The sequence below is a fragment of the Harpia harpyja genome, chromosome Z (assembly GCF_026419915.1).
Source record: "Harpia harpyja isolate bHarHar1 chromosome Z, bHarHar1 primary haplotype, whole genome shotgun sequence".
NCBI classification, from domain to species: domain Eukaryota; kingdom Metazoa; phylum Chordata; class Aves; order Accipitriformes; family Accipitridae; genus Harpia; species Harpia harpyja.
In genome coordinates this window covers 104,910,782-105,021,721 of record NC_068969.1, presented here as the reverse complement: position 1 = coordinate 105,021,721, position 110,940 = coordinate 104,910,782, and the positions used below count along the sequence as shown (strand labels likewise).

Here is a 110,940-nt window from a genome sequence, read left to right as displayed (position 1 = left end):
AAGACCTCCAAGGATGGAGATAACCACAACTCCTCTGGCTAGTCTGTCCCAGGGCTGCACCACCCTCCTAGTGAAGAAATTTTCCTAAAGTCCAGTCTGAAACTCCAAAGGTGCAGTTTGATGCTATCATCCACTGGTATATTATCTGCTGCTAACGAGATCAGTTGGTCCCTGTTATTTTTGTAACTCCCCCCACAAGTAGTTGTGGACCCCTAGGCCTTCTCCTCCCTGGACTAAACAATCCTAGCTCCCTCTACCTCTTCTTGTAGGCCATGTCCCCCAGGCCCATGACTATTCTGATAGCCCTTTGCTGGACCCTACTTTCTCAACATCCTTTTTGAACTAGGGGACCTGACGCTGGACATGATATTGCTGATGTGGATGAGATCTCCAGTGCGGGGAAGAGGGGGCTAACAGCTTCCCTCAAACTGCTGCCCACCTTCTTCGTATTGTGATAAGAGTGTCCTGGTGGCTCATATTCAACATGGTCCATGTGCTTTCCAGCAGTGCCACTTCCACTTGGCTCCCAGCCTGCACCAGTATATTGGGTTTTTTCCTATCCCAGGCACAGGACTCTGCACGTCTCCTTGCTGAACTTTCTCAGGTGTCTCTTGTCCCTGTGTCAAACTTCTCTGTGTCCCTCTGAATTGAAGCTACTTCCATTTGGCATGTCAACCACGGTCCCCTAACTTATTATCATCCACAATGAGGATGCACCTTGTCTTATCATGCAGGTGGCTGATGATGCTACTGAACAATATTAGCCCCAGTCTACTACTGGAGCCCAGTGGTCCAGCCAATTTTCACCTCACCTAACAGTCCAGTCTTGCAGCCTCTAATTCCACAGCTTCTTTCCAAGAGTGCTGTAGAGACAGTGTTGAAAGCCTTCCTGGAGCCAAGTATTCTTTTATCGACTGCTCCCCCACCATCCCCATAGCCAGGTATTTCATCATAGAAGGCAGTTTTGTTGGTCAGGTCCAATTTGCACTTCATAAATCTTTGACCATTCCCTAGTACCTTCCTGCCCTCTTACATGTTTGGAAGTGGACTCAAAAGGTTGTGCTTCCTGCACTTGCCTGGGACTTGAGACAAGGCTGACTGTACCACATTCTCCATCACAAAAACAGGCGTAACACTGGCCCAGTTCCCAAGGACTTCCTCAAGGCACCATGATTTTTCCTAGCTGAAGCTCGCTATCACTCTCAGCCCTTTGGGGTGAATCCCACCAGCCCTACAGATCTGTGTACATCCAGCCTCTCTGAGCGGTCCCTGCTGCTGGCCGTCCCCCTCCATTCCAAGCTGTTGGGGCACACACTGAGCTCTGGTGCAGGCAAAGAAGAATACATCAGTGTTTTCCCATATTTCGTGCCACTTGGTTGTCTCCCTCACTCAGTTGATGGACCCACGGTGTTCACTATGGGCTGCCTCATCTGGAAACAGCATACATGCAGCTCTCCTGCAAACCCTCTGGATCTCCAGCGCAGACTGTGGGAAGCCTATGGGCATGGGGCTCCTAGCCTTTGGAGAGGAGACAAGCCTGGGAGGAGAGGAGCTTCCAGGGCAGCCTTGACAGCTGGCTGCACATCTGAAACCAGCAAGTGGCAAATCTGCAAAGCCCTGAGCAGCTCAGAGACACCGATGTGGGAGAGCTGGGACTCATTTGACTGTACAACCAAAGAGCTGAGGACCAAGCAGACTTGAACCCCTTCATTACTGTAACCCTACAGGGTGAACTCTCAGCTTTCTGAACTCCTTTCTGTGCCACTCATGAACATAACCTGCAAGACGTACGAACAGCAGGATAGTCAGCAACCTGCTCATACCTCTAGTTATCTTTTAAGCAATTACCTTCTGAAGATACACTTCAATTAAGGCTGCAGTAATAGCTGCTTCTCTCCATCCCTGTGCAGAGTAAATGAAAATGTGCCAGACATTTCTGCTGTTCATGGCTCACAAATCCTTAACCCTTGTGCTCACTGTCAGCCATATGTGATCTTGGCAGCAGGTCCTGTCCATTCTTGACAGAAGATAAAAAAAAAAAAAGAGGATACTTTAGTAAGATCAAAACACAACTCTGCTTCCTCTTAAAGGAAAATGTAAGTTAGCTTAAATGTCTATAAATGCTGTGTACAAATTTCCCTGCATGTCAGTGCTGTTCATACAGAAGGGATTCTGTATGTCTTTGGCTGAGCGTCTCAGATTTAGCTGTATTAAAATGCATGTAAATCTTCAGCTGGATCTCAGAAGGAAGCTCTCAATAGCTAGGGCCTAACATCAGGCAACATATTTGCAGCAAGGCGTTTATTAATGCAGTGAATTTAGCTCCATTTCCTGTTTGCAACATATCCAAAAAACAGACCTCAGTTGTTATTCCAAATGTGTTTATAATTGCGTTTTATTTCAGGCCTGTTTTATTTGTACATATTCCAGTTTAAGGAAGGTCACACGCACTCCCTTGTTTCAAGTACAACAGCTCACCCGCATGACATGGTGTTTTCCTGGATGACTGAAACCTTTGTGAACAGCTGGCTGTTCCTCTCCCACGCAGGCACAGGCACAGCCCCAGACACATCTGCAGCATATTGACTGGTGGGCACAAGCCAGCCCCCTCCATGCACAGCTCTTCAGTCTCCCCTGCCATGCTCAGGAAAACTCTTCGACCCCAAAGATCTCCTTGGCACACCTGGGGTGGGACCACTGGGAGAGCAACCTCCAAGGGAAGGTGGTCAGGTCTGTCATGGCTGTGATGGTTCATGGCCTGCCTGGATGGAGAGCAGCTCCCACATCACCTGAGAAGCAGCAAATCTTCCTAGCCTCTGGCCCATGGCCAACTCCAATTTCACCAGGGGGGAAAACACTAATTAAGCATGTATCCACACAAGATCTTTTCAAACTGTCATTAAGAACATTGCATAAGATTAATGGCCTCAGGAATCTCAGACCTTTCCAGGAAAGGAAGTTCCCTTGGACCAATTTTTGTTCAGGCACTAGCGTGATTTCTCCATCAAGGGCTCTGCTTACTGTCACAGCTGAGGTGGGTTACTGCAAGATTGCTGCTTGGAAAAACGATCTGGTTTTGCTGAATTCCTTCTGCAAGTCCTCTGAATACAAGGTCCAAGATTTTTAATGGTGTGTAGGCGTTGTTCTGTTTAGCATTGCAAAACTTATACAAGACTTAGCTAAATCTTATTTTCAGAAGTGACTGAGGTCCTCAGGAGCTTAAGGAGTCAGAGCAGGATTTTAAAAGCTGGTTGAGACATGATTTGGTTTCATATGAACTGACAGAAAACAAAGAAGGACCTATAAAGATGCCCTGGCAGTGGCAAAGAAAGCTTATGAACTGCCTGTCATTTTGCTTTACAACCACCAGAGTCTTCGCCTAACACCTACCTTCAAGATCAATCCCAGGGCAAAGGAAGAAAAAAATCCAAGATTTGAATACATGTACAAAAGGAAAGGGCAACAGATGATAAATCCTGAAGGACTAGTGCATTAGATGATGGCAAATCCTTTCTGAGCAGACATCAGATGCACTACATGGGAAGGAACTGAATGATGTATTGGGAGTCAGGAAAGCAAAAATGAAGAACTAAAATTTTAGTCTATTTTGCCAGGAAAACAGCTTATGTGATCACATTGTAAGTATACCTGCGCCTCTTTCTTCTCCCACTTATCCTTTTAAATCAAATTAAATAGAAGAAACCTTCCAAATAACTTGCGTGTCTACAAGTTCCATAAAAATAAATGGCCACATAGAGAAATGCGTTTTTGAGCTGCAACACAAACTCAACTCTTTTTTAACAAGCAGAGAGCCTAAAGAGGAAAATCACTCTTTTATATAATGCTCTCACTCTAGGAAAAACTTGAGTAAGAGATAGCAAGTCCTTAAAGCACTGGCTCCAGAACAAGATCTACTTACATTAGAGAACTGGTAAAATCACAATCCTCAACTGCAAGTCCTCTCTGCTGCATGGACAACAGCTTGCTTTTGAAGCAGGCAAAGAGCAGTTTCAAGGTACATTAGCATCAGGTATTGTTCACTTTAACAAACCACATGTTATAAGATGTAGCAGGCAGCCAGCTGCTTCCGTTCAGCCACCAAGGCAGCTAGTATTGACAAACCTATTTGTTGAAGAATGGGAGGTTCCTTGAGGCACAGGCAGGGAATCAAAGCAGAGGGGAAAGTGACTCCGAGACAGGGTAATGGAGAGTTAAGCTTGAGTTGACTAAAACTGAGAGCAAAAAAACGTTAGTAATAAAAAGGCAAGAGTGGAAACATCTAAGGTTGGAAATCAGTGCAACTCATTCATGAGCATTAAAGAGGAAGTCAAGAAGCAACAGGGAAAAGAGAAGAAACAGAGAAGACTGGGGGCCAAAGTCAAGAGAGAAAAAAAGCCAAAACAGCAAATTGTTTGGAAGTACAGAAAGAGAGGGTGGGGGGTGGAGCCAAAAGCTACTAATGATCAGCATCTCTTTCCCTATTCTTTTCTGCTCTTAGGAACCAGCTTTTCTTCTCACTCTTTCTACAGCAGCTCTTTCTCCTCCCAAGTCAGAAGGCATTTCTTACCAACAGCTTTTCACAGGTTTCATGATGCTGCTTTGTAGGCATGAGAAAACAAGACCCAATCAGAAGAAACTCCAGATCTTATTCAGAGATTAACAGGGGGAACGGCTCTGGCCATGCTTCTTCCCCATCCAAAGACCCTCCCCTCCTACCCAAGGCCACCTCCTACACACAAATCATAGTTTATATTTGACACTTACAAAGCACTTGACAGCATCTCACTTCCTGAGTAATAGTTGTATACATCAAGCATTAACCCAGAATAAATGAATTACTTTTTCAAGAAATTTGTATTTCTCTGAAGCTGGGATGCCTCTATATAGAAAGATAGATGGACAATAGGGGAAACTAGGGTATAACAGGCTTTGACTACCTGAAGCGCCTGAAGCCCAGCTGAGGCAGAACTTAGGCTCTGATGGAAATCTTAAAGTTGTTTCCCAAACTGGTGAAGACCAGAGCCTCAGGAAAAACAGGAAATTACTTAGCAAATGGGAAAAAAAAATTCCTTTAGGTATTGCATGCATATGATACACAGTAACCATTTGCAGCTCATAGCTTGGAAGGGTGCTTTATTTTGGTTCAGTACAGATTCAGTCCAGTTCACAGAGAACACATTAGTTAATACATATCTTCACTTTGTAGGAGAAATGGGCATGAACACATGAGCACTCAGTCACCAGCCTTTTATAGCCAAATTATGCAACTTTTGCCTTACAAGCATCATGTATGGCACACAGGTTTCACTAGCATCCCATATAGGAGCACTGTAACATCATCTCTAGAAACACAGGAGAGGAGCATATAAATCTCAAGGACGGTAAAACTACATATATATACTGCTTGGGGATTTAACTTTCAAAATCCTGGTTTTGACGTTAACTTGAAAGTTTGTTTTAAAAGAATGTGTCCCTGAATAATGTATGTTCGTACTTCAGGCACACATTCGAGTTCAGGCTATGGACAGCAGTCTTCACTTTAAGCAGCCATTGAGAACTGAGGACTCTGAGCAGACAAAACTGTCTTAAAACCAGGTCTCCAGGTCTCCGTGAGCTGCAGGAGCAGCTAATAGGAAGAAGGGTACCTGAATCTCAGCAGAACAAAGCAGTCTCCTATATTAACCATTTTATTAGAACCTGAAATAGCAACAAAGGCAAGGATGTTAGCTACATCAGTTCCTGTTAACCTACCAAACTTACCTTCCTTGTTAGACATAAGGTCTGGTAGCACTCACGAGGCTTTGGGTTTATAAACGCACAACATAGGACTGAAGACTCCAAACGCTCATCTATTTCCCCTGTACATCCAGGCTGATACCAGGTGGTGTAGCAAAAGACACTGTCGCTCTTCACAAAACCTTCATTACTTACATCAAAAGTTCTTTGATACACCCAGTACAAACTCTCCCCATCGCAGACAGAGGTTATATCTTTAAGCAAAATAAAGTTGATAAATAGTGTAGGCAGCCATCTTTTATGTGAAAAAATAAAAAAAACCCAAATCCTCTTTCTGGGGGGGATTAAAGGGTGACTTCTTTTAAACTATGTTGGCTGTAACGGTGACAAAACCCAAATATCCTCCACAGCCTGATATGAAACCAGCTGGAAAATGGAAAATACTCAGAGTGAAGATGAGAGGACGGAAAAGGGACTATGAAAGATACTTTCAGTCTGCAGCATGTTTCGAGTAGCTTTAGATTTTCAAAGCCATTTTAAAAGTTTTGTGCATTTAACTCGCTCCTGAATACTCTGCTATTTTTCTGAGCTTTCTACCTAATTATTTTCTCTCCTCTCAAAGAGCAACAGAAAATGAGAAAACAGATCACAGGAGAGAGAGAGAATGAAAGCAGTGAGTTAGCATATACTACCAAGTACATAAAGTATTCTATAAGCTGTCAAATGTAAAAGCAACACAGCAACTTTCATTTTTCCTCCACTTAAAGCAATCACGTTTTGAAATGTTTAAAAGAAAATGTCCAAAGTTCATGCCCAAGCTCCTCAAAGTTTTGAACACAGCATCTTAGAACTGAGAGAACAGTTTGTCTTTTTAGTTGTAAACCAGAGTTTGAAATATCTTACAATAAACTTTTAATCTCATTTTTCTAAAGAAACAGCATTTAAGAACTGAAAGAACAGTGTGCCTTTAAATGTTAAGGACCATATTTTAAAACCTTTATTAAAAAAAGGTTATATAGGTATGATGAATTTAAGTTGTATTTTAAAGTCAACTACTTATACATCTAAATGATTTAAAATGAAGTGCAAAATTGGAAGTCCAGTCACAGATGAGGCTGTAGTTGTGCTCAAGATAGAAGAGGTCTACCCAGGGCAGGCATAGCTGTGCACTCACAAGCTAACTCAGTCTGTCTCAGCCATGAATCCTGCAGATCTGACTGACACCGCTGATTAGGTCAGTTTGATCTACTTAATATAAACTCTCCCTTTCTAATAAGAAGGATATTAACTAAAGCTTTCTGTTAAGCAATAAAACCTTTCTAATTAGCAACAAAAAATAAAAATGACATACTTGCTCTGTTTCAGGCACTTTCAAGATCATAGTTTATTTACTGTAGGTAAAAAGCTAGTATACAGATTAAGGGATCCCTTAAATTTCAACTCTACAGTTATACACCATCTAGTATTCTTGCTCTGAATATTAACCAAAAAAGTTTCTAAACACCTGTAAGCCCCACTATAAATCTGCATTGTTATAAGGAAAAAAAAATATATAAATCAATGCTTAATTTTTTCAATGCATAATATTTACACTGTGAAACCAATGGGAGATAACAAGCAGTGGCAAAGAGGCAATAAATTTTAGAAAAGCCAAAGTTTTATATATTTTTTTTTTTACAATAGTGTGCTAATCAGCATAATTGTATATAAAAAATTAAAATATAGCAGAGCGTCCCATTACAGAAATCTGAACTACAGTCATTACTTGCTAACTGTTTACATGCAACACCTGCTAGAACTGACTTGTTTTTAAAGTGTAAAATAAGATTATGAGGTTTAAGAAACAAACATTAATTTGTGTACAAAATTAAATACTGCACTCAAGAATTGTACTGGTCATGAGCCTCTTCCATAAGCAGGGGGTGGGGGTGGGGAGTACAATGATAGAAAATGGTCTCTTTCCGTACACTAATTATCAAAGGCAATGCATAGACTGAGAATACCCGGATGGCAAACTTTGTAGACACTGGAAACAAACAACTTTCACATACATGCTCTTTACAGGAGGCCTTTCCTCCCATCGAATGGCAATGGCTGACAGCAAATAAGGGGCACCAGGTGTACAACTAAGTAGATCTTGCAAAATACTAAGATGGGGCAGTTGTTAATATACAATTTGAACTATATATACAATATAATGGAATGTATCCCATCCCAAAACTGGTTTATGAAACAATTGGACCTTTCTATACTAGCCTTGACTCAGCTATCGTTCTAATGAAAATGTAAGTACACAAAAGACTTGCATGAGAAGTAAAATTTGTGGGACATTTTACAGGAACTATAGGCAAAGCTGCTTAATGGCATTTCTGCTTTTAAAGTAATTTTGTTAGATATAATTGAAACATCTGTGTATAAAATGTCCTGACAGACACTTCAACATGGAGCTTTGGTGATTTTAAAAGGCCCTTTTTAATCTGGTATGAATTGTAATGCAGAAGTATTGATGCATGCACACATCTGTGTCAGCTGAGACTAGTGATCCAACTGCATGCACATTTCCTCCTTGAGGTGCTTCCCATGTTAAACCACTTCAATAACAATAAAATGAAAAATAGATTAAAAAAAAAGTATTTCAGATAACTCAAACTGAATAGGAAATGGAATGCCAATATGGCAGTAAAACCTTTTTCTGTTGCTTTTAAACAGGAAGGTCTCTTGTACCAGCAGAATCCTGTATACAGATACACAGAGAAGGAGGGAATACACCACTTATAATTCCCATTAAACAAGAGCCAATTCATCATGTGAGAAGGTACAAATTACAGAAAACATGAATAGTCAATAGAAGAGAAACAACTGGTTCACATGAAAGAATAGAGAACACTTCAGTCTGAATGCAGTTATTTTGTGAAAGCTGCTACAACAGCCCACAGAACCTCATTCGTGTTGGCTTTCATACATTCAACCTCAGGGTCTAAATCCAGAAGCTGCCGCACTCTCTTTGTGGCTAAATCATACTGCTCATCCAAAAGGGGGGCAAAAGCGTTCTCCAGAACATCTGAAGCATGGGCTAAATAAACGAGTGCCAGCAAGCGCTTGTCCATGCGGTGAGGATCATTCACCCATTTGTCAAGAACTGCTTCCTGAACCTTCTTGATGAGGCGCTGTTTGATATTGTTGTTGGTGAGAGGGTGTGTAGTCATGTCAAAAAGAAGGAAGTTCTGTTTCTCTGTTGTCAGTACACCTTTTTCCACTAGATTTTTAGCTAACCGTTCACGGACATTTCGCAGTTGGTAGTGCAACTTCAGTGGGTTCCATGTTTCACCTAAAAAAAGCAAGCAAAAAACCCAACAGTCAGGCAAAGTTTAAGTTGTACTATTACAGTGATTTCCCCGCTCCCTGTGGTGCAGAATGAGCTGTCAAATTCATATAGCTGACTATTACACTAAGATACTGTGCTAATGTCACCATTTCTCTGATCTCTGACCTACCGAGATATAGGCATAGAGACAGAGACCCTGAAAGCCTCCTTGGAGGAACTTCAGTGTATGTTTAAAGTTTGGACGAAATGCTAGCTAAGCCACGTCTTGATTAAGGATATGACAAATAAGCAGTCTTGTACTCAAGAAAAAACAACCAAACAAAAAACAAACCAGTCATGAAGAAAGAGTTTACTTTTAATAATAAAAACAAGCATCTCCTCCAATCTTGTGCATTTGTCTGCTTCCAGCCTTTTACCATTTCAGAGACTGGAAGAAGTGTCATTGCCTGCCTTTCTGCCACAGCGACAAGCTAATGCACACCTACCCTGTGCATTTCTCTTTCTTCAGGTTTTCATTCTTCTCTCCCTTCCTGCCCCCACCAGGCAAAACAATGACCATGCACTGTGTGAGCACAGGGGTGTGTGTACACATGAGCACTTGTTGGGCAGGGGCTTTAATGTTTCTATAAAGATTATTTCTGATGCTTTTTGTTAAGGTAAGAGAACTGGGCCCTTCAGAGTGCATAACTGTGTGTGCATAGAGGAGGGAATTTAAAAAGCAGAAAATCAGCATCAACAGCTACTGATAAAGCTAAAATTGTTAAGCACTGAGAAACCCACCTTTGCTTAAGAGTTTACTTAACAAGCGAAAAATTTCAGGTGCAGCCTACCTAAGTATTTATCGTAAGTATTAAAATCCCCTCCTGATATAAGAGAGTCTATGCGTTTTAAGAGGCAAGAGAACAGCATTAAGTATTTCTTATATAGATGGGGGTTTTCTATAAATTATATGAGAATTTCTGTATCTATTTGTTTCTGTCTCAGAAAGCTTCTTAAAAATTCATTGGTTAACATACAATAATAATAATAAAAACCTCAGATGACTTTAAGGTTTCTCCTACTGTGATGGAGAGTGACATACACTGTATCCAAGTAACAGCCAAGTTAAGTAAACAAATGAGGTGACACCAACTGCATAGTGAAAGGCAGAGAACCCACCTAGGCCTGAACTACCCAAGTCCCTGTAGGTCCCACACCTCATTGAATGTGATTCCCCAGCTTGACCATGAATGAAACTATCACACACACACAGACACAAAAGGTAGTTTTCTTACAGGGTTTCACACGGCAAAGGCTATTTCCTAGATTTTTCTACATTTGTTAGGTGGATGTAGCTATACAGTAACAAAAATCAGTACTGTGGTGACACCTTGTGACCAATCTCCTCAATTACACAGACACTTGCTTGTCCAAACACAGACAGACGTTACATCTACAGGAAGACCTGACATTTTGATCCAAACTTCTGTATTCCCTACACTTGCTTCCCTTAGAGGCTATCTTATAAACAACATCACCCTGGTAAACAACATCACCTTACACATCCATATAAATATTTCCATGATGGCTTTGAACTCATATGTACTGTAACTTCATGCAGCATTCTTCGCATCACTGGTAATTATGGATAGAGTAGCACTTTCCCAGGATCAGGCCCTAAAGCAAAATTCTAAAAGAGTTTATAAAAAAAAAAAAACCCAAACAAAACACCAAAATATTTTTCTTCAAAGGGCAGTCCTCTAAACCATGGGAAATGCAAAGAAGCCTAATGCCATCCAAGAACTAGTCATTAACAACCATATGTAGGTTAAAATGATTGATCCAAGTCTTAGCCACAGCACTGACAATAACTATTCTCCCAGAGCCAAAGCTCAGCAAGGTCAGGAAAACCTTAGCTTAGCTCAAAGAAAACCTACAACATTGTTCATTCATTAGTTGACCTTTTTTGAATCAGTACTAACTTGATGTACTCCGCACTGGGAGAGAAGGTGAAAGGTCAGCACAAATTATGTGTTTGGGACAAGAAAAAGGAATTGTTTTTGCAGGCTGTAGAAGTGAAGGAGAGCTGAGCAAGAACTGTACTGCAAGACCATGCAGTAGCCATGCCCCCTGCTGACAAGGACTGCTTTGTTCTCCTGTCTCCCCCCTCTGCCTGACAGTCAAGGAGCAAAAGGGGAGAGATGGCAAGGACAGGAGGAGTATGAACTGATGTGCAAGGAAGGCAGTTTAAGGTGGTACAGGACGAATGGGAAGAACATAATGAAAACAAGAAGGCAGAGAAAGGTGGAGAGATTTCACTCATTTTTGAAACTCTTACTTATCGATTGTTAAAAGTAACAGATTTAGACAATGTCAAGTCTCACTACTCCCTACCTTCCAGAGTCATGTTGCTGACAAAACAGTGGGGTTTTTTTGGCACTGTTTGTGCAGCTAAGTACAGCTCTGATCTACTCCAAGGAAGATGCATTTTATGTGTTTTGTAAAACCAGACAAACCCTGATGATGACTTCTGGCTACTAAAAAGAACCCAACAATCCCCCCCCAAACCCACAAAACCCACACAAACCAGCAAAAGAATAAACACACTACATGTTAAAAGACAGTCATTGTTAATTTCAGTTTAATTTATGCAACCTGAGAACAGAACTGGTGGCCAGGTATATGAAAAATGGTAACTGCAACTGTAAAGATGAAATCTAATTGACATTTTTTTTCTTTTTGCAACATCTTACTAGCTTTACAGGAAGAGCTGTGTGCAAAGTAGTCATCTTGAAGACTTTGTTTTGAACAATGAGAAGTATCTGACATTTGAAAATATTACATTTCTCCAGTTAATGGAAAGAACTCCTGACTCTATTATTTCTTTACAATTAATGGCCAAATTATCCTCAATTTTTACAACTGAGCAGTGAGCTCCTTATCTCCTTTCTTTATCAAAAGATCTGAATACTGAATCCATACACCTATACTCCAAACTTCCACTAATCCTCATTTCCAATTACAGAGAAAGTCAGTTATATCTCCAGGGTGCAGTCCTGATTTACTTCAGAGTCAGTGTAAGGCACCTCTTCCACAGAGTTGAGATGTCCTCTGACACTTCCATAAAGATCCCTTCTGTACCAAGTTAAGTCAAAAGCAACAGTTACTTGTATTTGATTAAAGGCTACAATCAACAAGAGACTACCCTAGAGGAAAGACTAATTAACATTTTTACATACTTTCTCCCCCAAACCCTCACAGTATAATCTCTAGTGATGCCAGATAATTAGCTTTATTGGGGGGGAAAAAGAGCAAATACATTATGTCCAAGGCTTACCACTAAGCAGTTCAATCCAATTTTGTACTGTTTCGGGAGGCTGGGTCTCTTTTATGTGTTTCAGAGCTTCATCAAGCAGAACATCCCCTGTAGGAGCATCTGACTTGCAAATCACCTAGGACAGAATAAAACACAGTCAGTATTTTGACTTAATTCATGTACCATAAACATCCACAAATAGAAACTGGAAAAACCTACCTGTTATCAAAACCAAGAATATGCAACTTTACAAAAATACCCAGTAGTTAAAAAAGAAAACAAAAACCAACTATCTAGGATTTTAATTACAGAGCTCTGTTAAGTCTTAGGTTATCTAGAACTTAAATTAACCCTAACTGACTAAAACTATAGTATTAATAACATGCTTAATATCTGATTTTTTAAGAAAGATAATCCTCTAAGCTTCTCAGGTCCTTTGCTTCCTCCCCAAAACAAAGTATACTACAGTGTTAAATTACTCTCTGATGGCTATTTACTGCTTCAAGTCAATTTATTCAAAATACTGCAGTTAAACAATTAGGCCATGTGAAATTAAGAAATCAATTACAAACTGAAAAAGCAAGAAAATTGTTTTCTTCTTACATATATTCATGGATAAAAATAGGTTCAAGACAACTCTAAGTTTTATAGCTCTGACGAACACATTGACCAGCAACACTATGTTCCATTCACTAACAGTTAAAATACATGTAATAGGCAAAATATGTATGTACTAATAAATCCCTTAATATGCAGTAATAAATGGAGTATCATTTAAGTTTGTTATTAAATAACTTCTAAAATGACTTGAGCTCTTCCCTCAAGAAAGCACGAGAGCAACAAAAAAAATCATTCACAGTAACGTAATATAATTTAAGAATTTGAGTAACTGCTTGTTTACCAGTATAAGTAGTTATATAAACCACATACAAACACAATTTTTTTCTGGTTAGAAAAACAGAAGCAAGAGAAAACAAAAAACATACAGATTAAACTAGCCCAAGTCAATATGTTTGAATAAAAACAAAATAACAACAATAAAATCTATATTTCTTTAGGAAAAGAATGATTACTACAGTTTCAAAGCTATTTACGAAAACAATTACATCTGGCAATTTAAATAGTTTTACAATTTAGCACTTTCTAAGCATCAGGTAAAAAGATAGCAGGCAACTGACAAAAACTAACACATCAACACAATTCCACATATACAAGAAGCAGCAGGTGAAAGCTCTTATTTTTTGTAAGGCTTCACAGTAGTGAGAACAGTGTCTTAAGTGTCCTGTTGAAATACAAGTTTAGTTCTGCTCTGTAGTTATAATAATCCTTCCTACAAACAATAGAGGAGTACAATACATTTTCATATTTCATCTATAGATGACAATGAAATGAGTTGCAATGGTAAGACAGCTTCAACACTGGCAAGATGATCCCAAACTGGAGATGTGTACAAAGTCAATGAGATTAAATGAAAGAGAAAATTGCTGGAGAGATCTTTGTCAATACCTAACAGGTCATAGCAGGAATACTATTTCCAATGTAGATGGTATATAGAAAGCACAGAAACTAAGATTTTTTAATAAAAATCAGCAAGAATGAACCAGTCCACAATGCCAGGCCAGAAAGAACAAAGTTTGGTTAGATCTAAAAAGAAAGACAGACACACATTTTTACAAAGAAGGTATCAAAGAGTAGTTTAGGGTGCCTACTTTGGGAAAAACAAAAGCTACCAGCTTATTCTGGAAATACAGAAGATGCAGGATGTACTGTCGAAAACTTCACCAGGCAAACTCAACAGCCAGGGAGCTGCTGAATTACATTCAGTGGAGAATTTGAAAACTAAACATGTGCCAGGGTGGGACCAGAGAAACCTCTATTACTACATCAAGATTAAAGGGTCTCTTGAGATACTGTCCAGGTCTCCATTTTGGGGAGCTGGAGATCACTCCAACCATAAACCTCAGACATTTGGTTTAAAAACACAACTACATTTTAATCCAGACAATCCGTATTTGAATCTAAACACACAACAAAGCATATTTATCTTTCTGATTTACAAGCTTACACTACAGCATCACTCAAAACCTCTATTAACTGCATATAATGACACTACATATCTTCCAGTTTTATATCAAGATTCTGAAATTTTGGAAGTTTCTGTTTTTTAATTATACAGGAGCATACTTCAAGTCATGTTTTTAAGCTGCTAGATTGCTGCTATTAATAGCCACCTTTCAGATATTCCTCCAATAATTAGCCTAAAACCATTCAACTTATTTACCTTTACTTTTTTTAAAATTGACATTCCAGCAGTATTTTAGTTTCTTTGAAGTGTACTATATGATTAGTTTCACAGTAACCTTAGTTACACTGGATCACTCCAGCCTACTGCAGTTGGTAACCTACTACTCACCATCTCACTTTGACCAGTAAGATGTGAAGTCATCTTTTTGACCAATTTTATTATTAAAAAACCAAACCAAAACAAACAAAACAAACCTCACTGAAGAGATGAAAAATGCTTTTAAGTCTAGGATACATGTAAGGTTTTTTTTTAAAGTTCAGAAAACAGCTTTCCTTGCTTATTTGGGGTTAAATACTTTTTCCTACCACTGCAAAGAAGTTTAAGAAGCTAGCCTGAATATAATGCACCGTGACAGTATGAGGCTAAACATAGAAGCATTTAGAGGAAAGAGCTGTAAGGAGCATAGACTCCCCCATTCAACTCAGTCAGGACTCCATAAACTCGTGTGAAGCCACAATGCACAGCAATTTTGTTTTCAAATTTACTGTTCTTTGCAGCCAGGCATAGAGCACTGTTTCTTCTTGCTTCTCTGCTACACTGAATATTCACTGCATTGATTCTTCTGATTGTCCTTCCCCTCAAACAAAAGTATTTTTGTTCTCACTTCCATGGTATTTCTCTTCCCCAACCCTTCCCAGCACATGGAAACAGGCAACAGCAGAAGCCCAGCCACCTCTCTCCTATCTTCATGGATCTGTTCTTTTTTGGATTTATTGATGAATGTTTCTTGGCTAATCTTCAGAGTCATAACAGCACAAGAAGAGTGGGAAATGGAGCGGGCTGGGGATCTGATGAGTTGAATCGCCACAGAAGATTAAGCATCTACAAGGGGGAAATTGTTTTCTCTCTAACAGAGGAGCTAAGGTAGAAAAAGCAGCTAAGATTATGGATCTTCAGAGATGATGGTCCTTAGCCTTATTGCAAAAAAAAATTCTTTCTTTATTCCAATTTTTCAGTGATTTATCAGGTACTAGATTTGCCTTGTATCCAACTGCTGAGGAAATTTAAATTATACAGAATATTTAGTTTGTATTTTCCACAATGCAGCTTTGCAATTAAGTAATGCTAAAGATTAAGCACTTATTGTGTTGATTTTTTAAGTAAAATTCATTATTAGTTTTAATACAAAAATTCACTCATGCAAGAATCACTCAGAACTGTCAGCTATAAAATACTGAAGTAAATCTGCCAAGAATTTGTTGGGGTTTCTTTTGTTTTTAAGAACTCTAATGATTTGGTTTGCTTTCTGAGACTGTAAGGCAGCATAGAGTATCATTTTCTACCTTCAATAATCACTAGTCTTAGAAATTACTTTATTTATATGTAACCTTCAACATTCACTTTTTTGTTTCTCAAATTGATACCAGTAGGTAGAACTCCAAAATGATGCAATGATTACATACTCTGAAGCCAAATTTATGATGATGTTGCAACATAAAATACATCATATTGATTTTCAAAGTTTCATTAACGTCCATCAAGTCCTTGTCTGCCAGTTACTTGGTCTCATTTGTCTCTCTATGGCATTCAAGCATGGATTTAATGCATCTTGATCCATTCTGAAGTTCTGTCAGAAACTGCAAAAAATTATCAACAAAGATCTACCTGATTTAAGGCTTGAAGTAGCCTTGCAATGTAGCTAGCAATGTTTTAAGTCAGCTGTATGACCACAGCCACAGTTAGCTGGTTGTAAATCTGTCCTACTGCCCGAAGAACTAGTTCTACCCTCTTCTTGTCCTCACCTTATTGCTTGTGCCAGCAGTCTCACTTGTGCCCCACCTGATGAATGTGATTCAAGTAAAAACTAAACTGATCAAAGCAGCGAATTAGTTTTCAGCCAGAGGGGTTACCTGACAAGGCTGCACAAATGCTAGTAACAACCCAAGATAAGCCTCTTCATAAAGACAGGACTAGCCTTCTCAGCTGCAACACAGGCTAAAGCGACTGAAGCCTAAGCTCCGCCCTTCAAACCATGGCTTGAAGATACAGGGCTTTGATTCACAAATCAAAGCTTTGAGTTCTAAGGAGATTTTACCTTCCCACAAAATCCGAGGATGGACCTGGGGCAAGGAGGAAGAAGGGTTAGCCTGAGAGGCAGAAGCTATAGAAAATGGTATTGCCACTGAATCACAACCTTGGATGCAACTCGACAGCTCATTCCACTCACTAAGCGCAGTATTTAATTCACAGGGAAAGCTGAGGTCAAGGGGAGCAAAGCCTGCAAAAGGGGGACAAGGAGAACACTTCGTAGAGTTGAGACACTTAAATCTGGCCAACACAGAAACAAGACTGAAATTTGGCGTTAATGCAAAACTTCAAATAAGGTACAAAACAACACAAGTCATTCATGAGAATGATTTCTAAATTGAGAGAGGTGGTGCAGGGGGAGAAGAAACCTCATGTATATCAGCAATTAGGGATTTTATTTGCAAGAAAATACTTAAGCAGAAACCAATCTTCAGCTGAATTTTAAATTAAAACCTTTTTCATAGAACCCTCCTGCCCACAAAAAGAAATCTCAATTGCCTTACAACAGCAGAAAGAACAAAACCTTTAATATTGGGTAGCTTTTAGATCTCCTTAAACAAAAGGGGGTGGGAGTGGGGGAGAAGGAACAACCACACCTACCCACCCTCAAAACCAGACGATAAAATTAAAAACCAACCAACCAAACACTCCACAAAACAAACCACCACAAAAGACGACAATAATTTTGCTTGTATTCTTTACTGAAGATATGCACAAGTTATTTTTCCATTTTCCTAGAAAAAGAAACATAGTTTAAATTTCAGGTAGAGACAACTGACAACTTTTGCATAGAATGAAAATAACTGCTAAAGAACATTCCTGAATGCCTAAGGAGCCAAAAGCTTTGGAGGAAAAAAAAAAAAATTGTGCAAACTAATCAATGCTGAATATGCTTAAATGAAGCTAAAAGAAGCAGGAGCTGTTTGTCTGAACAGAGGTTTGATTCTTTAGAAGAGGAAGAAGCTGGGAGAAGGTTGGGGAATTTGTAAGCTTTCCTTTAAAAAATTTAGCAAAGGATAATATTGACAGGGAAACGTGCCATAAAAGAGAATGTTTTCTATCCACCACAGATAAATTTGACCGTTTTCAATAAGCTTATTTTACAAGTATCCTCTAATGCTGATGAAGTAAAAATTCTTCAAACAGTGTGACTTCGCACATGTTGTACAAAGGAAAAATCCAGCAGCAAAAGTAATAAATTAAGGCCTCAAATCTTCAGTCTAATTCAATAAAGGACCTTAAAAACTTGCCCCTCTTAAAGGTCAGTTGAGTACAACTATATTAACACACCTTAAACTCAGCACAGTTTTGTGTTCTCAGGGGCCCACAGTACAAGGATCATTTCCTCTCCATGCATTGCAGGCGCAAACTGCAACATGTGTACACCAGAATTAAACCAGTGGCTTGCAGGATACATCTGGCAGGCTGTCAGTTAGCCATTCCTTTCAGTCTGAACCCACATCTCACCAACATTGCAAAAGCCAGTTCCTTCAGCAGATTACAACTGGTGCTGCTGACTCTCTGCAGTAACTGCTGCCGCCGCACCCAGGCCAGAGCCACTGCCAACTGTTTGTGCAAGGTTCCCAACAGCAGCTGGAGCATGTCAAGAGAACAAACAGGAGCAGAGAACAAGTACAGAAGATTCTTCCAAGGCACTTCAGCTCACCATTTAAACACTTTTAACTCTGTGCATCTAACTTGGGTTACTACTCAGAATCCCTATCCCCATGTAAAGAAAGAAGTAGTCTTTTTTTCTTACAACCAGTTGTAAATTATAGCTACTGTATTGCCTGGAGCATGACATAAAAGTAAACGTGATCATTTTCCTCCACTTACCTTTCTTGTTAATAGGCTTTTGCGCCTCATTCCACAAGCCTCTAGCTGAAGACGCCCCCGCAATGCCAATTCAATTAACATACAGCCACGCAATCCTGAGGAGATGCAATCATTCCAGAATGATGTGTAACCCTGTGAAGAATGAAAGACAATAAGATATTTCCATCTCTACCTGAAAGCCAATAGAAAGAGAGGCTTACTACTTCTCTAAGCAGTCCTCCTGCCTTCATACACTTTTGAAGTAGCACCACTTGTCAACTACCATTCCTGTAATGGAAACATGAAACAGACTCATCCCCTATTAGTTTTGACACTTAGCCTCTGCTCTTTGAAGAACAGGGAAACCTCAGGACAGTGATGAAAAATGAAACAGTGAGATATCAAGAACTGTGAGATATAAAGTGTAGTTTATACGTACAAATATAAAGTGTAATTTATACGTAGTCAAAATAAACTTACTACATTTTTAAGACATCAAGTGTTTGGCATTACGGACATCACACAGGCTTCTCTGAGCTTCCTGAGAAATATTAACATGATTTTACATCTATAAACAATATGGCTCTGATAAAGTACTAGTACTTGTAAATCAATATTAAGTAAAACATGGAGTGTACTGGAAACATAGATGTGGCAATCAGCACAAGCCACAGAACAGGTTTTTTTAGCTGGAATATAGTAAACCAAAAGACAAAAGCTTTCAAGCAAATATTTGGAACAGCTACTATTTTGTGATTTAAATCCTTTGAAAACATGTATTTTTAAAACTTGATGCAAATTGTTCTTACATGGACTGCAAAACTGCAAACCACACTTACTCCATGAACCACACCACATCTACCACGCTTCTTCAGCTGTATTTCTCCATTAACAGCTGTTTTCTTAAATAGCGGAACAGAGCATTTGACCCAATACGTTCACTCAATATCTAGAAATACATATACTGACTTTTGTACTCCACTGCTCAACAATTATGACGAAAAAGTCTTACAAAAAGGATTCTATTTTACCTACAGAGTAGCCAACACAGTTTTTGCATGGTTTTTAATATTTAAGTATCTAAGACAAAACAAACCATTCTGAGAAATACTTTGTCTTTTGAGAAATGACTGCAGAAACACTTGGTATGATCCAGAAAGACCTTCCAAAACTCCTCTACTGATTCATCTCTGAAAATACTTACTTTGCGATACTTTTCTCTAAAGTGCTGCAAACAAGAGAAAGAGGAAAAAGAAAAAAAAAGCACTCCCTTTCCTAAAATTTATCTTAACCAATAACAAAGACTAGCTTAAATCAAGACCAATTCAATTTTGTTCTATTTGCAGCTAAAAGTTGCCAATGTATAGAGATACAAGACGCACATATCTAAGTCCACTAAACTTACAGAATAGTCCCCAACTAATGCATGCCATTAAATATAGATTTCCAGGAACATGATATCTGTTTACATTTAGCACTCAGCTGTTTTCAAGAGTTGTATTATATAGATGACCCATACTTCTGGAAAGTGTACAAAAGCTCTGAATCCCTAGAAAATAATTACTGAAATATGTCACAGGTATTTATGTGAGAGTCCATAAATATAAGGTTGGGAAAGCATTTGAGAAGTTAACTTATCAGCCTTCTACTTAGAGCTGATACTTTGTGAGTATCAGCTACTCTCATAAGTCAGCCATTCTGTAAACTAAGATTTTGGTTGGCAACCAGACCAGACATTTCTTTGCCAAAACATAGAAGACAAGGTGCAGTATTTGCTTGATTTAAAAAAAAAAAAAGGGAAAAAAGGAGATGAGTCCTACATTCTACTATTTCCAATCAAATAGTCTCTTTACACAATGATTTTTTAAATCAGGCAACACATATGCAAACTAAAAACCTATTGCACAAACTTAGCATAGTGGCACAACAAATATACTCCTCTTTCTATTCACAAAAAGTCTTATATTATTATGCAAAAAATTAAAGTGCTAAGTTTTTTCCCTTTGTTTAGTAATGAAAACTGAATTTATTTTTAAAGTGGGTATTTTTCAATGAAGTGACGTTAACTACACCGCTCCAGGCAGCAATTACCAGATGTAAACTCCTCTGCTCCAGCAGTCGTTCAACACACATGGCCACAGGCTGCAAAGAAACAGAGGATCATAGGATAATTCAGGTTGGAAGAGACCACAGGAGATCTCTAGTCCAACCTCCTGCTGAAAGCAGGTTCAGCTATGAAGTCAGGTCAAGTTGCTCATGGTTCTATTCAGGCAACTCTTGAAAACCCCCAAGGATGAAGACTGCACAACCATCCAACAGTTTTTAATCAAGTGATCCTGAAAGGCAGCTCAAAAAGATTACATTCTTAATAAATGGAACTACTTGCTCTAGTGGGTCAGATGACATTAAAGTCATGAGAATGTATAACTGCATCACCACCTTTTTTTTCTTCCTTTTCTCTTTTTTTTTTTTCCCACACTCAGAGTTTGCAGGTGGTCCACTAGAGAAGGAACATCATATTTCAATACACAGAGACTATACTGCTATTAATGCAGTGAGGATTGAGATATTTTATAACAATTGGTGTCATTCTGAACATTTCTCAATCCATTAAACTGTTCTTTCTAGATAGTTCAGGCAGATGGACTGCTGGTTTTTGGCACTTACTGCAAAGACGTCAGACAACTGAAGGAATCTTCCCAGAAGGTCAGTATAGCACACAACAGTCTAACTAAATCATCCTTTAAATTAACTCAAACTTCCTGGTGTAACTGAAAATGAGTAGAAGCAGACATTTATCTTCGACACTACAAACAGCTTCTTGACACCTACTTTAAATGGCATACAGCATAACTAGAAAAAGGTGCACAAAAAATAAACAATAATGCTCAGCATTATAGAACTACTACCTAATAAAGAGGCTACAGATGGACAGTGAAGAAAAGAGGAGTGAAAGGGGTAGAGAAAATAGTAACAATATATGGGGAGGGAGAACAGCAATATAAAATAAGGTACTATTTGCACAAGAAACAATTATTTTTTCTTCTTCCACAGACAAGGACTAAAAGGTGGTAAATTAAGCTAGCTCACAGGTTAGAAAAGTCAAAGGCCAACTTCTTTTCTACATTTCTATTGAACTGTTTTTACAGGAAGGCAAAAGTAAAAAAAAAATCCTTTAAAGAATTAGTTAAATTCATAGGAGATTGATAGTGAAGTTTGACAGACTAAGCAATAGATCTGTAAACCATGCATGGCCTGGGAAGCTCCCACCCAGCTGAAATCAATGCACTTTGGAGGAGGAGTCTTTATGCTGGGCACACCCATTCCCTGAACACAGCCTGGCCATTGCTCCTTACAGGTTATGGAATGAGATAGGGATTTGGTTTGACCTTTTAACACTATTCTTACTGTTATTCCAAATACCTAACGGTCTCAAAACACTTAGATTGAAGATCAAAGACCACTATTTATAGATGCAAGTCATTCCACTATTTAATGCTCTTAAACAGCACTAGTTTTCTCATGAATACACCACCAAATATTTTTACTTTATCCATCTTCCTACAAGTTTTTTATCATTTTATAAACATCCTAACTCAGTGAAGTACTTATTTCAGTAAAGTTGCTAAGCAGGGGGGGGGGGTGGGGGGGGGTGGGAAGTCTTACAAGGCAGGAAATTATTTTAGCTGACAGCAATCACACTAGAATAGCACATTAAGCTATGAATAGCTTGCAAGACAAAATTTTATATCTACATTGATTCAAAGATCAAAAGAATGTTTACAACTGTCATGTTTATTTACACAAACACAGCACAAAAGCTTTTTTCATCAGAGCTGACCTAGAAATTTTCAGGTAAAAACTAGTTTTGCTAAACAAGCATAAAGGGAAATGAGAATAAAGTATGTAACAGAAACTTGTCACTATATTAACTTTGAAAGCTCAGACTTTCCACACAGGTTTGGCAAAGCACAGCGCTAAGTGTAGTATCATCTTTCTGTTTAAAGAGTAGTTTATCCCAAATCCATGGTCATTAGGCCATTTCTCTCCCACCACCTCCTCTAGCACTTGCTGTCTCCTCTTCCCATGCCCCTTGCCCAACTTCCAGCTCACACAGGTCTTTCTGTTCAGTTAGCCATTAATCACTTGAAACTCTCATTTATTAAATAGTCCACCTCCTAACAATGGCCCTGTGCCTCAGTGTTACCCAGCTTACCTTATCTTCCACTCCCTGCTTTTACCCTACCTCTTTAGCTCCATTTCCCCATTATCTGAGACACCCTCTCTCCTACAGCAGCCCCCTTCCCCACCTCATCTTACTGTGACATGTAATACATTAACTTACCACCTGCAGGTTTATAAAGATCTAAATTTCTGTGACCCTAAAACTTCCTTAGATCTGTTCACACAGATGGTGCAGATAAGATAGGAAAGCATTTATACTCTATTTGGTGAGCAGCCATCTTATTCTTGTCTCCGTTCCAAGAGATGGACAAAGCCATGTGATACATTAGCAGACATACAAACAAGTAATCCTTACTGATACTCTGGGTCTAGCTCTGCTAAGCAAAGCACAAGCTCTCACAGCTTCTTCCTACTTAGTGTAGGAATACCCCAGCTCAGATCTGCATACAACACAGTGTAAACATATACTAGGACCCAGTTTCCTACAGCTGCTGGCAAGCAGAGTGCAACAGAGGGCAGGGTTCATGCACATAGGAAGGAAGGGAGAGGGAAGAGACCCTGAGTGGAAACATCCTACTCATGTCCCTTAAAACTTTAACTTACATTATTCCCTAACAACGTGCTTTCCCAGTTTGCCTCCAAAAGCCCTCACTCTCAAACTTCAGAAAGCTATACTTAAAATGGAATAGGGTCCTAGGACTTGCAAAAAGTCTTTATCAGGGTTCCTGGAAATTACAAGAACTCCTGCATAGACAAAGAAATAATGTCATTCCACAGCTCAAAAATTATCACCCCAGCTATGAAAAACCTAATGGGATCATCTGTTTATGCTATAATAAAGCCATAGCTAGATAGAGAAAACATGTACACATTAGCGCAGACAATACCATAGCATTCTGAATTTGGTGGCTATTCAAATAATTTGGTGAAGCACTGAGTACTTAAGTATAAGAGCTGTTGCAGAACTATTAAACTACACTTCTACAGAACACACTGATTTCCAATTTTTCAAGACACTCAAAATTTAGATTTCTGGATATTTAAAATCTGTATGTTACTTGAGAAATTTTATAATTCAAAGATTTGTAGAAATGTTTTTTGAAAGAAGCGATTTGTTAGCACTTGTTAGCCCCCTTGTTAGCGATTTCTACACAATTGATGCTGCTTTAAGAACTTGCACAAAACTTCAAAAATATTTCACTTAAGCACAAAACGGCCAACCTTCATGGAACAGTCATTCAGTTACCTCTTACATTGCTCTACTCAGCTTCCAGGCAATTGTCACACTAGCTCTATTTAAAACAAAACAAAAAAACACCAAACAAAAAGACCCCACCCAAACAAACCTCAATATTTTCTCTTTCCCAAGTGCAAATTAAAGTCACCCAGCAGTAAGAGTGCAAAAAATGCAATTAAATTGCAGATGCCATTTTGCATTTATAGACATTACCTCAAAATATTGACAGAGAAGTAATCTTTAATGGATTACAGTGTGAAGTTTAAAAACAAACAAACAAACAAACAAACCCTCCTTCATAGAATTGAGTACAAAAGACTCACATGAGACCAGGTAATCTTCTGCTTAGAATACTTTTACAGGCAAGAGTTACTAAAAATCTATTCCCTCTACAGAAATACACATTCTCTCTCCAGTTCTTGAGTTAATTGAGAATAAGAGAGCAGCAGTTCCACTACATCACGCACAGACCAGAAAAAGAGTGGGGAAGAGTGAAAAATCTGTTAAAAATCTCTCAGATTCAAAAGAAAAGAAAAGAGAAGAAGTGCTTGCAGAGTTCCAACCCCGAAGCTTCAAGATACACCCATCGTAATTAAAAAAAAAAGTGTTTAACTTACTTGGTTAAGGCCACCTGTTTACAGACCGTTGTACAGTGCAACACAGACCATAGCTGCCAATGCGTTCCCTGATCTAACCTAGCAAGTCTGAAGCTATTAGAGATTACTTTGCAGACCACAGAGCCATGGCAAATGGAAATTAGCTTTAAGTCTTTTAAAAAAGCATCATAAAGCCATATAATAGTCTGTGAAGATAACTGAGGGTTACAACAGCCTGCTCACCAGAAAATAAAGTATTTCTTTATTCTAGCAACAACAGGCCCCCTCAGGGCCATCCTCAGGTCTGCACAGACTCATATTCAGTGTCAGGTCAAAGTTTTGGTCCTGACTCAGTTTACGTTTATGAAGAATCACAACAGCAAAGCTTCCCTGGTATAATGCATGTTAACACTGCCCAGTCTATACTTCTCTTACTAAAAGCCTTTTCATTTTATATGCAGTCTTAATAGTACTCCTTAAACCCTCACCTAGCACCCTCTAGTTAAAAGCAAAACAAAAGATCTATGGTAACCAAACCAAAATAAACCAAACAAGTGAAGGGGAACCTTCTGAAGGAGAAACATCACTAGAGCTACCCAAACCCCTGAATTCCTGTTCTCAGGAAATTCCAGATTCTTCTTTTATGAAACACACACACAAAAAAAAGACTTCAAAATTTAGTTAAGAATGCAATTTCTGAAACTTCACTTAGATATAGCAGAAATAAAATGTTGCTTTAACCCTTTCCAGCCACGGTAGCCCCATGAGAAGGGGAGCTGGCCAACTTGGAAAGTAACAGAAAGCCAAGATAAACAACAATTACAGCTCCTGAGGATTTTGGAAGTCCTAGCTCCAAAGCAATATATCTGAGAGTCTATCAAGAAGACATGAAACCCCTACTGTCAGGGTTTCTCAGCTAGAAGGTACAATCTAGGTTAAAGAAAGCTTCCACTCTAGCAAACAGTAGATTCTGAATTTACAGGTAGCCTGTTTTCCATTAGAAGAATATTTCAGAAGAAAAATTTCAACCAGCTCTACTTGGATGCTGAAAGATACAAAAATGAGACTTCGTAAACTCTGCTGGAGTTTGCTATTACTTCTGCATGGATGGTATTCAAATAGTGTGTTGGTGGTAACAATATAAAAGCTCTGAGACATAAAACTATTGTTTTGTTTATACACAAACAAGTGTCTAGCTTTCCCAAACAAGGGTTTCTTCCTTGCCATCTATTCTTTCCAATATGCAGCAGACTATTTTTATGGTATGTTCTCAGAAATCACAGATGACAAACATGCTGGATGTTGACGCGGAAGTCACAGACACTGCACACAATCAATATAATCAAGCAGATGCCACTTTATTGCCAAGACAGCTCAGTTTATATGTTCATTCTAGTTACTGTTCACGCATAAGCAAATTAGAGATTGGTTAGCATGAGCTGTCCACGCGCCTAGTTACACCTAGTGATCGGTTATAACAACACTGTACACGCGCATAAACATAAGGCATAATTGGTTGTATTAACTAAAACATGCGAAACTTGTCTCAGTCTAATTGGTCAAGATAAGCTGTGGAATTGAAGTTCTTTGCCAAGTTCCCTTTATCGTGGAATGTGCACCTGTGTTCTTCTAATTGGCATCTTTCTTTTTTTGTCTTCTTGTTTATTCTGTTCAAGGCCTTCTAAAGGCATCTGGAATGCTCTTACTACCGTTAGCTAAATATGTGTCCACAAGCAAAGCATCCTTGAAGTCTGCTGCCTACAAAACATCCTTGGCTCACAAATTGATCAATTCTATTGAGTCTGGATTGTTCACTGTGTGCCCATTACTTTCCAAGTATCCCACAACTGGAAAATATTCTGTGCTTGCTGGCATCATGGGAAGTTACTGAGGGCAATTATCTCCAGGTCCAATTAGTCACACTCACCAAATTTACATGCCAGCATAATAGAAATACAGTTTGGAGACCTATAAAACATACAAGGTTCAGTTCTACTATTAAAATAAGAAGAAACAGTTGTCAACAGATTTGTAGCCTGCGATGGACTAACTAAATTGAATGTGGAACTTGGGGGAAAAAAAACCCCACTTTGAAAGTCAGTTTAGGTAATTTGTAGGATTGGGCAAAGCAAACTGAGTAACCTGCTGGTATAAATTATATGTGTGGGACTGATTTTCCTGTTGCATAGCGCAATTAGCAGAGAGTCTACTTACTCCTAACATGTACACAGCATGTGTCACGAAGGCAGAATATACCTGCATGCTCACTTTGAGTAGTTATACCAATACTGAGAAAGAGGCTCATGTTTCATATATACGTAAATTCATGTATCTTTTCTTAAGGGTACTTAAAGTGGCAGAGAGAAACACCAGGGGAAAAAAGCAGGAAAAGAAACTGAGGAAAAATGACATCCCAGTGTTTAATTACTTTCTCAGCACAAGCATCTCTTTCGAACCACTACTTTCTGCACACCACTTAAATTATTTTTCCTTTGAGAGATTCATTTCAGTTTTACTGACCTTCCAAATCAATGTCACAGCATCTCATTTTAACCTCGCACAAAACCATGTAACTGGAGAAGGTATGTCCTCCCCCATGCTTCATTTTTAGCCATTTGAGGACTAAACCCAAGAATACAGTCCAACAAAGCCTGAACTGCTGCTAAAGTATCTATTTCTTCATCCCATCGAAGCACATCACTGTTCTCTCTCTTGAGCCCACAGTAGCATTTGTGTAGTCAGCTAGATGAGAAAGTGGTCTGTCTGAAAGCTAACAGTCAGTCTGCTCATCTGATTCACTGAGCAAGTGAACAAATTTCAAAGGCAGCACGGCAAAGGGAAGGAACATGGGTGGGACAGAAAGCAAAAGACAAGAGCATCCCCTTCACTGACAACCCACACTTCAATGGACAAACTGCTTTCAAAACCTGAGTAGTTTTCACAACCTGAATAGTTACAGCTAGAACTATTCATTTATCTTTGGGATAAAGAGCTGGGGAAAAAAAAAATAAATAAAAAAACCCACCCCATACGTTTTTGGGCTACTTGTACTGAAGCCATTCAGGAGCACAATCTGCTCAGAAAACAGAAAATGCTTAAAGCTTAAGGTATCATGCACTATATTCATCACTACCTTCAGCTCCCTGTTTTGGACCTCAGCAATGATTACCCCGATCATCATAACTTTGAAGTTACATTGTTTAAATCTGACAGGACAGCAATAGAATCCCTTTCTGATTCTCTGAAGCAATAGCAAGTTCTTTCAGAGGTGCCTACTACCCTATTATTAGCCAGCACAAAGCACAGACAGAACATAATAATCCAAAATCATCCATCTGTCATCCATTTGAAATCTACTGCAAAAGACAGGCAGAGACAATTTATCCTGAAATACGGTCTGTGGCAAGTTGTATTTCATAATGGACATAATCACAATTGCAACAGAACTCTCACCTTTTTAGTCAAGGAGTTCCTCTCTGAAGTAGTAATTCTGGTAGCTACAAAAAGACAGCTGGGGAGGGCAGAAGGGAAAGGAATAACAGCATATACAATCCAGGTGCACTGCAGCAGGTTAAAAGTTAATAGGAATTTTCATCTGCCACAGTTTTCATGTCAAAGATGGCTGTTTCCTTCCTCTGGCATCCTAACTCCAACATCAGAATCTGTTGCAAGCACCTGCACAAATTTAATCTGCTTCACAGCTATGATTGTTGATGACAAACACTGTTTTTAAGTAATTTGATTTTAATGAAGAGTACTAGCAGACTGAGAAGCATAGGGCTATCATATTCCCCAAAAAGACAAGAACCATCTTATACTGTTTCCTTTATTTAGTCTCTCTACAATTACTAATACTGCTTTAAATATTTGAAAGCAGTTGGAATCACCTGAAGAACTTCTACAACACATCTCCTTAAAGCTGTTTCCAAATCCAAAGAAGTATAATACAAAATATAAGCAGTATGTATATAGAAAGGACAATAAAAGTACCTGGTTTATTATAAATTATGTTTTAGCATAGAATTCCAATCTTTTCTGTTGGCCCAAAAGCTTCATTTTATGAATTCCAAATGCATCTATCATCAGTATTCTTCTACAACAGAAACACTACATCCTCTTGGATATTCACACGAAGTCATACAATTAAATGCAGATACCAGCAGACAGTGGTAGGAGAGGACCAAGAACAATAAGTGAACATCAGCTTCTGACACCTGTACATGATTCTGTGGTTCCTATCCTTTCAGCTGAAAGTAAAATTGCTGATTAGAAAGAGAAAAATTGTCTGCTATTGTTGCAGGTAAGTAAATCTCTTTGTATCTACAAGTAGAAGTCTCAGGCAGATCAATGTCAGTAACTGAGTTACTGTAATAAGTTCATGGATTCTTTAGATATGAAAAAACTCTTAGAAGTTAGTATTCTATTTAGGAACATCATCATTCTATAAGGAATGCCTAATACAATTTCTGAATCTCTTGAACAGGGTGGAAGTCCGCAAGATTGATGCTATATATGCTTAATTTGAGCATATTTTATAAAGTATTTGTCCAACAAATCTGATATCTGACTTCTTCAGACTTCAACCACATCCTTTTTCAGAGCAGGAAATTCTTATAGTAGAACTAAGGTACACTTTTTAAAAAAACTTTATCTACGTTTTTTCTTCCAGCATACTGTTGCAAGAAGCTTCTCAACATAAAAATAAGCAAACAGGTGTTGTAAAAATGAACACAAAATGAAAAAAAAAAATCCACAAACTTTCCTAAGTTCTCAATAACAAATAGAAAAGCTGGTCAATACTAGGAGAACTAACTGTATATTTATTGTGATAATTTGGAGTCCTTGGATCCTCTTGTGCAGCCAGCCAGCATTTGTTCCTCCTCGGCTGGGTCCTTATACAGATTTCTATAAAGCTTTGATTCAGCTTCAGTAACCTTAGACAGACTGTAAACACGTAAAGCACCTTAAACTCCAGTGAGAACCAATTAAATGTCTTTTTACCAGCATAACTAAACATAGTTATAAGAAGCTGGCGGAAAACGCAAACAATAGAGAACAATGATGGAAGAGGAGAAAAAGGAAAAGCTTCATTGCAACATTCATCAAAGACAGGCTGGAATGTCCGAAATTATTTGAACTTTCAAGGTAAAATTAGGCTGCTCTCACCACAGGTACCTTATTATATGAATTGATCTATTTTCACTTTCAGGGGATCAAAAAGATCTGTTCTTTTCTTTCCAATGCAGGTTACTGTAATTTAATCTACGTGAAGATCAGTGTAACCACAGCACAGAAGCTGCGGCTGACAGTAAGTCTCAAACAAGAAAAGCTGACATGGTCAAATTATCCATATGCTTTAATGACTTAGAGATTCTCTGCTATTTTCTAATATACATTCAACACACATATCAACTTATTAAGTCTGATAGTCTGATTAAGTCTAATAATACTGATTTATCACCTCTAAAAAAATCTTACACTCCATGACACTACAGTACTGCACAATGCCAGACAGACTAAAACACAAAACCAAATTCAGCTTCTGTGGCAGCATTCTCTGGCAAGACCCAAATCAACTTCCTTTGGCAAGAAACTGTGCGGTCTTACCCCAACCTATTTACACTCAGCTGAAAATATAATGTTCAGGGTTAGGGTCTTGCTTAAATAACTCTTCAATAATAGTTTCAATCTCTTCCCTCCTCTGTTGAACTAAAAGGCAAGAAAGAAGAAAAAAGCCTCCACAATTCTGGAATGCAAGAACAATGGTAAGCTGAGAACACACTGAAAATTTTTTTCTCATGTTTAGGTTCTAAGACAACAAGCAACACTGAAATGCAAAATTGATTTTTGGTTTTGACAGCAATAAGACTCAATAAAATTTAAGATTATCTAGAAAATTATAAAGACAAACCCTCTCTTTTTCTTATAGAATTGTTTTCATACCTACTGTCTGCCAGATTTTGATTTCCACTGCTTTTATTGACCAATCTGTTTTAAGACGTATTTGATTAAAGACATGACCCGGTCTCACCTGACTGGAATGCATTCAGAGAAGGCTACCTTGTGTATATTATATAGACATATACTATATGTAATAACCAAAACTGAAAGATTAATTTTCAGGTAGCTCTTCAATGGGTACAAAGGAATTTCAGATCCAGTATAAGAAATACAGTTCTATCTGTCTACATAATTGGAAAAAATAAAAATGCATTTCTGAATAATTTCTAAAATAATTTAGGAGACATTGATTCCTTTTACCAGTCATCCCTCAAAAGAAAAAAACAACATGCCCAGAACTTTTGAATGTGCAAAATATTCAGGTAAAGCACCTGCTAGAGGAATACGCTGGATTTTCTCATGTGTCAAAGGGAAAATACTCAAAGTCATTTGAATTAAGATAAACTAGATTCCTCTTCATAGTCTTCACTAGAGATTAAGGGTCTACACCAACATATACCTAGCTAGCTCTTTGCTGCAAATCTTGCCTTTTAAGTAAGCCATCACCTTCTCAATCCAGAAGGTTGCAGAAACACCTAATGATACATCCTCACCTACGGAACTTCTGAAAATTACTATATGTTTAAGAAAGAATAGCAAGCCAGAGTGCAGAAGTATTTATTATTGGAATACCAGTGAGGACTTTGATGTCTGACTGCAGTCCCTCTTGATTTCCTCTTTTGATGCAATTGAAATCATTAGCCATTTTACTGGAACATAAACTGTAGTCTAGTTATAAACATAAGATAAGTTAGTGAGGAAAATCTCTGAAGTGTTCAGACAGCCAAACACTAGAAATACTTTAGGAAAGCAAGCATACACATTCTACAAAGCACAGTATTGTTGACAAGAAACTTGTCCGGTACCCAATCAATCTGCCACTGCATTTAAGAATAAATAATGAACAGCAACTGCTGTCGACTACTGAAAGCACTAAAGCCAAATGCTATTGCCCAGCTTTCAAGCATGTACACAGGCATACATTACATAGACACATCTCTTCACTAAAATGAAGATAATAAAAAAACTTAACTTTGCTGAAGAGGAGGTAACTAACACATGCACACTGCTGAACTCTTAAAAGACCCCTGAACAAATCAAGACTTAAAGAGTCTGACTGTTGATTTAGGAATGAAAAGACAAACTTAGAAGCCTAACTTTCAGCATCATTAAGTGTATACACGTGCAGATAATGACTTCAAATATTTGCATGGCTCTTGCAAAGCCACCTTCCATCAGGGTCCAATCTCTACTCTCCATATTCGGTGCAAAATGAAGATGCAATTAGTTTGTTCCATAACCTGCAAATTGATTTCTACACTACCTGCTACTGTCACTCAGCATAAAATCTGACATTTATTTGAAAGAAATGTTTAATTAGAACTGGTGCTTAAACTCTCCACATCAGATATTTCACTCAAAAAAACCCAAGTCTTCCCACAGCAGTAAGCAAATATAGCAGGATCAGAAAAATAGCTCGCATCCTGCCTAGATCTAACAACCAGAAGCTTACAACACAAACCTTGCACACATTCAATGTCTCCTAGTGGTGGGCTAAACCTGGCTGGCAGCTAAGACCCTCATAACCGCCCCCCCAGCCCCCCCCTCAGCAAACAAAACAGAACTAAGTGATGCAAAACACTCACTCACCACCTCCCAAAAGCAGACAGATGCCCAGCCAGTCCCCAAGCAATGACCACCTACCCACGCCCTCCCTTCCCTCCCTTTTTATTGCTGACCATGACACTATACAGCATGGGATATCCCTCTGGTCAGTTGGGGTCAGCTGGCCTGGCTGTCATCCCCCCCAGACTCTTATGTACCCCAACCTACCCACTGGGGGGTGGGCAGAGTGAGAAACCAAGGCGGCCTTGATGCTGTGCAAACACTGTTTAGCAACAGATAAAACATGGGTGTGTTACCAACACTGTTTTGTGTCATCAACACTGTTTTGGTCAAAAATCGAAAACATAGCACCATACTGGCTGCTATGAAGAAAATTAACTCTATCCTAGCCAGGTCTAGTATACTTCTCTTAAAAACAGTACGAAAAACCTAAATCTGGTACATACTTCTACTATAAACAAAGCAGGTCTAATATTGGCTGACTAATAAGTGGAAGTTTCACTAACTTTGACCACTAACTAGGCCACATTAAAACTACAATTCCCTCCTCCAGGCTTATAAATACACTGTATCTGTCCCCAAATACAGCACCTATCCTTCTCTTCTACCTTTTCCTCTACAATGGTCACAATTTAAAACACTATGTAAAGCACTATGTGTTATTTCAAACTGGGGAGCTATACAATGTTTCATTTTGAGGGATTTGCATCTGGTCATTAATGTAAACGGATCTCCAGACTCATGTTTTGGGTGTTTAAAAAAAAAAAAAAAGTGTATTGTCTAAAATTCCCCTGGTTTCCTTTCAGTTTGTTTTTCTTTCAGAACAGGTCTCTCACTTGTTTCACTTATGCAGGTGCAAACAATTTTCAAGAAACAGTCTATCTCATGATAATGCCATGTCAACATTTTCATTACGAGATAAAAAAAATTCCACTCATTGCACTGTCCTTGCATTAAAAGGAGCAAGTTCTTCCATTTAGTACTTAACGTGTACTAACTGTAAACTGAAAGTCTCAGACACAGATTGCAGATGCCACTAAAGCAGAAGTCCCATTTATATATCCAGCACAGGCAAGTAGTTGCAATTAGCATTTCCTAAGTGATTAGTATAGATCGAACATCCATCTGGCATTTACCTCAACCTAGCTGATAAACATTATACCTGCCTACTCCACCGTGCAATGCAGAATATGTACTGAAATTGCAACATAATACATATGGAATGCTTCCCTCCATCTAAGTTGAACATCTAAGTGCCAAAGTAAAATCAGGTGTCTACTGAAGTAAAAAATGTAAGTGCAATGTGCTGTGCTGTACAAGAATGATTGGCTAAATATAAATAGAAACTTCATGGTACAGCCCATGTACAAAAGACACCTAGCCTGGCAGTTAAGTACTCTGTAAATAATACAACCACATGATGCTATCTAGAAAGACTATAAAGGCAGATGACTAGAAAGTGTATAGCAATAAGCAGCTTAAAAGAGTATCAGCAACAGAAAGATATGCAAAAAGGCCAACAGACTAATTTCCCAGTATGATGAATAAATCCTGTAACATCCACAAATAATACAAGAGCTATAACACCTGTCCAATTACAAAGATCTAGCTTACAAGGCATACTATTTTATTATCTTAATGGTCCATCACAAATGGGGGGTGGGATTGAAATGCAGTCGTGGTGGAAAAAGCTTGGCGTGCGTAATACTGGTTTGCACTCAAGACAGTACCACACACCTTTGTGTTCCTACTCATCCAGGCTTACATACAGTGCACTTAAGAGGAAAAGAACGGTTATGCACTATTTTATGTGTAACCTTGTAATTTTTGTGTCTGAAAAGCGTATGCGAAATCATTCTGCAGTAATGTTTTATGAATATTTCTGAAAGTAATTTAAGTAACAAGACCTGTTTTGGGAAAAACCCAGTTTTTCATGTGCCAGGGAAGTGGCACATGATAGTCTATGCAGAGGAAAGCAAGCCACGCATTTACTCCAGACTAGCTTCCCCTTCCCCTAGTAATGCAACACAGAAGTGAGTATGTGCCGTAGTAATTATTTGCTCTGTGAGTAAGAAAAGTCATTCTTGACTATTCTGTCTGCAACACTTAGCCTGGTCAACTTAGCCTTGCAAAGAAGGCCCGTTACATGTAGCTTAACTAATTTAGATAAATGCTGCAATATGAACTACTTTAGGATCAGAGAACACCTGAAATAATACCACTTCTTCTTTAATATAAAATATTAGTTTTCAGTTCCATGATTACTTCCCCTCTAGCAATTAACAGCAATACTTTCTTATATATACTTCATGCAATTTTTTTAATAAAACCAGCTTGCTATAGGGAGAGGAAGAAGAGTTACAGCTTTTTTTTTTTTTTTTAAGAGCACTTCAAAAAAACTGAGAAGCATCACTAGACAGGGTTTGACAGTTTTTGTCTTTGCCCTATACTAGACAGCTTGACATGAAGGAAAGGACTACACTACACTCAAAGTTATCCATGAATAAATAATATAGATTACAGATTAGCCATGCTATAAGGGCAGGGATAACCACACTAGCTGCATGCAGAACCACAAAACATAAACACCATTTCAATACATAAAGTCAACTTGTATCCAAAATGCTGCTTCCAAATCAGCATATGCTCTAAAGAGCACAAAAGCAGGATTTACTCAGCAGCACAGTAAAGAGGCACTTCGCTGCATCTTCCAGCACAGAGAATCGGGTACTCCTCCTCCCACACCTCCTATCGTCTCCTAGCCTGTAATTTATGTATGGACATGAAATATAAAAAAAATACCAAAAAGCTGTGTGCAACTATGAAAGAAAGAATTTTTCACCACAGACATTACACACTTTGTTGTTATTAGGCCCTGAACATTTGAGAAAAAGCACGTCTTTGTCAAGGTTTCATACATCATTCTTCAACTGAAATGTGAATTCCCAGTTGACGCCTCTTCAAGTTTCACTCATTTGTCTCAGAAATTTTCCAGCAAAACTTGGGAGCTTTTGAGTTGACATTCAGGCTGTTGCTGAAATGTTTTTAAGGGGGAGGGGGGGTGTGTCAGACTAAAAAGGTATGAAGACTTTTCAAAACTTCATCATTTGTTACACAGGCAAAACCCCCAGTTTTCTGCATCAAAATATGAATTTCACAAAGCCAAATCTTAATATCAGGGAAAATGCCACCCACATTTTGAATGTTTTCAAATTCCTATTTCACCTTCCAGAAAAATCCCTTTAGGATTAAAACTCAGTAACAAATCCAGACAGTCCCATTTCTAAGAAGAATAAAGAAAACTACATTTTAGCACTAATCTGATAAATACAAAACAGCACATCTGAAGCAGGCAAACTAGCTCCCCAATAACTTATTTCAATATGACGAAAAATGTCATAAGCTGGAAACCTTCACATGAACTATTTGGACAAAAAGCTATGCTGCAACACTAAATCTTCAGCAATAAATGAAGTTTCTGAAGGCCAAACTTGAGTAGCAAAGACCCAAGATAATTTCTGTACCTAACAAAGTGATTTAACATTACTTCATTCTCACAAATGACATTTTAGTCTTCACCAAAGAAAGGGCAAATAAAACAAAAAATATTTACTGTTGCAGTAGACCGCAGTACCTGATGATTATTTCAGCATATTTCACGAGTTTTCTTTCAGCAAATAAGGAATTCATTACAGAGCAAAATAAATATTTTACCTTAGTAGGTGCCACATCTCTATAGCTGCTTCAATTTGTTTAGTTGTGGCACATTGTATAGAGAATATGAGCAGCTGTGTACATTGCTGTATTTGAACAGTTTCCCAACATGTACCGAGAGAACACTCCAAAAAGGAGAAAAAAAATCCAAACACACAACCAGAAAAAACCCTGCACCCACAAAAAACTTAAATGAACTTAAATGGAGCAACAGTTATAAAGCACAGCCACCTAGCAACCTCCCAGTTTTCTATGGGACTGAGTTACGAGATGTCTGGAAGAGCTGTAATGAACAAACTGGCCTGTACTCATCTCTTAGCTGTCATTTTTAAATAAGCTAACTTTTAATGTTCATCACTCCCTTCTTTTGGGAGTGATGACCTCAGATGCTTCAGTAGTTCTACAGAATAACATCCCTTTTGCTGTGGCTTTGACCCATCCTACCACAATGCTATTTTTAACCTAATACAGCAAAGTATTTTATTTCAGTGAGTATTTTTTATTCCTATAGCAACAGGCTATCACTCTACTCTAAATGGATGAACACAACTCCCTTTCCCAGCCATGTTTCTGAAGGGTTTCCAAGTAAGTGTAGGTGTTCTTGTGATGGTCCCTGAAGAATTCTAGTAATGTATTGCGTTCCACTATATTACCTGCTCCTCCAAGGACACCGCATCTGTCATGTTATGCAAGCATGCACATATTTCAGCACATATCCCTTATAACCTATCTTGACTTTGGAACACAGAAATAGTTATGTATACGCAGAAGATATAAACAGAAGAGGAACCATTGGTGGAAAAGAGCAACCAGTACACATACATCAAGTACGATTTAATTAGGTCATACGGGGACGGAAAGCCATGTCCAGGAAGCATGTGCAAATGCAGTTAATTGTGTTCAAGCATTAAGCACAGGATTGAGGCATGCTGTGTTTGTTTTAGGGCAGCCAGACGTTCCCATCACTGAACCCATACTGCAGAGACACCCAGGCAACAACTCAAAAGTTTTGCTGTGGTTGTTAACAATCGTCGCACTATCCTGAAAGCAGGATTCACATAAATATCTAACAATCTCCTAGAAACACTCAACTCAAATCCATCACTGCCTGGATCTTCCTGAAAAACTCTCTCCTAAGAGTAAAGACTCTGCCACCTACACTTACAAATTATAAATGGTAGCTCCATACATGCGAGGCATTTTGTATACAATTTACACGGTGTTAAGCCATATTCACCAGTGTTTAACTTTAGAAAAAAAATTACCCCCAAAACTGAAACCTTATGTTACCAATGCACATTATCAGTGACTTTTCTGAGAAAGAAGCTGGTTTTTTGACCAATTCAGACTCCTTTTTTTTGTTACATTTTTTATTTATTTTAAACTCAACATTAAATTATTTTATCCTGTGGGAATAAACAGGAAGGATGTTACCAGTTTTAAATTTACTGGCTTTCAATTGATCTTATAGCTCACACACCTGCCTTTGCCTTTCCCTTAGACTTTGTGTAGTTTCACAGTTATGCTTTACAGACCCTGTACTGCTTTTCTCTGCTTGCTGTCATGAGAAAGTCCCGCATAAATGTCATGGGAAATCAATTCTACTGGAAGTAAAAACTTTGTAAAATGCGTATCCAGATGTGGAAAGTAAGTAAGTTTTGCTTACTTATCATTAGAACAATAGAGAACAAAAAAATATATTCATCTTTGAAAATGAGTTTATAGTTTTATTTCCAGTTTTAAAAGCAAAAAGTGACAAAGCGGTTTACATAGTGTAGCTTGTACACAGGGGTACAAGCAGACCCAAAACCAAAATACAAACCCTAGTGATTCATGTCTAACAAAGCACACAAATGGTGTATGCTACCGTTTCTGCACATAAGCTCCCAACCCCAGAGATAATATTATCGTTCTTTTTGTCTGATGTCTCAACTGCAAAATCCCAAGGGAGTTATGGATATCCATGCCACTATAATCACTCAGTTCCTATTTCCTATACAAAGGAATATTAGATTACCTGCAGTGTGTGCCACTGCTGCACTTAGCAAAGCGAGATGATTTATAATTTTGATGCACACCAGTGCAAAGCTGGATTTTTAGGCCCAATGTTAACTATTAACTTTTCGTATACCAGGAACACTTACACTATATATTCTTTCTAGACAGACAGAATGCTCCTGACCTTGAAATCTTTATAGCCTAAGGCCCACAAATTCAGCAGATTTAGCACACAGTCCTGGAAAAAAACCAAAGAGCTGAAAGATCAGCCAGTTTATTCCACCTTCCTCATGGCAAGACCTCCTAGGCAATCCTGCCAGGTATCTGTCTTGTCACACCTAACTTACTTTCCCACAACTATTCAGGTGTGTAGAAAGAGAAATGCATATACGCACAAGTCTTCAATTCAACAGGTGGAAGGACACATCACTGTGAATACCTGACTTTATAAGAATGCCATGGCAAGGTCCATCTAAAAAAATGGATTACAAGAATATGGCCTAAAATACACAATCTGAGAGAAAAATAACTTATGTTATTGTAGCAGGTATATATACAGATATACCCACACACATTAAAAAACAAATGTTAACCAGGAAAACTACTCTTTAATCTATTCATTATCAATCAGCAAATTTATTTTAGATGCAACATGCTGTCAAAGAACATATAAGTTACCAACTTCCCTCCCCATTATTCTGTCCTCATGAACACACACAGTTTTAAGAGACTTCCACCCAAATCAATGAACTGGCTTACCACTAAAAAAAAAAAAAAAAAAAAAAAAAAAAGCAAGCAGGTTGCTTAATGAAATTCATATTATAGCTCATTATAGCTCGTATCTAAAATAAAGGCATATTATGCTTCACCATATGCCACATCAAATTAAACTGTTTCCTCGACAGGACTGAATTTCTGCTGTGTGCATGCTTTTTATATTGATTACCTCTTTCAAATGAAACAAAGATCTGACACACTGGTAGAAGTACACCTTCCTCAATGACTGTTATAACAATTAAGCTATAAATTCAGTAAAAACACAGAATTATATAATAATGCCATTTCCTCATTTTGACACATTTCTCAATACTCAAGGCCCATTTTTGTTATGTGTACCTCCCCCCCAATTTTAAGACGTTTTTCACACGCATTAGTCTGGAAAGCCTTAGTAGAGAGGGCTGCTAAGCATCGTAAAGCACCCGAGAACCCCATAAGTACTGCAGAGTCGTGTCTGACAAAATACATAGGAGTAGACAAGCCCCCCACATTAGAGCCACAGGTAAGTTGTAGGAGAAAGAGTATAAATAGCACGGATCTACCCAGGCCTCCAAGTCAACCACCAACGCCGACTAGAGGCCCTGGCCCTCACCTTCAGGTCCCCGTCTTGCCCCAACCCCTACGCTGCCTCCCTTGAGGCGCTACAAATACGAGAGCCCCTCTGCGAACGCCACGTCCAAAGGGCGATCCCAACGCTCTGCCAGGCTCCCCCTCCCCAAAATCCCAGCACCTTACCCACCTGTTCCAAAACACCGAAGCTGTTCCAGCATGGGCCCCTACCCCCAGCAACACCTCTGCCCTAAACCCGCAGCAACACTCACCCAGCAGCGCCCTTGCCCCCATCCCACCCACACCCTCGCCCCACTTAGGCTCCCCTTTCCCATCCACGCCCCCCATAAGCCGCCCCACCAACAACCGGTGTCCCCTCAGGCGCCCCGCTCCCGGGCACCACCGCGCCTCCTCAGCCACCCCCCACCCAGCGCCCCTCTCCTCGGCCCGCCCCAGCCCCCGCCGCCACGGCCCCGGCCGCACCTCACGGTCCTTGAGGCCCAGGAGCAGCACCTCCTCCATGAGGGTGAGCCGTGTTTCCTTGGAGTCGCCCTTCTCGTCCTCGCCGGACTCGTCCCGGCGGCCTTCATCCTCCGGGCCGCCCCCCGCTCCCCGCTCCTTGTCGGCGGCGGCGGCGCTGCGGGAAGCCTCGGTCCGGCGCTGCACCAGGCCGGAGCTGCGCTGGGTCAGGGAAGTCATGGCTGGAGGCGGCGGGAGGAGGGCAAAGGCCCGCCGCGGGCGGAGGGTCTCGGCGACAGCTCGGGAGGCGGGGGGAGGAGAAGGGACGGGAGCCGCTCCCGCCTCCGCCCTATCCGCACCGGGGCAGCTGCCGGCCGGCGGGAGTCATGGGGAGCGGGGCTCGGCCGCGTTGAGGGAGGCGGGGGCGGCGGGGGCCGGCGTCTCCCCCTGCTGTGGCCGAGGTGGCGGAGGCGGCTTCTCCTCCAATATGGCGGCGCGGGCTGATGTCAGCGGAGGATGTGGCAGGGCCGGGAGAGGGGGGGGGCACCGGAAAGGGCCGCGAGCGGGAGGGGCCCCCCCGCGGGGCAGGGGGCGGGGACGGGGCGGCCGTTAGCGGGCGTTGGCGGCAGTTACTGCGGGGCTGTGGAGAGCGGTTAATCCAACGCTCCGACGGAGGAGCCGGCCGGGGCCCGGCGTGCCCTATCCCAGGGGCGGAGTGCAGCACTCTCTGAAACGAATGCCTTTTATCTTTAAAATAAGTGCCTTATTTACAACCTGAAGTCTGCTTGATTTCGTTTTTTGCCACGAGGCCGTGTCCGATTGCTAGTGCAGCCCCCCCAGGAATAGATCTCCGGATGTGTACACATAAACGTATCTATGTATATATGCTCTCAGCTAAGCTCAGGTGAGCTCTCGACAGTCTTGACTTCAAACTGAGGAGACGGAGTCCCTCAGCGCTGCCGTCGATGAGCGTCTTTTCAAACCTTTAGCCATTTCGAACGTGGCACACCAAAAACTGAAAACACTGCTTGTTAAGGCTAGATCCCATGTATGTTTCCAGGTAGTGTACTTCACTGCAGAACAAAGGTGCTTATGATGCAAGGAGGGCCTATACTGTCTAGTCCACAGTTAGGATGTTGCATTTGGCCATATTGAGATACATAGATATAAACATACATAAAATATGGTTCCAAGAGTTTCAAGTCACTTTGTAAGCAACTTCAGCCTCCATTGTTTCCCACACCCGCAGTTCTTGCATCCTTTGCTGTTCTGACTTGGTGATAATTCGGTATAGCTTCTTCGAGATCACTGGTAATGAATAGCCAACGGACAAAATTGATCCCCAGAGGATCTGAATCACTCACAGACGTGTTTGCCGCTCGTTCCTCTTTTCTGTTTTGAGGCCGGCTAATTATTCACAGTCCACTTACTGTGGCATTATGATTTTTTTTATCTTTCTAGTTTTTTTATTTAAAATGTTTTGCTGTACCAGGTCAAGTGCCAAACCAAAGCTTAAGGGTATAACATCACTGTTACTTCTATCAAAGAAGCATTTGCATAAAGAAGAGATACCACAATAGCATTACAAGATCCGTTTTCCAGAAATGTCTTTTCTGAGTAGTAATTATAGTCAAATATTTATTAATTTAGTCCTATATGAGCCACTTGGGTATTTTGCTGAGGATTGCAGTCAAGGTGAGAAGCATGTAATTAACCTGGGTCATCGCTTTTACCTTCTTTTAACATAGTCACTCTGTTAGCTTTCTTCCTGTTCTTTGGAACTCCCAGGGTTTATTGAGAATCATAACTGGAGATCAAAAAGAGGTTCCAAAAAGCACTTTTAAAAACCTGCATGCAAGTTATCCTGGCTGACTGATACAAATTACCTAGCTTTACTACCGCTGTTTAAATTTTTCTTAAAAGTACACTGTTAGTGGAAAGTATTTCATCTTTGTCCTGCATGTTAATATTTACCTATTTCCCCAGAATATGAAGCTATTTATTGAACACATTTTTTAAAGCACTGTTGACAGTTCTTACATTTCTCTTTACTAATATCATTGTTAGAATTTGCCTTGCACCTACATTCAATTACCTCTCTCTTTTTGTTGGCAAAAATCTCTCAAAAACACTTATATTTCTTTAACTCCTAGATTTAATTAACAAAGCAATATTATCTTCTCCTTTCGTATCAACAGAATGCACTGGTCGGGCTGTTACAATTATTTTCACTTTCCCACTACACTAGTATGGCATTTGAACTATGTTTGGGTTTTATCCTGATTGCCTTCTAAGGGTTAACTGATTGAATGTTCATTAGCAACTCCTAATTTATATTTTTTGGTTTGGGTCCTTTCCTCAAAGGCCTCAAAGGACTCATAGTTATTTTCAGTTTTGTGAAAATCACTTTTTAAAAGTAGTAGCTAATTATATTACTGATTTGCCTACTTTTCTGGTTTTTATTATAGAAGTAATCAAATTAGGATCACTTGTAGGTTAATAAGAATTTTTAATTTTGATGATTGATTTCATTTTTATTAGGATGAGGTGTACTATGAAGTTCCTTATATTTGACAGTCACTTTTCTGATGTAGAAACTCAGGTGTTTGCACAAATTGAATGGTGTCATTTCAAACAAATATAATTTTTCATTACTAATTTCAGTTCTGATTCTTTATCTAATGAGCCTAAACTAATAAGCTTGGTGTGAATCAAATTAAGAATGCATATGATTGAATTTTGAGCCAGTTAACTTTTTCCTTTTACACCAGTGCAACACTGATAGACAAAACCAAAATTTGAATGGAAACGATAGCAAACAAGACACATTTCAGCACATGAATTCATTGGTGTTGGTCCCTTCTACACGACTGAGAGCTGGTGTGTTGGCGGGGACCGCTCGACTTGTTGGATCTCTGCCTAGGAGATCCTAATGTATCGTGTCACAACTGTATTACCTGCAATTTATTTTACAGTATCAAGCTGTATTTGAAAAATATTTCTGAGTCATATATGGCTTTATCAGGAGTTCAGAAGGCTGTAACCCCTGACACTCTGTTTGGCACTGGCTGCTGCAACGTGGGGTTCACGTCATTTGGGTTGTCAGTGGGCATGTCACTGAGTTTGGCTTGCAGTAAATTGGCCTTGTAGCGCATGCTTGTTTATTCTTAAGCTCATATCTGGGAGAATTTCTATTAACAGTTGCTGATGAGTCTAAGTTATCTTTACTAAATGCAGTACACTTCAAAAGTAGCTAGGTTTTTTGAACTGCTGCTAGCCCACTGGGAATTTGAAATAAAAGGGAAAATAGCAAAGATACGGATCAGACTCTTATTTTGTTTTGTGCTCCTTGCAGTTGCCATGATTTACTTCACTGTGGGAGCTGGGCTTACGTCAGTGATGTCAGCAGAAATGTGATTGACAAACGGAGTGCAAATGTCTGCTGGGACAGCACCTCAAGCAAAGAGTAACTTTGTTTAACAGCTGAAGCAGGAGGTCACATGCTATTAACTATCAACAGATGTAATTTGAACATCACAAGCATGACATACAGCTGGTTAAAGCAAGAAGTTGCAGAAGTCTCAACCTAACAGATGTGCGAGGCTTTGAAACTTAAGACATAGTGGACAAATTCTAGTGATACAGTCACAGCATCATAACAAGATACTGCTGGGCAGATTCTTCTCTTGAAGGACAATTAGATTAATAGCACATACATGTTTTGAAGTTGACAGCAAGAATACAGGACCTGTTTTCTAGAAGAAGGCTGCTGACTCTGGTGTGGCTTCACCATCCAGTGGTTTCACCCGTTAAGCTTGTTTACATTCCTGCCTGTATGTTCCATTCCCTCCCAGTGAAAGTTTGCCACTCCCAATGATGTCACTAAAAAAGTGTCAGGTGGAGCTGTGGCCTGAGCCCCTGTAAGGATCTGACTTAAAAACAACAGTCAAAAAAAAGTCATGTTTACCTGTATCATTTCAGGGATCTATTGACAGGGCAGCCTCACAAATAGGCACCCTATCATTACTGAAGGAGCACTGAGCTGGCGTACAAAATACAGAAATCCAATGGCCAGGAGCAAAGGGAGACAGAAATTTCTTAAGGCCAAACCATCCTTGAAACCACGCTGATTACAAACATGCTGCTTGAGTGCTAGAGTAGACATTAATGCCAGAACGCAACTGGAAGGAACAAACTATCTTCAGATTTATTCTATCCAATATTATCAGCGTGTTCTCCAAGAACAGGATTTTCATTTCCAGTAAGAACCCAGATGCTGAAAGGTACAGAGTGACGAGAGAAGGAGCTCAGAGATGTGGGACAAGAGAACTGAGCGGACTGATGTGTGATACTGTAAGTGGGAACAAACTAGAGACAATGGTCAACTGACTGTAGAAATCGTGTCTAGTACACAGTGGTCACATAATATTCTGTCTTTTGGTTTCAGCTGTTTTACTCATACTGTTCTTCTCATTACTACGTAAATCCTTCACTAGCCAGTGCAGACCAGCTGGGATTTTCTTGTTGGTTTTAGGAATGAATGTTCCAACACTAGCAGCAAATTTTTCTAAGTAAAAAGCACTTACTGGTATGGCTCTTTCTGTCCATACAACAAACCCTTGCTTTGACAGCTTCTAATGCTCAGTAGTTAGACATTGTTTAAATTAATCTGTTTACAGAATCAAAATTTGCCAATATATCTTTTCCAATAAGCCTCTTTTTAAGCTTCTCACTTGGGATTATTTAAGGATGATGTTTGAGGCTTCTCAAAACCACAAAGAATTACCACTTTTAGTGGCATAGTGCCAGCTGTTAACACCTAGCTCATATAAAATCAGGTGCAGCCACTAAGTTAGTAATAAGATTTAACTTCAAGGGGCTTTGACTTAATAATTTAGTGCTGCTTTTAATTTTTGTATATACAAAACCAATAAATTGTGGTTTTTTAGAGAAAGAGTGACAGGCATTTTAGGAAGACCAAAGGCAGACATGCAAAGGTGTTATTCACATTTGCTCATTTCAAAAAGGTTTTCTTTATTTCAAGTATTTCTAGATCCTGTCATTTTCTCATCTCCTGTGGAGTTCAAATGATTGCTAGTTCCCAAAATCTTTGTATTGTAATAGCATCTTCCTCCTTGTATCTGAGTGATACTGTTCAGTAGCAAGAATCTGTATTGGTTATTTTAATATTACAATTGTAGTACTGAAATCATAAGGACAAAAGTATCAGTCAAGGTGCTGTTTGTAATGAAGATGTGCTTTCATTTCTACACAGGAGTCAAGTTCAACCAGCATCACTAGGAAAAATGTGCAGCTTTCTTAACAGATGTTCATTGAGTAAAATGAGTCCCATGAAGCCTTCACCAAAACTGTGGTATTTTGGCAAAATTTAAAATGTTTAGTGCAGTGAATTTTATACAAATTCAGTTTTGAAAAATCTTTATTTCACTTCCTAATGTAACAAATGCTTTACTATCTGTTCCTTGTAAAATATATAAATACTCATCAACTCATTAAAAAAATACATAAAGCCAGATGGTTCAAAGAAAATGTTTCCATGGAGTTGTAATTTACAATTTAAATAGTGATTAGAACAGTATTCTTGTTGTCTAATTAGAGAGTACTTGTGTTCATTCAGAAGTGTGTGTAGAATAATGTTGATGACTCTTGGTAGGTTTACACCCTCTCGTTGTGACCAAAGACCCACACAAAGAGAATCAAATAATGAGTGGTGATTTTAGAACAGTAAATGTGAGGCAAACAGAGCCATGACATTAGTCAGGAAGAAGAATATGAGGATTCCAGGAACCAGTGGTCGTATCAACTCAGCAAAGGTGTGTGAGCAGCTGGGACAGGGGAAAAGAAATTCTAAAAATGTTTGGCAGCAGCCATCTCTAAGCCTCTATAAAGACTGTTGTAAAGGAAATAAAGCTGCGTTTTCAAGTTACCTTGTTCCTGAGAAATCAGCCAAGTGCATTGCAATGGCTGTTCTGCTCCTGGTGGTGGTTGCATACCCTGCTTGTGCTGGATGGTTTGTACTTCTGATGGCAGCCAGGAGGTTGTGATCACAGTGAACACCAGAAGGTTTTTAAGTCTGGCATAGATGATAATACCTTCTATCCAGGGAGCAAAAAAACATTGATAAACTTTTGTAGGTTAAACATGCAGGCATCTCTGGGTTACGCTTCTTGCTGATTCATTCAAGAGTCAAGGATGGATGCATGTCTAACTAGTTTGTTACATTTAAAGTTGGCTTTGTTGGCATGGAAGAATAAAATCTTGTGCAAGTCAAATCTTGGAGAGCGCTATGTCTCACTATCTTGCTGTGAAATTCTTTGCGCAGTTGTTGCCATCACGACCTGCTAGACACCTAACATGGATCTGATTATGACAGAGGGTGCTTGCATCGCTTGTTCAGTTATACGAACTGCTGTCTTGCTGATGGCCACTTATTTTGCATTACCTTTTTTTTTTTTTTTTTTTAAAGGTACAAAGTTGTTGCAAAAGGTAGCTATAAACAGGGCAGAAGAAGCTTTCCTATTCTCTTGAATCCATTTACCATTAAATTATAACTTCAAGCCAGGACATCGATACCTGTCTGCCTCAAAGCCTCACGCTTAAAGTAACAGCAATATGTGGCAAGTGACCATCAGATTGCTTTCCCATGCTGATGCAGGCAGTTGCAGGACTAGCTACAAAACATAGCCTACCTTTTGGGCCTCCCAAAAATCTGCCTGGCACAGCTACCAGAGGCAGACTGATGCTCACAGCAATGAGCTATGTCGCTGAAGCCAGGATTAGACCTTCAGGACTCCAATGACTTCCCCAGGGAGGAGAGAGAAAAAAAGATTAGCAGCTAAATTACCACCAGTCACAAATTAAGACAGAAGTTAAAAACAAAAACTTAGTGGAGAAATCCAGCTGATGACTGGTAATAGAAATGCATCCAGCAGCCTAAGAAGGTGTCCCTGGTGTGGTCGAGTAACCTCCAAACAACACAGATGCATCTGCAAGGGAGGCCCTTGGCTACAGCGGGAATGAGAGAAGCTGCACAGCATATCAGTATTTTCACCGGCATAGAGAGCAAGTCAAGATCTCTGTCTGGTTTATAAGTCATCTTTGGAAAAAAATTAAATCTCATTCTGGTCTTGCTGAGATACAGCAAATGACATACGAGCTTCCCATATTTAACATGGAATATGTCACGCTGGTGAGCCAGCCATCTGTATCAAGGTGTCCTGCTTTGGTATGTATGGTCTTTTCTCACTAAATTTTTTCCCTAACATGACTTAGCCCCCAGCTTAATTCTTTTTGCCAAAGGATAAAACCATTTTACTTAACAGCTATTTACTACACAGTTAAGTCCTTCAGAGAGAAAAAGAAAAAAAAAAAAATCCTTAAAAAATTCCCCCAAACTAAAACTAGTCTCATTGCTCATAGCCTAAGTTATGCAGCAGCAAGTGCAACTCTTGTGCTTCTACAGAACAAACACAAGAGCAGAAGACACTTAAGCTTTTACTGGCCTTAAGCATCAAAACACACCTGTAGCTGAAATCCATTGAGGTGATCTCTCTCTGCTTACAGTAGGAGAGCAGGACCAGGCACTACGCCAAAGCAAAGAAAGCGCTCCCTATCCTGGAAGCATGGTCCCACTCTGAAACACAGCTCTGTAAAAAACAAATTTAGGACTTTCCCTCTTCTTTCAATCAAATAGGCTCTGTTTTCCTAGCTGCAAACTCAGCCTGGAACTGGAGAACCAACTTGGCACTTCACCATCAGTCGTAAACATCCTGCAGCCAAAACCAAAGCATTACTTATATCAGCATGGCCCCAGGATTCTAAGTGGGCCTCAGATATGAATGTCATGCTTGAATATATGTTTGCTAGTCATTGTTAATATAAGGTTAATACAACGTGCTAAGTGTTTCTAACATCCTGTTTTACAAAAGGAGCTATTTCTGATACTTCACAAGGCCATGTTGCTTTTAGGTATACTACTGCAATGGAACTAAGAACTTCAGCAAATAATTTTTATGAAGGTCTACTCCAAGCTAACAATAGCAGGGACTTTATTTTGCCATTAACATCAGGAAATATGGCATGGAATATATAGGAAGACCAAAACTGTTTAAGGAAGAAGATGCCATTTTTACCACTTTCCACTGGCAAGACCATATTGGAAAAATACTGTTGCACAGAAAGAATTCTGAAATTTGAAAATACGTAGATAGATAAAAATACTTCAAAGTAGACTTTTTACTGTGTCTTTTCAGCACAGCTGACAAAAATAAAAAAAGATCAAGATTCCTAATTCTGCTTCATCTGCCAGTTTCCTTTCCACAGGAAGAGATCTTTCTTGATCTGGGCAGTTGGCCAGCTCAGGGTCCGATAGGCTACTCCAGTTAGGAATAAAGCATCTTTGATGCCGTTTGATTTATTTACAAAAATATACAACCCTGCTTCTTTGAGCACTGTATAAATCAAACAGCTGGAGACAGTTTCTTTAAACACAGCTCTTTCAGCCAGCACCTGACCCAAGAGCCCTTTCGCAAGGCTTCTCCTACCTGATCTCCACAGAGCAATACATTTCATGCTCCTCACCGCCATCGGCTACACCTCAAAAATCTGATCTAATTGACACACCAAAGTTACCGATGAGCAGTTACGCAGCTATTGCCTGCGCCAATGTGGGACAGACTGCTTAAACTTCCATAACTCAGCAGTGAGGAGTTGGTGACAGCCACACCGAGATTACTCACTTAACTAATGCAACGCGTACTTTCTCACAGCAGGCCCAGGGAGATGTTCAAGAGACATGGGAAATACAAATCAGTGGGTGATTTTTACTCAGCAAGATCTTCCTGCAAGTGTAGCTGTCTGGGTGGTACCTACTAGCAAACCAATAGTTAAATGAATCGAACAAAAGCTAAAATAAATGCATGAAACACATTTTCTATGCCTTTAAAACTCAGCCATACATAAAGGGACTGAAAATCCCACCATGAAGTCTTTCTAAAAACTCAGACAGCCAAACAGATGCTGTTAAAGGGTAAAACTAATTGTTTCTGGTGGGTTGACCATGGCTGGATGCCAAGTGCCCACCAAAGCTGCTTTACCACTCCCCTTCCGCAGCAGGGCAGGGGGAGAAAATATGACGAAGGGCTTGTGTGTCATGATAAAGACAGGGAGAGATCACTCAACCAATTACCATCACAGCCAAAACAGACTTGACTTGGGGAAAATTATTTATTGCCAATAAAACCAGAGTAGGGTAATGAGAAATAAAACCAAATCTTAAAACACCTTCCCCCCACCCCTCCCTTCTTCCTGGGCACAGCTTCACTCCCAGATTCTCTACCTACCCCTCACATCATCTCTGCTGCTCCTTCCTCCTCAGGGGCATGACTCCTCACACTCTTCCCCTTCTCCAGCGTGGGGTCCCTCCCACGGGAGACAGTCCTCCATGAACTTCTCCAACGTGGGTCCTTCCCACAGGCTGCAGTTCTTCATGAGCTGCCCCAGTGTGGGTCCTTTCCATGGGCTGCAGTCCTTCAGGCACAGACTGCTCCAGGGTGGGCTCCTTTCCATGGGGCCACAGGTGCTGCCAGGTGCTCCACAGGCACATCCTCCTGCTCTGACATGGCATCCTGTGCAGGCTGCTGGTGGATATGTGCTCCATTGTGGACCTCCATGGGCTGCAGGGAGACAGCCTGCCAGACCCAATACAGGGTTTCTTTTCTCCCACACGTCCACGGAAAGAAAAGCTAATCCTCATTTCCTCACTTAAAAGAATTCCTTTTCAGTCCTGTAATTAAATCTACCTTTTCAACTTCAGTTTGGTACCCTCAGATATTATTTAACTGACTGAATGTAACTTTTCAAAAGAAATTTCTTGGTGGGGGAACAGCCATATAACAATGCTTCTCTGACAAATGCAAAGATGTAAGTCAACTTTTCCTTCTGAGTGTGCGTTGCAGCTGGGGACACATTTGCCTTGTGAGGGTGGAGCTGGTAGGCAGCAGGTTGTATATTAATAACTGAGAGGGAAAACGTTCAAGAAGGGGAAGGATGTCTACCAGCCTAGACAGAATATTAATGTCAGCAGCCAGCACCTGTAGGGCTATTATTACTTCAATAAGATCCAAAGATTATGAAGAAACATTTATGTTCAGTCATTTCCTGCTGCCTAAATGAGTCTGGGTCCCTGGTAATTGTATTTCAGCTGTTTCCAGCATCCATTATTACCTGCAGAACTCCAGAGGCCTTGCATATTCATGCAGCCTCTACTTAATACCAAGACATTAAGTAATGGTTTTACTATTACAGTATTTTATTTCAGTAACTAGCCCTTTTTATCATCATCTCTGCCAGATAGCTATTCAGCTGCAATTTGAATCATAAAAAGGGCCACTGCCTCAGAAATGACACTACGTGGATAAATTTCCCTAGAAAATTAGGGTCTCTCAATGAGAATGGAGAGAGCTCCATCCTACACTTGAGACAGACAGTGGTCTGCGTATGGACAAAGCAGATCACCAGCACTAAATCTAAATAAAAATGAGAAGTAAATAAGTAAGATATGCTGAAATGGAGGGGGGAAGTAAGCAATCAGCTTAGCTGTGTGTTGCTGAAGCTGTGAAGAAAAAAGCAGGAATGCATCAGGAATCAAAAAATCGCTTTCTGAGCAATGGTTGTTTTCAGATTACAAGTCAGAACATGCTTTTTGCTTTTCAACAGCCACACTCAATCACTGCTTAATCACAGCCCCAGCAGCATGGTTGTATTTAAAAACTCTGCCAGTCCAAACCAAAGCAGAGCATAAGGAACTACAGGCCTGAAGAGCATTGAAGTGTGTTTGATGGCCATACATGGAATTAACAGGTTTTGTTTACCTTACCTTCCTACTATAGCAAACAGGTTACATTCAATGCAACTGTACTTTAAATCACCCTGTAAGGCTTCTTCAGCCAACCTCAAACCAAAGCTGTTTTGGGTTGTCGTTTTTTCTTGTCTTTTTTTTTTTTTCCTCAGAAGTGTTAAATAGCTGGAGTCAGCAGTGCATGTTACTTACAACATTTCAGCTAGCCGCACATTAGATGTGGTTCCCAGGATTTATCTCTTTTTCAACAAAACAGCAGCTCAAGAGCTAGACTTAACTGCACTTGTGATTCCACCTTTCCCCTTGTCTGCTCTAACTGGGGGTTGCCTCTTGAAAAGGGCATCCTCAAACAATCTCCTCCCATTATTTCCCCTTGCACCCCCATGGGGTGATTTAGATCAACAAGCCAATCTCATAGAAAACTAATCCGCAAAAGCAAAACCTGTATTTCCATAAAATCAGCTGGCAGCTACATGAGACTAACAGCAAAGGTGGTGGGAGCGCAGCGCTGGGCAGTGCGCAGCAGGATGCCCTTTGGCAGCCATCCACAGTTGCCCCCCATCCGGTGTAATCTAAACCCAAACCCTGCTGGGAGAACAGACCATCAATTCTTTGGTCACTTACGACTCTCCACTGCAGACATCAGTACAGTAAAGTACCAAAAGCTACAGGAGATAACGCTGCATTAGAAAACACAGCTTGAGACTATCACCCTGCTTTTTCTTTGATGCAGTTTTTGTTTGTGAAAAATGCTGCGCAGGAGGATTTTAATTATTCTAAATTTTTTTTAAATTATTATTATTCTTACAGGACAAAATCCAGAGCTGCCATGCTCTGTAGTGGCAGGGAAGCGAGGGACCTCGTACTTTGAAAAGACTGGTTAAGTCATCTGTAGTACTCTTGTCTGGCTTTCAAGTATTCCCTCCACCTCAGGAAAACACAACAGAAAAAACTAAGTAGGGATGGTAGGTATAAAACCAATCTTTTCCAAACTTAAATGAACAGCCATCAGAAAAGCATGTCAAGAAAGATTTTTTTTTTTTTAAGAGTGAACCCCCAGTGGAAAGTCCGGGATGGGAAACTGGAAAATGCAAGAAATGGCTTGTAGGAAACAAACTGGATTCATCTGCGTGTGGAACTTAAGGAGCTTGGTAAGAAGCATCCTGTTTTGATTTCTGAATTGGGGTTATAGTGAAAGTTGAAATATCTTCTTGCATCATCACCACAACATGAAGAAATGAGCACTTACACCCTCTGCATAAAATTTGCTTCTCTGTCATCACATTCATACATCAACAGACTTTAAGTCAATGCCTGTAGGAACACAGAAGAAAGTGAATCCCATTGACCGCAAAGTGAGCTAGCAAGCCCCCAAAGCTCTGACATTTAAAAGCTTACTAGTATTTATAAAATACTTGGAGATTTACACTTTTAATTAGCAAAACTGTACCTTAATTCTAGCTGTGTTAGCTGTTCTTAATTGGAAATTTTCTTCATATGGGAATAAAATAACAATAAGGATTATAAGTGACCTTTCAGGAGTCATACAAATGTCAGTTGATTTCCAGGAAACTCAGTGGTTCCCTAGCCTGAATTTTGGCTCCTACCTACAGTATAATGAAAAGTTTATTTCAGAACACAAAACCAGACATTACCCAAAATAAAGAAAAAAAAAAAGTTGCAATAAAGAAAACTGGGATACCTGATCTGATGGCAAATAAGATTTTCCTATTTGGGATTAGCATAATTTTTAGTCTGAAAACTGCAGATTTGAATCACGCCTGAGCTGCAGGTACAGGGGTTTTAGTTTCATTCTCCCACCCTGATTTCCTTAGTAACCACACAGGGCAGCTAATCAGTTTCCTCCCCACCCACCTGCACCAAAGCTTTGGAAACCAGTAGATAATTTTGATCATATTTGACAGAAACAGATTTCAAAAGTTACTAGATTCCAACAGGCAGTCTGGCGACACCAAGTCATGTCCATTTTGTTGGTCCCTCAGGAACAGAGATACTGAATTTGGCTTGCCCAACAAGTTCGTAGCAATGACAAACCTATTAACTGCTGATACAGCACGCAACTTAAGAACAGAGAGGAGATAGATGGAGGGAAGACTGAAGATACTGTGGTATGAGCAAGGGTAGGAAATGTCAGAAGAAAGGATGAAGCTCAGGGAACTGTGGTATGGCCAAGTAAGTCAATGCCATGGGAAATCAGTCTTCATAGTTCTGCTGTTCACAAAATAAATTAACAAATGCCTTCCTAAGTATGTGTTATTTGCCTGCTTTAAACATCCAGCCATAACACTAAGGAAAGTACTTACTTCATTTTACTGGATTGCTGAAATAAACTGAGAAACCAAATGCTTGCTGGAAGTGGAGCACCGTGCTGCCATCGAGCAACAGTGCTTACTGTTCCATAGGATTTCCACATGAGGACATGGCTTCACGTTAGTCCAAGCATGGCAGCATGAAGGATCCCTTGCCCAAACAAACACTAACCAAAATGTTAGCAGTCCTCTATTAAACTCTTCTCAGCCTCCATAACAAGCTTAAAGCTGATACTCTTTAAAGTCAAACTTACCTCCCAAGCAAGCCTCTCTGGGACAACAGAACTGTTTGCAGTCTCTACCATGTTCTTCCAACACAGCCTGAACAACCCCATTTCTACTCCCTTTGTATTCAACATGGAGATACCCTCCCCACAAAATTGTTTCTCCAGCTCAAACATCAGCTATTCTCACCTTCTCTGTCCACTCCTTTCCAAGATAACTCTACTATCCCAACCAGGTAAGACTTCTGCCATCCTGCAAATGCTGACAAGAAGTATTTCACAAGTTAACTTTACCATAAAGCAAAATAGAGGACCCATGACCATGAGAAGGTTTTGCCCCGCCCCCCCCCCCCCCCCCCCCCCCCAATTCATGCTGGAAAAGCACATATAGTTCTGTATATAGAATGCTCTTTCTAGACTCAAGAGAGTTCACTAATACATCTCCTCCCTGGCCCAGAAAATGAAGTCCATCCCACATAATTTCTAAAAAGAGTTTTATGCAAAACCTAGCTCTTTTCAGGAAAGTACCAGGCAGTAAATACTGCATATGAAGTTTCCAGCTAAAGATTAGAATGAAGGTAACCTCTGGTATGACAAAACTAATCCATCATAAGATGTCCACAGCAGAAAGTATTCTACTAGCTCCTGAAGAAGTTATGATTCCATGCTTTCAGCATGAATGGAAAAAGATTTAACTGGAGTAAGAGATCAGGAGTCCAAGTTGGCTTTATAAAGTACATGTTTGCATTCCAATATTGTGTACATCAATAGCTGAAAATTTTCACTAGTGAACACAGTCTTAAATCAAAGCCAAGCGGTCAAAGTACACTCACTGATCTTTAGAAGATGTGGGTGAGGCAGAGGCACACCTTGCATTACGTGACCCAGCACTTCACAGCCACTGCATAAGCTACTGCTGTATGACACTTCAAGAACAAGTCTGTCACAGTCTTGTAACATTCTCTTTAGGAAATACCCAAAGTGGCATGATTTTTGAATGTGTGATTTGCACTAGTGCTGTTTTTGTACAGAAGCTAGTGATTTATAATCTCTGGAAAAAAATAGAGGCTTTTAGTTCATACTCTATGGCTTACTGCAATCATCTCCCAATCCACGCTCAATACACATTTGGTTTGAGAAATACCCCACTGTAGCAATTTCAAGAAGTTTTATTTTAACACTGTAAGAACAATGTTCCCCCTTGAAATGGGGGGAAGACATGTACATGGCTAAGACTGAAATAAACAGTGTTTAATAAACCCTCAAATACTGACTGACATTCAGCAGACACTTTCTAGACTACCTTAGTAACTTCCATTGTCACCCTACTACCCTGCACTGAACTTTCCTCTTTCCTGAGCTCTCCAGTAAGTTTAACCAGGTCAAAACTGCACAGCTTCCTCCCCATAACAGTCTGTAAAAACCTAGCATGTAACTAGAAAAGCCTTGTCACTGCAGATTGCCAATTTTGCTATGAATTAAAGCATCATTTGCAAAATATGACCTTAAACATACATTCTTATTTCAGGACAAATACATCAAAGTATATTTTATTGACATTCTCCAAACAGCCCGCTAGAGAGAAATGACAGTATTTAAAAACAAAACAAAACACAAAACTGTAAAGCTTCTAGCTTGCATTCAGTGTAAAAACCTGGAGGTAAAAACAGGAGCCTGGAGTAAAAATATTAAGTACATTTCCAATCCCACAGTGCAGAAAACCAATAACAATGCCATTTACTCTACATTAGAAGTGTTCCCATGTTCAACTCCACATATATGTTTCTCTTCTATATAAACTTCTGATAACTTATGTACAAATAAGATGTCCAATATCTGTTCTTTAATATAAATATGTAATCTTCATGACCGAAACATTACAACAGTTTGATCAAAAGTATAGAAAAAATCCATTCAATATTTTTTCTAATGGCAGTGTTTAAAAAAACCAAAAAACCTTGAACCCAAATGACCTTAGAATGATAAGCATTTCTTCACCATAAAAATGAATTGCTCATTCAACATGCAAAATATTGCATACATGAGTCGCTTGAACTACAATAATAAAGTCTGTCAGACATGTGCTGGACAGCCCATTCTAGCAAGTGCTAGCTGTGAGATCATATGCATCACATAAGAAAGCATAAGTACTAGTGTATTTTGAAATAAAATGCTACAAACTCAAGTATTGTCCTCACACTACCAAGACTTAAGGCAATCAAGAGTTGGGAAGCTTCAGTTTGGCATAGTTGCATTAAGGTCTCCCCCTATCCCCATTAATACATTTATTTTTAACATACTGGAATTTATTTTTAGAGGGCTGCTGATAGATTTTTGCTATACATATTAATACAACTCAGTGTGAAATAATTAACCAGCAAGCCAGTTTAATATCCCCGATCACACTGAGCTGATCCAATTTAAGCAAGTTTCTCCACCAGCTAAGTTTTCCAGCATGGATTTCTAAATTGGTATGAGAATAGAGAAAATATTCAACGTCCACCCTCCCAGTGTAACTGATTTTATGACTTGCATCCATTCTTGGGGTATTCTAGAATTTAAGTGTTCAAAATAGATTTGACAGTCAAATAATATTCAGCTTTACAAAGGACAATTATTTGCAGTAAAAATACTTTATATATAAAACATACACACAGTAGATCAAAGTCAACAGGCATTTCTTTATGGCTTTTTTCACTGAGGTACTGTTGTAACATCCAGCAATAGGATGCAAGTGTTCATATGCTACGAACGCCACATTCGTAAGCTGTGCCACCAACTCATGACAAATGGCAACAGATTGCAAATCCAGCTTCACTGCAGGATTACAGAAAAAGTCTCCCCTTCTGTTTGGAGGGTCTCAGTGCAAGCTACAGAAAGCCTCAAAGGCAACTGGCATTAATGGGGAAAGTTAAAATCAAAATCTCACTCTATTTAAAGGAGAAAAAAAATACTCATGGCAAATCAGAACCTCACAGTCAGGCCACTTCTTACAATTTACAGCAAACATTTGGGACTTAATATTCCAAGGCAGCAAGGGCGTATAGCACAGCAGCCACACAGTAAGACTTGAAATGTGTAGTTAAGCTCTTGCATCTGATTCTTAAGCTAAGTGCATGCACAGGCTTAGACCAGCCAAGCTGCTATTGTAATACCACACAAGGTGAAGTGCTGCAAGCCAAAGACAAACACTGTCAGAAAAGATGAGGTTGACAAGCACGTGACTTCAGCTGATGCCACAGTAGAGAGAAAACCCCTGGTGACTACAAGTTTATTCCTCAGCTGTAAAAAGCTTATCTGTGAATGCACATTTAGTTGCACCTTTCCCTGTTTATTTTACATGAAGGGGAAATGTATTAAGTTTCTAGTTACAGTACTTCCAATCCTAGTACTCTTAACATAAGGAGAGGTTTTATATTAAGGTAGTGATTGTTGCTGTATGTATTTAGTATTCTACCTTTACATCAGAAAATAACAGGGGTTTGTTGTTTGTTTCTTTTTTAAATGAAGTGGCCATATGGCTACTCCAGCCTAGACTTCTGTTTTATTATACCTATGCTAAAAATGTGTTTCTGCAATAAATACTGTTAGAGTGAAATGGAAGTTCAAAATATGCTCAGTTAATCATGGCAACTAGTTACTTCCAACCAAGGCTTTTTCTTAATCCCACAAACCCACTGAACAGACTGCAGATGCTTGAGTTCCTTATATGAGGATACAGCACATTTAAAACTCAGAGCTTAGCCACATACAATTCATACTTTCATTTATATACACTTTATAATATATCACCACTCAGATCAACAAATTCGTCATCCCTGTTGACCAAGTCATCTTCATCTTCCAAGTCTTTCCAGGTGCTAGTGGGTAAAGCTGGTTTGATGGACTGTCTCTGAAGTAAAGCAAATGGGAACAAGGACGACAAACGGGCAGAATTTCTCAGCACTGGAACAGAAAGTAAATCTCCAGAAATAGCTTGACTATGTTCTTCATCCATTTTCACCTGCAAGCTTTGCACTTCCTCCATCAAGTCCAAAATGTTGGCAGCTGTAGCTATTGTACCACCACCATGAAGCTGGGCTTCAGGAATCCATCGTAAATACCGTTGTGCCCAGACTTTGATTTCAGGGCCATCAATGCAAGGTAACAGAAGACCATGATAGTCAACAGGTTTACTATGCCAGCTATCATAAAATTCCCTGAAGCTATTAGGGGGTTCATCTGAAGAATTTATGAACTTGCCAATTCTTTTACCCAGAATGTTTTTAATTAAATGATCTGTTTCCTCCCTGAAAAATCCTCTCTTCGTGGAAGATTTTGTTTGCGTCAATGGCAAAGAAAGTTGCCGCTGATGCTTTAAGAGGAAAGAAAAGAAAAATACACTGAGATAAATATTGATGGGACTTTAGAAAACATCTTAAGAGGAAGAAAAACATAACTTGTATTCAGAAAATACTTAAAAGCAACAAAGTCACTTAAACACAGCCACTGCTTTGCTATGTAGTCTAAAACTGTTACTCTTCAATGGCTAATACACAAAATACTTGCACACAGCATACTTAGTATTCCCAGATACCTTCCCTGCACTGTAACTGTAGCAACAAAGTAACACTGAATTTTTCTTTGCAAATTCAAATTTGTAACTTCATTAACACTAAAGCATTTTTCTTTGAAAAAGGAGAATTCTTTGCATACATTGAAGTATTACAGACTCCCATGTTTAATTTAAGCTAGCCACACAAATCAAAGAGCACTTAATTTAGAAGTTTTCATCCAGTGGTTCTTCACTGCATCCCACTGTGTAAGAGTTCTCTGATTAATGCTGTAGATCATACTGGCAGTGTCTCACTTGAGAATGCTTTGTACAGAACAGGACTTAACTAACAGGTATATTACAACTGAAAGACAGTACTCCAAACAAACTTTTCTTACTGAATTTGTGCTACTTTCCAGTAATGAGATGGTCGACCCATAATCCTTCATACCCTAGACAGTTTCTGTTATTGGTGGTCCCCCTCTCCCTCCAAGTGCAGGCACACAGTCCAATTACACTCAGTCAAAATTAGGGAGGCAATTATAAACCTGCTATGTATTTCAGTTAGGTACTCCATGGAACAACAAAATAAACTCACTTCAAACATAACATCCAGGTGAGTTGCACTGACAAGTCCCATAAGTTATCACTACACTTGCACAAAAGTATGAAGAAAACAGCCCTAAGTTCACAGCTATGCAGAGTAACTGTAAAACAGTGGTTTATAACTGAGGTGGGTGCAAATTGTATTCTTAAGATCCAGGTGAATCTGAGGTGTACATGTATTCTGACAATTAAAAAACTTTGCACCAGTACTTCCACTGCAAGTACACTTGAAATACGAGTTGTGCAAAATACTTTTATAATTTAAAAAAAAATAGTTAAGCAGCATACATCTTACTTTGAATCGTGCAGTTTTCCGGTGACTTTTATCTGGTTTTGGCTTGTCTGCATAAAGAGGGTTGTTCAGGAAAGCCTGGGCCTTGGGTTCAAACTGCACAGACCAGTCCCACACAGTAAGAAATCTGAAAGGACTGCTTTGTGTATTGAGGCTTTCACCACTCTGCCAAAACAAACAGGTCACAATTAATACTGCTAGAAAGGAATTCTGACCAAGTCAAGGTGAAATTAAGCAACTGGCTTTTCACAGAAGAGGCCAGAGTTGCAACACCACTCATGATTTCTATGTATTCAATAGCTGAAAATTATTAGATGCAAGTGAGTACAGACACAAAGGCTATCTATATATTACCCTCCATAACTTCAGACAGTATTTCATTTCAACAGTGCAATTAGCACCAAGAATGCTTTTCACAGTTGGAAATAAGATTAAATAATCTAAGGAAAAAAATAAAGTTTTGAAAATTGGGCAGGAGATACACTTGAATTCTTCAAATACAGGGGGCACATTAGGATTGTGGAATAAACCTCTTCAAACTTCAAAATTTAACTGCACTTATGCAGTGCTACCAGTTTAAGTTTTATGATCAACGCTTTATTTATATGCAAGACAGTGATCTTCACTTTGGATTTTTTTTAGTCTCTGTGCAGCCTTGCAGAAGATACTCCCATTGCTTCCAGCTTCTGAGGCCAGAGAAAAGCAGGAACCAAATGTAAGTCAACATTCAGGAAATGTTGATTTTGGAATACAACAGAATATACTATACAAGAATTTTGTAGATAACTTATTCTGCAGGACAGCAGGATATTCCTCATCTGTTAAGGAGCTCCATTCTTATTGAAGAGCAATAAACATGAACCTAGAGCCACACATTAAAAGTAATATATTCCTGAGTTATTTTCCTTTTGTCATCATAAACTCCTAAGTCCTGAACTTGACTCCTTTCACTCCAAACTGCATTTGTTCACCCTTCAGGGCACCACCCTTCAAGTAAGAAAAACATACTGCTAGGGAATTTTTTTTTTTTGAGTGTTCCTTCCTTGTTGGTCAAACCTGTTGTCCAACACACTGCATCCACAAAATAACAAACCCTTACCGTATTAGTGTCTTTTTGATGTTGCGAGTTGAAGAAGAAAGTGCTAAAAATTGGCACATAGAGGCTGTCTGACAGGACAGTTAAGTAAGTTTCTGTGAACTCAAATGCTGGAGGATACTGTTGTACCAACTGCCAAACACAATTTAGCAGCAGCAGAAAAACAGGAGCCTAAGAAAAGGAAATACTGCATCAGTTTCAGAAAAAAAAAAGTTTCACCATGCAGACTATTTATTTTATAGTAGTTAGTGTCTCCAAATAAAAACAGTATGAAAAGCAATCTGGTTAACTACAGAACTGCTGCATATAACATTCACTAAACTCTGAAGAAGTATCATCTGAGCTACCCTTGGCCAATTGTTGACAGAAGAGATGAACACTTTCTAACCTGAATTTGCACACATTAGCTTGCTATGAAATTCGCTGCTATGCAGCTTTTAACATTGGCAAAGCAAAACCAGTTTATAGCAATTCTTGATCAGAACTGGTCAGTTTACACTTATGATTTCTATTCTTTATAGCAATCTGATCTATTCGTATAAACAAAAATGGACAGGTGAGACTGCAACACCTAACAAGACAGTAAAAAGTTAAGATCTAGATGTGACAAGAATACGCAATTCACCTGAGTTATTTCTATGGACACTACTACCATTTAACACAGTTTAAAACAACATGAGATACATGTCTTTCAAAAGACTCAAGATTGAATGGGAAATTTTACATTTGTTCTCTTTACTTAAAAAGACATTGCTGAACTCTAAACAGAAAAAATAGTGACACTGTACAAAACATCAACCCATAAAACAAAACATAAAGATCCTCAGAGTAACTGGAACTTCTGGACTGACATCTAAAGCCCTCCTTATGCCAACTAAACTTTTAAATAGTAAGGAAGGAAAGTAATAAAAATATCATACCTCCTCTTTGTCACTTCTGTGTAAGTGGTTACAACGATCCAAAAAGCCATGTCCTCCAATCACCCACTCCTTCTGAATAAGGCTCTGAAACCCTGACTTTGTTCTGCTGTATGAATCCATCATCACTTGAACCAGACTAGAGATTACACAGCACAGATCAGTAGCACTCTCTTCTATGGAAGAGAAGAGAAACCACATTGCCTACTAAGCCATGCCTAAAACTTTGGGTAAGAAGGCAAAGTATTGTTAGCTTCACATAAACAAAATCGTATTTCAAGATCAGAGAAGCACACAATTTCTTGCAAGTGTTATACCATCAGAGAAGTTAATCCACATTTCCAATACTTCCCTTTGTAAAAATGTAAGGTTTCTTGTACACTTATACTAGGATAATACTTTGACAATACAACCTGCAAAAAACAAGCTTTTATTACTGTAACTTTGATGCCTACGCCCTTCAGTCTCACACAATGCACATACTGTCCCTCCTGCCCTATGCTACCAGATCAGCTATCTACCCTTACCCTTCCTATCCTGCATGCAGCTTTTCAGAAGGTGTCAGATTGCCTCCTCATGCAACATGCATTCTTCACCCTTCAGGTGCCTTCTAGAAACATCTCTTCCCCATGATAGATTTCTCAAATGGCAGTGTGTGGAAAAAAACCCCAACTAAATCCAAAAATTACTAATCCAAAAATAGCTTAATGGTTAACATTGAGCTGGTTTTCCATGTGATTACTCAATCTAGGAAAACAAACTGCTCAAGATGCGTACAATAAGTATATTCTTTTATGTATTTTTAATAAAGAGACTACATAGTATTCAGTGTGTATCTAGAACATTAAAATGTCCTTTTAGAAAGTTTTCATGCTCTATGTTCTTTGTGTAGGTGCATCCCCCCCATCCCCTTAAAGTACAGCAAAAGGTCTAGGAGACCTTTTATAAAATAAGTTAGGAAACAGGAGTGCATAAACAAGAGGTAGCATGACTCTCCTGCCAACTTATCAGCAGCTTTCTCATCCACAACATATTTCTCTTAGCCTGGAACTATGCTTTCCATATTTTTCTAACTACAGGAAGCATTTCCAAGGGTGTGAGATTTAGGTGTCTGGTACATTGAGTACTTTATGAATTTTACCAGCCTCTACGATAATTATAAACTCAATGCTTATGATACATCCAAAGAAATTAAAACAAAATTTAAAAAAAATACATAGGATAATCTCATTAAATTCTTACCTATAAGGAGAACATTTGTATGCTGTCTTTCCAGACACTCAACAACTTCTATTGCTTTCTTCAAGACTCGCCTGTTGTGGTACAGGAAAAGATAAGTGAACATTTTCATAGCATTTTTACAATTCAGTTTCTTACATTAGTTTCCCCTAAAACAGGTTAGAATGTTATACTACTGAAACTTGACTAGTCCTTTAAAACAACAAAAACCATGCTCAACTTGATTAAGTGAAGGACTGTTTAGCCTCAAGAGCAAACTTTCAAGAGGTATCTTTACTTGGCCATTGGTCATGCATTTCCAGTTATCTTTGTACATTTGTAATACAATACTTTATTCTGGATCAATAGCATCCATCACACACACACTAAAGTATTACAATTGCTAAGAGCCAAATCTTTAACCTGGAAAGAGTCAACATCACCACACTTATGTTTTCATCTACTACATACTACATTTCTCCCATAATGTGGTTTTAAGAGGCAGAGGGAAGGATCAGCAATCAGATCTTGTAAACATGCAGACAAAATTTATTCAGAGATTATCATTACACAAGGAAGACTGAGTGGAATTAAAGATCACAAAACCAGATGTAATGCTGTTGGTTTCTAGACTTAACTCTTCATAAAGTTGGTTATTTTCAGCAAAAGTTTGCACACAATTAGGATTCTCGTAACTACTTAGGTCACTAATAGAAGCTGACAGTTTATTTCGTAAGTGTGGAGTTGTCAGATTGTTCTAGCATCTAGAATAGCTGAGAAGGCATTCCTACTAACACCAAGAGCCAAGACCAGGCTGATCCAGGAAGCAACTGGATCCAAGTGTGGAAATGACCAGTCTCAAAACAACGTAAGTACAAAAACTTGGGCTGGCATTTACTTTAAACTACTTGTGATCTTGGTTACGTCAATGCATTTCTCAACATATGATCTCCACTAGAACCTCTCATTCAACATATATTTAAATTCTGGATTAAGGAATGAGTAACTATCAATATTTATTGATTGTTATTAAGACTAGAAAGAACTAAAGCTGACTGCAGAACACTGCAGAAGCACTTCATGGTAACAAGCTGATCACAGAATAAACTGGCAGACAATAGAGCTAGCACAAAGTAACACTGAAAACAAATAAAACCCCTCAACATTCCACTATCACAAGCCTTAAGTTAGCCAACACCATTCCAACACTTACTCACTGTGGACTGCTGAGAGAAGAAAAAAGAACTTGAGGAACAATCAGGAGAGGAAGGGGACAAAACTGAGAACAACTGTCATTTTATAAATCTTTGGTGGGCTAACATCTTGAATACTGCAGTTCATCCCGTCCTAAAGGATATTACAGAAGTAGAGAGTACAGAGAAGAACGGCAAGGCTAGTCAGAGACAAGGAATAGGTTTCATGCAAGAAACAAATAGGATTCTTCAGTTTGGAAAGAAGGTGACTAAGTGCAGGAGGGAAATTACTGGATCAATAGTTTTAATAGGTTTGCTGGAAGAGTTGTAATTGGAATGATCTGCTGCTTCTCACATCCTTTAACGTGGGAGGTTTAACACAAGCCCGCACTGTAAAAATACCGTCTCAAGTTGTAGAAATAAGATATATAAATGGGACCATAAGTCTGTCTTAATTTTCTTTCCTACTGGAGGTGAAGAATGTCATCATATTTCAAGAAACTAGATAGAAAACCCACTACAAATGCATCTAACAACAATTTGAAACCCAGAAAGTTACAGATATAGCAAACCTGATTATCTCTAGCCAGTTTGTGCTCTCCAGTAATGAAAACCATTTCACATCAGTTGCCCAGAAGTCTGTACTGTTATCTGCAAAAAAACCCAAACCAAAAATTAGTTTGTTCGCGTATATGTAGTGCTAATTAACAGCCATCCATTGTATCACTCTTCAGTTATGAACTGTTATAAGACAACCAATACTAAGGAGTCAGTAAATCCTACTCACTGTTAAAGTCAACACCATATAGCTAAATGAGGAAGTAAAGTAGTCCTACAAACACCAGTAAAGTTTTACAGCACCATAGGCTTTTAGAAAAAGTATGCTGTATGTTCATAGCAACCAAGTAAATAAATCTGTTGACAAAACGGGAAAGGAAAAGAAAATAAGTTTAATCAGAGGTGATGTTTCTTCCAAGTTCCAGTTGCCTTCACTCTAAAGCATGATTTATATAAAGCTTAACGTAAGGAGGCTGGATTTTGAAAGTCATTACTGTTACAACCAGAAACACAAATGGGTTTTAGAAGATTACACAAATTTATGTAATGTAAGACTACCTGGAAAAGGTTTTAAACAGTTTTCACTGCAACTGAAGAAGCATTAAAATACATCAAAAAGGGAATAGCTAAGATAAACCAGGAGGCCAAGTACAATACCACAAAGTCATTAAAGTCTTATGAATGTCACTAGGACTTTTGTAGCTTTTTAAATGCAACCTAAATCTCTATTGCTTTTATTTCTATCAAAGCCAGTATTTAGAAACTGGAAAGCTCTCACAAGCTGATACAGTCAGTTAAAACCAGAATAGATTACTTTTCCTGCATAAAACAAACCTTGAAGCCCAAGGTCTACAACAGTTCTACTACTGCAAAACAATTGAGGTATACCACACTTCCCTCCTTACCTACCCTTTCTCCCACAGCTTCAGTTCTGCATGTTCTGTGTAACTTCTGTTCACCTCCCAAAGTCTCTCCATATGCTTCCAATGCTTAATTCCAATACATACTCACTTCTGTCTTGTTTTCTGCAGCTTGCATCTATGATCCTCAAGTGCACAGGTATATATCTATTTTGTTCCTGTAGCTGTTCTGCCTCCATGCCTGCTCGTGCCCCTCATTCTGTTCACTACACATTTAAAAAAAATAAAAATCTTTCTTTCCCTGATTCATTTCACCCTGGCCATAGAAACTAGTTCTCCATAAAAGCATTAGAATGCATCTTGAAAGCTTCCTAGTCGGTTCTGTTCACATTAAATGTAGTTTGCTCCAATCTTTTCTGATTAACATATTCAAATTCACTTCCAACCTGTAAGTATGATACCCTTTAAAGTACATACATTACAGTACAACACCCTTTACTCCCCAGTTCATCCTCTTTCCCTCCATGTTTTAGAATATTTCCTTGCACCCAAATCTCATGTTCCATTTAGCCTGCTGTCACTATTTGAAAAACCTGTCCATCCTGAATCAAGGCAAAGTTATAGTACCAATTTTGAGTCCTTCAAAAACACCCAAAACCCATGATACCAAGGAAAAGGGATTTCCATCTTTTTTCCTGTAGAAATAACAGGTTTTCATCTATAACAGTAACACTTATATTCCATACTGAAGTTTTCTTTAGTTCTCTTACATTATGGACAGTACAGAAGAGTTTTACTGCAAAACATTGAGTAGCCACATTAAGTGTGGCTGGCTGGCTGTTTTTTTCAATCCTGCTCTACCACAATTAGACTCAACCACTTGTGTGCAAGCCTCTACAAACCATTGCTTGGTCTGGCATTTATCCCCAGCCAAAGTCATCTCCAAGTCAAAACAGGAACTTCTTTTGAAAGGCACAACAAAACACTTGCAGCTTGTGTTAACCTCTTAATCAAGGTATTTTGCTTAATAACATCACAATAGAGAGCAAGCTTTCCCTTCCTTCCTTCTACGACAATGAAGAAATACTCTGCTAGGATTTGAGAACTTAAATGTTCAAAGTCTCATTTAAGGTATGTGGGCAAATTGCTCACAAGTCTCAGTGTATGCTCTCTAGCAAAATCAGCATCTGCCTTTGCAACAGTTCAAATAAGAGGAACAATTTAAGAGGATCCAAGCTGTCCCCTCCCATCAAAATCCTCTTTCAAGCGGCTACCTACTACTGTGGTTTCTGCTTTGCTTAATGAGGCTTTTTATAAGTGGAACTTCAGTTTGGGCATGTGTTCAGGAAATTTAAGTCACACTGGAAGTTCATAGAACCATAGAATGGTTTGGGTTGGAAGGGACCTTGAAGATCATCTAGTTCCAACCCCCCTGCCATAGGCAGGGACACCTTCTGCTAGATCAGGTTGCTCAAAGCCCCATCCAACCTGGCCTTGAACACTTTGAGGAAGGGGGCATCCACAGCTTCTCTGGGCAACCTGTTCCAGTGCCTCATTACCCTCACACTGAAGAATTTCTTCCTTATACCTAATCTAAATCTACCCTCTTTCAGTTTAAAGCCATTAATCCCTTGTCCTATCACTACCAACACTGTTTTCAGCACAAATCCAAAACATAGCTCCATACTAGCTACTATGAAGAAAATTAACTCTATCCCAGCCAAAACCAGCACAATGTCCTTGTAAAAAGTCCCTCTCCACCTTTCTTGTAGGCCCCCTTTAGGTACTGGAAGGCTGCAGTAAGTTCTCCCCAGAGCCTTCTCTTCTCCAGGCTGAACAATCCCAACTGTCTCAGCCTGTCCTCATAGGGCTCCAGCTCCCTGATCATCTTCGTGGCCCTCCTCTGGACTTGTTCCAACAGGTCCATGTCCTCCTTACGTTGGGGGCCCTAGAGCTGAACGCAGTACTCCAGGTGGGGTCTCACAAGAGCAGAGCAGAGGGGCAGAATCACCTCCCTCAACCTGCTGGTCATGCTTCTTTTGATGCAGTCAGGATACTATTGGCTTTCTGGGCTGCAAATGCACATTGCTGGGTCATGTTGAACTTCTCATCAACCAACACCCCCAAGTTACCTAAATCAAATTAACTAGGCACATATAGAACAAAAATAATGGTTAATACATTCAGACTTTGAAAAAAATAGTAGTACGGTAGTCAATTTCTGTAAGATCCTAACACTTCTGCAAAAAGTTACCTGAATGGTTTTCTCAGACTGCTAGTCCATAGTGCTATATTGAGTGAGCTATAGTCTACTAACAACACTTATTAAAAAAGCTATAAGACAAAACCACTTACTGGAATGCAGTTTTAACATATTCCTTTTTGCTTCAAGTAATGTAAGACAATGATACAATTACACCATTGAAATATGCACTATTTCCTGGGAGATGTTAAATGACTTAAATTCAAGCTTTGGCCTTTTTCCAAGAGGAGGGCAAGTTACCAGAAAATACATTAAAATATAGGTAATTATTTTTAGCTCCTAAGACTCACTGTGGATTTGGCAGTGTATTCCAGACAAAATCCTCAATGTGAAACTCTGGCAAATACCTCATGTATCTTGGACTTCTCTTCAGAGTGTCACTGAAATCTTTAGTACATATTTACCAGAAACCATTCACACTGATCTGCAATCAATATCAACTTACCAGCTAAATTCCATGTATAAAACCAATAGGACTTGGATACCATCTGTGGGCTACACTGCCAACAGACAGTTCCTTAATGATGATCTGTTCAGTTATGTCCAACATCAATAGCCACAGGTGAACTGCCCCAGTGTACAGCATGCCACCAGACAGAGGTTATTGCAACATTTACCCTCATTATCTTGTAGAAGACCCACTGTCCAAAATGGCCCAATGGCACATTGCACAGTTGCAAGGTTCTGTGGAGCTTTTCTCATGCCAAGAGGCAAGGTCAAAGTACTGTTTCATAACAACAAAATAGAGTCCCAGCAAAAAAAAAAGTCTGAAAGCATAGATTATACTTTCACATGGCTCCCATTTTTACTCCTTTCAAGTAGACTTACTATTTACAGTAGTCATGTTTAGCCCTACAGCCAGAGTGACAGAATTTTAAGCAAGCTCACACTTCATATGTTTTGAGATGTGACTAGTTTGTAACAAAAGCTAGGGCAAAAATTAATTAGCCTTTAGACTCAACTCTTGACATAGCACAAAGGCTAAAAGGTTACACTTAACATTCAGTTTCAATGGACCACAGAAGACTGAAAAATCCTCTCCCATAAATTTCAATCCAGCTAGTGTATTCCAACAAACATTTAAACTCCATAGTCTCTCTCTTTAAAAGTAATTTTCAGACACTGTGACTGCTTAGCAAGAAGTGGTAAGTCTAAGAACTACAAACCTCCATTAACATGCCAGTCATAACCAGAGTCTTCAGTTACATATTTAAAAATCTGCTTTTAACCACCGTCAAAAGCAAGACAGCAATGAAGACAAGGACTGCATTCATGAGACTTAAAACAGCATTGTTATGCTTTGCATCTCAGTCACTTTAGAGACTAAAGATTACTTTAAAGTTTGACTTACCTATCAAAAACAGCTGTTTAAATTTTGTATATGCAGTCTGGATATCTTGCAGAGATGGAAGGCTGCTTGACAAGTCATCTGTCTTCAGGAGTTCATAGGGAGGTTTGCTAATTGTCTTATAGATTCTAAATCAAATCATCAAGAGATTAAAGCCTTCTACTTCACAAGTCAAATAATGCACCAACTATTATAACTGAAGACAAAGTTAATAGGTATGGTTTTAGAAACGGCTATATTACCGAAAGATATACACCCTGGAAAGCTAATGGCCTCCATGCATTAAGTACTGGCTGGAAGCTTGCCTACAAGCTTATGACAAGTTTTGTTGCTCTTAACTGTTACACCAATAAAATTATATTCCTGCATGATTGTGCATTTATGAATATTACAAGCATTACTGCATTTTTACTACTGCTTCTTTAGTATTATCTTCACTAGACACAACAGAATAACTTTACTAGTAGGCTATTTAGAGGTGAATCCAGAAAGAAGAGATGGATAGAAACACCCAAACCTCCCAGCAGACACTTAAAATTGTTCTTGACTTTTACCAACCAAATTACATTCTGATACCTAGCTGCCAGGTCTGCTAATGAAACACATGAGTAAAAGCAAGAAGAAAAATTTGGACTCACATGAGACAGTATACCTGCCTTGTACTTCCCTACGTATCTGCTATTTTTTCTCTAGGAGGAGAAGAAAAAATACCAGGCCAGATGAGCCTTTGGTTTGGACTCAGAACATCCCCTCTCATTCAGGCTCCACAGCTCAGATGAACATCAGCTTAGGAAATACCTCTATTGTCATGCTGGCTTTTTATGGTCAAGATTTGGGAAAAGTTGCTCTAGCTCATACTTCAGAAGTGAAGCCTTGCAGGCACTTGCCCAGACAGGACAGAGTACTTTGTTTCCCGTACGTTGCAGCACAGAAGCCTGCTTTAAGTGAGAACTACAGGCGTCCACATCAGAAATGCAGGTTACTAGACCTACTGGAAGATGCATCAGATAAGAGAATTGAGGGAAAGCAATCATTTGTCAATTATGATTCCTCTTCCAAATTGATGTAAACAATGTGTGGGACAATCTGGCTCTGAACAGCTTATTCAATAAAAAAGGCTGTTAATTGTAAACATCTGCTGTGTGCTTGAGTTCAGACTACTATTACAATGGCATGGTAACACACCCTTATGGACAATTTGTAGATATATTTTTAAATATTAGTGGTTAACCACCAGTACTCCATAGCAAAGCAAGCCACCAATACTGCCCCAAGTTCAGATGGTCCCAGACAAGGGATCAAAATATCAGTTGATTCCTTGTTACAGCTTACTGCTAGTTTTTACTTTCACATTATGAAATAGCATTAAAAAGTTTTAAGTAATGTAAACTTCCCCATTTCAGGGGAGAAACATTAGAGAATCTGCAAGAAGGGTCAAAAGCCTTTCCCATGCGAGTATTACTAATTTTATACACAAAAGAGGTTTTAATACCTAATCAAGTTATTTTCTGTTAGTTCTGTGTGATTAACAGGTTCTCCATCTATGAGGAGAAAGGAGCTAGTGGCGAAGCATTACGAACTATACATACTAGCCTGATCTAATAGCTTCCTGCTAAATGAGTTCTCTCCAGGACACCCAACAGGTTAAAAAAAGCCAGAAAAAAAGAGCAACAAGTCATTGCTGTAACTCTCAGCCAGGCAGCTGTGCTCTTGCCCTTATGTTAACTGTGGCATTTTTCAGACTGCTGAGCTAATTCAGCTCACCACCTCAGCTGAAAAAGTGCTGTCTGCCATGGCATCTGAAAGTAGCAGTAGTGAACTGCTACATTGCCTCAGTCATTTTAGGTCACTTTTATCTAAAGTTATTTAAGAACACAAATCTAGTTCCCAGAAGATTGCAGAGTTCAGGGAGATTTAAAACTCAGCTTGCAAATCCATGTTTAGAGATGGAATCTAAGTTTCTCTTACTTGCAAACACAGTTGAGCCCATCAGCTAATGATACTTTAACTGTACTTAAGACCTACAGGCTTTGGTGCTGCTTTACCTAATAACACACCACAGTTTGTACAGAGATTCATCTGATATATATATGCATTTCCGCAAATAAGCCTTCAGTGATGTTACAGTCCTGCACAATTGACCAATGCTGTTAGGCCAAGGGCTTAAACCCATTCCACCACAGAAAACTACTTTTAGATCTAGAACTTGTTTCCTGATGCGTGCAAGCTTAAAGATACAGCATATATGGAAAAAGAGAAGCAAGGTCCATACCAAGCAAAGTGTTGTGGACAGAATAGCTATTACTGACCCATCCAAGAAGGCTTTTTGCATTTGTGAACTGCTGTCATCCTGTTCTTTGGGAAATGCAGACATTTTGAGAAGAGCAGCACCGTTATGGCAAGACCAACACCAAATCTGCAGAAAGACATTTACCAGGTGATAAAAATTGGTAAACTGTCCCATACAAAGTATTTGCTTAAGTGACTGAGTGATTACAAGAAATTTCTCCATGCTGTGCTTCATTGAATTTTTGGTGTATTCAACAAACCCATCTGTAGAAGCAAACTTCTACATCTGCACCAAAACTACATGCCTCAGTACACTGTTATCACTTGCAAGTTTTAACTTAAGCTTTCTACAGGCACAGGGAAACATAAAATGTCAGACTGTATCAGAACATTACTTTCTCAACTGCCCTCATAGGTAAAAAAAATTGATCAAAATGCCTATGGCCACATTATGTTGGAAGATAGGCCACAGCAAGATAGCTCTTGTAACTCATATATTAGCCATCACTTCCTCCACACAGATACAGTAGTGTTTTTCTTACAGTTCAGCCTTGAGGCAAGCTACGCATAAAGGGTCATCTGGGCATATGAAATAAGATATTAACTCCACAACTAAATCAGATTGCACAGTTACAGGTATTCTTTTTAGCAAATCAGTCCTCAAAGCTTCTTACTTCCTTTTACACATAATTTCTTGACTCACACCTACTGCTTGAAGCTCTCAAGCTGATCTTTAAACTCACTTTGAAACTGGTAGTCAGAATCATTTTTATCAGGAATATTACACAAGTCAAATCAGGAAGTTAAAGTTCTGCTACCAATTTATACTAGCCAAGAGGTACACCTCAGAAGGATGCAGAAACCTCACAATCAACAAGAGTGGAAAAAATGGCTAAACTGTCCTTTCACTGCCATCTCAAACTGATTTAATATGGTGAAGCTATTTTGAAACCAGCATTCCCAAAAGAATCTGGTAATAATTAGAAGAGTTCTACAAGGCCTCTGAACAGTGGACAAGGGAAGAGGTGCTGATGTCATCTGTCTGGACTTCTGTAAGGCCTTTGACACAGTCCCCCACAACATCCTTCTCTGTAAATTGGAGAGATAAGGATTTGATGGATGGACTATTTGGTGGATGAGGAATTGGTTGGATGGTCGCATCCAGATGGTAGTGGTCCACAGCTCAATGTCCAGATGGAGATCAGTGATGAGTGGTGTCCCTCAGGGGTCCATACTGGGACCAGTTCTGTTTAATATCTTCATCAGTGACATAGACAGTTGGATCGAGTCGACCCTCAGCAAGTCTGCAGACGACACCAGGCTGAGTGGTGCGGTTGACATGCCTGAGGGACAGGATGCCATCCAGAGGGACCTGGACAAGCTCAGGAAGTGGGCCCATGTGAACCTCATGAGGTTCAACGAGGCCAAGTGCCATGTCCTGCACCTGGGCTGGGGCAACCCCCAGCATCAATACAGGCTGAGGGATGAAGGGGTAGAGAGCAGCCCTGCCGAGAAGGACTTGGGGGTACTGGTGGATGAAAAGGTGGATGTGAGCCAGGCATGTGTGCTCACAGCCCAGAAAGCCAACTGTATCCTGAGCTGCATCAAAAGAAGCGTGACCAGCAGGTCGAGGGAGGTGATTCTGCCCCTCTACTCTGGTGAGACCCCCCCCAAAGTACTGCATCCAGCTCTGGGGTCATCAACACAGGACAGACATGGACCTGTTGGAGTGGGTCCAGAGGAGGGCCACAAAAATAATCAGAGGGATGGAACACCTCTCCTATGAGGACAGGCTGAGAGAGTTGGGGTTGTTCAGCCTGCAGAAGAGAAGGCTCCAGGGAGGCCTTGTTATGGCCTTTTGATACTTAAAGGAGGCTTGTAAGAAAGATGGGGACAGACTTTTTAATAGGACCTGTAGCAACAGGACAAGGGGTAATGGTTTTAAACTAAAAGGGGGTAGATTCAGCCTAGATATAAGGAAGAATTTTTTTTTATGATGAGGGTGGTGAAACACTGGATGGAACAGGTTGCCCAGAGAGGTGGTAGATGCCCTATCCCTGCAAACATTCAAGGTCAGACTGGACTGAGCTCTGAGCAACCTGGTCTAGCTGAAGATGTCCCTGCTCATTGCAGGGGAGGTTGGACTAGATGACCTTTAAAGGTCCCTTCCAACCCAAACTATTCTATGATTCTATGAATGCAAGATGCAATTAAAAAAAAAAAAAACAAACCACTTCTGTTTCTGTGCAACAGCTGCTGTAATTTGTCTGGTTGACTATGTGAGAAAAAGTGAACCAAACTATTTTGAACTTCACTACCTGAAAGGACAAATTAGGCAGGACAGTACAATACTATCTTCTCCACAGACCAAGTAATTTAAGAGCATGAAGAGAACATGGTTTTCCTTGGAAATTTGATGGACATGCAGCAACTAAGGTAAGACCTCATAAGTAAGGTTACTTTGCTTCTTGTTTCTACCTACTTTGTCTTACTGCTTCTTGAACTCCAGTACAAGGTAGGAAGCCAAAGCCAGCTTGCTACAGGGTGCAAAACAGTATATTTACCTTCATTTTCTGTTGAGACTGTGAGAACTAGTTTTTCAGTTAAGCTACTTGGCTTCGTAAAAATGCTGCATCATCACAGCCATACTACTTACCAGCACCCAAGCTAGGTAACTGGAGGTATTCGGCTATACCTGTATGTGCGTGGTCTTTACCTCAGTATCCAAATAGCATTTCAAGCCCTACATCCTACCCCAGTTAGATGGCAGTCAGTACTCAGTCTCATGAAAAACAGGCTGATGAATAGACAGACTAGTAGTATATGTAGACTATAGGACATCAGATACCTGATGTAAGTAAGTGAGGACTGTGAACCATACATATATATTTTGCTTCATACTGTTTCGGGGAATACAGAATACTTAAAGCACTTCTTGCAACATGTTTCCCCTTCTATAGATGACTAGGCATACATGCGAGCTGTTAAAAACAAACAATTTCTGAAAATAATATGCAGTAATATCTGAAGGGCTAGTTGAAATTTTGTCTTCTCAAGAAGTTTTCTTACCCTCAGCCATGCATATATACTTACAGGAATGCCTCTGCCTTCATACTTCCAGATACTCTCTTCAGAAACGCATATGGGAACAACAAAATACAAAGGCAGCCTAAGACAACAAAAAAAGAGTTTCTTGCACTTAAAAACCGAACCATCTCCAAGCTCCTTTTAATGATGGTGAGTGTTCTAGCCCATATGCTAATTATATATTCAGTCTTACTGCTACAATAATGTTTCCTACTAGATAATTATATTGCCCTGAACAGCCTCCCTTTATTTTCAGCTGGATAAAGTATTTTCTTCCAATATTGAGCTCTTCATTACTTTCACTGCAACATTCCCCCGCCTTTCCAAGGCTCCAATTGAGTCCTACAGTTAATTTTAACATCTAAGACTGATTGCTAAGACTGCCTCGGTTCTCTCATTCTTTGCTGTTTCAAAACATGCCTTTGTAATATTAGATAACTAGTTATGTTTCAATGCCTTGTAAGCAGTTTGCATCACAATCCAAGAATGTAATTTAATATACCATGAATTTCCAGTGTCAGCCAACACTATTTATGTTCAATATCCACAGAAGCAATAAAAATAAATACTTAACCTCAGCTTGGGTCTCTCAAGACAGAGTTCTAGAATAAATAGTTAAGACTTCTTTGAAAATTGGTGTTTGTTTCCAAGGTCTGTGAAACCTTTCAGGATTTGACTATTAAACAACAGTAGTACACAAAGCCTTGTATACATCCTAAAGGGTTTACCGACAGATATACTTAGCTAGACTGGTAGAAGTATACATCTCTAAACTTCCACTAAAGGCAACGCAACTTAACTCCTATCAGCATGTTTTGGAGATACACTTTAAACCAGTTACTCTTTCTCCACCCAGCCCCCCAGCTAAACCAGAAAATCAAGTGCATTTAACTTGGAATTTTACCAGAGTAAAGGTACAGGACTGAGAAAATGTCATCCTAACCAGTATGACAGAAGCGTAGGCACCAGACCTACATATTTTCTATTCCATTTTGGAAGTGGTATTCTTCACCTCCAGAGATATTCAAAGCTTGACTGACCAAGGTCCTGAGTAGCCTGAGCTAATGTTGAAGTTAACCCTGCTTGAGCAGGGGTTGTGTAAGGTGACCTCCTTGAGGTCCCAAATCAAAGTATCCCATAAATCAAAATGGAAACCAGATCCTAAAAAAAGCCTTGAACAACTGTATAATTCTCAGCATCAAAGGCAGCACTGATTTTGGCAAGTCTTAATGAGATGTATATCCAAGGTTCACTATTAACCATAGCAAGCTTACTTTTCAGAGACTCTGTAGCCTTCATTGGTAGTCACTGCTTTGTATTTTGCATTCCCTTTGGTCCGCTCCAACTCACCACGCCAGTCCTCAAGAGTTTCAAACATCACTGTTTGGTTTCTTCCATCTGTCAGACATCAATAATGGTAACTTTGCAGACTATCAGGAACTCTAACACAAAAGCATTCCTAAATCAAGTAGTTAGTTTTCATTAAGGTAAGCAAGAAAAAACCTCTTGTGTACAGAAAGCCTCAAGTCAAAGATAAAATACCTTTGTATACCATGCTACTTCTGTCTGATCTTTAAGAACTCATCTTCTGTCAAATACTGCTTTAACTAATAACTTCAGGAATAGTTTCTCCTACAGAAATTAGTCAGCTCTTATGGAACTTCCATACAGTTGAGGCTGTCCTCGCATTGAGCCTAAAACCCAGGATGCTGTGCAGCAAATACCATTATATACTAGTGCATCTGACTGGCATCTAACACTATAGGCTTAAATATAGAATTAACAATGATACCAAAAGCCTTTCTGCAATTCAGATACTGCATTTCATTTAAAGTCCATTCTTTTATAATGGATAGGAGTTTTGCACTGAATAGAACATTTCAGGGACTTGATAAGAGCAGAAAATTTATTACAGCAATTCAGTCTCAATCATTTCAGCTGAGAACTTTTCCTGTATTTCTATTTAGCCACCTCAGCAACAGTTATGACAACAGGTTGATTTAGCCTCAGATCTCGTATAACCACCATATAATTTATGGAGTACAGCCAATTGTTTTAGGCATCCATCATAATTAAGTATACTGCAACATCAGCTAACACTTAAACACCAAACAGAGCTAGAGTTTCCACAGAAGATACAATGGCAAGTTGAAACTTTCCACTGTAAGAAGATAAGGTAGATGAAAAATTTATAGCTGGAAACAGAACATTGTTAATGAGCTCTAAGGGACAAGTTAAGATTTTAAGAGTATCAGACCATAAGAGTCATAAAACCCAAGTCTGCTTGGTTTGGCCTACAACAACTTTATAAAGAATGAGACCTAGGCATTTATTATTGAAGATAATTATTAAAATATAGAATTGGGCACAACACTTCAATGTTGCTATAAAGACTAGGCTTCTCACACATTTGATTAGTCTCTACCTGGAAAACCTTACAGTCTTTCTGATGTTTGTAGTTTAAACTGAATACCAGTTACAGACAAAGTCTGCAGGAACTACCTGAGCCAGCAATGTGCCCTGGCAGCAAAGGCAGCCAATGTATTCTTGAGCTGCATTAGGAAAACCACTGCCTACAGGTTGAACGAGGTGATTGTTGTTCTCAGCTCAGCACTCGTGAGGCCATGCCTGCAGTGCTGTGTCCAGTGCTGGGCTCCCCAGTACGAGATAGGCATGGGCTTGCTGGCCCAAGTCCAGTGAAGGCTCATTAAGATCATTAAAGGGCTTGAAGCACCTGATACAAGGAGAGACCAAGAGCTAGGATCATTCATCCTGGAGAAGAGAAGGCTCAGTGGGGTACAGAGGGCCAAGAAATATTTCCAGTCTGTATAAACACCAGAGCGGGGTGGAAGCAGTGGAGGGGAGTAAAGAAGATGGATCTAGACTCAGTGGTATCCAGTGACGTGACAAAAGGCAGTACGCACAAGCTGAACTACAGCAAATTTCATTTAAATATAATAATAAACTTTTTCACTGTGAGGACAGTCAAATAATGAAACAGCCTGTCCAGAAAGGTTGTGGAGTCTCAATCGTTGGGAGATACTCAAAACCCAACTGGACATGATCCTGATAAGTTTGCTGTAGTTAACCCTACTCTAAACAGGGGCAGATGGACAGTAACATGACTAGATCTCCAGAGGTTTCTTCTAACCTCAATGATGCTGTAATTCCTTGACATACTTTGATAAGTGTCCAGTTAATACCTTTGGCACATCAAAACTTCCCTCTGTGAAAAGAATAGGCATTCCTGGTGCACTAAGAATCAGGTTCCTAATTCAAAACAGTGCTATTACTTCAGCTGAAGTCTGAACTATGAAATGCTAGAAAGTGCACTGACAATTTTTTTATCTTGAATTTTGCAGCTTACTACATTATTCAGCCAAGTTTGATCAATTGGGAAGATTACGTAATAAGTTACCTATAAGAGGAAGTCAGATGTCTACTGGAATCTTGCTATGCAAACCTATGCTTTTTTTTTTGCAGTTGCCTGGGAAAAGCAGATCGCTTGCAAGTAAGAGCAAAAAGGGAAATACTTTGTTAGATGCTACTGAAAGTGTAATAATTTAAGAATTAAGAGCAGGAAGTTTTGTTCACTGCAATAGTACAGAAAAAACACATTGATAAAATAAGTAAAATATTTTCTAGATGAGAGCGGTCTAGTCAGAAGCACATGAAAAGCATTTGCACATATTGATCACAGTAAGTTTTGAATCCGGTGATGCTACTCTTGCTCGGAAAATTTCTGTGCAACTACACTGAAGGACACAGAAACCAACAGTAGACAATTCAGAAATTTTTAGCAACAAGTCTAACAATGTATAACAAGAGAAAAATGAATCTTCTGAGGCTATCTGCCAGCAGGGCAGTCACAAGCCGAGCACAAACTCAGCTACTAAGCATCCCAAACTGCTAAGGAACTAACAGTATGCAACAAATACAAATCAAAAATACGAAAACATTTACCTGTGTTGTTTGGGGCAGCTGATGCATAAGAGAACAGAAACAAGCGTTTAAGCAGCTTAGGAGTCTGGCTATGATGAACTATACCACTGACGATCTAGGAAAGGACCAAAAATTAACACCCAAACACAGACTGAGACTGTCAGTGCAAAAAATGTGATTATTTTTTTACCCCCGCTTCCCCACCTCCAGGTTTTAAACAAAACTGTTTAATGGCTTCTACCCCCAACAGCTGAAAACTGACTTTTAAAAAACTTTCTCTGTTGTCTGCAAGACACTATACCTACTTGGCTTAATGAGCAGTATTATACAAGTTCAACTTCCAGAATGACTCTTATTATTTAAATAAAGGTAGTAGACTCCTAGTTTGGAGTTCAGATTAACCTGTCAAAAGAACTCAAGTTATCAGGAAAATAATTGCTTTCATACAAAAAACGCTTTAGTCTAAAACATACTAAAATCATATATCACAAACAGAACAGCTTTACAAGTTTGCCTGAGCTGAAGCTAATTTCACGTAGTACTCTAAAACTCCAGTTTTCTTCAAAGAGCCAGTGCATCTGATGTTTTTAACTGCTACATACATAACGATGTTTAAAGAGTAAGGTTAGCTAGAAATCAAAGTCTTTTACCTTCTCTCTCAATTGGGAATGATTGGAAAACACTTCAAGTTTAAGGGATCTCTCAGGGTGAATTTCACCCTTCCCTCATCCCCACAACTAAACACTCAACACTAACCTTAAAAAAGAAAAACAAATTAAGTTACTATGCTTACTCTTTTCACTTCCTCTTCTTTTGTGTATCTCAGACAGAAATGAAATACTCTAAGGTCTTTACAGTAGATAATTAGCTTCTCTGGGTATTTTCTCAGCTGTCCAGTTAGAAGTTTCTTTTTCTCATCATAAACTGCAAAATTAAAAAGTCTAAGTAAATATCAAAAAGGACTTTGACATCAGTTGATAAAGCTATTCCTGCCTGACTTTTCAAAATTCTCAAGAAACTAATTCAAGCCCAAGTTTTAGCAAGTCAGAAAAAGCATCCTACAACACACGCTGGCAAGCTCTTGTGCTAATATACTCTTTTTTTTTTTTAATGCACTCAAACTACTTCCTGCAAGGTAGAAACCAAATTTGCAGCAAGCCAGCTGTTCAGTGATTATTTCTGTTCACATTCTGACTGCATAGTCAGTTCAAAGTTCTGATATGCATAAAGAACATAATTTAGTAGTTTTGCCCAAGGGAAAGTCCCCAAACAACTGATATCACTCTAAGCTTCTAAAAAAAAAAAAATTTTTTTTTTTTTAAACCACCATAAAGTCCCCAAGAGAGCCCTTTGTTCAATTCTGTTTCAGGATATATCATTTCACAACTTCAAGTGCTGCCAGCTAGGGCATTTTATATGAACCTGAACAGTCTCATAACTAGCTTCCACTAGTCTCCCCCTAGTCCACTCCTTCACAAATCCACACCACCATTCATAAATACTCTGAATACTCTAGCACTAGTCCAAGGTCAGGCTTCTCAATAAAGCCTTCCCCACTACTTACAAATTACCAGCCCCATTCTCATTTACCTTTCTTAGCAATACAGGCATACCTGTAAGCCCTGCTGCAAAACACTCACTGATTTACTTAGAAAACGAGGTTTTAATTTACATCTCCTTTGATATTTTGAAGACATCATGAATCTCATAAAACAATGTTGCCTTAGACAAACAAAAGGCATTGTTTGGGAATTTGGTACCTGTACTGCTCTGCACTGCTATTGCTCAAATGAAGTGAATACCTCCGTATTTATAGAAATAGTTGATACACTGAAAGATCCTTGTGGACCAATCTTAGTCAGAGATTTTTCACAGTACACTCTGCTTTGCTTTGAATCATGACATTTTGAAGGAATTGTTTTGTCTGTCTCAGCAAGATAATTAACAAAAATGTAGCTTTCACAAGCTTGAGGGATAAAACTAGGTTCTGATAGATCTCTTATCTGTCATTTCATCATTAAATATAACTGCAGCTGTTTTTTCTAGACTACCCAATCCTAGTTTCCAAAGTGACAACTCTATCAGTTTTCTGAAAAGGATGTAAGTGTACAAAGAGCACAAGTGCTGTAAGACACCTAGAAGTATGAGGCTTATTAAACCAAGAGGAGAAAGCTGACCTACCTCCATAGATTTGGTCTACACATTGCAGGGTTATGTCATTTTCTCCTACAATCTTATTCTCAAATTGTGGCTCCTAGAACATGAAAAAAGTTCTTAAAAATATCACACTACCAAGCAGTAGCACCTTCTCACAAGTAAAGGATGTATTCAGTACACATTTTACTATCAGCATTGCTACTTATTCTTATAAGCTGTGTAAGGTGGAACACTGAAGAACAGTTATTAAAATACAGACAGATGCAGGTTACACAGGCATAGTTTATAAACTGCAGATCCAGTTTTATTTAAGTCTCAGCCATGCTTGAAATGTAGAGTTATTACTTTTCAAATGCTTCAAAACGTGCATTTCTATTGAGAGTCACTTTTCAAACTAGAATCATTGCAGTAAACAGGAAATACAGTAACTTGCTGTAATCCAAGCCCTTTTATGACAAGTTTCCTTGCTATGGGAACCTGGCAGGAAATAGAAAATCTCTTAAAAGAACAAGTATCCCAAGAATATTCCAACGTAACAGCCAGATTTATCACTGGTAAAATGAAGACACACACAACCCAATTCTCTTGTCTACTGTTTTGCCAAACTTGAAGTGATTTGCAGCTCCCTTCACTTTTATCATTCCCTGAGTTCCGAGTTAAAAATGACATTTGAGTAATGCCACTATTAAACATTGTTATGTTAAATAGTATTACCAGAAGGCTGATGTACACTACATCAGCAAATTACATTTTACATGAAGACAGCTGTGAACAGAGTTAACCTCATTCAAGTTATTTCCAGGTCTGCAGCACTGTGAATCAGGTGGCTAATATTGAACTTTTGTTTAGAGAAATATAATTGACTTGGCATGCTACAAACCCAAGATTTAAAGTTAGTGATGGAACAGAAATTAGCATGGTCACTACCAACTTTAGCATACATCTCATGCAATCTGTGGAAAGGGCTCTGCAGCTCTGTCCCAATTAACTCCACAAGGTCCAAAAATCCATATTTGGCTGCAGGAGCCTTAGTTTAACATTTTAACTCCCTGAAATTTCACCCCAAGAAACTTCAGACTACAATCAACGCGTGTCAAATCAGATTCTTCTCACTATTCTTCAGCCAAGTTCACCTTGCACTCAAGAGCTATATAATAGTCTCTCCTTCATTTTTATCGCTTAAATGGACCAGACCATTACAGATGCTTAAGCACATCAAAAAAGGTGTGGCATTACCATTCCCCTTTGACAGCTCAATTTGAGCACCTAAAACAAAGGAAACAAGATTCAACATATTTCTAAGATTTGGGGACTTTTTAGGTTTTTTATGTTTGCTAGCTCAATAGTACCAGGTTTTTAAATCTTTGCTGTCAACACCTGACTTTGAATGGAATAATTCAGAGTTTTACCAAGCCAGACAAACAATTTTCTAGAGCATTTCCACTGAGTATTAGCTTACTCAGTCTTGTGCAGCCCTGAAATGGTTCTGCAGAGGTAGCCCAAAGTCAAGTCAGACAGATGTTATAAAACATTAGAAGTACGTTTGACACTCACACTTTTGCAATTGCTACTAGACAAGCAGTCAGAAATCAGGTTTAAACAACCTGTTGATTTAATTTTCAAAATAATTAATTCTTTTAACTTAAGCTTCACAAAATTACCAACTCACAAGACATGAAGAGTTATAAACTATGTCTAGTGTAAGTGTCCACATACAGCCTTGCACCATTTTTACTTAAATAATCATTAGAGCTTGAGGAAGCACCTGCATAGACCAAGCAGATGCAGTCTGATTAAAATTAGTCTGCACCCATTAAAACTATTTTATAAATCTATATTCATTCTGTATCCTTATATAAGGGAAAGATATGAATATTTAGTCAGAGACACTACACGTCTTCAGAGCCTGTTTGGTCATAATTAGAAGACTTGTCTTCCTACATTATCATCTGAAGCAGAATTATCATCAAGGAAAGCAATCTTGAAGTTTGTGCACACAAGTTTCCCATAGGTGCCACGATTTGACCCATCTTCTTGTATATACTTGTATACCGTGCTTGCCTCGCAAAGCAGCAGTTCACCTGTATAAAAGAAACACTGACTTGCAACATAACCGATATTTATAATTGAATTATTTCAACTGTTATCTTAAACTCAGCATTAACTTCCTGATATCTTCAGGCATACAGTTATGAGAAGCTATTTCATCACTGTTATACAAAAAGACTTAGAGTCAGCTCCTGGAATCAGTACACTCAGAGCCTTCCAGGTTATTAACATTAGTCAAGATGGACTGAACACTGTTCAACTGCACATGTTTAGGAGTTCTGTAACCAGAGGTACCTGTATCATGTTCTTCTGCCACTTAGAGTAGGCCAACACATGGAGCTGCAAAGAGCAACCATATGAGTGTGTAGTCAAAAAAACCCAGAAGCTCACCAAAGAGTAGTTTATACAGTCAATAAACCAAGGTGAAAACTGTTCCAATTTTTCTTACTGCTAAACTCTAAGAATGCTGAAACATTTGAGTTGATTATTACAAGTTCATCATACTTAATTTTTCATAGCTTTGACTGGAGATGTTGCTTATTTTACAGGTACCAGGGCTATCTTAAAGTTCTCAAACGCAAATTTACATAAATAATGGTCAATGAAGTTCTAATCTTAAAATTAAGAGGAACTGAACTTCAAGTTTAAGAAAGTAAAAACAGGTTTTAACAGGTATAATCAGCCAGACCCTTGGTTTTTCCTATCAAGTATAGAAACTCCAACAGAACAATACTAGTTTATTCTAAGCTTTTACTTGTATTTTATCTTAGTAATGTCATTTTTCCAGATCTTGGAAAACACTTTTTTAAAAAGAAAGAATTGTAAATTAAAAAAAAATCTTAACAGTGAATGAGGCATCAAAAGGCCTAAGTAACTCGTAGTAGAAACAAAGCAACTAGAAAGAAAGTTTCCACTAGTTCTTGGCCTTCAGTTACCAAACAAAAACTCACCCAACTTTATCTTTTAAGAGACAGGGCAAACTGAAGTATAGACAGTTCTCCACATGCAGCTTACCTGAAGATACTGTACTCTATAAAAACTGAAATTTTTATAGTTTTTCAACAACCCATGCAGATACAGATACTTAAAACATTTCAACCTGTGTGGGTTGTTACACCAAACCCTCTATTTTACTACTTGGGATACTGATGTCACATGAGTGTTTGTTGCAGATGTGGGAATATTTAAATATTGTTTACATGATTGATTTTTTAATCATTTAATTCTAATACAATATACAACAGTTACCTGGTAATAAGCGAGGATATACTTCCTTTTCTATGGGTTCCTTTATGTGTATTTCCTAAAGAGAGAAAGAGTAATTGTTACTTTGCAAAGATCGTACCTTCAACATATGCTGTAAATAACAGCACCCTCCCTTTTAAATTTATCGCATTCTAGCAAATAAGCAAATTAAAATTAAGGAGAAAACTTACTAAGAAGAGCAAGTTTGCAATGTGTTCCTTGCACTAAAGGTCAGTAGTCTACTAGCTGAATAATTAAGTCAGTGATTTGACACCCAGTGTCAGTTACATGCAATTGTGAACACAAAAAAGGAAATGCCTTATAAGTAACAGGCAGAAATAAAGTATGACCAATACTTTTTAAGTTCTCTCAGCACATGTAAATGGATAAGCATAAACTCAGTATTACAACACCATCTCCCAGAGTTCATTCATAAGCTTTTCCACATATGACTTAATATTTGTTTCTAATGTCCTCTTCACAGTTTTTCAAGCTTCATCCTTCACTATCTTTTCTGATTTTCTTACATGTATTATTGCAATCAAAGTACAAAAGTTACTTAAACAGCACTACTAAGATTAGAGGGAAAGGGATTTCAGAACCTCAGACCCAAGAGGTAAAACCAGTCACAGGATATCCTTTATTTTGGACCCAAATTGCACAAAACAAACCTTTTAAATTCTAAGTATCACTTATTCTAGCCTTGGGACACTGATAGTTGGGCTAAAATCTCCAGCTGAAAGACTGTTAAACTAGAGGACATGCTACACCCTTCCTGCTCAGCCAGTTCAGAACTTCCTCCTCTGAGTCTGAATGACTTCACATGCATTGGAGTCTCTGGAAAACTATTAGTTAACTGGAACCCTCTCCCCCCGGGGCCACAGCAGTAAGCAAGCTAATTTTAGTTTGTCACCAGCATCCAGAGTCAGGTATTGCAAATCAAGGCAAGCAATCAAAAGGAGACATGAGCAACAACAGTTTTGCTGGATTAACAGAGAAACAAAAGCCCCTGAGAACATAAAAATAATCCCCCTTTGCCATTCATATAAACACTTGCTCTCAACACTCGGAACACCCAAAACAAAGCTTGAAGACTGCATAGCAAAACTAAAACCACCAGGAAACCATGTCATGAGAACAGCAGAGACATTCAAGACAGGTTGAAAAGAGGAAAGGGTTATAAAATGAAAGTGGTGGTGGTGTGAAGAAACTACAGCTGGCAGCTAATGCAGAAAACAGAACACAATTTGCTACCTTTGACTTCTCAGTGTGGATGCTGTACAAGTAAATTTTAATCAAAGTTCATGCTTGATAGCTAGGTAAGTTACTATGCAAACATGGCTCAAGCTGAACACTGCTGCATTCAGAGAAGAAATACATATGCATTTTCCCAATGTTGTCTCTTCACCACTGGTAGCTCTGAGCTAAACTTTGGGGTTTACTAGTGCCTTTATAGCTGTGCCTTCTATGATCACAATTTGCGTGCAACTAAATGCAACACTGTTTGCTCACAAACTATATGCCAACAATCACTGCTACAGAACAGAAAAGCAGTATACTAGCTAGGTGCTTTTCCAGTAACTTTTACTTTGGGAGATATCTCAAGGCATGTAATAACTACTGTTTATGCATACACACTGCTTGAATGTTCATACTTATTGCCATGAGTACCAGTTGTTGACAAAAACCCACAGACATTGAAGTGCTTACTGTAGGCAGAATTCCTCTAACATACAACAGCTTCCAAGAGCTGAGCTTCCAGAACAGTTCTATTTGAAAGTCAACTTTTATATTCCCATAATAAAATCATAAATATTTCACGGACAGTTTTCATACATATGCACTAAGGATAGCTAGAATGCAAGCCATGAACATTGCTGAAGAATCCATGCTGCTGCACTCACTTTCCAAGGGAGGATGTTAAAACACATTAAATTCTACTGATGTCACATTTTGTGTTTGCTCTTTTAAGAGAGATGACAAAAATCTTTATGAAGAAAAGCTGTTAACTCACCATGAGTCAGTGCAAGTTGTGTAGGAGCCCATAAGTTTAATGAACATCTCCACTCTGTTTCAACTTTATTTTTCTAATGGATTTCAGTTTTGGGGCAACACAGATCTTCAGACTAACTTAAGAGCCCGCCAACACTAAAATACATGCTCCTCAACACCCCTTTAATCACTCACACAGTTCATACTCACCCACTCACCCCTTTTAACCCTGGGTTTGTCTGACTACATGGTGAGGTAATTTGGTTCATAAGATCAGCTGGAAAGTCTGTACTTATGCTACATTTGGTTTTGTTGTTACTGTCTATTGTTAGCAGAACCGGCTCATCAACAGGTCAGATGAGCACAGAAACAAAAGAAAGGGAAGCAGCAGAATCAAGTCTGTCCCTTTCCACAAGCTACTAAATCCACTCAGACCTCAGGAAACTTCACCCTCTGACCATTTGTTGAAGTTACGCATGCAAGCACTTTCCATATACGACCACTGAAAGCCACACACACCTCTAGATAGATACTTCTTCATCTGTGGCTTCCCCGTTCTGAATGCCCCAAGCAGAATCTTGGCACTTCTTACTCAAGACACAACACAGGAAACCCTACTACCAGCAACAGCTAAATGCAAATACCCATAGGACACCATGCAAATGAGGAAAATTACCTTTGGATTGCCTCAGAAATGATAAAAAAACCTCAACTTTGCTGAAGGTTTTAGAAGCTTGTTTTGCAGAGATGCTTCTTGCATGTGCACTTACCTTGTGCTACATTCCTTTCTCCAGGCTATCAAAGAGTGGTAGGCAATTCAGCAACACCCCATAATTATCAGTTATAACAGTACAGAGTACCAAATCATACCAAAACTGCAGGCTGACAACATGTCACACCATACTAATAAATAATGCATCATTCTTCTTGTTAGCTCAAACTGACTTCAGCTGATAGCGTTATGAAACAGTGACATGCCAGGGAAAGGTGACACCATGCTCCTTGCAGATTCTCTGCTTCAACAGGGGGGAGATAACACAATAGAGAAACTGTTTTTCTTAAGGAAAGGCTCACCCTTCTTTTTTCTTCTTGGTTTTTACCCAAGTATACAGAATAACTGCATAGCTTGCAATACCCAGGGACTACATTCAGCTCTCCCCCAAAAATGTATTTAAAGGGGCTAAAATACATTCCCCAAGTCTGTCTAGGGAGGCATGTCTTCCTCAAGTGCTGAAGCATAAAAGAGCCACCATGTGTGAGGCAACACTGAGTTTAAGGCGGTAAGGTCAAGTAGCAGTTACGCTATATTAACAGGGTCCTAACAGTTAGGGCAGCAGAGGGATCCCAAATGATTCCTGCTCTCTGTCTGAGAGCCTCACCACAATTGAGAGCAATTCCTCGCTTCCCACTCCACAGAGAGGTGAACGACTGTGGACAGAAAATGAGTAAAAACAGAAAAACATGCATGTCAGAATCCAGATCTTGTCAGAGAATTTGGATTTTTTTAAATCAGTATTGCAAAATGTGTATATAGGCCTATTGATAGTGGATGTTGCTCATCACTCTCAGCAGACAGACCGTTCATACAGTCCACTGCTGCAAATTATATGCTATAAACTCTGAACCTACCTTTCCCCATGGTAATGTTTCCATTTATCCATAGCTGGACATTTGTGCTAGAGGTAATTCCAACAATGAAAAACAAGATTTTTAGTAAGCTTACTGGGAAAAACATTGTTTATTAGATTCAAGTAATGAAGGAACCAGTTATCACTTCCAAGGTTTCAAGAGCACTGGCTGAAACATACATTCTTTCAAGGCTGACAGCAAATAGTAGTGCTGTGAGAACACAGGATATTTCAATGTTGTTATATAGTTTTCCACAAGTAATCTCTGCACAGGGAAGCTCTACATCATGGTGAGGCTTGCTGTGAACATTCTTTTTTCTTATTTACTTATACTTCACTAATAGACTAACAGAGGGCTGAGATAGCTTTCTTAACTATGCATTTATCTTTATCACTTGTAAAAGTCAAACTGTATACTGAAATATTTGCAATTAGTTGTGGTACTGCAACAAGTGAATACAGGACTCCTGAGTAAAATAAATCAAACTTTTGTCTAACAGTTCCACTGGAATTTCATGCAAAAGAGGAAATACCTATGCACATGCTTAGCATATACTTTGTATTCAGAAACAAACCACAATACATACTTGGTATTTTCTGAAAGACTACTTCTTGGTCAAACAAGCCTAATCCCATGTTGCGTGCCATACAATCTAGAGGTACTTACTACACTTTAATAACAGTGCTGAAAATAATCTCCAACTGCTTGTTTTCCTTCCTTTCACGGCTCCATTATCCAACAGCCCATTAGAACATAGCACATGTTTTCCATGACTGTTTCATCTTTATCCTTTCCTCTTTCCTTACATTGTTCTGTCCATCTCCTCTGACTTCAATACCCGGCTTCCCCCATGTCAGTCCAGAGCCCAGCTGTCCGCTTTGGTAATGCCTACTCCTTATTTCACCCTTCAATTCCATCACTCCAATTTAGAATAAGACCATACTATTTTAAAAGTGATCACTACACAACACACAATGTTGTACTAAGATTAACAAGCAACAAGTATTCGTAGTGGTTATGAGCTAACAGCAACACACAATTTGAGAGACAAAGCACAAGAGGTATGAGAGTTACCCTCACAACTCAGCAGTCTGAGGTGTACTCCAGATTACAGGGACAAGCAGCACGAAGCAGAACAAACTCTATTAAAAAAGTTTAAGGGCTAATACAAGAACTAATACCCTGTAAGAATTAACATGGAGGATTTAACTTTTAAGAATGCATGCACAAAAAGTAGCATTAAGCTGCAAATCAAGTTTAACATCTACATTTTTATTCACATTAAGATTTTTAAGGAAAATATGATCCAGCTTGTTAGCCTTGCAAATGCTTTCAGTTTTGAAATATTAGTTAGAAATCATGAAGTAATTCACTGCTTCTTCTTTCTATGTCTCCATAGACAAACACTCCTAGTCTATGATCAGACATGTCAAAACATTGACTTTATACCCTAGTATTCACCCCACTTCCTGCAGGGTAGCCAAGTCTGTCCTGAGGGGAAGTGTGTCATTAATATCAACATCCTACGGTCTCACTCTCAACAGACCATTGATTGATCTGTGGTTCCATATAGCAGAGCATAACTAGGTTATATTTAGTCAGATGTCAAAAACGCTGCCTTTCCAGACATTCTGGGGTTTCACAGCAGAAATTACTTCTGCTCCTTTAATAAACAGCATTTTCTCTTCACTCCTTACTTCCATCTTGCCATATGTTAACATGAATAGAATTCCTGTTTCTTTTAATCTTCAAACAAACCCCCAAAGCAGTTTAAAGCTAACTTAATTTTGTTTTTCTGAACATTACCTAATGTGTTCCCAGGTATCTGAGGATGGACTAAACATGGGGCTAGAACAAAACCCAGCTCTGCCTGTTGCATTTTCTTATTGCAGGGCTCCCCTAACCTAGAAGCAGCAGCTTAAGGTCTCAAACAACTCTCCAGGAGAACAAGGACAAGCCTGAAGAATCTGGAGGTTGCAAGCAAGGAGGACTACAGCATAACAGTACTATATTGCTCTGTATTGCATAGTGGTTGACAGAAAAATCTCGCCGCAAGTCAGAAGTATGAAGAGATTCAAAGCAAGGCTCCATAAGTTCACAGACAAGTCCACCATTAGCTCAAATGCTATCTAGATGTAACCTCAAGCTCACAAAGTCCCTGAACTACTGTTTGCCACCTTTTCACAGGGTCTACCATAGGAAGCATCACACTGAACATACCTGTTGCCTATACTCTTCCCCAAGCATCCAGCAATTACACTGTCTTGATGAAAGGGAAGTTCCCAGTTGACCAAACTATGTTCCACATAAGATGGATTAAGTATTTCTACTGTTCTATCAGTCTAGCTCCAATTTTAAAACTCAACTACATGAAACTTAACATGTATAGGAACTTTGTGTTCAGAAGGTTATTTTTCTCAGGTACATACAGAATACAGTTCCTTGAGAGATGGTCACTTCTGCTTATTTTAGGATATCTAATCAAAATGTTTTCTCCAGATCCCCAAATAGGCTCACAGGTTTCATCATATGCCTAAAGTTTTATTTTTAATCCTCATAAAACCCACTGAAGTCTTCAGCTTCTTGTGTAACCATTCCATTAAGGCAGTCATAGGCTGTCAAAAAGAGAGCAATACCCAACATAGCAAAGAGTTAAACTTGCTTTACTTGCTACTGGCATCAGACCTGTTCCACTGAGCTTTTGAATGCACAAAAAAGACACCAATTCTATGGGAGAAGCCAAGTATGTATTTCAAAGCTTCTGCTGCAAGAGCCGATGAAATTCTTAAATTTAAGTGCATAAAGGAGATAGTTAAAAGCAGCATGAATACAGTAAATGACTGCAAGCTCTTGTGCATCAGGATATTTCATTAAGAGCTTCATCTTCCAATATTAAGTACCTTTGTTATTCTTCCTGCAGCCATCAGGATTATATTTGAAGAGATACATTACTGTAGTTATAACCAATTTAAAGTACTCTTTATTATTTGGTATCTTACTGCACTACATATATTTGTCTTGTACCTTTCCCACTGGCCATTTCTTCTAGCAAGCTTTCATCATCCAGCATACTTGTTTAAATGGTGAAGTGCCTTTTAGTAAGTCCAACAAGTGAAGTTCTTACCTTAGCAAAATTCAGTTCCTTGAGCACACACTTTTTTGTCTACTTGTACAACGTACTTTGCTAAGGTGAAAGACTGACTTCACACAGAGATATGTTTGCCGACTGCAGAAATATTTGTACCTACCATTTACATCCATTTTCACTGGGAAAAGAAAACTTTTAAAGTAAACTGATGAACCTACAAGTCACCAGGGCTTAACAACATATAAAACCAGAGTTGCTACCATAAAATAAGGACAGAAGTTTTAAACAGCACAGCTGACTTAAGCCATAACTCTGCATTGTTATTTCAGATTCAGCGAAAAATAAAGCCAGCAGATTCTCCAACGTCCTATCTACAACAAACTCTGTACTAATTAACAAGATAGACAAAAATCTCTTCCTTCAGAAGGTCTCAAGAGAATCGAACTATTAAGAAGAACCAGTTTGACACGGATTACAAGGAACTATGGAGGGAAAAAAAACCCCAATCCCGCAAATAGCTAGTTTTCATGAAGATCGGTCTTCCTAGAAAACAGCTGTTTACCAGGAATAAGAATGAAGGAATACTGAATACCAATACCGACCTAATACCATCTGCTAACAACATGACCTCAGTAAAGTGAGTCTAAAGCCACTTCAATCAAACTGCCAACATAAGTTTCAATAAATAAGTGAGAGGACAACAAGAAGAACAATATGAAAGATATGCACAGCCAGGAGTTCAACATCGAGCTGTTAAGGAAAGAGACCCAGGGCTTTAGAGCGACAGAACTGAAAACAACGAGTTTACAGAGACAGAGCACTCATTGGGAGTGATGTCAAAGGACATTAAGAAAAACAGGTTCGGGAAGTCCCACCTTACAAGCTGAACAGTCGCAATGACAGCCTGACATCTAGCCACCGCTTACAAAAAAAACAGTTCAAGGGAAGCACCAGAAGAATAATCAGCTTAAAACTGACAGGCCAGCTACTTTTAAAATTTTTTTTTAAAGCTTTCTCGAGAAGCAACAAGCTCCCCCTCCTTCTCGGGGAAGCACCTTCGAGCCTCCAGACCTGCAACCCCCGACAACGGCACCGCCAACGACGCTCTCGCCAGCCCCGCGCCCGTCCCCGTCCCGCCGCCGCACCGCGACGCTCTCCCCGGCTCCCCTCAGAAAACTCCCGCGGAGAAACCCCAGAGAGGGGCCAGGGGAACGGCACCACGGGAGGAACCCGCGCGCAGATTCCACCCACACCGCCTCCTCCTCCTCCTCCTCCTCCCCGGCCGCGCACGGCGGCTCCCGCGGCCCTGACGAGACCCCACGGAGCGCTCCCCGCCGCCCCGCGGGCCGGGGCTGCGGCAGCCTGACAGCTCCCCCGCCCACACTCTCCCGCGGCCCCTTCCCTCGCGGCGCCCACCCCCCCTTCCGCAGCCCCCCCTCGGGGACCACCGCCGCCGCCCGCCCCGCACCTCCGGACTGATGTAGGACACGAAGGAGGGCTTGGCCGCCTTGGCCCCGCTGCCCAACATGGCTCCGTCCGCCTCCCGTCTGCCCCCGGAACCGCCGCCGGCGGCGGCACCGGCCGGCAGCTCCACCACTTCCCAGGGCTCCTCCGCCGGGGGGCCGTGGCAGGGCAGAGGCCGCAGCGGGGGAGAGCCCGTGGTGGCGGGGGCGGCGTCGGTCTCGGTGGCGGCGTCGGTCTCGGTGGCGGCGTCAACCGCGAGCGGCGGTATCCGGCGCACGCAATGACCCCACCCCTTAGCCCGACGCCTGCCCGCCCCGCCGCCGGCCATTTCTAGGGCGCCACCTCCCCGCCGCTCCCGTCCTCACTGGGCATAGCCGCTGTCAGTCATAGCGCGCCCTCCTCCTATTGGCAGCGAGGGGGCGTGCCTAGAGGAGGCGGGGCGGTGGCCGGAGGAGAGGGAGGCCAGTCGGGGCGCGGCCCCGGCCGCCGGGGGGCGCTGTTCCCCGTGCCCCCCCCCCGCCCCGCCCCGCCTCAGGCCTGGAGCCTGAGGTGGCCTGGGGCGGCCGGCGGCGGAGCCCCAAAGCATCGGGTGCTGTTGAAGCGCCTGTGGAGGCGATGAGCACCCACTTTTTGGGGCTTGGTAGCCGGGCAGGGTGGCAGCAGCCCGTAAGCAGCGGTGGGGATGCAGCCAGGTCCCACAGGGTGCGCCCGGCGGCCTGCGCGGCTCTTGCTTCAGCGTGCAACCGACAGTGTGAACTAACTGGGTTCCCACAGGATTTTTTCGCTTCAGGGTAGCCACATCTCTTTTTTTTGCATCACTGTGAAGACTTGCCCGTTCTTTGGTCGAGCTGTCACTTTGTTCGAATCATCCATTGCACTGTTTCTTACTGGGCTGCGAAATGCCCGTGTTGTGTCCCTGCGCGCTTGTGAGAAAACTCGGTGTGAAGTACAATCTAAACAAAGCATTGAGATGCTAAGCTTTACTTATGGCAGGAGAGGTGCAAGGAAAATGACATAAAATGAGCTCTCCATGAAATAAATCCTCTAAAACCTGACTGCTGATATACCCCAAGAAGTCCTCTGCCCCAGGTCTATTAAAGTGTTACAGTTGCGGCCTGCCTGGAATGTCATCTTTGGACACTGTATAACCAGAGCTGTAAATAAACACCAGGTTTACCAGGTATCTAGGTTACTTTTAAAGGCTTAATTTTTATGCGGATACAGAACAATGCAAATATTGTCAACTGCCTGTGGCAATGCAGCAGGACTACCCAGCAATTTCAATGACAAATAGTAACCCAGGCGACAATTTGCGTACAGAGTAGACTTTATGGAAATACTTCTACAAAAATAAAACATATTTTACAAACTTCAGTAGACCATAGGACGTGAAAATCAATAGCTTCTTAAAATATTAATGGTAAGTACTTTTCATATCGCTCCCCCCTTTTATTTTCTTGTAATACTTAACTTCATTTACCTTCCTCCAAACCCAGACCTAGGAAAACTAAAGGAGAAAAAAAAAAGAGATACATGGAGTCATGAGACAGCATTTATAAAAATAAAATGGAGTGGCTGTTTTATTTCAGAAATAAATGAATTTCCCTAGTTTCAGTCTCGAACTCAAGGAATGAGAAGTCTTTTGGATTTAATCACCTTCTGCCTGAAAAAAAGAAAACTCAGAGATTAGGTTTCATTACTAGTTTCACAACAAAGGTTATTCTGGTGTGGGATCCCATGCAGAAGAGCTCTTACGTTTCACTCCACAGCTACTTCCCCATCATTCCTTTACATTGCATCTGACCTCAGCTGCTTCGGTCAAAAGTACAGCCCATGAGATTACATTGGTGTAAAGCTAGGGTGAGGGTAAAATTGGGACAGCACCTCCATGCTCTCCAGTGCATTAAAATACACAAAGAAAGAGAATAGCACTATAAAAATTAATCTTTTAAAGCATCTGAATTTACAGTGGCAACAGCAGAATTACCTCTAAGCATGCCCTGAAGTTTACAGCAGACTAAGGCAAAAAGCAGCTACTTACTGGCATAACACATATCAGAGAGGAAGGGATGTTTTGACACCAGGCCAGAGTCTTAACTCTGATGGGAAGCGCAAAAGGAGCTTTAATTCCCACATAGCACATGGGAATTCATTCTTCAACATCTCATCAAAAAAAGCCCTACATCCAAAAAATTGGAATGTAACTGCTATTCCACATCAGCAAAATATCAACATGACCCCATGTCCTGCCTGTCCTTGGTAATGGACAGGGAGTGCTCGTTCCTCGGGTTTGCTCCCCAGGCAGCCAAATGTGCCAAGCTGAACCCATTGTGGAAGGGATTTGAGGCTCTTTTCCTGGAATTTGGGGGCCTGATTCAGATGCTCACTTCATCAGTCGGTGTGTTCATCTTTTCTGGAATGGAAGAAGCAAAGCTACCACACACACACAAGTTAACTTACCTCAGAAAAGTACATTTGGATCTGAAAAGGCCAACTGCAGCCCAGACACTGTGCCCCAACAGATTATAGAGCACCAGGGGCTTTGGTGATCTTCCATTTCCCCAGAAAGATCTCCTCTGTGCAGTCTTCTCCCTTTCTTTTAAAACCTTGAGTGCCTGTGAGGAGTACTCACAAAAGCCAGCTTCAGCCCAGCCACCTTATCTCCATAGATTCCCCCTGCAGACAGTGGAGGGAAATTAGGCGCCTTCTGAAGGTAATGGGGGTACCCAAATAAACTCCTTGTTCAGAAACAGCCTCAACAGACTGTCCAGTGCTCAGAGCACCTCAGGAAATTAGCTTGGCCAGGTTGAAGTTGGCTTTTCTGAGTGTCCCCCTTCCCCACCTTGTCTTTACGCTACCCCTGTACTCATCTACTGCCTCTCATTTATGTATTTATATATTAACTTTTCTGTTATTATCATGTGCCCCCTCCCTCCAGCATTTTTACTCTGTAGTGTTTTTTTTGAATCACCCCCTCCCCACACGGAAATAACATGGTTCAGTGTTGTATCATTTGGGATTGTTCTTATCACTAACAAAGACTTTTCAAAAAATCATTCCTGCAACAAATTGAAGTTCCTGGTATGGTGTATCAACAGGATCTGTCTTCCCACGTTATTTCTAAATGGGAAGTCTTGTTCCATGCTGCCAATGACTTTCTGTGCATTTAAAAAAAAAAACACCTGAGCTTATAAAATCATTCATATAATTTTGTTCCAATTTAGATGTATGTCAATGACAGTCATGCAAATGTAGAAGAGTAAAACTTTTAAAAAGTCAAGTTCTAGTTTGTCTGTGGTGGGTGAAGAACATAGGCATTTCACTGCCCCCATTTTATCCTGATATTTTGCGTTCTTTCTAAAAATATAATTGCAGTATTTACCTTTAAAGCTGTCTGCAGGAGGGAAACTCACAGACCAGCTCTGCTGTTCTCATGAACAGAGATTGCTTTGTTTAAAAAACTTACATGCCATTAATTTGAGTAATTCTTGGGGCTGAATTTTCAGCTGTGCCCAGGCTCAGTGGGAAGAGCAGATGGAGGGGAGCCACAAAGGAGTTTTTTGCAGCTTTTCTATCAGTTTTCTTTCAGGCATCCTCTTAACTACAACAAGTTGTATCTCGTATTTTCCTTTGTGGCAGTCCTCCTCGTCAGGGTTGCCTTGAATCTGGGAAGTGAGTAGACTGGATAAGGCGTTATCCTAGATAGTATCTGGAATGCAGTCGGCAAAGATCACTGTACACAGCTTTATACCACATTTCAGCTTTTCTGAGCCTGGGGCTTTGTAAACCTCAGTACCCTGGGGAGTCCCAAGGGTGGTCGGAGGGGCAGGGCTTGCAGGTCACTGTGTGTCGTGAGCACGTTCATGTAGGCTGGGCAGGTGTAACAAATTAAGTGTTAAAAGTCATTCCTGAGTGTTGAGCAAACTTGCATGACTACATCTGAATTTCTACTTCCTATTTCCTCTTTTCAAAGAAAATAAAGGGAGTATTTGCCCTGCTGTAGACCTGCAAAGGCACAGATATGTGCAGAGCTTCCATTCCAGGGTGGTAAATAATTGGCAGGGCTCTGCAGCTGTGCTTGCCCTTTGACCTCTCATCATGGCTGGATGCAGGTCTGGAGACTGCCTTTAGTAAATGCACTTCCAATGGTGCCATGGGTAAAGTTTTGAAGTAGCAGCTGGAAAGAGAATCCCACAAAGTTACCCCTTGTCAAGATTTCCTGATCCTCTTCCTCTATCCTGAAAAGCTACCTGGGTAGAATTTGATGATTTTTCTTTTTTTACACTTTTCTGGGCATTACCAAAACAATTGCCCTTTGGTGTAGAAATCTGGGTATTTCTGTAGTATATGTACAACTAGTCTGACACTTCCCCGGGCATCACAGGTGGCCATGCATGCTCAGAAGGTAGGACACGTCCCAAAAGTGTTGAGTTTACCCCGAACATACAGAGATCGGCCACGCACCCTGGGGCTGATACTCCCTATTTCTATTATTCAATTAAATAACTCAGTTTAGGGCTTAGTATCTTAAACAGTATGGGACCACATTAAAGTAGCTGAAATCAGTATGCAAGAAATGTAGAAGACTTAAGAGGAAGCTGGAAGTCAGATTACTGGAAACTACTAAAGGAAAAATTAGAAATGAGGAATGTACTGTGATGTCCTTTGGGGAAAGGTCAGCAAATCAATCTGCTTATAAACAGACAGCAGCTATCTCTGCTTTACGCAGGTTAAGATAATTTCCTACTAAAAGTCATGTATGTTAGCTTTATGCAAATTAAGAGAAATCTATAGAAAAAAGAAGATAAAAGAAGGGCTGCACTCTAAGATGGTGCTTTTAGCACTGCATTCACATTTCATCTGCCAATACTTTCAGGTGTCCTTTGGGAGTTAGTTTCCAAACTTGGTTCAGATTTCATCCTTTAGAGTCTGGCACCTTCATGGTGAACTCCAAGGTAATATTTAGAGCTGTGGAATATAACCATTTGTTTTCATTCTCATTTACTAAGAATATGGTCAGAGATTGTGTAATGCTGTCCTATATGAATTCTTTATCTTTTATCTTTGTTTCTTTACTGACTGTATTGTGTGCTTCAATTTTTTAAGCAGAGTTTTCTACTCATTGTTGTGAGAACCTAATTTCTTTGGGGAGGTTTTGTGTGAAGCTCCCCCAGTAAAGGGAAAGCAGCTCTATACCAGCTTTCCTCAGCTGAAACTTCTGGCTCTGACTCCTGCACTATCCCATGTCTCAGCACTGGGACATGATGTGCCCAGTTCCTCCCTGAAGGTAGTCGAAGAGATGCATTTTATTTCTTGAGTAAAGCCATCTGGGAGGTCCCACATGGCCAGTTCATGACTTAGATGGCAAACCGCAGTTCCTTCAGCAGTAGCAATACGGACCACTGCAATTTTGTGTCCATCCCTTAATTACTCAATGTTTTTGTTCTGCAAGGGCCTTCCGGAGCTAATGAGCAAACTGAAATTTTAAGTCTTGGTCAAATGATAATCTAGATGGCAAAAGGCTGTAGAGAAGGGCCATGGGGGGATCCCACCCCTTACCAGGAAAGTTCATCTGCCATTTGGGGCATATAGTGCCAAAACATAAGTGCAGAAGAGTGCAAGACTTAATTAACAAGTACATAGTGAAGAGTAGGACAGAGGCATTAACTGCTGAGAACACACCCTCACTCTGAGACCAGAGTGTTTAGTCATAGAGACACAGCTGGAAATTACATGTTTTAAACTTGAGGATGGAAGACAAAGTATTGCTATGAAAGCTCTGAAAACTGAGGGAACAAAGCACCTCACATCTAATAGCAAAACCACCTCCATTTCTAAGCTACAAGTGGGAGAAGAGGAAGTGAGTAACTAGTAACTCTACTCACTCAAGGAAACATGGGCATCAGAAACAAGAACACAGGAACTAGGGAAGTTCCCCACCTTTTTTTTAGCTCTCTTGAAAGCAAACACAATTACTTGTTCATGGGCACACACAGACTTCTTTGTTGTGTGGTGAACCTCTTCCTTTCATTTTCCAAAAGGCCGTGAATCCAAATTACTTCAGGCCGGAGACTTCTTCTTAACAGTACCTGAAGGATGAGCAAAAGCCTATCCATATCAGCAGAATGCCTACGCTATGGCTGGATATGAGGCACAGTTAAATCAGGGGTCACCTCTCACCCTCAGTTCTTCTCAACCTACAGTCCAAAGGGAGGTGCTAAGGATCATAAGCTCTTAGAAAACAAGAATGATAAACAGCTATATGGTCCTCCTGATACCAAAGAGCTTGAATTCACTCTTCTGTCTTGGAATGAACCCCAGGAAAGAAAAGAGCAACATTCAGCTCCCAATTTGGATGCCAGTCCTGAGCTGGGTGGTGGAAAAAGTTGCCAAGGGGTCCTTGCTGGAGCTACTGGGCAGCCCCGATTCTTTCTGCCCAAGTAGCTTCTCCAAACACAATGCAGATGGAAGCTCCTTGGGGAAGATTTCCAGCTATCCATCACCAGCTGGGAATCTGGTCCACCTAGTTAAATAGCTGTTCCTTGCAGTACTCTTCCTACTGGGCATGAGGACTCCTGGGCTAGGAGAAGAGAAGCTAGTGAGAACCATCCAGCATCTGAGTCACAGGGTACAGGACGGGCGGGTTCTACCATATCCATAGGGAGAAATACTCGGTATTAGGCCTAGACAATAGTCTCTTCTCTTTGTAAAGTACATATAGAGACTTGAAGCTTTTGCTAGCAGTGTCCTGTCTCTTCTGTTCTTTCCTTTAGCAGTGAAAATTGTGTCTAGCACATGAGTGCAGTAAAAATATGTGGTTGTTTTACTTTGCTTACCAGGCCCTTGACATACTCTTGGCTTTGATTTCATAATGAAAAATGCATGTGTGAGTCACTAATCGTGGATTTGGTATTGAGAGAAGCTATCCAGCTAAATGCTCATGCTGTCGTCCCCAGCTCCCACACAGCTGCTGTAACTAAAAAATCCAGCCCAGATACTTTAAGAAACAGGCACAAACCTACCCCTTAAGGAAAGCTACATGCTCTTTAGCAGAAACTAATGGTAAAACACAAACATGAGTCTAGAGGCTGGCTCTAGCTTCCCATATTTGTCCCTGAAACGAAAAAGGCCTTTGCCTAAGCAAGGTAAACCTTTATCTGGCTAAGACAAATGAATATTTGAAGCAGCAAATCTTGTAAATGAAATCTCATAAGCCCATATGTTCTTCCCTGTTAGCAAGTGTCTTTGATTTGCTAGAACATTTTTCTCCAGAATTGCTGTGGTTTTCAGCTCCAGGCCTTTGAAAAGTTTCTTGACCAAACTTTCTAGAACTAAAACATATTCATGCTGATGTCTGCATGGGAATTTGGCACACCTGAATGTTGGACAGGTATTTGGAAACACTTGTCTTGGTGACTCCAGAACTCACCTGCGCTTCCAGAACTCCAGAGGGCTTTTCCAGGGAAATAAGTTATTTTAAATCTTCTATTCTTTTCTGAGGCATGGGTGACATTTGTAGAGGGACTGTTTCTCAGGGAGAATATATAAACCAGCAGAGGGTCGGTGGCAGTTTCTTATGTGGACTTTGTTCCAAGCCCTTGGCTTCTGGGTCTGTTTTCTCTCACTCTGCTTCACTGGTCCTTGGGAAACACTTCAGCCCTGGCTAGTTCTGTAGTAGGAGCTCTGAACTGGTCACATAGCTTGTAAATTGGCACATCTTATGGCTTTGGATATGCTAGTGAACATGCTGGGGACATTAGTTAAAGCATCCAGAATCCTGGTTTATGATTTACCACTGCCATATGAGGAATGCTTACCCTGAATCTATTGCCCTGAAATCACCCCTGGCAGCAGCTGCAAGAAGTTTCTTAAGAAACGGTTGCAGTAAAGGAAAAATGCACACCATCTCCTCACACAAGAATTGCATCTGAAACGTCCCTCTCCTTCTGTTCTCAGTGATTTGCCGGATATACCCTTCTGACACACATTTTATGAAGTCTTCCTTTACAACCTCTCTCTCAGGTTGCCTTCCTCAGCAGAAATCCTTATGTTGGAGAACTTCTATAGCTCATTTCTTCTTTGCAGCCTCTCAGTGACTCTGGTCAAATTGAATCTCTCTTCTCCCTTCTCCCGTGCCTACTCTGAAATGTTTCATTTCTTCATCCCCAAAAGTATTTACTTCTAATTTATTCATGAGATAGTCCTGATTGCATTTCTAACCACTGCTCTCTTCTTAGGCACTAGCAGAGATTTTATATTGGATTTTGCTGCCCCGGCAACTTTGCTACATTTTTTAAAAATTTATTTCAAAATTCTTCTAAAATGCATTCTTTGGCAATAGAGAGGAACGCTGCAGTAGCTGAAACATCACAGTTTTCGCTTCGTGCTTGTCACAGCAAGGTGAAAATTAACTCTGCCTTTCCAAATGGAAGCTGCTGCTAATGACACAGCGCTCTCTGCTGTTAGGAGCACACAAAGACGTTTCAGGTATCAGCCCAGCTGAGCCTGTTGATCTGCTGCGTAACACTGCACCTTTGTTTGGAGAAGTGTGCTCACGTGCTCCCCAACATTCTCCTCTTCATTCACATGTAAGGGAGCAAGACGTGGACACCAACTGGATGTACAGTTTTGTCTGTGAAGTAGGATAGATGTATGAAAGGTCAATCAATCCCTTCTCTTCATCTTTCCTTTCACCTTTCCTCCCAGCTCATTTGCAGTGACATTTCGTGTAACATTTATTAACACCTGGCCTAAACCATTTTAGCCTCAACCTCCTCAATCACCTGGCACTTCTTTTTTCTTCCATCTTTTTGTGGAGCACTGCAGCTGCTGCATGGGTGGCAAATCATGTACTGGACTAGGTCTTCTCTCTGCACAAAATAGAGCCTTTCTCTTCTTTTTCCCACACTATTTTTGTAGTTTGTAGTTGACTGTTTTACTACTTGATGTAACTTGTCTTTCATTTTTAATTTAGCTTTGATTTGTAGCTCTCTAATGGCCTTCCTCATTTCCTTTCTTCAGTTGGACCCATTTAATCAGTTCTGTTGTTCTTTCCGATACCATTTTTCTTGGGTTTTTTTCCCTTTCTTCTGTCTTCTCAAAGTCACAATTCACTCAAAGACTACTCCTTTTCACTGGAAAAATGCAGCTACTGAGGTCATTGATCATCAAAGGGAAAATGGCTCGGAAGAGCAGACATTTTCCTGCTAAAATGTGTGTGCTCTTGGTTCTGTAAAAGACCACCAAAATGACAATGAACTTGAAACAGGATACATTATAGGAAACAATACATTTGGGAATGAAAATGTGTTGGGTGGCGTTCTTGACACTTATGGCCGTAGAAAACTGGCTGCTCTATATGAGAAATAAAGGGAAAGTCATGTACATATTGTTCTGTTCAATATATTTATCAACCATCTGGATGCAGGAGTTGAACACACCATTAGGAAGTTTGCTGATGATACCAAACTGGGAGGAGCTGGTGACTCTCTTGAGGGACAAGAGGCCTTGCAGAGGGATCGAGATAGGTTGGAACACTGGGCAATGATCAATGGGATGAAATTTAACAAGTCCAAATGCCGGATTCTGCACCTAGGACAGGGTAACGCCAGGCACAAGGATAGACTGGGAGATGACTGCCTGGAGAGAAGCCCTGCAAGAAAGGGATCTGGGGGTGCTGGTTGACAGCAGGCTCAATGAGAGCCAGCAGTGTGCCCTGGCAGCCCAGAAGGCAAACCCCATCCTGGGGTGCATCAAACACGGCATCACCAGCCGGTGAAAAGAGGTGATTATCCTGCTGTATTCAGCATTGGTGTGGTCTCACCTTGAGTGCTGTGTGTGCAGTTCTGGGCCCCGCAATTTAAGAAGGATGTGAATGTCCTCAAGTGCGTCCAGAGGAGGACAATAAGGCTGGTGAGAGGGCTGGAAGGAATGTCCTGTAAGGAGCAGCTGAGGACTTTGGGTTCATCTAGTCTGGAGAAAAGGAGGCTGAGGGGTGACCTCATTGCTCCCTGCAGCTTCCTGAGGAGGGGAAACAGAGGGAGGTGTTGAGCTCTTTTCCCTGGGATCCAGTGACAGGATGCGTAGGAATAGTTCAAAGTTGTGTCAGGGGAGGTTCAGACTGGACATGAGGAAGCATTTCTTTACCGAGAGGGTGGTCAAATGCTGGAACAGGCTTCCTAGAGAGGTGGTCGATGCCCCAGGTCTGTCAGTGTTTCAGAGGCATTTGGACAATGGCCCTAATAACATGCTTTAACTTTTGGTCAGCCCTGAAGTGGCCAGGCAGGTGGACTACATGGTTGTAGGTCCCTTCCAACTGCAATATTCTATTCTGTTCTAGTCTAGTCTAGTCTATTCCCTCTCCACTTACAAAACACACTACAAAAAATTACTGAAGTTACTGGGAGCAATTGGGAAGGCATTCAATTATCATAGGCACTTTACTGTGATGAGCACACTCCATTGCTGATACCACAATGCTTCCTTCATGATTAACCCACCTTCCTGAAGTTGCAGTTTTGCATGACTATACTGGCAACACTCTGGATTACACTGCCTCCAATTCTTAAAAGTACCTGCACTTTTCTCTCCTGCATGTAAATACATGTTAGTTACCTAAACAACGCCATTCTAGCCCTCCGAAGGCATACTGAGGTATCCATATGGGGCTGGCAGCTGTGGGCCTGCACCTCTGAGACACGTCCCCTTTTGGAGCAGTACATACCCTAGGAGCACATAAAATGACAGTAAACCCCCCGTATTCAGGCATCTTCATCTCTCCCATAGTGTTCTGACTTGCATTGTTAGCAATGCAGCTCAGCTTACTGTCTTAGAAAACATTAACTTGTATAACCAGCAAATTACTGGCACATTTAAATATATGCCAGAAGTTAAGTCTGTGATAAAGCTGTCCTGCGTATTCTGGACAGAACTTCCTAATTATATATGCATACAATTAATACAAACACGATGCAGCATGCAGAAAAGGAAAGAAAAAAAGCTTACATAAGGAACAAGGTTTGCAATTCTCATATAGAAACAAGAGGCTTTTTGTCTCCCTTTTACTGTAGAAAAAGCGATCTATTTTCTTTTGGTCAGCTATTCCATTATGCAATCTTAGATTTTTAACTACAGGAAACTTCAAAAATCCAGAGGTTTCTTGATGCCATTCTATGTTTCTTTGGATTTAGGATATTCATCTGGAATAGGAGTGATGTAGAATATATGTGAAAGTATTTAAGCTAGGCTGAGCCTCTAAAAGCTGACAGGCTTTAAACTACCCTGCAATAAATGAATCATTGGCTTCAGAATAAATACTAATGGCCATGGCTTTGCAAAATAGTTTAAGAAAATACAGGTGTTAAAAAAGATGACTCTTAATGATGACCCTTGCTAATGCAGGTATGTTAAGGCTATGTTAAATGGGAAAGTGTGCACTGTGCACAATAAAAATCCCCAGCAACAGCTGCCAATCATGTACCCATGAAAGACAATGACCTTTACCCCGTTAGGAACTTTACAATTGCTAAGTATTATTAGGGCAGCATTTCTTAAAATGCAAACTGCAAAGCATCAGAAAGCATTTCAATAAACAACAGCAAACTTCTCTCAGTAGTACAAATATATATGCACATTTTCATAATCCAAATGAGAAAGTGGAACAAAATGGGAGAGTACAAATAAACAGATATTTACAGAACTAAGCCTGATTTTTATTTGGATGTAAATCAAAACCATTGTGGTAACTCTGTAGATGACACTCTTTGGATTTTTTTTCCTCCCCCAAAAGCCATGTATCTGTTTCATTTTAAAAAGGCTGAGAAATACCATACTGAAGGAAAAAAGAACTCTTGAGAAGATTTATAAAAGAATCTCTCAGGAGAAATTTAATTTGCTAGCCTTTTTGGCTAGAAAGATCTTTGGCTTACAGCTGTCAGAAAAGAAAGAAAAAAAAACAAACAGAAAGAAAAGATATGTTTTTGTTGATTTTATCACTATATTTTGTAAACCTACAACGTAAGTGGAAAAAACCAGATTGCAAATTGTGCCTGCTACTGTTTTTTCCTCTATTATTAATGCTATGCTATTGTCCTGGTTTTGGATAGGATAGAGTTAGTTTTCCTTCTAGTAGCTGGTATAGTGCTGTGCTTTGGATTTAGGATGAGAATAATATTGGTAATACACTGATGTTTTAGTTGTTGCTAAGCAGTGTTTACACTAAGCTGAGGACTTTTCTGCTCCTCACCCCTCCCCACCAGTGAGCAGGCTGGGGGGGCTCAAGAAGTTGGGAGGGGACACAGCTGGGACAGCTGACCCCGACTGACCAAAGGGATATTCCAGACCATATGACATCATGCCCTGTATATAAACTAGGGGGAAAGTTGGCTGGGGGCCGCTGCTTGGGAACTGGCTGGGCATCGGTTGGTGGGTGGTGAGCAATTGCATTGTACAACTGAGCAAGTGCATTGTACAACACTTGTATATTCTAATTCCTTTATAATTATTATTATTTTCCCTTCCTTTTCTGTCCTAGTAAACTGCCTTTCTCTCAATGCATGAGTTTTACTTTTTTTTTCTTCTGATTCTCGCCCTCAGCCCACTGCGGGGGGGAGCGATGAGCGAGAGGCTGTGTGGTGTTTAGCTGCCTGCCGAGTTAAACCACGACAGCTATTAAAATCCATTTGGGTAGTCCAAACAAGTCTTAATTGTTTAATAAAGAAATGAATTCAGCATTGTATGAATACTTAACAGACTAATGATCAGCAGATACTCAACCAGCAACAAGAATGTTAAATATGCATACAAATTGTTGTAGGAATATTTAAAGTTGATTCCAACTCTCAGAAACTTGCTAGGTACAACAATTTTAAGTATTATTAAATCACTTCTGAGTAGTGAAGTAAGTCTAAAAATAGAAGCAGCAAATCACATTCAATAGCCCTGTAAGATTAACAGTTCATCTAGAATTTCATAAAAGGGCAAGAAGTTGATGGACTATGTCCAACAGACTTTAATTTCTATCAATGCCTCTACACAGGAATCCATGTGAAACCACACTGCTCACAGACAGGACGCACTTAACAACTAGGCACACAAGTCAAAGTTTGAAAAAGCTTCAACACAGAACAGCTCACATATTCACAAACTGTTCCTCTAAGGTGAGCACTGAGGGGAAAATTCTTGCTGTGTACATTTCTCATTTGTGTATGATGACTATGGCGTATGGAATTTTGAGATTTAACACACAGCACTGCTGAATAAAAAAGGCAAACACTGCTTATTAGTAAAACTGCTAGCATTACCAAAACACAGGGTATTAAAATGATTACTTGTTCATAAGTTGATTACTTGGTCTCGGTTTTGTCTTCCTAGGTGCACAGTGTAATACTGAAAGTCAAAGCTAGCTCTGTACTTTTTAAAACCTTTTGTTTTTCCATTCTTCTTAGATTAACAAGAGTCAGAAGCTACCTAAAATAGCCCATTAAAACACGACAGGAAAACCAGAAACAAACTGCAAATTCACTCTTCACCACACAGCACAAAAATCATGGTCACAGCTTCATATTTAATGTGGAATCACTTTAAGTATACAATATTTCAAAAGATCCAGAAACTGGTTAAGAGTTAAAAGCCAGCAGAACAAAAATACAGGAAATCCAACACACATCTTTGACCTTTTTAATCCTGAATTTGAGAGTCACATGCCTGAATAGACAAGTTTGCTTTATGAGGAAAGAAACTTTGGTATGGAGTTGAACTAGCCACATGAATAGCACCTGTAGCTTTCAAAATAAATAGTAATGGCTAACTAGACACCATGGCAGCAAGATATCCTCTTAAAAAAAGACTAAGAACAAGCATATGCTTGGAGCTATGCATGAAGGCTGAACAACACAAACTAGTGCAATCTTTTTTTAAAGTAACTTTAAAGCATTTCTGCTTTCCATATTTCTGATGCTGAAATTAGTAAGAAATCTTTCCTACAATGAGAAAGCTTTCCTTTTATTTGCTAACCACTAATAATCACCCCCTTAAAAATTGCACTCCGATGCTTGAAGAACACTGTATTATATTTTTTAAGCCTTTAGACTCCCTCTATTTTTCTAAAATACTGTATTTTTATTCCATAGGCCCATGCTGTTAGCAGTTAAGTGTTGCAAACAGAAACATCCCCCTACTCCAGGAGTTGCTTACTAAAATGGTCAAAGATAAATTCGACCTCAAAATGGAACAAAAGGTTTTTTTAATAAATGGTACCAGAAATAACAAATGATCTTTGTAATGTGCGATACTTTCCTACAGCCATCGATAAAGTAGTTACCGGAATGTTAGTCTATGTTAATCTATGTCTTATGGGTTTGCAACAAAGCTAATAGACATTGAACAGAATGAGTGAAACTTCAGTTTCCAGTGTATAATGAATTTTAGTAATTTAATAAATTTTAGGTTTTATTTGTGTATTCCACTGTAGTGCTGTGACAACAAATCACACCTGTGTACCAGAGCATACATCAACAGTATGATGTAACTTTACTTACACCACTGCTATATTTAGCTTTTTGAAAGAGACATAAGCATACACTATGGCCACATCAAATAATTTTCTGGGTTTTTTCTGTGATAACCTTCACTTTTTCAGTAATACTTCACTTTTAAAATTTGAATTATTGAAAAAATCACAGAAAGTTTATACAGGAATAGCTATAAGGAATAACCTCACAGGCACTGATAGGACAAACATTTAAGGGCTGAGAGGCATTAATATCATACTGACAAAGTTGACTGAAAAGAGTGACTAACTTTGTCTGAATGGGAAATGCCCACTTTTGTTTGTATGTTGAGAAAATAAATTCAGAAAGTTATTTTTTGGCCTTGCTATGTCACAAAGTCAATCATACAAAGACCTACGCATTTAACCTAAAATCATAGTTTAAAAGCCCTTCTATTAAAAACATCATGCAAAACTTTGATCAATTATGCAGCTGCTTTAAAACTGTTGCAAGACCATACTGTATATATTAGCTTTTATACTGCTAATGCACAACTAACAGCAAACTTGATTAGATTAACACAAATTTGTCTTAATTACACCGTTATATCACACTAAGGAGACAAATGCCACAAGATTGGCAAGAACATTTAAATCTGAGCACTCAAATGGCAGGATAATTATGTGTTGTAACCCCTTCACATTTAGAAAAAAACATAATCCTGCAGTCTCACTTTACAAAAAAAAGTTCTGTAAAATATTAATTGGGAGGGGAACAGTTTATACTATCTAACAAAGTAACTTATACAACTAGTGTCAAAGGCAAACAAAACCCCTTCTAAATAAAAAGTCAAAATACACATAGCAACAGAAGCACAAATGCTGCATTAAATAGTCAAGATAAGAAGACAACACACTTGTTAATAAAAAAGACAAAAAAAAGAAGAAAAGTTACTAAAGTTAGCAACACATTTAAAGAAAACGCAGTGAGGGAAAACTGTTTTTTCCTACAACAGAGTTTCCATTTGCGGTCTTCCCATCCATAATTTGTCTGGTACAGTACATCCATTAAAATATTCAGAATCTCACAGAAGAGCTAGGTTGTTCTCTTCCAAATCTAATTCCCAATTTGGTTTTGGATGTTTTAAACAGACATTATTATGAATGAAGTAAAAGCAAGGCAACAAATGGACTTTTTATCACCTTCGATCTTAGCACTGATGACAAACATTTTTAAAAGTTATCATAATCTTTTTTGTCTTTTTTTCCCTCTGCTTCAAATCCATCAACCCCATCACTGTCCCTTCTCCTTTTACGATTATTATGGATGTTGAAGCGTTGATTCATCTGTGGTAATGGATCCATTCCTAAAACTTTGTGTATTTGACGGAATGCAAGGAGTCTCAGTGCAAACTAGAAAAAGGGTAGAAAGAAGGTATTTCTGTTAGAAACAAATGTAGATTTTGAGTACTTTGTCAAACAATTAATGAAAAACGTTAGCCGTGTATGATATTATCCTTAGCACTCATCATCCCCTCTTCCTTCCCCCTACGAAGTCAACACAATAAAACGTGTGTGCCACATTTGCTGCTTCTGTACAAAGTACATCATCTTAGCTTAAAAATAATGTACATGTGTTTTAGCTGCTGGACTTGGACTGAAGCAGCCAAGGCTTCTCACATGTCCCATTGCATGTTAGTAAACTCTGGCAAAAGGATCAAATGAAGAGGTAGGCGCAGTAACCTCTTAAGCTGCAAGTGTGAATGGTCAATACTGTAAATGGATACAATAAATATTAAAAATTAAACTTACACAGATTTATTTATAAAATATTAAATGCCAATGTAATTTTAAATCTTGTAACATAGTGCTGTAGAGTGAGCATCTTTACACATATATATAGATGGGAGTGCTTCAAACTTTTCAGGAAAATATGTTAATTTTAGTGCAAAAATGAACACTATTATACGTCCTCTGTTGTGACATGTTAATTGCCTAGCCTAAGTCTGATAAGACCGGACTCTTGTATTCTAAGAAAGGAAAATTAATGTCCACCATATAGCTCCATTTAAAAAAAACAAAAACAAAACACAAAGCAAACCAAAACCCACCTCAAAACCCAGCCATCAAATTTAGTTACTTCACACGTTTCCTTACCTGTGCACTTGAAGTAATATCCTCTCGCTGCTGATCTGTCATTACAGCAAGTGTATCAAAAGGATCTTTTTCACAAGGGTCCAGAAGGCCAGGACCACCTACAATGGTTAGGCTAATTAGTGGCACATCTCCACCTTATTTCAACCCAGATTAGATATTTTACATTAGTTAAGCGTAAGTATACAGACACTGATCAAATGCAACTTGCCTTTAAGGATGATTCCTGAAGATATACACTCAAAAACTCTTCTCAGTGCATCCCCAGGACTCTGTGGTCCAGTAGCGCTGCTAATTGCTTTTTCCACAAGCAACTCCATAGCCTAGACCAACAATAAGAAAATCCAGCCAATTCAGAAGACTGATTAAAACAGAAAAAAGCTGCTACTGTTGTTCAATACAGAACTTCTGAAACGGGAATTCTTAAGAACTTTACACATCATAGAACACTTTCAGTTAAAATGGAAAAAAAATCAGTATTTTATAAAGTTGAATAAAGAGAAAGCTGGTGCAAGACTAATGTTGAGTACTGACACTGATATGCTGCTTCTCATCACAAGTCATTCAAAAGTTTTGTAGAAATTTATACACTAGTAGTCCACGTATGTAAGTAGACAACTTGTCCAGCCGTTTTTTGAGAGGGTATGACACATGATGGGTCACCTAAATCTGTCAGCCACAGAAATAAACAGCACACAGTATAGCTAATGAAATTAACAGGATGCTATAGAAAAATAAATTCTTTCTACAGGAGTACAGAAACTTAAAGCATCAAAAATGTAATGATCTTTTAACATTTAAGTGGTTACTACTACTTCAGTTTAGCAAAACTGAAGTTCACAGCAAGTTTTCTCCGGTTATAGGATAACACTAACTCAGATGTTAAACAAGTGTAAAAAAACGTTGATGGTAAACAGGTTTTCTAAAATTTATACATTATTTGATATTTAAATGGTTCAAATTATTAGCTGTATTTTAAATATTGTTTTTTCTGTAAATATTTCCACTGTTTACTTTTAGTAGACACTATTTTTTCCAGAAAAACCCGTGAAAGATATTTGTAAAAGTAAAGAATAGCTTTCCTTAGGTTTTTTTCAGCATTAAATAGTTCAATAGTGCCTCCTTGGCAAGATTAATTCTCAAACAATGTGTCTCTCTTGGTTCTTTGTGGTTTTTTTGGCCCTCCCCTCCCCATCAAGTTTACAGTTGTTCAAATTTTTACTTTTACTTTCCAGGAGTAAATGCCTATTGTGATGCATGCCAGTAACTATATGCAGTGTTGATTACAATCCTTCACTAAGGGTGCCCATTCCTTTCTATTTTAGCTCCACTTAACTGACAAATTTCAATTCTTGAGCATGGTATTTCCATATTCCCACAGTATCACTCAGGATTTAGCAACAGTAATTTAGTTGCTTTCAAGTATGATGCAAAATACAGCACGAAAGAAAAAAAGCAGATCATGTTTTTCCATTTATTTGAGTCTAGTTCTTTTGGATCCTCATACAATACACTAAAGTCTAAAACTTAATCCTAGGAAAATGTCAATTATGATGGCCTGGTGTTTATGTGCATGAATGGCTGGATTTCAAGTTTCAAAAACCAACCTTGAATAATAATTCCTTCTAACTTGTAGGAACTTGACAAAATTATCCTAATTTAGTTTTTATTTTTAGGTACATGAAGAGGGTGCTACTAATGTCTACGTTTAGACTTCCTAGTATCTTCTATTTTTACAACTACCTAGGATCTTTTTGAGAAGCTCTGGCACCTCTTTGGTTTGTAACAGGCTTCTAGCATACAGGTTAGGAGAAGTTCTGTATCCAGAAAAATATATTCCTTCAATCTATGAAATTCCATCCATGACTGGCAGAAATTACATATATTTAAAATCACCATTTTCATTCTGTCATTGTTTTCATCAGTAAGACTTTGCCAACGGGCCAAAAAAACAGCTGACTACACAGACTTCAGTGTTGATCCATGTCACTGACAATGCATCTGGTACCATGAGCAAATCGGGAATCATTTTTGGAGACAACTGAGACACAGCTACGCCTGACACACTGCTTCACACCTTTCTTCCCTTCTGGATGTGCCTTAGAACAGATAATGTGAGAAATAAGAAAAAACATGCCTTGTTCTTCATCTATGTGCGTGCTACGTGTTGCAATAGTTCTAAGGATGCTTTTCTACAGGTATGCAGGGTTTATTCTTTGGCAAATCAGTATCATAGTGATAGTAGGCACTTACATACTTTGCTTCTTTTAAGCTATGTTTGTACACTGAATCTTTCATGAAATGTAGCACAGAAACTGGCACTAAACTTTTTTAACTATTTAAAAAACAGAAATAACTGCCTCACATTTTTTCCAGAAGCAATAAATATTATCAGAAGTAATTTAAGAAAATTGTCTGCAAGCTTAGTATGGTTGTAAAACATTTCTTGTTGAAATAATGCCAACTGCTCAAACTGCCTTGACAATGTTAGCGCTCTTTCTGCCAAAACTGAGAAGGAAGCAGCACAGTGCAACAGGATTTGGTCTGTGAAATATAACAGTCAGAGCTAAGTTTACTTCCACACGATACCTGTTTCAGAGATCTTGTTTCAGACTAACTATGTCCAGTCCACAGATTGAACAACTGTTAATATTTGGAGCACATGTTGCACTCCTGGAGAGCATCATTTAAGATAGTCCATGCAAAAGGAATGCTCCAAGAACACTTGGCTGCAAGAATTAAGAGAGTTAACCCAATACAACCTAGAGATTTAAGTGACACTGATTAAAATGCTAATGGTGACACACCCACAGACTGTACTGAAGTACTGTAGTATTTCATCTTGCGGAAGGGACATATTAACGAACACAGAAATTACTGTGATTTATTCTTTCAAGTAGCCTTTCTGTTATCACCGAACTATCTGGGCACGGTTGAAATTTTAAGTACGTTTCAGTAAACTCCAAGCAATTCGGAGTAGGTCATTAGAAAAAATTAGATTCTTTTATACAGAGTAAAGGAAAAAAATGCTAAAATCTAGAATAAGAATGCTACCCCCAAAGAGTACCAAAGAACAAGAATATTCCTTTTGGAAAAAAAAAAAAATCCCAGCTCCAAATGACAAAATCTCAGAACATTTTTAGAGGGAATCTGGATTATTTGTCAGGGAAAAAAAATCAAAAACCCCAAACAAAACCCTACACTACTTCTTGAAAAAGTCTACATTTAAAAACTGTAGTAACACTTCCCTATGCTTTATTTGCAGTACCATGTGTATTAAAAAGACTCATTCAAAAGAACATTACTCACCCAGCTTGGAAAATCAGACCAAGTTGGAACCCGCTGACAGAGGTCACGAAGAATACGTATGATAATCACACAGGACTGCAGACC

At 39.5% G+C, this 110,940-nt stretch overlaps 3 protein-coding genes across 5 annotated transcripts in view; all 3 read right to left on the bottom strand.

The window, feature by feature from the left end:
* Positions 1–5,116: 5,116 nt before the first annotated feature.
* Positions 5,117–40,160, bottom strand: GOLPH3 (golgi phosphoprotein 3). Its single transcript, XM_052777156.1, has 4 exons — positions 39,670–40,160; positions 18,526–18,657; positions 12,378–12,492; positions 5,117–9,064 (listed from the first exon to the last, which is right to left on the bottom strand). The coding sequence occupies exons 1-4, from the start codon at positions 39,883–39,885 to the stop codon at positions 8,640–8,642; spliced, it is 888 nt and encodes a 295-aa protein (XP_052633116.1). The 5' UTR covers positions 39,886–40,160; the 3' UTR covers positions 5,117–8,639.
* A 14,452-nt stretch (positions 40,161–54,612) lies between these two features.
* On the bottom strand, positions 54,613–91,128 carry MTMR12 (myotubularin related protein 12). The gene is made up of 16 exons (XM_052776908.1): positions 90,910–91,128; positions 82,736–82,790; positions 81,380–81,519; positions 79,463–79,535; positions 78,075–78,205; positions 77,303–77,396; positions 74,614–74,737; positions 73,346–73,421; positions 70,273–70,379; positions 67,967–68,091; positions 63,507–63,585; positions 61,766–61,836; positions 60,527–60,699; positions 59,610–59,777; positions 58,514–58,675; positions 54,613–57,432 (listed from the first exon to the last, which is right to left on the bottom strand). The coding sequence occupies exons 1-16, from the start codon at positions 90,967–90,969 to the stop codon at positions 56,857–56,859; spliced, it is 2,214 nt and encodes a 737-aa protein (XP_052632868.1). The 5' UTR covers positions 90,970–91,128; the 3' UTR covers positions 54,613–56,856.
* Positions 91,129–104,449: 13,321 nt separating this feature from the next.
* ZFR (zinc finger RNA binding protein) overlaps positions 104,450–110,940 on the bottom strand; it is a 51,056-nt gene continuing 44,565 nt past the window's right edge. For 2 of the 3 annotated variants that reach the window (XM_052776662.1, XM_052776664.1), the window contains exons 17-20: positions 110,857–110,940; positions 107,759–107,870; positions 107,551–107,648; positions 104,450–106,806 (exon numbers count right to left, since the gene is read on the bottom strand). The exon at positions 110,857–110,940 is cut by the window's right edge and continues 12 nt beyond it. In XM_052776662.1, the coding sequence (XP_052632622.1) occupies positions 106,627–106,806; positions 107,551–107,648; positions 107,759–107,870; positions 110,857–110,940 (474 nt within the window). In that variant the 3' untranslated portion in view covers positions 104,450–106,626. Of the gene's footprint in view, positions 106,807–107,550; positions 107,649–107,758; positions 107,871–110,856 lie in introns of those variants that run through there. The other variant, XR_008233453.1, reaches the window with a different exon arrangement.

Bases quoted from the DNA above. Each gene is read 5' to 3' on its own strand.
- GOLPH3 (XM_052777156.1), bottom strand. From the start codon at position 39,885: ATGACTTCCCTGACCCAGCGCAGCTCCGGCCTGGTGCAGCGCCGGACC. The intron at 12,493-18,525 runs GTAAGTGGAGGA...ATTCTGTCCTAG, and splicing joins AAAGCCTATTAACAAGAAAG to GTGATTTGCAAGTCAGATGC. The intron at 9,065-12,377 runs GTAAGCCTTGGA...TGCTTTTTTTAG, and splicing joins TTGGATTGAACTGCTTAGTG to GTGAAACATGGAACCCACTG.
- MTMR12 (XM_052776908.1), bottom strand. From the start codon at position 90,969: ATGTTGGGCAGCGGGGCCAAGGCGGCCAAGCCCTCCTTCGTGTCCTAC. The intron at 77,397-78,074 runs GTAAGCATAGTA...GTCCTTTCCTAG, and splicing joins AAGAAGAGGAAGTGAAAAGA to ATCGTCAGTGGTATAGTTCA. The intron at 57,433-58,513 runs GTAAGATGTATG...TTCCTCTTAAAG, and splicing joins GGAAAACTGCACGATTCAAA to CATCAGCGGCAACTTTCTTT.